Genomic DNA, 144,179 nt, shown 5'->3' on the forward strand with positions numbered 1-144,179 from the left:
ACTTAGAAATAAGTTTAGTATTGTAGCACATTTCATTCTCTGGATTCAAGTTGTAATTCTTAGATGTTGTGGGAAATTATCAGTCATGTTGACTACTAGTGGATATGCAAATACGAGGGCTAATTGTAAATATTTCATGCCTTGTAATTTTGTATAAGTGAAGAAGTATCAACTGATATTGAAGACCTTCAACGGATAAGAAATAAAACTTCAATGGATGTCTCTAAAGCTTCAACGGATAATATTCATCAACGGATAAGTGCTTCAACGGATAAAGACTTCAACTGCTAATGCATCAACGGATAAAGCTTCAACGGATAAAGCCTCAACGGATAAGGCATCAACGGATGAAAGCTTCAACGGATGCTTAGTTCAATAGCAGTTGATAGTGACAATTAATAAGCTGACAGAGGCACATGGGTTGACAGAGACAAACTGGAATGTGGCAGCCTCTAGGAGGAATCAAGAAAATGCAGCATTTCCATTCTGGTGCAAACAAGGGAGTATTCAAATATTAACAGCTAAACCTAAATTGCATTGGATAGAGAAATGAAGAAGAAACATGTGAAGAGCCTTTTAATTGTATTTTACAGTTTTGTCTTCACTTGTAAACTTGGTAATATATAAACCAAGTAGCAGCTAGTAATTAGATGTGAATTTTCCAGAGTTGTTTAGAAAAAATCCAGAGAGAAAATCATCAAGTTTGTACTAGGAAGCAGCTGTGATTTAATTCTTTGAATCACAGATTTTCTGAAATAACACATCTCTGGTGGAACAACAAATCTACCAAAAAAGTTTTTAAGTTCTTTGTGTTCTTTACATTTGTGTTTGAATATATATATGTTTGTATTAGCCTCAAGCAATTCACACACATTTGCTCACTAAAACACTTAGCCTTAGAAACTGCTCAAAACTTGAAAAGTTTTGAGATTTATATTCAACCCCCTTTTGTAAATCTCATTGTTAGTCCACTGGCAATAACAGTTGCCTTCTGTAGTTGGCTAAAATAAGTACTAATGATTATGTAAAATTTGTTGATTTTATAAGTTAATTTATTCGGCAAAATTAGCTATAGTGATTGTCCAATTTTCAAAAGTAGTATGTTGCTATTCTTTAAAGTTATTATAAATAAAAAAAAGTATTATTTTATTATGTTAATCGATAATGTGTAATTTCACTAATTTCTATATAGTTCGACAAATATATCCGACATATATAGGTTGGCTAAGAGGAAATTGTTTTTATATAGAATCAACAATATTTTACATAATCATTATTTTACTTATTTTAGTCAACTATTTTAACTGAAATTTATTTTATTATGCTAATCGATGATGTGTAATTTCACAAAGTTCTATATATGTTCAACAAATATATCTGACATAGATAGGTAGGCTAAGAGGAAATTGTTTTTACATAATCAATCAATCAATTTATACTAATCTATACTATTATATTAAAGATGAAATATTAAAAGTTTGGTTAGTATTCGGTATGGTCATATTTATTATATTCAAAATAGACAACATATAGAAATATTATATTTGAAATAGAAAACAATTTAAAATAGACAACATATGGGCATATTATATTTGAAATAGAAAATAATTTAAAATTGAACTATTTTATATACAATTTAAATTAGATTATTATATTTAAAATAGACAACGTATGGACATATTATATTTGAATAGAAAACAAATTAAAATAGACAAGGTATATAATATTTGAAATAGAAAACAATTTAAAATAAAACTCTTTTTTATATAAAATTTAAATTAAAACAAAAATAATACTACAACATACTAAAAAACAATTACTAGAGGAGACACCCCACGGGGACAACGTGTCCCCTCTATTTCCAATCTATCTATCTATCTTTATTATTATATTAAAAAATGAAATAATAAAATTTTATTTGTTAATTGGTCTGGTCACCATAATTTTAGTAATATTTAAAAAAAACAATAATAAATTAATTAATATTTACAATATAATTATATAAATACGAATAAAATTATAATATGTTAAATGAACTTGGTTTAAACAAAAAAATATATAATATTCACCCGGGCCGGGCTAAACAAAATTATACAATTGATCAAGTCTGATATAAAAAATAAAAATAAACTACATACATTTTATTGGATTTGAAGTCTCATATTACAACAAAATAATAAAGACTAATAAACATTTGAAAGCAAATTCGTTTGATCGATATAATGTTATCCACTAATACAAAATAATTAATGAGTTAAAACAAAATAAGCATTTGAAAGAAAATTCGTTTAGCTCATTTAATGTCATCAGGTTAAAACAAAATTAATTATGTTATCCACGGTTTAACACAAAATAATACTTATTTTGGGCTAAAATAAAATTAAACAAAAAAACTAAATATAATTAATTGGATTTGGTTGATAAAACGGGTATAAGACTAAAACATAGATCTACTACCTTATACTAAAAACAAATTAATAAATACTACCGATCAGACTTAAAAAAATATTTTACTCAACAGGCCTAAAACAAAAATAAAATTTGAAACGTAATAAGTTGATCTCTATAATGTCACCACACTAAAACAAAGTACATTATCTATTCAATTTAAAACAAAATAATATTCACCTATCGCTAAAATAAAATTACAAATAAATTAAATATAATTAGTTGGTTGATATAACGCCATCGAGGCTAAAATAAAATAATGTACAGTATTGATTAACGTTAAAATAAACAAATAAAAACTAAAATAAATCTGAATATAATTAGTTGGATGTGTTCGGTATAAGATAATTCATATATTATTGATGTGAGCTAAAATTTAACTTTTAAATAAAATATAATTAAATTTTATAAACACAACAATAAATATCAATAAAATTATATTTGTCAATTAATGTTATTTTTAGATTAAAATATCACTAAATTATACGCATGTATATTTTAAAATTATTATCAAATTATATTATTAAAATTTTCTAATAAATAAATTACAGAGCTTAACATTTTCACTTAAGTTAAATTCAAAAATTATATAATATTAAAAATAATCCTGTATCGCACGGGTTTTTAGGCTAGTAACGAAATATTGAAAATTTGGTTGTTGGTACTTCCTCATTCAATTATATTTGAAATACAACACCTTTAGATTCCTATATCTATCTATACTATTATATTAAAAACGAAATATTAAAAATTTTGTTGATAGTCGGTATGTTCATATTTATTATATTTAAAATAGATAACATATGGGTATATTATATTTTAAATAGAAAATAATTTAAAATAGACGACGTAGAGACATATTATATTTGAATTAGAAAACAATTTAAAATAGAAAACTTTTTTATATATCATTTAAATTAGATTATTATACTTAAATTAGACAACATATGGGCATATTATATTTGAAATAGAAAATAATTTAAAATAGACAAGTATATTATATTTGAAATAGAAAACAATTAAAATAGAATTTTTTTTATATACAATTTAAATTATAACAAAAACAATACTACAAGACACGCAAAAACAATTAACTCACGAGACGCACACTAACACACCTCACGGGTAGATCACGGTAGATCACCGTTACTCTTATTCATGCGATAAACATTGGTAGGTCATATTTATTATATTTAAAATAGACCATATTAAAATATGAGAATATTATATTTAAAATAAAAAATAATTTAAAATAGAAAACAAACGCGTATATTATATTTGAATTAGAAAATAATTTAAAATAGAACTCTTTTTTATATACTATTTAAAGTAGATTATTATATTTAAATTAAACAACATATGGACATATTATATTTGAAATAGAAAATAATTTAAAATAGACAAGATATAATATATTTAAAATAGAAAACAATTAAAATAAAACATTTTTATATACAATTTAAATTAGAACAAAAATAATAACCATAAGATACTCAGAAACAATTACCTCAGGAGACACACACTGACACACCCCACCGGAAGACAACCGGTTATTGTTATTCCTGCGGGGCAGTATCTATCTATCTATAACTATAAATCTATAATTTTATATTAAAGATAAAACAATAAAAGTTTGGGTAGTACGTAATTAGTAATATTTGAAATAAAACAATAATAAATAAATATATAGTTACAGTAGAAATATATAAATACAAATAAAATTATAATATTTCTGATGTACTTGTTCAAACAAAATAATATATAATATTCACCGGGGCTGGGCTAAACAAAATTATACAATTGATCGGGTCTGAAATAAAATAAAAAAACTACATACTTTTAATTGAATTTGCAATTACAACAAAATAATAAAGACTAAAAATTTTTTGAAAGGAATTTCGTTTGATCGATATAATGTAATCAGACTAAAACAAAATAATAAACGAGCTAAAACAAAATAAACATTTGAAAAAAAAGTTTAGATCATTCAATGTCATCAGGTTAAACAAAATTAAATATATTATCTACAGTTTAACACAAAATAATAGTTATCCCGGGCTAAAATAAAAACTAAACAAAAAACTAAATATAATTAGTTTGATTTGGGTGATAAAACGGGCATGAGGCTAAAACCAAGATTTACTACCTTATACTAAAAGAAATTTATAAATATTACCAATCACACAAAAAAAAAATATTTTACTTAACCGACCTAAAACAAAAATAAAAGTTGAAACGTAATAAGTTGATCAATATTATGTCACCATGTTAAAACAAGTATATTATTTATTCGGTTTAAAATAAAATAATATTCACCTAGAACTAAAATAAAATTACTAAAAAATTAAATATAATTAGTTGTTTGATATAGCGGTACGGAGGCTAAAACAAAATAATATATAGTATTGATCTACGCTAAATTAAACAAATTAAAACTAAAATAAATCTAAATATAATTACTGTGGTCGGTTTAAAATAATTATCAAATATATTATTAAAATTTTCTAATAAATAAAATGCAGAGCTTAAAATTTTCACTTATAATTAGATTTAAAATTTTAATAATATTAAAAATAATCCATGCATCGCACGGTTTTTAGGCTAGTATCTATAATAATTATTTTTGGTATATTTGACATCATTTTAGCTATAAGAGTTTTAAAAAAAACAAAAAAAATCCAAATTTTTTAAAAAAATTAACCATTTTGAAAAAAAATGACCAATTTAAATATCCCAATTTATTAGGTATTTCATATATAGGATATTCCAATGAATTAAGTTTCTCATATATAATTAATAATCTCATATATAGTGAATACTAGTATTCCATCTGCTAAAATTACCAAACTTTCATAAAAGGGTCATTTGAGTTAATTTTATACAAATATAGGCTAAAGTTATCATTCAGCGAAAAAATGACAAAAATAGCTAATTTTTGAAAAAATTTAACAAAAATAGTTATTCTGAAAAAAGTGGCCAGTTTTAGCTGAATACTCCACTGTCAGTCTGTCTGATTTAATACTCCACTGTCAGTGGGTATTCAATTTGTCAGTCTGTCAGTTGGGTATCCAATTTGTATAAGATAGTTGGGTACTGTTAGTTATAGTGGCCCGACTTATGAGGCCCAAAAACCGAAGGCCCATAAGGCAATCATGGGCCAACCGTTGGACTATTAAATCAAAGAAAAGTAATCCTCTTCAACATTGATGTTCCTCCTAAACGTAACGGCCGAAGCATTTATATCCGAGTTTTGGATAAATACACCAATATATACACACAATGATAGACACAATTTTAACAACAATGGCATATACACTAATTTTGGTACAATCATAGCATTTGTACGTTCCATCTTACTCATGAAAAGCCGATTACTGATTCTCACACCGGAGGTGAATCGGGGGAACAAACCCTCGCATTCTTCTCCTTACTGGTCCGACCGAACGACGTTCCATATAGCCGAAGAACGTTCTACCACCATCAGAAATTTGGTCTTAACATTGGCGCCGTCTGTGGGAACGTGCAAGTAGCTTAAAGCAAAATCCAAACAATGGTTATATGTCTCCGTTAAAGTGATGGTTGATGGTCGTGTATAAATATTATGCCATCATTCGTTATGATTTAAAGAAAAATCATGATTGTATATACTCCATGGTCGAGAGGCGTTATTTGGGCGTTAACAAGATTGATGGAAAATTATTCATACACACGGAAGACTCACAATAACCAGCATCTCTTATTAACGAGATAAGTTTGTATTACGTTTTTGAACACTGAGCAAAACCTGACCTTTAACATGTTGTTTCATGTGTGTTAATTGTTATCTACACACGCTGTGTGAAAATATTGGTATGGCTTTGTCAGGACAAATTAATATTAATTATTCCTAGTACGCTACGAACAATTGATTGCATATGCTAGAAATATATTGTATACTTAAATGTCTGGGATTGAATTTTTCACTTGTTTTATAAATTCACATGAACACTCATTTTAAATAGATTGGATTGGAATCTTGGGAAGGTACATATGTTTGTTATACATGTCCTGCACTACAAAGATAGTCGAATTTATGTGTTATTCTAATTACGTGCAATAGGACACACCTACCACTCACAAGACATGTATGAATGATTTTTGTACATAAATTATGTGTGTCAGCTGTCAAACAATATCAATCCAACAATTAGCTCGATTGCAGGAGATATATAGTAGGTTCAGAGTTATTACAACTCGCCGGACTACAACAACTCTAGAAGCAAAATTGCAATAAACGGAAAAGGGGGCACACAAAAAAAGCTCATCCTAGTGAAGTAAATGGGTTGACAAAGGGCATGAGTTTTGCTTGTTCCAAACTTAAAAATCTACAGAAAAATCATAGGAACAGAAGGAGACAACTCGCCTAAACCTGCTCGGAAAATGTTGAGAAGAATCTGCTGAAAATGGACCTTAAAAGTTGTTGAAAAAGGGTCTGAAACCCGACCAAAAACACTGCTGAAAAGGGTCTGAAACCGGCATAAAATGTACAGAAAAATGACCAGAATTGCTGCTAAAAAATGAGCAGAAACGCTCCTGAAAAATCAGCAGAAATGCTCCTGAAAAACGACCTGCAACACCGCAGAAAAACAACCAGAAATTCTGCAGAAAATGACCAGAAATGCCATTGAAAAAATCACAGAATTTTAGAATCTGCACAAGGCCTGACTTCAAGTAAAAAACTGCTTTTTTAGGGAATTTTCTGGATAACAAAATATATACCGTTGGAAAGATCTCGGAGTCTAGATTTTTATTCAAAAAACGGTTCGTGAAAATGATTTTTCTACAGAAACTTACGTCTATTTTAGTAAGGAGGTGTCAATAAGGACCGAATGAAAGTTTAACGACTACATAGCCCAGTTTGACAAGGTCAAGGCAACCAATTCTTGAAAGCTAGCCTCGATCCGACTAAAGGTACATGTCTCGTATTCAGAACATTACTTTAAATACATTTTTTCGGATGCAGTACGCTATTTTGTTTAAGTGCATTAATTTGAATTAAGTAAATTCATTCGAATTTAGCACATTAATATAACAAATAAATTAGCAAAATACCTATTTAGGATATATCCCAAATAATATAGGAACTTGCTTAAGTATCCAAGGGGAATATTTACCCCGAAGCGGAATAAGTATCTAAGACCCTAATTATCTTTCCTTCGGGATTGAGTAGAGCAAATCGACCTAATTACTTGAAATCCCGAAGCAGAAGTTACTCAGTCCTTTAAAAATTTGGGGCAAAGAAGGTAGCTATAATATCTGACTATGCTGAGGTGACACATAAGATGCATATTATTAAAGCCAAAAGAAGCATTTTACTGCGCTATGAGGCTATAAACTATGACTATGCTGAGGTAACACTGAATATGCATATTATTAAGGCTGAACGAAACATCTTACTTCGTAAAAAGGCTAAAAGAAATGAATGAAATATTTATCTAGGGGATATCCCGAAGAAGATAAATAATTGCTCAAATACACCGAAAGAAAATAAGTCTATAAGACACCGACCTGCTGCATTCGAAATTCGAGAAAAAATTGACTCGATATAAGTCCCGAAGGCGAACAGCTCAGTCCCTTAAACACTTAGGGGCCAAGAATGCAATTCCGAAAATGCGTAAATTGAATAAATTACGTTAGGTCAAATACCGAAGACGTGTAAACTAAAAATATGCTAGGTAAAACACCGGAGATGCGTAAATTACAAGTTAAGCTAGGTGAAATACCGAAGATGCATAAATTAAAAATTATGATAGGTTAAACACCGAAAATGCGTAAATTAAAAATTATGCGAGGTTAAACACCGAAAATGCATAAATTAAATAAATTACGCTAGGTCAAAAACCGAAGACGCGTAAACTAAAAATATTTTAGGTAAACACCGAAGATGTGTAATTTAAAAATTACGCTAGGTAAGATACCGAATTTGCGAAAATTAAAAATTATGCCAGGTAAAATACCAAAAATGCGTAAATTAAAAAATACTCTAGATTAAATATCAAAGATGAGTAAAATAAACAATTTATGCCAAGGTTAATAAACATACCAACGATCCGTCAATTAAATAAATTACGCTAAGGTAAATGTTAAAACCGAAAAAATATAAAATAATTGAAATATAGAATGGAGACCGAAGAAGCATAAAAATAAATTATGCTAGGTTAAAAATCGAAGTTCTGAATCCAAACTATTCAGTCCCCTAAAAATACGAGGACAAATATGGCAATTTTGAATGCTAGGACAAAGGCATGAGTTAGCCGAAGCAGTGTAAAATTTCTTTGAAACACGTCAAGGCAAAAAAAGGGGGAAGTTCCATATTAATTTCATATTGTCAAGAGATAAACATGCTTTTTTAAACTAGTTAGGACGAACGAAAATCTATCCAGGGGCCACCCGAAGATGATAGATCATTCGTTCGTCCCTCTTTAAAATTTTATCTCCCGCACAAAACACTTATCTAGGGGCCACCCGAAGAAGATAAGTCCTTCGTCCTCAAAATATTCCTTCGTTCGAAGGGAACATTACACATGTCATTATCTCTAGAAAGGGGGCGAACGAACACCTATCTAGAGGCTACCGAAGAAGATAGTTCATCGTTCCCCCACTTCTTTCCAAGATTTGGAAACTGGACGAAAAACCTATTTAGGGGCTACCAAAAGATAATAGATCTTTCGTCTCTGTATCGCCTATACTTACCATGAAATTTACAGCAACTGTTTAAAAAACAAGACCCATCTTTCGGAAAAGGGGCAAACAAAGCTAACATCATTTCCGAACAATGGCCCTGGTACTTCAAACACTTGGGGCGAAGATGGATGCTAAAAACTTATAAATTGTTGAGGCAAAATAAAAGCCGAAGATGCAATGCAAAATTGAACCATTGTTGAGGCGAAATGAAAGCTGAAGATGCGATGAAAATTAAATAATTGTTAAGGCAAACCATAAAGCTGAAGATACAATTCGTTTTATTAAAAATCGCTATAGCGAATGAATAAAGCCGAAGACGCGATTTATTTTATTACAGTTGTTAAGGCGATTCATAAATCCGAAGATACAATTCATTTTATTAAAATTGCTACGACAAATGAATAAAGCCGAAGATGCGATTCAGCCGAAGATACAGTTCGTTTTATTAAAAATCGCTATGGCGAATGAATAAAGCCGAACTTTCTAAGGCAAATGGCAGCCGAATAAAGCCGAAGACGCGATTCATTTTATTACAATTGTTAAGGCAAACCATAAAGCCGAAGATACAATTCGTTTTATTAAAATCGGTATGGCGAATGAATAAAGCCGAAGATGCGATGAAAATTGAATCATTGTTGGGGCGAAACAAAAGCCAAAGATGCGATGAAAATTAAAAATTGCCGAGGAAAAAGCCGAAGATGCAATTAAGGTAAAACGAAAGCCGAAGATGCAATGCAAAAGAAAAAATTATTATTATACGCCAAAGCAAAGAAACATCTAAAGATGCAGAAAAAAAAAACAACACAGCATAAACAGCCTGAAGGCAGAAGTTACAAGCCCGAAGGCAGTTGATAAAATAAAAATCAAATTATCAGAAAGGTCTTCATCCTCTCCCGAAAAAAATTGCAAGAGGACTGTCTTCTACAGCACGAGCGACTAGATCTTCCATTACTTCATCCAGAAAGAGCTTGTAATTCCAGGAAAGGCCCCGAGCCTTGTCGACAGCATAGTCAAATCTGAATGGAAACACCACTCTTCGGTTTGTTCTAGATCCTCTCCCAGCTTCCGTTTGTCTTCGATCTCCTTGGCTGAGCGTTATACGACAATCAGCCTTAGGGTTACTACCCAAAAATGGGCCACGCACATTGTCTATCGCCCACACACTAGTCCGACCAATAGACAGGGACATGTTAGTTATAGTGGCCCGACTTATGAGGCCCAAAAGCCGAAGGCCCATAAGGCAACCATGGGTCAACCGTTGGACTAGTAAATCAAAGAAAAGTAACCCCCTTCAACATTAATGTTCCTCCTAAACGTAACGGCCGAAGCATTTATATCCGAGGTTTGGATAAATACACCAATATATACACACAATGATGGACACAATTTTAACAACAATGACATATACACTAATTTTGGTACAATCATAGCACTTGTACGTTCCATCTTACTCATGAAAAGCCGATTACTGATTCTCACACCGGAGGTGAATCGGGGGAACAAACCCTCGCATTCTTCTCCTTGCAGGTCCGACCGAACGACGTTCCATATAGCCGAAGAACGTTCTACCACCATCAGAAATTTGGTCTTAACAGTACTATACTCCACTGCCAGTTGTGTATCTTGTATAAAGTGAATACTCCACTGACAGTTGGGTATCCCATCGGCTAAAGTTGGCCAACTTTTCAGAAATTTGTCATTTTTGTTAATTTTTTATAAAAATAGGCTAAATTTGTCCTTCACCCTCATTCAGCAGGGTTTTTAGCCGCAGAGATGCTCCTAGAAAGGCCTTGTATTGTTCTTTGAACATTCCATAATGTTCAAAGAAATGCCACCAGGGTCCTAGAGAGGCCTCAGGACCTAAACCTCTAGCCTCAAGCCTGAGCATTCGAGAAATGTTTTTAACATACCATCAGGTTCTGAGCTTCCCTGAACATTAGAGAAACTTATTTCAGCACAGTATTAGATTATGAATCTCTAGCCCACATGGCATAAATTTCACAATATACATGCTTCTCAGCTAAAACCGAAACAACTATTATATAAATAAGAATTTTTGCTCTTAATTCTACATGAATCCAAATATGAAAATATATGTCCCTATAGTAAGAAACAACTTTCACTTGTTATCATCGGGAAATTATATCAAGTACACAGGTTACATGTGTCCTAAAATTTCCATTTTTCTAACGAGGCCTTGTATTGTTCTTTGATGGAGTGCAACTCCGTATCAACTTCTTCCATGTCCTTCCTTTCCCCTGGAGTTTGCGCGAAACATACAATGCCAATTCTTAGTATTGAAGCAATACATGTTAGCATTGCCTGTTCTTCTTCTTCTTCTCGTTCTTGAGATATTAATAATGGATCCACAATCTCATGTACTTGGTCTGGTAAAGCCATTCGGACAAAGTTGTGTATGTCCCAGCCTTCTGCAAACATTTCATCAGTTGGTCTCCTCCCAGTGAACAATTCTAACACTAAGATGCCATAGCTGTACACATCCCCTTATGTTGTTGCGGCACCTCCCATACCATATTCTGCATGTGTAAGTTTTTATCAAGTATCATCACTCAATTATCTACAGCTACAATAATCATAAAAGATTTTAGGCTTACAGATCTTTTAAACCTCAAACTTTACATCAATATACCCATACACCCCTTTTGTTCATTATCGTACCTTTTTGTCCCTCCGGTATTGATAACGTAGCCTTTTACCCTTAGACCGGCCGGTTTTCACTCGGATTTTTTCCCGGTTCAATGGTAAAAAGCACATTTTGGATACCCTGAGGTGAATTTTGGGGGCCTAAAATAGGCCCTAAATATGTTACGTTGATGTGCTCTACTGGATTACTGATGTCATATAAGGGTTGTTTATTTAAATTTTTATTTATTTTTTGACAAAAAGCTTGATTTTTATTACGTATTAGAATCCAAAGAAATAAAATGTTGAATCAAATTAGGAACAGTCCTTCTATCGAAACTACGTCCTGACAAATAATATGATTCCCTTGCCAATTGATGGACAACCATATTAGCAGAACGTTTGACAAAAAATAAGCTAATGTTGTTTAAACGTTGCAAAATATAACGACACTCTTCAATGATCAAATCAAAATAGGAATTCATGGGAACCTTACTCCTGATTGTCTGCACCATTAGCAGACAATCTGATTCCACCACTGCATCATGCCAGCCTCTACTATCCATCCAACTTAGAGCCTTCTTGAATGTCATAGCTTCAGCTATCATCGGGGCAACAAGACTTGGTTGAAACTTCATTGTAGCTTCAATCAATTCGCCATCAGAGTCTCTTGCTACTAATCCAAAACCAATCTCATCGCAATCTTCAAAAACTGCTACATCAACTGATATCTTGACTTTGTTTGGCTGGGCTTAACCCAAATTATAGCTCCGTCTCCTTCAAGATGAGGCTGGAGAGGAGTAGTAAAAAACATGCATTGGGTTAGTTTCCATTGTGCAAGATACTGCCTTGTTGCTGCAACCGTTCTGTTAATCTTCGTGGGAATCTGATTCCAGACTAAATCATTTCTTGACCACCACAACGACCAAGATAAAGTTATAACTTCGCCAAGCTTGTTACTGTTCACTGTGTTGAATATGAATGTCATTCATGATTTAAAACAATCTTCCTCTTGAAACTGCATCCCTGGTAGCAAAATAGACCAACACTGTCTTGCATAGTAACAATTTACTAAACAATGCATAATAGATTCAACCTCTACTTGACAGACAGGGCACATGATTTGAACTGAAACTCGCTTTATTTGAAGTTGAGTCAAATTCGGTAAACAGTCTGACAAGGCTCGCCATACTAGATTTAGAGCTTTGGGTGGAGCACTAATTTTCCAAAGAGTCTGCCACACCTTGTCAACTTCCTCCGTAGTCTCAGTCCTTTTTTGCAACTGAAGAAATCTGTACGCAGATATGACTGAGTACATGCCCGAGTTTTCAAAACTCCAGTATAAGCTATCCTCTTGGTTTGTATTAGGAATCGAAATAGCAAGTACACAAGCTTTATCTCTTTCGTTGAGTACATCTGCCACTACTTCTGTTATTCCTAGTGAACTAACAATGAGATTTACAGAAGGGGGGTTGAATGTAAATCTCAAAACTTTTTCAAGTTTTGAGCAGTTTCAAAGGCTGTGTGTTTAAGATAAACAAGTGTGTGAATTGCTTTAAGCTAATACAGACAGATATATATTCAAGCACAAAAGTACAGAACATAACAGACCTTAAAAACTTTTCTGGTGGATTTGTTGTTCCACCAGAGATGGTATTTCAGAAAATCTGTGATTCAAGAAGTTGATCACAGCTGCATCCTAGTACAAACTAGATAATTTTTCTCAAGATTTTTCTAAACAGCTCTGGAAAAATTATATCTAATTACTAGCTGCTACTTGGTTTATATAACACCAAGTTTACAAGTGAAGATAAAGATAAAAAGTACAATAATAAAATAAGTTCTTCACTTGTTTCTTCTCCATTTTACTCCAGTGCATTGTTGACTATTGCCTCTTTATGCTAGAGTAGAACGGCTGCTTTTTCTGATGTTCCTGAAATAGGCTACCACATCTCAGTTGTCTCTGTCAACCCATGTGCCTCTGTTTGTAGGTACAACTACCACTTGTCAACTGTTATTTAACAGAACATCCGTTGAAGCCTTCATCCGTTGATGGCTTTATCAGTTGATGTGTTAGGAGTTGAAGCTCTATCCGTTGATGCACTCATCTGTTGAGGGATGTTATCCGTTGAAGCTTTAGAGACATCCGTTGAAGCTTTGTTTCTCATCCGTTGAAGGTCTTTAAGTTATCCGTTGACACCATTTCATTTATACAAAATTACAAGGCATGAAATATTTACAATTGACCTTCCTATATGCATATCCTTCAGTAGTCAACATGACTTATAATTTCCCTCAACATTTAAGAATTATATCTCAAATTCAGAGACTGAAATGTGCTACAATACTAGACTTATTTCTAAGTAAAGCTACACCATCAACGGATAGCCAAAGTGGTCTTATCCGTTGAGGCTACAAACACTAGATTTCTACTTAAGTGTTTTGTTAAACATATCATCAAACTAATGCACATATATTCCTAACAATCTCCCCCTATTTATGTCTATAAGAATTGTAGACATAAATTCAAGGTTAACTTGATGATAACAAAACACTTAACAAATATATGAACTGAAACTAAGTAGAAATTTAAAAGTGCTGCAAAAGTGTATGTACTAGAAGGTAATTGAAGATTTACAGTGTTTCCAAGGGTGCTCCTCTAGCCTGAGCAAATCATCTTTTTCTTCTTTGATCCCTGGTTTTCTTTCCTAGCCCTTTGTCATTTTCCTCAATTTGGAGTTGGAGTTGTCTGAAGAATTCAGCTTCATCTTCATCACTGATATCCAACTTAGATTGCATTTCTTTGAGAGTTTCATTGTTGGCAATCTTGAGTTGGTCTTCAAGTCTGAAAAATTTTCTGACTCCTTTATCATCTCTGAATTCCATCAACCAATGAGGTGATTTGTGAATTGTAGTTCCCCTTTCTTGAATGAGTAAGGTTCTGGGCAAAGCATTGGGTTCCCTCCAAGTTTTCCTTATGTTGGCAATCTTGTTGAGAATTTCAGTCTTGGCAGTCCTGGTAAAGCCAGAATCCTTTTGTATGGATGAAAAGACTCTGATCAAGGTAGAGTAGCCTTCATTCAGAATCCTGTAGAGAGGCCATGTTCTTTCCCCAGCTCCTTTGTATCTGAATACCAATCTCTCTGGTAGCTGTCTGTAAGCAGCAATTCCCCTTACATCCTCCAGCTCATCCAGATAGAGTTCAATGTCTGAAATTTCTTTTATGTCACAGATGTGAACATAATCATCTTTAGAAATGGGTGGCTTAGGGTTAGGTTTGTGTTTTTGAGTGAATTTCTTAGAGTTTAGGGGAGGTGTAGATTTGGATTTTCTTTTCTGTTTCTTTGGTAGTGGAAGAGTGGTTAAAAAGGTAGGCAAATTGATGGTGTCCCAATCAATAGGTTCCTCTTTTAGGATGATTGGTTCACCATGGATGTTTATAGTGGGATCAACAACAAAGGGTTCAGGTATGGAAGGTAGAGATTTAGTTTCTTCAGTGTTGCCTTCACTCCTTCTATGTGCCTTGGTCTTTCTTCTGTTTCCCTTCTGCCATTCCTCTTTTTCCTCCATGCTTTCACCAAATATACTCCCAAAAACCTCATCTAAGTTTGCAATCTTATCTTCACCCCTGACTTCAATTCCTTTCTCATTTTCAACTAGACTTGACTTTAGCTTTTGTTCAAGCTTTGCTTGTGCTCTTTTGTCAGCCTTGAGTTTTTCAGCTTCTTTCTTTAACCTTTTGGTTTCTTCCCTCTTGGCTATTGAGAATTTGGGATGTCCTTGCATCACACATATGCTCTTTCCCTCTCTAAAGATAATAGCCATGTTTCTCCTTACTGCCTCATCCATGGTCTCCTTGTGTTTTATGATGCTTGTACTCAAAACTTTGTCTTCATCAGGCTTTGGAAGAGGAAAGTCCACTTCATTCATCTGAGCAAAGTCTAGAGGGTTCTTTGTGGAGTCCTTGCTGGATCTGGTGTTGGGCTTGAGAACCATAGGTTTTAGATTCTTGAAAGAAGTCTCTTCAACCTTATTTCTCCTTTCTGGCTTGTGCTCCATATTGATTGGTTCAACCTTTGTGCTATGTTTCACAGATATTGATTTATCTTGTGTTGAACCAAACAGCTGTTGCATCCTTTCATCAATTCTCCTCCTTTGCTCTTTCACTTGAATTTCAGCTGCTGCTAGCTGGATTAAATCAATTCCATCAGGCTTTCCTTTGATTTGAATGATTGGAGAAGTAGTGATGGCAGGAACTAGCACTTTAGATATTTGGATTTTTGTAGATGGCTCTCCTTCCCCTTCCCTTTTACTCTCCCCCTTTTTGTTATCATCAAGGAGAGGGGTCAAGCCCTGTGCTTTTGCCAGCTGCATAAGTAGATTTGTTTGAGATTGTTGGTTGTGAAGAATGGTGGCCACAGAATCTTCAATAACTTGAACTCTGTCTTCCAATTTGGCCAGCCTCTTTTCAGTATGTGATTCCTTTTTCAATCTCAACAAAATGTCCTGCATTGTACCAAAGGGCATGACTGAATCCAATTTTTCAGAATTGTAGGATTTCAAGTCAGCAATATCCTTTCTGAGTTCATCCACACTCAGATTCTGTCTTACTTGCTGCAACTTCATGAGATGCAGTGAGTCCAAGTGAGCTGTAAGGATAGCCATTGTACCAGCATTAGAAGTTTTCTGAATGGCCTGTTTGATAGTACTGATTTGTTTGACTAAGGAGACATTGAATTGCCCTGTTGTAGACTCCTTTGTGAAGGCCCATTCAGGTAGATTTGGAATAGAACTAGGGCCTTCATCTCCCCCTAAGTTCATGCTTCCATCAGAAGAAACAAAGTCATCATCATCAGAATTTACTCCAAATTCTTCAAATGACTCACCAGCTGTTGACGGCATCTTGTTAATAGCAGTTTTGTCCCTTTGAAGAGATGATGTTGTATGTACTAGATGTAGTGTCTTTTCTGCCTCCACATTGCCCTGTGCAGCCAATACTTGATAGGCTGAAACAGGATGAGTAAAAGTGTCAGCATCCAAGGAAATGTTATCAATTACAGCTTTGTAATGTTGCTGAAATTGTCTTTCCTTTTCAGCATCATTCACAATCATTGACTCACTAGCAATGGCTGGATCCATCCTTATATCTGCTGTACCTGCCTTTCTCTCATTTTCTCTATGTTCTTGCATCAGGGGCTCCCCCTGGCTCACACAACTCACTCCCTCACCTTCACCTACTAAGGTGGTACTCCTCTCACTTACTTTTGCCATGCTGGAAGAAATAGCATGCATATTTGAGCTCTCAATCTCTCCTTTTGCCTGGGAGCAACCCAGCCTCTCACTCAAATTGTCACTCCCTTCCCTCAGTCCTAGAAGTGATTGTACAGTAATCAAGTCTTCTACACTTGGAATTGTTTCAATTGTGTGTGTAGAGACTATCAACGGATGAGGAATAGCCGTTGAAGGTGAAACTGATGGTATCAACGGATAACTGCTGTTAAGCTTATCCGTTGAAGAACAACCACTTGTCAACGGATGAGTGATATCCGTTGAAGAAGGAAAAGAAGTAGAAATTGAAAGTGATATAACTGTTGAATCTGTGTAGATTGATATGAGTTTTGGTGACACAGATCCTTCAATTACATCTGAAAGAATTTGCGGGTGATCCAACAAATCATCTAAAAGATGATGATCACCTGTATTTGAGTGGGGCTCCTCCCTGAGTTGTAAAGAGGGAGAATCAGGAATTGATGGGAATAACATATCCATATCTAGAGATGGTGAAGAAGTGTGTGGTGATTGATGTGTGTTAATTGTGAGAGAATGGGGCTGTGACTCCACATTTGTTGGAGCCACATCAAACTGAGTTTGAGAAGGCATAGATACAGATGGATGTATCTGTGCAGTGTGTGCACCCTGTGTAGAAGATTGGGTTCTAGCTCTCTTTCTTCTAATAAAGGCTTTTGTTGGTGAGTGTTTGGTTTTAGTGTCCCTCCCTCGTTTGTGTGTTCCTGGTTGGGAACTATTTTCAATAGTTACATCCTTTTGGGAGGATGCAGCTAGGGATATGCTAGTAACCTTTTCAACCACCACAGCTTTTTGAGAAACTGTGGCTTGGCTAGCTTGGGAAGCACTTTTCTCTCCTTCCTTATCCTGGGGTTTCTTTGATGTTCACCCCTCCCCTCACCACTCACACCCTGTTCACTCCCCTCAGGGTTAATGGTAGGTGTTACAACTGTTATCTTTTGAGAAACAACAGAGGTGGTTTTCTTTGTCTTTGATTTTGAAAGTTTAGTTTTGGTGACTCTGGTAGGTATCTGTTGGGGCATTGTCACAGATTCCATGGCCACTCTAGAAGATAAAGAAATAGAGGGGTTGGAAGAAGTAGGAGTTGTAGAAGCAATTACCTCACCTACTTGTGGTGCATTCATGATTGGTAAATATACCAATGGCACACTGCTGTTGAGATCCATTCTCAATAAATCTGCAAGAACTTTTTTCTCTTGTGCCCAGCACTTGAGTTTATTATTCTCATTCGTAATGACCAAACCTTCAGCAACATGGTTAGCCAATAACATAAAGAATCTAGCATAATAGATGTTATTAGGTCTATTAGCTTTGTTACCTAATCTAGTACCCAATTCTAGCATAATATAGTTGCTAAAATTAAAATACCTATCAGAAACAAGCATATAGAGCATATTAACTAGAGATGAAGTTATGGAATCAAAATTGCTAATTTTCCCAGAGAAAACCTTGATAAAGGCATCCCCAAGAAAACTCCATTCTTTCCTAAGGCCTTTTCTTCTAATACTCCCTAAACTAGCAGAGTTAAGAGAATAACCTATGGAATCTAACATGCTGGATACATCATTATCAGTGTGTGGTGTCATGGCATTGTTCTCAGGTAATTTAAAACATGCTAGTAAGTCATCACAGTTAACACAGTGATTTTTACCTTTGAGAGTGAAGGAGATAGTCATATCTATGGAGTTGAACTCAGCAGTTGTCCAAATCTCCTCAACTACTTCACAGTAAATCGTTGGGGCTTTCAGCATTGCATAGCTAAGTTTACAGTTTTTGATGAAGTCCATCATTTTGTGATAATCTGAGTGGGCTTCATTCTTTTCTACCAAAGCTATGAAATTGTTTTTCTCATAGATGAACCCAGATTGAGACATAATCTTTACTACTGGTGCCATTGTTGTGAGTAGAAATTGCAGAGAATAACTTGAAGGTTTTGCAGAGAGAAAATGGTAAAAGCTTTGAAATTTCAAGAAAGCGTAAAGTAAAAATGAAAAATCAGAAGGGCTTATATACTTTCTCAAATAAAAAAAACATAAATAAGAGATTAAACAATAAATATGTGTAAGTGAATTTCAGCCGTTTAAGAATAAACTGTAAGTATTCTGAAAACTACCTTTAAAACAAATACATACAGCTGTATGTATGAGTATCAACGGTTAAGACAATAGAATCAACGGCTGTGAAACACTTGAATCGACTGATGTGATATTTCAACGGATAAGGTAAACTGTCATCCGTTGAAGAGCACTTCAGTTTTATCCGTTGACGGATAAAAATTCCAGAAATGTATATGACTTTCAATGGATAATGAACATCCGTTGATAGAAAAATTTTGACTTTCAACGGATAGGGAATATCCGTTGATGGAATAATCTATGTTAAAAATCAAACTTGTTCTTGCAGCTAATATATTTCAGGCTTCAAATCAAATTGCAATAAGGACATGAATTTTAAGAGTAATTAAGCATACCTAGCTCACTTACCAATCTTGTGAATGTTGATTCATCAAGTGGCTTGGTAAATATGTCTGTAATTTGTTGTTCACTTGGAACAAAATGAAGTTCCACTGTACCTTTCATCACATGTTCCCTAATGAAGTGGTACTTGATATCAATGTGCTTGGTCTTTGAGTGCTGCACAGGATTCTCTGTTATGGCTATGGCACTTGTGTTGTCACAAAAAATAGGAATTCTATCAACATGTAGTCCATAATCAAGGAGTTGATTCCTCATCCATAACACTTGAGAGCAGCAACTTCCAGCAGCAATTTATTCAGCCTCAGCTGTAGAAGTAGAGACTGAATTTTGCTTTTTGCTAAACCATGATACAAGCTTGTTTCCCAGGAATTGGCAGGAGCCTGTTGTACTTTTCCTGTCTATTTTGCAACCTGCATAGTCTGCATCTGAGTAGCCAATTAGATCAAAACCAGACTCTCTAGGGTACCAAATTCCTAGATTTGGAGTCCCCTTGAGATATCTGAAAATTCTTTTAATAGCTACTAATAAGTGAGATTCTTTAGGGTCAGCTTGAAATCTAGCACAAAGACATGTAGAAAACATTATATCTGGTCTACTGGCAGTTAAATATAAAAGTGAACCAACCATGCCTCTATAACTTGTAATGTCCACAGACCTTTCAGTCTTATTTAATTCAAGTTTGGTGGCAGTGGCCATGGGAGTTTTTGCAGATGAACATTCTATTAAGTCAAACTTCTTTAAAAGATCATAAATATATTTAGTTTGACTAGTGAAAATTCCATCACTAACTTGTTTAACTTGTAAACCAAGAAAATAGGTTAGTTCTCCCATCATGCTCATTTCATAATTACTTTGCATTAGCTTAGCAAACTTTTTACAAAGCTTATCATCTGTAAATCCAAATATTATGTCATCTACATAAATTTGAACAAGTATACTAGAGCCATTAACATTCCTAAAGAAGAGAGTTTTATCAACAGTACCTCTAGTGAAGTGATTCTCCAAAAGAAATTTTGATAAGGTTTCATACCAGGCTCTAGGTGCTTGCTTCAGTCCATAGAGTGCTTTCAACAGATAATACACATAGTCTGGAAAATTTGGATCTTCAAACCCTGGAGGTTGACTTACATAAACTTCTTCCTCCAATTTCTCATTTAGAAATGCACTCTTGACATCCATTTGATAGACTTTGAAATTGGCATGGGCTGCATAGGCTAGAAAAATTCTGATGGCTTCAAGTCTTGCAACAGGAGCATATGTCTCATCAAAATCTATTCCCTCTTGTTGAGAATAGCCTTTAGCAACCAATCTGGCTTTATTCCTTATGACAATGCCATTTTCATCCATCTTGTTTCTGAATACCCATTTTGTGTCAATAGGACTCTTGTTCTTTGGTTTGGGTACCAGCTTCCAAACTTTGTTTCTCTCAAATTGGTTCAGCTCTTCCTGCATAGCTAATATCCAATCTGGATCCAATAAAGCTTCTTCCACTTTCTTAGGTTCCTCCTGAGATAGAAAACTACTATACAGACATTCATCTTGAGTAGCTTTTTCTTGTTTGCACTTTAGATGATGCATCACCAATGATCAGTTCAAAGGGATGATTCTTGGTCCATTTCCTTTGAGGTGGAAGATATACTCTAGATGAGGTGGCCTCAGTATTGTCATGATGTGAGACATAGTGTTGATTAGTTGAAACTCCCCCTGAGTTGTTGGTCCTTTGCAGGGAACTTGGAGTTCTATCAACTGATGATGTAAATCGATTATCCGTTGATGAACTATGATCAACGAATGCTTTATTTTGTACTTCAACGGATGATGCATTATGTCTTTCAACGGATACTGCATTGCCTCTATCAACGGATGCAGAATTTTGTGCATTATCCAAGGGCATGTTTTGAATCCCTTTTGAAGTGTCATCTCCATCAGTCTCCTCTTCACTATCATCACAATATATCTCAATGTTGTCAAATTTGAGTCTCTCATGGTGTCCCTCATCTGTTAGTCCATCAATCTTTTTATCATCAAACACAACATGCACAGATTCCATAACAATGTTGGTTCTTAGATTGTAGACCCTATAAGATTTTCCAGCTGAGTAACCAACAAATATCCCTTCATCAGCCTTTGCATCAAACTTCCATTTATGGTCAGATTGATTTCTCAGTATAAAGCATTTACATCCAAAGACATGAAGAAAGTTTAGAGTTGGTTTTCTTCTCTTGAACAACTGATAAGGAGTCATGCCTTTAGCTTGATTGATCAAAGAAATATTCTGAGTGTAGTAGGCACAATTAACAGCTTCAGCCCAGAAATATGTTGGTAACTTTGATTCTTCAAGCATTGTTCTAGCAGCCTCAATTAAAGATCTATTCTTTCTTTCAACTACCCCATTTTGCTGAGGTGTTCTTGGAGCTGAGAACTCATGCATGATTCCATTTTCTTCACAGAACAGCCTCATTGTCAAATTCTTGAACTCAGTTCCATTGTCACTCCTGATATTCCTAACCTTCAAGTCAGGATGATTATTGACTTGCCTGATGTGATTGATAATGATTTCACTTGCTTCATCCTTTGATCCAAGAAAATAGACCCATGAAAACTTTGAGAAATCATCTACAATCACTAAGTAATATCTTTTTCTTGCAATTGACAATACATTGACTGGTCCAAACAAATCCATATGTAGCAGCTGTAATGGTTCATCAATCGTTGTTTCAAGCTTCTTTTTGAATGATGCTTTCCTTTGTTTGCCTTTCTGACAAGCATCACACAAACCATCCCTTGAGAATTCAACAAGAGGAATTCCTCTAACTAAGTCCTTTTTTACTAGATCATTCATTGTCTTGAAATTCAAATGAGATAGCTTCTTGTGCCATAGCCAACTTTCAACTGGACTTGCTTTGCTGAAGAGACAAGTAATAGATTCTGCATCAGTAGAGTTGAAGTCAGCTAAGTACACATTTCCTTTTCTAACTCCAGTTATAACCACTTTGTTGTCTTTCTTACTGGTGACAACACAGGCTTCAGAATTGAAGGAAATTGTATTCCCTCTATCACATAGTTGACTGATGCTCAGTAAGTTGTGCTTGAGACCATCAACTAATGCAACTTCATCAATGATGACATTCCTTGTTGAAATCAAGCCATATCCCATAGTAAACCCTTTGCTGTCATCTCCAAAGGTTATGCTAGGGCCAGCTCTCTCCTTAAACTCTGTGAGCAGGGAGAAATCTCCTGTCATGTGTCTTGAACAGCCACTGTCCAAGTACCATAGATTTCTTCTGTTTCCCTGCACACCATAAAATCAATCAAGTTGATTTTGGTACCCAAGTTTCCTTGGGTCCATTCATGTTAGCCTTTCTCCTAGACTTCATTCCTTCTGCATCTTTAGACTTAGGTAACTTTGAGTCAACCTTGATCTTAGATGTAGTTGGTTGAGGTGTAGGGTTAGTCACAGAATCATTTAGCACATTTGGAATTTGATAAGGCATGGATTGTGCAAACATGTTATTCCACATAGGCATATTGTATGGCATTTGAGGCATACTAAATGCAGCAAGATAAGGATTGTTAAAATATGGCATGTTTGCAAAATGTGCATAAGGATTCTGTTAAGACATAACAGGCATAGCATGCAGAGGTGATGCAGACATATTAGGCATGGAAGAGGGTACAGGTATGGGAGTTTTCTTAATAGATTTGCAATTAGCAGATAGATGATTAACACTATTACAATGCACACAGCTTTTTCTAGGAGCATACTTATCAGGTGTGTAATTGTTATGTTTGTTAACCCCTACCTTCCCATTTCTATTAGATTTCCTTTTAGTTTCCTTTTTATCCTCAACCACTTTGAGCCTATTCTTTAACTGTTCTAAGGTCATGTGTCCTATATTCACCTTACTGAAATCTTTGGATGTGCTTGCTTCTTCTTTGACAAAGTTCTTGGAAGTTGAACCAAACTTTTTGTTGAGTTTCTTTAGATTTTCACTTTTAGAAACATCTGCTTGTTTTAATTGAGGAACCTTCAACGGATGCTCCTTTTCTTCCTTCAACGGATAATTTTCATCATCCGTTGATTCCACATCCGTTGACAGCCCATCAATTAATTCCATTTTCTTTTTGTTTTTATCCCAGGCAGCCTCACAAAATGATTCAATTCCTTGTACCTTGACAATTTGAGCACTAACATCCCTAGATGTCTTCCAGGCTTTAATCACCTCTTGCTCTCTCTCTAATTGATTAGAAAGTATTTCTACTTTCTTAACAGATTCAGCTAGTTCATTTTCAACAGATATACAATGTTGCTTAGTTTTCTCTAGGTCAATCAACTTATCTTCTAACACAGCATTTCTATTACTTAAAAACAGATTGTTCTCTTTAATCCTACTATTTTCTTTAGCAAGAGATTTAAGAGACACACGCAAGTGATACAATTCAGTAGACATGTCATTAAAAGCATCATTGCACTCTTCTTTAGTAAGCTGTGTTAAATCAGTAGTGATTACCTGGTTGCTTGATGAACTAACTTCATTTTCCTCAGAATCAGCCATGAGAGCCAAGTTGACATATTCCACATCTTCATCCTCTTCTTCTCCATCAGCTGCCCAGTCTTTTTCTTGAGTAATGAAAGCCTTCTCCTTTTGCTTGAGCAGATCAAAATATTTCTTTTTATAATCTACTTGGTCAAATTTCTTCTTTTCAGTAGTTGGCTTTCTGCACTCACTTGCAAAGTGTCCACTTATACCACAATTGTTTCATCTTTGCAAATCTTCTGGACAGAAATGCAAGATGCTCATCAATACCATCAGAGTCATCTTGGCTGGAGTTGTCTTCATTCTCAGCAACTTGCTCCTTACCCTTGCTTGATTCTGATTTGCTTGTGCCATCTTTGGAGTTTAATGTTGATCTCACAGTTTCTTGTCTGCATTCTTTCTCATTTTCAGCTACCAAGGCAACTGAACCTCCTTTATTTCTTCCCTTCTCCAATACCTCATCCTGTTCCAGCTCTAGTTCATAAGTCTTCAAGATTCCATATAATCTTTCAAGAGTGAAGTCCTTATAATCTTGAGAGTTTCTCAAGGAGACAGTCATGGGTTTCCATTCCTTTGGCAAGGATCTTAAAAATTTAAGATTTGAATCCTTCACCTGGTACACTCTACCATACAGCTTCAGTCCATTCAACAGCTTTTGGAATCTATTGAATGTGTCATTTAAAGATTCATTTTCTTCAAAATGAAAATACTCATACTGTTGAATGAGAAGCTGCATTTTGTTTTCTTTTACTTGTTCTGTACCTTCACACAGTAGCTGAACTGTGTCCCAAACCTCTTTGGCAGTTGTGCAATTTATCACATTATCAAACATATCCTTGTCAAGACCATTAAACAAAATGTTCATAGCCTTCTTATCCTTGTGGACTTCTTCTGTGTCTTCCATTGTCCATTCTGCTCTAGGTTTTGGAATGGATTGACCAACAACAATTGTGGCTGTAGCAACTGTGGCTACTTTGTGGGGAATGTGAGGACCATTCTCAATGCAGTTTACATAACCTTCATCTTGGGAGAGTAGATGAAGGTGCATTTTCACCTTCCAATGGTGATAACTGTCTTTGTCAAGAACTGGGATTTTTACTCCAATATCCTTCTTACTCATCTTTGTTAGTTTCCAAGAACTTTAAACTCTTTGTGTGTCAAGAGCCGGCTCTGATACCAATTGTTATTCCTAGTGAACTAACAATGAGATTTACAGAAGGGGGGTTGAATGTAAATCTCAAAACTTTTTCAAGTTTTGAGCAGTTTCAAAGGCTGTGTGTTTAAGATAAACAAGTGTGTGAATTGCTTTAAGCTAATACAGACAGATATATATTCAAGCACAAAAGTACAGAACACAACAGACCTTAAAAACTTTTCTGGTGGATTTGTTGTTCCACCAGAGATGGTATTTCAGAAAATCTGTGATTCAAGAAGTTGATCACAGCTGCATCCTAGTACAAACTAGATAATTTTTCTCAAGATTTTTCTAAACAGCTCTGGAAAAATTATATCTAATTACTAGCTGCTACTTGGTTTATATAACACCAAGTTTACAAGTGAAGACAAAGATAAAAAGTACAATAATAAAATAAGTTCTCCACTTGTTTCTTCTCCATTTTACTCCAGTGCATTGTTGACTATTGCCTCTTTATGCTAGAGTAGAACGGCTGCTTTTTCTGATGTTCCTGAAATAGGCTACCACATCTCAGTTGTCTCTGTCAACCCATGTTCCTCTGTTTGTAGGTATAACTACCACTTGTCAACTGCTATTTAACAGAACATCCGTTGAAGCCTTCATCCGTTGATGGCTTTATCCGTTGATGTGTTAGCAGTTGAAGCTCTATCCGTTGATGCACTCATCCGTCGAGGGATGTTATCCGTTGAAGCTTTAGAGACATCCGTTGAAGCTTTGTTTCTCATCCGTTGAAGGTCTTTAAGTTATCCGTTGACACCATTTCATTTATACAAAATTACAAGGCATGAAATATTTACAATTGACCTTCCTATCTGCATATCCTTCAGTAGTCAACATGACTTATAATTTCCCTCAACATTTAAGAATTATATCTCAAATTCAGAGACTGAAATGTGCTACAACACTAGACTTATTTCTAAGTAAAGCTACACCATCAACGGATAGCCAAAGTGGTCTTATCCGTTGAGGCTACAAACACTAGATTTCTACTTAAGTGTTTTGTTAAACATATCATCAAACTAATGCACATATATTCCTAACAACTTCAATATCCCACTCTTTCCTGTTAGTGAACATAAGAGAGGCTACTACTTGATTCTGCAGTGGTTGAGTGTCTGAAGTAATGAATGGGTTTTCCACTAGTAATAACCAAGGTTGACCTAAAATTTGGATTTGCTTACCATTTCCAACCCGCCATCTAGCACCATCATTAACCAGTTGTTTTCTTCCAATAAGCTCCTCCATATAAAGATGGGGTTGTGACCTAGGTCAGCTTGAAAAATATCAGAGTTAGCAAAATACTTGGCTTTGTAAAGCCTTGATACTAAGCTATCTGGATTCGTTTCCAATCTCCATAACTGCTTGCCCAACATCGCAATATTAAAATCATGAAAGTGTCTGAAACTCATGCCTCCTGTATTTTTATTTCTTGTCATTCTGTCCCAACTCATCCAACTTAGCTTCGAGCTCTTTGCTTGGCCCGAACTCCACCAGAATTTCGTTAAACATTTTTCAATGTTTCTTGTGATCTCCAATGGCAAAAGAAAGACATTCATGGCATATGACGACATTGTTTGTGCCATTTGCTTTACTAAAATCTCCTTTCCAGAACGCGAAATATAATTACTATCCCAGGCCCTTATCTTCGAGTTAACCTTGTCTTTTAGATATCCCAAGAGAGATGATTTGTTCCTGCCAATAATGTTTGGTAATCCAAGATAGGTTGATTGCTCATTCGCTTTTGGCATTTGCAGAATTTGGTACACTGGCTATTTATTGTACTGCATAACATTAGTGCTGCAAAATACTGTGGATTTCTCCTTGTTTACTTGCTGACCAGAAGCCCGTTCATAGATTCCCAACAATTCACGCACCTTCAAAGCCTCTTCTGGATTGGCTTTACAGAACAAGTAAGAATCGTCAGCAAAAAATATGTGGTTGATAATAGGCGCCTTTCTGCATATTTTAACTCAGTGTATCCATTTCTTGGTCTCATACTTTCTCAACGGCGAGGATAATCCTTCAGCGCAGAGAATAAATAGGTATGGGGACAGCGGGTCTCCCTGCCTAAGTCCTCGAGATGGCTGAATTAGATTCATCTCATACTCACCATGATTGATTGAGTAAATAACCGTGGAAACGCATTTGAGGACTAAATGAACCCACCACTGTGAAAAGCCCATTTTGAGTAAAATAGCTCTTAAAAACTCTCATTCTATGCGGTCATATGCCTTACTCATGTCGAGTTTCAAGGCCATATACTCATCTTTGCCTGTTCTTTTCCCTTTCAAGTAGTGCATGATTTCGTATGAAATCATAATGTTGTCAGAAATAATCCGATTAGAAATAAAAGCACTTTGTGTATCTGACACCACACTATCAAGAAGACCCTTCATTCTATTGGCCATAACTTTGGTGATAATTTTCATAATCACATTACAGAGAGCTATTGGTCTCAAATCTCCAACCACCGTAGGGTTTTTCTTTTTCGGGATTAAGACAATATTAGTATCATTCATTCCATCCATTATTTCTCTTGTGGCAAAAAAATGTTTTAGTAGCTCGTATACGTCTTCCCCAACTATGTGCCAATGTTTCTGAAAGAGTGTCGGGGTCATCCCGTCGGGCCCCGGAGCTTTATCAGGATGCATCTGGAACGTAGCTAGCTTCAAATTTCCTCTCGAGTCACCTCTTTATTTAATTCGCTATTTTGCTCGTGAGATAAAGTCTAAGATACACAGTCCACTACCTCAGTATAGTCTACTTGTGCAGCAGTGAACAGATTCAAGTAAAAGGACTGAATTAGTTGCTCTAAACCATTTTTCCAGTCACACCATTCCCCTGACTCGTCTTTAAGTTTAGCAATTCGATTTGTCCTCTATCTTTTGTTACATGCTGCATGAAAGAACTTCGTGTTTTTATCACCCGCTTTAAGCCAGAGCTGCTTAGAGTGTTGACGCCAAAAAATTTCCTTTTGGTCCAGAATTAGGTAGAGCTGCTGTTTCATGTCTCTATACTCTTGCACCGACTGGCTATCACGTTTTCTACGCAAGATTTTCAGTTTCTGATGGCATTCTCGAATCCTCTTGTTGAAGCAGCCTGTTATTTCCTTTCCCCACTTGCTCAGATTTTCTGCACAATTTTGAATCTTCTGTTGAATACTTGACTCAGCATTAGCCTCCCAATTATCCCGAACAATAGTGCCACAGAGTGGTTCTGTTAACCACGCATTTTCAAATCTAAAAAAACTCTTCTTTTTTCTCGAACTCCTGCGTACTAGGTCAAGAAAGATAGCATTGTGGTCTGATGAAGATCCTTTTAAATTATATAGTTTAACTTGAGAAAATAGATCGAACCAGTTGTATGTGGCCAGTGCTCGATCTAGCCGGATTTCTATCCACGAGTCCGTGCCTCGGCCTCTTTCCCAAGTAAAAGCATGCCCATATAGTTCTAAATCTTTTAGTCCAGCTCCCAACAAAGTTTCATTAAAGCCCTCTAACAACCATCGGGGTAAGGAGCTTCATCTTTCTTGTCTGATTGCTCGGAGATGTTGTTCATATCGCCGATGATACACCACGATAGATTAGAATCTCTAGCTAAGTTTCTTAAGAGCTCCCATGTCCATCTCCTCTTGCTCATGTCAGGCTCTCCATAAAAACCTGTTAGACGCCATGATGGCACTTCATCAACTGAGATATTTACATCAATATGGTTATCTGACATACTTAGTAGTTGAACCTGATCCTGATCTTTCCATAACATAGATAATCCTCCGCTTCTACCTTTAGCTTCCACCACTACCATTCCCTGAAATCCAATACGAGATTTTACCCATTCCATTTTCTTCATATTACTCAACGTCTCACAGAGAAACACGAATGTAGGCCGTTGTTGACGAATAACGTCTTGAAGGAACTGCAATTTCCAAGGTGGTCCCATACCTTGGCAGTTCCAGCTGATAATACTCATGAGGAGGCGGGACTGCAATGCAGTACCCGCCATAATCAAGTTTTTTTGCTTCATTTGTTCTTCCTGCAAGTCATCGACCATGTCTTCCTCTTGTGGGCTGTGACTTGTTTTTACACTTGGGCCACTAGTTTCATGGGCCAATCTCCTCCTTTTAGGATCCGTAAATAAAATCTCATTATTCCCGTTATTATTTTCTATCTCGATAACACTTTCCTGGTGTAAGAAAATTTGTTTATTTGAAATATCATGTATCCCTCCTTTCACTCCATGATTATCGATTGTATTTAACAGCTCCCCATGAATGCTGCTATTTTGCTCAATCCCTGATTTCACGCTGTCTCTGATTTGGTCTGCCACATTCACGGCCACTGGCTTATCCCTTCCTTTCTCGTCTTCACCGTTCACCGGATTTGCACCACCCGATCTCAGCCATTTATTCCCCATTGTGTATGAACGCCGCTTTGGGTCTGCACGCATCCAAGCCCCGTATGGTTTCTCAACATTGTCTCCTTGCATTTTAAATAATTTATCACAAAACCTATCACTGTGTCTGATTAAGCCACATACAAAGCAAAAAGTTGGGACTGCTTCGTATTTGAAGGTTACCCATCACCATTCTATTGGATTCTTTCTCAGCTTCATCCTCCTCTTCAACGGAACATTCAAAGGAATTGACACTCGAACTCGAAAATGATCTCGCCATACACCAACGAAGTTATTCACATCTGGCTCCACAAATTTGCCTATATGATTACCAATGTCTGTAACGACTCGCTGGGACATGAATCCCGTCCCCAACCAATGGAGCTGCACCCATATTTCTATATTGTTTATACTCATTGTTCTAGGATCCATACCCTCTTGTAATCTTTCAAAAACCAGATGAAAACGGCCGAATGTCCAAGGACTTCCATCACATACTCTTTTAATATCAATTTCACAATAAAATTGAAATAAAAAACGATTGGGTTCAAGCTGTTTCACATACATACCTTTCCCCGGTCGCCAAATAGAAGCCATTTTATGTTGCATGGCCTGAAAATCATAGATGAGTATATGAGGAACTTCCCCACAAGGCACCACTTTGTATCTATTTCACTGAATATTGCTGGTTCTTTCTCATAGGAGATCCCTCCTTGTTTTTTCATCTTCAATCGTAAATTTTGCAAAGCTTTCCTCCATGTCAGACATATCACGTTCTTGTCTGGCCATACTACTTAATGAAATGAACTTTAAGGTTGATACTTAGAATGAAAATAATCTTATCATGACAAAAGTCAAGATATGAAAGTGTTTTTATTTAAATTTAAATTTAAATTTAAATTTTAATTATTTCTATTTGATCATTAACGAGACTATCACGTGTTAGATAAGTATTATATTTTGTATATTTTTGTTCACGTGTGCAAGTTCTTTGAATTTTTTAATATCTTTTCCTTATGTAATTTGTATTAATGTTATTTTCTTATTTATTTTGTGTATTAATTTTTCTTCTTTTTTTCACTCTAAAACTTCTTATATTTTATAAATTTTATTAAATGTTCAATAAAATTTTACCATGTTCTTTAATTTTTGTGTATAGATCACTGTTCTATATTTTCTTACTATTGTGTAATTTTAGGTGTACTACAATTATTGTAGTTTGTGTGCGGTATACTAACATGTGTTGAATAAATATTTTTCAGCTTAGTGCACAATGTTTTTTACTTAAATTCTTATATAACTTTATTTTACTACTAAGCTACTGTATTTTTATTTCATGGTATGTAAATTTAATTTTTGTTTTCAGTCATATATATTTTTATCAGTATTTTGTTATTTTAGTAATTTTTATTAAATGTTCTGTAAAATTTTAATGTAATTTTTGTTTTTTGTTTTGTCATGTAATTTTTTTACTAGTTTTTTGTTTTTTTATTAGTTTTCTCTAAATTTATTTACTCTGTTTTTAATCATTTTTATAATTTGTATGCGTTATGTAAAACAACCACATATGTTCTCTATTTATTTTTACCCAACACATGGGATACTTTTATTATTCTTATATTGTGTCCCATTTTTTTTGTTTTGTGTTCTTTTAACTTTGTTTTGTCCTTTTCAATTATTTAAGCATACTCTTTTTGTATGTTTTTTAAATAATAATATGTACTTGATATCAATTTATTTTTATTGATTTTAACATGTGTCCTTTTTAACTAAAATAAATTTAAAGACTAACATTTAGTTACATTTTGTTTTTAATCGTATGTCATTAATAATTTTTACTTGTTCTGTAATTTTTTACTAATTTTACATATTTTGTAAGTTATAATATTTTGAGTGTGTTCTCTAAAATTTAGTATTATGCATTTTTTTGTTAATGTTTACATGTTCACTAAATTTTACTATCTTCTGTTGTATGTTCGTTCTGTAAATTTAGGTGTTGTACTTTTTGTTAATATTGTGTTCTGTAAATTTAAGTGTTCGGTATTTCTTGTTAATGTTACGTGACTTTGGGTGTATTTCTTTGTTAGTGTGTTCTGTAAACTTTAGTATTATATATTTTTTTGTTAATGTTTACATGTTCTGTAAATTTTATTAGCTTAAACTTAAGTGTTCATTATTTTTTGTTAATGTTATGTGTTTAAACTTTGCATTTATTTTTTTTGTTAATATTAGGTTCCGTAAATTTTATGTACTATATAGTTTAGTGTTTTTTTATTAATGAAATATTTTTTTATGTGTATCATAATTATGTGTTTTTTTCTTAATTTTATTTGCATATCATATATTTCTTTTTCCAAAAATTGGGTAACTTAAATTCAAATGATATTTATTAATAAAATTTAGGAATTCAATATTAAAAACCCTAAAATACAGAGCATATTACATAAAATCTAAATTCAGCATGTTACATGCAAAACAAAAATTATTAAAAATGAAAATTTTATTCCAAGAAAAAGGATGTTATAAATTTTAAGTTTATAGAGAGAGAGAGTAAGGTAACCCTCTCAAAGAGGGAACAGAGAACCTTTCATCTAAAATAAAAAATTTAAATATTTTTTAGCTAATTTTAAGAAATAATTATTATGTACTAAAATAACAGTCATTATATAAATTTTAAAATTAAGATGTGAATCAAAATTCATCAGATTCAAAAACATATTCTTATAATTTATGAGATTAAAAAACATATTCTTAAAATTTGTGAGATTCAAAATTAGATTCTAAACTTTTTTTTCATGATTTTTTGAAATTTTTAAATAAATTCATTTTTCAATTTTTTTTATCACTACACTTTTCTAACATTTTTCACTACATTATTTTTTTCTTAAATTTGGTGTTCAAATCATTCATGTAGAATTTAATGGAATGAATGGAGTACTAGGCTACCAGCCACTCTTTATGAAGTTTTAAAATGATGGTGGCTAGTAATACTTGTCAAGTCAGGAGAAACGATGACGTTTATGTGATGCTTTTTAAATAATTTCATTCTCTATTTTGAATTTTTCCAATTCTTTAAATTAAAAATTATAATTATATTATATTATCCTAACTTTTGACACAAGTTTTATAATATATTCTACAAAACTTTCTAAGCAACTTTTACAATGACATAACTAAATTCCTAAATTTTATATACAAGTTTTATAATATATTCTGCTAAACTTTTTACGCAAGTTTTATAATGATATAATTAAATTTAGGGTATGCGTGCCTTTTAAAATACAAAATAGGCACATATTCGCATTAAAAATGTATGTTCTTTCCTATTCTCGCTTTTGATATTTGGTTATCGATTAATAATTTATCGATTAAATAATATCTCTCAAAATTAATAAAAGTTTTTATCTTAACGTCAATATGATCGAAGTTAGGTTAATTTACATCTTATCCTTCTGTTTAAATTCTTGAATGTGGAGAAACCATTCACTGAACCTACCAATCTACCATTCCAAATGTGTATCGAGGAATGATTGGTGCATAACAAAAGTGGCCACTCTCTGGAGTGATGGAGTCTACCGTAATTATTGTTGTAGAAACTAAATTCGACTGCACACGATAAGCTTGAAGATTACTGAGCATTGGAATTAGTAATTTTTTTTATTTGACGCTTTCACTTTCGCACACATTACAATATAATTTGATTGGATAATTAAAAATATCATTTCATAATTTTTTTCTTTGTGAAAATAAAAATTGACAATCAATATTTTTATTTACAAAAAAAAAATTAACAAAATTATATTTATAACTAGCCAATCAAAACAAATTGAAATATGTTCAAAAGTCAAAGTATTAAATAAAAACAGAGGAAGTAATTGGGAATAAATGCTTGGATATTGAAAATTAAATATGTTGAGTATTATTCTACACTACGTGCAACAATGATGCAGTTATATATATCACAATTAACAAGAACAGACAAATTACAACAAGCCTTCTTAGTGACTGCTTTTCTTTTCTGTCCTACAATCACTACATTCACCTTCGAGCTCCCATGTTCAGCAGACATCACATGTCCTTGTTTGGACTTGTGCTGCTCCTGCACAGAGATGTCCAACATCGAGTTATTCCAAGTGATCTCTCCTTTCTGTCTTCAAACTCTTCCCAAGACTTAGGGAGCTTTTCAATCACAGACATAACTCGAAAATTTTCAGGCAAAATCATATCGGACTCACCCAAAGCATGAATCAACATATCAAACTCATGAGCCTGTTCAGCCATGGATTTTTCATCCACCAGTTTGAAGTCAAGGAACCTAGCCACAGAAAACTTCTCAAGTCCTTGATAATCAGTATTATGGGTTTGGTCCAACTTATCCCATAAGACCTTAGCAATATAGGCATCTGATGAATAAACATCGAACAAGGTGTTCGCCAAAGCTTCCAAAATGGTTGCCCTAACCACCCCATCCTTCTTAGCCCATAAAGCATAAGCCTTAACAGATTCAGCCTTCTCTTGATCCAACACATGAGAATCATACTATACCACTGGCCATAGACCCTTAAACGTTAACCAAAGTTTCATCTTTTTCTGCCAATGAGAAAAAGAAGGTCCACCACTGAATTTATCAGGCATACCCGATAAATCAATTGGCTGGGGAAAACGATATGTGGTCCAATCAATGAATGCAGTAACACCAGAACCAGAACTAGTCTCAACGGTTTTCTGAACATCAGCAGTTTCGTTAACCATCTTGCTAATTACACTATATAACAAATAATCTATTCAAGATTGTTGGGTATTATTCTACACTACGCGCAACAATGAGGCATTTAAATATATCACAATTAACAAGAACAGACAAAGTACACCAAATAACGAAACACAACACGAAAGCAAAACAAGAATGTAAATCGGTAACTGAATTGACAAAGAGAGGATATAATACTTAGTTTTAACAGAAGCTTGAACAACTCTGAAAGAACTATGAACAACTCAGGCGCCTAGCATTCGAGAAGTCTGAACTGTTTTTGAAGAGATTATTGCCTCACTTATGCCGTGTTGGGTTGCAGCAATATCACTTTCAGGATACAACAGCACTGAGCAATACGTCCATAGATACGTAAAGATTAACAACGACCTGACCTCAGTTCGCGCTGAAAATCTATGCTACGATTTGTATATTATGGAGGAGGGAAAAAAAGAGAAGTAGCAGCTAGGGTTTCACACGTATCTAATTGACATCATTTTCTTCCAAACGTTTTAGTCTGTATGTTATACAAAACAAAAATGTAATTGAAGATATGCATTAATTAAAATAAATATCTTGACTTAAATTGCATTTAATGAAATATTTCCAGAATCAAAAACTGTAACAGTCAATATCAGGATTTGTTAAATCCTGATACAGCCAGCCCCATCAGTATTTACACTCAGCAAATCCTGATCTAGGCACGTCAGGATCTGTCCATAACGGATAATGCACAGGATATGTCTATCAACGGATGATCCACATTGAACTTCAACGAATAAATCAACATTGTACATGTCAACAGATAATCCACATTGAACTTCAACGGATACTGAGTTCTGTGCATCAACGGATGTTGCTTAACAAATCCTTAATGTTATACAGATTCAATATTCATCATAAAATAATATAATAAGTCAGTAAATATTTTAATAAAATATTAAGTAAAATTCCTTTTTACTTAATCAATGTGGGACAAAACCCACTATCCCATTTCAAACTACTAACTTCACCTCAATATCTATATGGATTACGCTAAGAAAATGACTTAGATACAAACATGAAAGTTTAAATCCTCATTACAAGAAACAACGTACAATAATTAGTTTTAGGAAATTACATCGAGAACATGTCTAAAACATGCCTCAAAATTTCCGTTTTCTAACAAAATATACATCAATTTAATATTTAACATACTGTTCGATAATAAGTGCGGGCATGAAATTAAAAAGTTTAATCAGTATTCATAGAGAATTGAATCTTCGTGCAAAATATGTATTGAAATTAGAAGTATAAATATTAAATTGACACGTGTAAATAATCGAAACTGATGAGAATGTATGATAAATATATATTATTAAATTATGTAGTTAAAAGGAATCGAATAATCAAGTTCCATTGTATAATTCTAGTTCTGCATTGATAGCTGTTTTATTTGTCATAAAATCTAACCGGCCAGTTTTACCGTATAGTTTAGTTCTCCACCGGTATTTTTTGAAAGAATGCTCAAAATACACTATTTTTGGACATCAACTACCCAAAATACCCAAAAGCGGGGGTAGCTATCCAAAATACAGACGAAATATGCGTTACGAAAATACGTATTTAATTTTTAATTTTTTACCAAAATATACACATGATTTGCATATATAGTCTTTTACTTTTAAAATGCATGCACATGACTAACATGCATATTTACAAAAAGATAAAAGGGAATACGCATGACATTCATGCGTGTTCTTTCTTAAAATTAAAAAACCTGGTATTTCATGGGTATTTTGGACGGAAACTCATGTCAATCAATATTTTCAGCATTTGCCTCATGAATGGTGGATATTTTGATTTTTCACATGTACTTTTTTTATTTATTATAAAAATCCAACTGGTTAGCTTTATTACTAATATGATTTTTTTGAAAAATAAATATTATAATTATATATTATATGAACTAAACATTTTTATTATTTTAGATAATTTAATATTACTTAATATCATTTGATAATTATCTTTTTCAATATAGTTTAATTAATATTATTAATTATCAATTAAAAATTATTTTTCAAATTATAAGTAAATAGATATTATTTTACTTAATTTAATATTACTTTATGTAACCTAAATACAACTCTTATATTTGTTGCTGTTAAAAAATGTATTTTAACTTAAAAGTAAATGGATGTACACTATCAAAGACGATTGTTGAAATCAATTTGTGTTAATAGTTGAGATTTATAATATATAATTTGAAAAAGAGTTAAATAAATATTTAGTGAGTACCAAAATTCGTTATTTTAGTACTTTGGTACTATGATTTTTTTGTGTTTAATTAAAATTAAAAAATGATTTGGTTTATTAATAAAAAATAGTATTTTAAAAATCCCGGATTTAACCGATTAATCCCCTTCAAAGTACGCGAACGATTTTATTCTTGAAATCCGATTAATCTTTACGAATTTTCCTTCGTTGGAGTATGTATAATTATTTATTAAAATTAAAATACTATATTAATTTAAATATGAATAGTTATAGAAATTATGATGTAATAAATATATATTTGTTAATAAATAACTAATATAATTATAATAATACATTAAATATAATTTAATATTATAATACATTCAATTTTTACTCCGATTAATTTTTTTGATTAATCGCTAATTTTCAATTAATCTCAAATCGGTAACCAGATCAATTTTCTATGATTCTCCGTTTTTAAAACACTGCATGCAAGATTGTAATCATTGTTGTAAAAAAAGATTAGACATTTTTTGACACTGTTACGAGTAGCGGTCAAGATTAGACTCGAAGAGTAGACTCTGATGGGTACAATTTGTAGCACTTATCGCATGAATAAATAGTTAAATATCAAAGCGGTCAAAGTATTATATTAATTTAATTATCAAATTTAACGGGGTATTATTTGAATTATTAAAATTATAATAAATATCATATAGTTATCTTAAAATAAGTGTTTTAGAATAAAAAATTATTTTATGAAATTCTAAACATTTTTATTGAATCCTATTAAAACCAAATTAAAAATGTATGAATTCCTAGTATTTTAGATTATATAATGAGATTTTTAAAAATTTATCTACTAATTATTTTTATTTAAATAAAAAATGACTACAAAATTAAAATTAAATAGTAGGTAAATATTTAAAAAATTTACCATATTATCTAAAATACTAGAATTTATACATTTTCATTTGGTTGTAATACGATTCAATAAAAATATATACTACTTCAGAAAATAATTTTTAATTCTAGAGCACATACTTTGAGTTATTTGTTTAATATTTATAATGACTTTAGTGATTCAAATGATACCCCTCGATTATTAAACTAATATTTGATTTTCATTTAAGTAATCATTTTGAAATTTAACCTTATGAATGAATAATGAGTAATGAGAAATACCAAAATAAATTGTAATAAAATGACATGATACTCGTAACATGATAAATAATTTATTTTAATTGATATCATTAATATAAATATTATGGGACCATCATTCCGCATCAATTTTAAAAATTATTTTGGATGATATTTTGAGAGCTCTATCATTTTTCATAAATAAGATACATACTAAGTGCCCGTTTGGGAAATTTTAAAATAAGTAACTTATGACTTAAATCGAATAAGTGACCGATAAGTGATAAGTTAATAAATGCTTATAAATTATATAAGTGTTTGGATATTTAACTTATAAGTCAGAATTTTTTTATTTAAATGAACTAAAATAAATAATTTTTAAATATAGTTATATTAATTTATATAAATTAAAGTTTGATTAACATTTTAAAAGTATATTTTTAAACTAAAATTGATAAAAAAATGAAAAAAAAAAATAAGTTGAGAAAAATTATGTCGTTACTAACATTCAATTTATCAGCTTATAAGTTGTAAATTCAATTTATAAGTTGGGTCGACAAATACTCGTCAATAAGCTGTTACGGACTTATAAATCAATAAATTAGCTTATCGGAATTGCCCAACAGGCTCTAAAGCCGCAAATTTCTTAGACACTTATCCTCCCCACACGACATTTAGGTGAAGTGGAGTGTGTGCTAACGACACTAGTTATCCTTCCTAGAAACTCCTAGGTAACCGTAATACGATTTTTCTGGGACGTGCCAATATGTACATAATAAACATAAAAGTTTATTAAATTTTGAATATTTTAAATGGTGTAATTTTTATATATACACAAGTCCTTCAATATTAAAAAGAAAAAATCAATCAAAATAACATAATTTTTCACGTTTATTATATGTCCGCACGCACATGATAAAAAATTCAATCATGCTTACGTTCGGAGCAGACCGGTGATATGATATCATCCCTTGGGCGAATCATTACTCCATTTATGCCGAGGAGGGTTGAGATTATGCTTAACGACTCCAAGATTGAAGTCTTCTGGTATCTGCTGAATCATTACTTCCGGGGCCATATAGTTAGGGGGTTAAATATCAAAGTGTTAACCGAAGTTGAGGTGATGTATCACTTCGCTCACTATCTTAACGGGATATCATTTCAATCATTAAAGTCACAATAAATATCAATCAAGTACCTCCAAATTTTAGTTCAAAGAGTAAAAATATTATTTATAGAGTTTTACACATTGTTCTTGAATGCTACCACAGCGAAGTAAAAAGTTATGACTTCTAATATTTATGACAATATATTTAGATTTTAGCAATTTTGTTTACTATTTATTTTTAATTAAAACAAAAATAATAATTCTATAATAAAAAATAAATAGTAAATAAATTTTATAAAATCTAAATATATTATCATAAATACTAGAAGTCATAACCTCTTACTTGGTTACGGTAGTATTCAAAAATAATGTGTCAAACTATATAAATAATATTTTTATTCCTTGAACTAAAATTTGGAGGTACTTAATTGATATTTATTGTAACTTTAGTGATTGAAATGATATCGATCAGTAAGTGAAATGATATATGACCTCCACTTTAGTGACTACTTTGATATTTAATCCTATAATTAGGTCATACCCTATCAATGGATCACAAAAATTAGCGCGGGGGCACTTATAAATGAGACTCACACCGAAAATGACATGATGTTAGGTACTCTTCTACTTCTGGGCCTATTGCTTGTTTTGCTGGACTCGATGAACTAAGCCACTAACATTCCATTCCCATCCCACTTGTATAATTCTAATAGCAAAGCAACGTCTAATTCCAGTCAACGTTGAAATTTTCATTTCAACTATCTCTTTTGACTTTTCTGCAAACATTATTCTTTTTAATTCTTTTGTAACTAAAAATTTAAATTATATAGGGGTGATGATGTAATTTATGTGGTAAATGACGACTATGCCTTGTCGAACCATCAAGGTTCGATTCTCCCCTGCCACGTTATTAGAACAGATATTATATTATAAGCAAAAAGCTTGGCAAAAAAAAATTTAATTTTATATTTTTATTTAAAAAATATTTTAAGTAAGCTATCAAAGCATTTTGAAATTAGTGTAAAAAAATCAAACAATTGTAAAAAAGGGAAGTATATCGTTTGAATTATTTTGTCTCTAATTCAACTGGGTTCGGCCTCCGAAGTATGACTATTCTTTTTGGCATTGTATAGCACTGAGCCTATTGGCCTTGTTTCTGTTACTTACTATGTTTTTTCTATTTGTTCTTTTGACTTTTGCATATATTTTAATATATTTTGATATCGATTAGTTAGGATTATCGTCTATAATTTCCTTTATAAATAAAAATAGACATTTTATATTTTAATTTACAATTTTTTTTTAATTTATATTCCTGACTATTCAGTCAAAACACATTAAAATGTGTGTAACAATCAAAACGACAAATAAGGAAAAAGTCAGTATTTGGCAACTTGCGTCCATTCAATAATTCAACTTGTCTTTTTCGAGTTGATACGTGGATTTAGAAAATTGAACCCGTAACCGATTAAAATTAATAACCTTTATTAATTAGTGAAACTTCTTTTTAAGTATTACTTCAATTTCACTTATTTTTTGTTTCCACCACATTTTGATATCACCTTTATGATTTATGTTATAACTCTAAGTATATTATTTTTATCTTTTTTAATTCCTATATGACTTATAATTTTATATGTATTATTTTTATCCGTTTTTTGAATTTTAGAACCATACTTTTTTAATTGTTTTTATAGGTATAAATCCTATTTTTAATTATTTTTAAAACAAAAAGGTTCATAAGTTTGCCCAACTAAATATGTTCTGAAAAATATAAACCACGATCAAGTATTGATCATGTGTTTAAATTGAAATATTTTCATTTAGAATTTTTTAATTTGTTGGTGGAATTCCATTTTAATAAAACGATATGATTATTATAGACACTGTGTTTTGGTTTCACTACTAATAAATTTGTTCAAACTATATTATGATTACAATTCTATTTCCGTAGAACTCTAAATTATTTCTTGATAGGGTACTTGGTTTCATGTAAGTATGGTTACGCTGTATTTTGTTTTCACTCCTGGATTTATATTTCATGTAGAGTTCTATGTTGTTTCTTAACGAAATATAGATTGTTGGAATTATATTATAATTGCGATATTTCTATTTTCCGTCGATTTTTTTTATATATTATTAAAATAATAAAATGGAATCTTTTTTATGTCTTTTCGGACAACAGATACATAATAATGTTGATTTTGTTGTTCTAATAAAATTTGATTTAATGAAAACTACATATAATTTCAAAAGAAAAATTACAAATCATGATGCAAATAATTATAAAAATATCTCCTATGTGGGAGGCTTGTTCTTCTCTCCTATTTTGAATAGTGAGAGCCTTTCGATTTTTTTAACATGGCTAGGGTTGAGGATTTGAATGAAAAGTTGGGGAACATAGGTATCGACGACGAAGAAAATGAGGAATTATTTTTTGGAGATGAAGCAGAGGAACCATTGAATAAATTAGAACTTTGTTTAGTGGATCGTTTCTTATCGGAAAAGAATCTGAATGTCAGAGCTATGAAATCAAAGCTTGGAGACATATGGAGACCAGTTCATGGGATAAATATTAAGGATTTAAAACCTAGATTTTTTTCTCTTTCAGTTCTACGAGTTGGAGGACATGCAATGGGTGTTGAATGAAGGTCCATGGTCTTTTGATGGGGCTATGCTTGTTATCAGTTCGATTGCGAAAAGAATGGATCCAGTCGAAGTGCCTCTATTTTGAGTTATCATTCTGGGTGCAAATTCATGGTCTACCAAATGGTTTAATGACAGAGGCGGCTCGGAAACAATTAGGAGATTTCTTTGGGACTTTTTTGGCATATGATCCAAACAATAATGCAAGTATATGGCGTGAGAGTATGAGGATCAAAATTAAGATAGATGTCAGGAACCTCTGAAGAGAAAGAAAAAGATCTGCAGGAGAAATGAGAGTGATTGTATTGTTCAATGCAAATATAAAAAACTCGGTGATTTTTGTTTTACATGCGGGTTAGTCACTCATACCGAACGTTTTTGCAGCACGAGACCTGGTTCAGCTCAAGGAGATTCAATCAGAGAAGGGTGATCGTGGTTACGTGCACCACCAAGACGCACGACGGGCCAGGATCGGAGTAAGTGGTTCCGTGATGAAAGGGATGGTGATTGGGGAGAAAATCACGGGTTTTCAAATTACAAACAACAATATTCGGGGGTTGTTACAAGGGAGAAGGAGATAATTGACATATCCAGGAGTGATGCAAGGGCGGGAAATAACAATATGGCAATTTTGGTGGGATCTCAATCAAATCAGGACGGGCCACATCACCTGGGGGAAAATTATATTTTCAAATCGGCTAATGGGCCAACTACAGAGGAATTAATTGGGCTCAATATGGATGACCGAAAAAGACGTCGTGGGCCTGAGGTTAGTGAGCATATGGATATCGAAGGTAACAATGGGTTGTTAAAAACAGAGGCTATACTTTCTCATACTAATTGTGCAGTTTCTCCACCAGAATTATTGGCTATGCTTGCTCTGCAAGCTAGCCAGCAACAATGAATGCTTTGAGCTGGAACTATCAATGGTTGGGGACCCCTCGAACAATTCGAACTCTAGGTGATTTGGTAAAATATCTTCGCCCTGATATTCTGTTTCTGTCTGAAACTATATCGAAGAGTGATAAGGTTGACAAATGCGTATCAAGCTGGGATTTGCTCAATGTTTTGCTGTTGATTGCATTGATCGGAGTGGAGGTTTAGGTGTCTTTTGGAGGAATAATGTGAATTGTGAAATCAGTAGTTACTCTCAAAATCATGTAGATATTATTTTTTTGAATAATAATGTGGCAGTTTGGAGACTGACCTTCTTTTACGGAATGTCATAAAGTACTCATAGGCAAAGTTTATGGAATTTTATTCCATGGTGTATCATGAGAGATTTTAATGATATTTTGTATGACTCAGACAAGTGGGGTCGTACACCTCGCCCTAGATGGATGCTTGAAGGGTTTAGGTCTGCTATTGAGGACAACCATCTTGCTGAGTTAGACCTTAGTGGAGTAAAGTTTACTTGGGAAAAGAGTAAAGGTAAACCAGGGTGGGTGAAAGAAAGGTTAGACAGATGTTTTGCAAGTCAATCATGGTGGGATTGTTTCCCTCTATGCAAGTTATCAGTTCATCATGTAGTTGCTTCCGACCATGATCCTATATTTCTTGATTTATTTAGCACTTCTTTCTCTCGTAAAGCTTTTTGATTCAGGTTTGAGAATACCTGGCTGCATGAACCCTCGTTTCGTCAGGAAGTTATGAATTTCTGGACTGATTTACCAGCTATAAATATTATTCCGAATCTAATCTCTGTTTCAGGTTTTATGGCACATTGGGGTCGAAATTTTTTCCATAAATTTAGAGATAAAATAAAGAAACAGAAGGAGGTGGTAGCTAAACTGGTAGATCATGTTGATGCTATTGGAGTAGAACTCTACTTCTCTGAGAAAGACATATTACAGGAACTCCTGTTGCATGAAGAAAGTTACTGGAAACAAAGGGAAAAAAAAATTTGGTTAGCAGAGGGTGATGCCAATACCAAATTTTTTCATGTCTCTGCTTCAACGAGAAGAAGAAAAAAACATATCTTTTTTCTGGAGGATAATCAAGGAAATCAAATTCATGATCATGATGGAATGTTTCAAATTGTTGCTGACTACTTTAGTGAGATTTTTAAAAGTTCTCGTGCACCAGGTCCGAGTTTGAACATTATGGTGGATAATCAGGTCACAGATAGTCAAAATGCAAGGCTGGTGGAGGACATTACGTTTGAGCAATTTACGATAGCAGTTCGACAGATGCACCCAGACAAAGCTAGCGGACCTGATGGCTCGAATCCAGTCTTTTTCCAGTAATTCTGGCCTATTCTAGGTCGTGAAGTTTTTTCGTGTTGTAAGCAATGGCTAGATAGATGTCCTTTTCCTGCAAATTTAAATGATACCAACATGGTTCTAATTCCGAAGAAAAAACATGTTAGTTGTATGAAATATTTTGAGACCTATTGCACTATGCAACGTGCTCTACAAAATTGTAGCAAAAGTGCTAGCTAACCGGTTGAAAATGGTTTTACCTCATGTAATTTCGGAGAATCAGTCAGCTTTCGTCCCTGACAGGAGTATATCGGATAACGTGTTAGCTGCATTCGACATTATTCATCATATGAACACGAAGAGAAGATGGATTGATGGTGAAGTGGACTTGAAACTTGACATAAGCAAAATTTATGATAGAGTTGAATGAGATTATTTGAAAGTGAGAATGGTAGGCATGGGTTTCCAGAGTAAATGGGTGAATTGGATGATACTATGTGTGAGTACTATTTCGTATAAATTTTGTCTGAATGGCACTTTTATTGGTCCATTACAACCACCAAGGGGTTTACGTCAAAGGGACCCGTTATCCCCCTACTTATTCCTCTTGTGCGTCGAAGGTTTATCATCTTCTATTCATCAGTCAGCGGTGGAGGGTTCTATTCATGGTTCTCAGATTTGTAACATGGCCCCTACTGTCACGCATCTTCTGTTTGCAGATGATAATTTTTTATTCTTCAAAGATGATAGAGTGGAAGCTGTTACCATCAAAAATCTCCTCAATAGTATTATAACTCTTTCAGGTCAGTCAGTAAATTTTCGGAAATTTGGAATCTTTTTTAGTTCCAATGTAAAGGAACGTGACCGCATGGAAATCTCTGACATATTGGGGGTATCGGATGATCTTAGGAACAACAAATATCTTGGTCTGCCTTCGTTAGTTGGTCGATCAAAAAAGAAAGTGTTTGAATTCATCAAAGATAAAGTTTGGAGGAAAGTTCAAGGGTGTAAATCGAAGAGTATATCTCAAGCAGGTAAAATGATTCTTATTAAAAATGGAGTTCAGTCGATTCTGGCTTATTGCATGTCTTGTTTTCTCCTTCCTAAGTCACTTTGTCAGGAGATTGAAAGAATCTTGAATACATATTGGTGGAATTCGAAATCTGGAAATAGTAAAGGGATTAATTGGCTTGGCTGGAACAAGATGAGTATGTCGAAGCACAAATGGGGGATGGGATTACATAATTTATATGGGTTTAATATTGCTTTGGTTGGGAAACCATGCTAGAATATCATGAAGAATCCTCAATCTTTAATAGCTCGCTTGAATAAAGCCAGGTATTGTTCGTATTCTCATTATTTACAAGCTAAGATGCATCAGGGTGCTAGCTTTATTTGTACTAGCATGATGACTGTAAAAGATGTGTTATTTAAAGGGTACAGGTGGGTAATTAGTGATAGCTTGGATATTGATGCAGTTCATGACCCTTGGCTGAAAAATAAGGATAGTTTCTGTGTTGACCAATCTGTCGACTATGGGCAAGATAATATCAAGGTGGCTAATTTGATGGAAGATAACTCTAAGTCCTGGAATGTTGAGAAAATTAGTCAGCTATTTTCTGAGGAGGATGCTCGTCTGATTAAAGCAACTCATATCGCTCATAGTGCTACTAGAGATCGCATTGTTTGGTCCAACACATCTAATGGTCAATACTCGGTTAAAGCTGGTTACCAGTTCTGGTGTGATAATTTTGTATCGACTTCGAATATTCCTCAAGGTGCTGGTTGGAGTAGGTTGTGGAGTTTGGATATTCCACATAAGGCCAAAACATTTTTATGGCATTTCTGTCGAAATAATATCCCTGTGAAACGAAGATTGAGGGCAAGAGGAGTGTATCTTCCCATTATTTGTCCAATGTGCAACTTAGATATCGAACATAAACTTCATCTGTTTTTTAATTATATTTTTGCTGCTAGTTGTTGGCAATATGTTGGGCTTCAGTTCGATATGAGTAAGGTGGAAAGCGCTCCTGAATGATTACTCGACAAGCTGCAAACAACAAAGAAGGACGAGTTGGTTGTGATTGCTAGAGTTTTGTGGAGCATCTGGTTCTTTCGAAATAAAAAGGTTTGGGAATGTAATCAAGTCAATAGCATAGTGGCAATGGAATGGGGTACTAGATTCTTTGTTGATTGGAAGCTGGCAAGGGCGAATAATATCTTTGTTTCTACTAGTACTAGTTCCAGTCGAGTTCTTTCTTCTCTTAAGTGGGAGCCTCCTCCAGATGGGTTTTACAAGTTGAATACATATGCAGCCATTTCTGTGGGTTCTACTGATTTCTCCATAGGATTAATCATTCGTGATAATGCGGGAATTTTTGTAGCAGGTATGGTTAAGGCTATCAGGATGACTTGCTCAGTTTTTGAAGCGGAAGTTATGGCTATTGGAGAAGGTTTACGTTGGTTGCAGGACCTCAATTTTCATCAAGTAGAGGTTGAATCTGATTCTCTGCTTTCTGTTCTTACGATCAATCGAATCCATGACAATCTGCTAGAAGTGAGTTTTATTTTAGATGAATATCGTGACATTCTTGAGTCTAGAGCAGGTCTGTCTATTTCTTTTGCTAAAAGGCATGCGAATAAAGCCGCTCATTTGATAGCTAGGCTTCCCTGTTCGCTAGATTGCCAAAGCGTTTTCAGGTCTCCTCCGAGTGTTTTGTTGGAGACATTGATGTATGATGCTTCTTTTTAATGGAAGTTTGTTTTTTTTTCAAAAAAAAAATTGCAATAATAGTATAAATTTATTTATTATATATTTTAATTATAATTTAGAATTAATTTCCTATAATTATTATATAATACTGATATTTTGATTTTGGCTCGTGCTTGGCACGGATTACCAAATAGTATGGATTAAATATCAAACGCACATCTCAATTCTCTCGACTGAACCCGGGATATTAAAAATACACCCCAACTGAACCGCATATCAAAAATACATATGATGTGTTAGTGGTATTTGTAAGTAAGTCGAATTTAATTGAATTGAATTTTAGGGTATTAATTTATGCACGTCTTATAGTTATTCATGCACAAATCTTATGCATTTTATTAAAATACTTTTAAGTCTCTTCTTTTATTTATTATAATATTGATAATTTTATATATCTTTACTAACATTTACTATTTGGAGAACACTAACAACCTTTAAAACAGTTTTGATTCACAAGAATATTTAATGATTTGAAAAAATGAAAAATTAAGAAAGTTACTAAATCACAGAAATAATATTGGATTTTTGTAGAACAACACGTGAGATTCAGTTTGGTTACTAGTAAGTGATAACACCTTCAAAACAGTTTTGACTAGAAAGAACACCCTAACCATTATTCTACCTTGCATGATTTTATAAAGTTTATTTGGTTAAACGTGGCCATAAAAAAAAGATACAAGGTTGATGTGTGAAGATTATATTTATTTTGGTCTACAAAGGGTTGCTACAGACGTGGGTAACTACTTGGGTACGTATCTTGAGGGTGATCCTAACAACTTTGTTGGAGTGTGGAGGGAGTTCTTACGCATCAGGGTATCAATTTCTTTGGACAACCCTATTAAACGTAGAATAAAGCTAAGAAAATCTGAAAAAGAATGGTGCTGGGTCAATTTTAAGTACGAAGCAATACCCACATTCTGTTTTATCTGTGGTATGATCGGACATGGAGAACGTTACTGTGAAGCAATCTTTGACACTCCCCTGGAGAGCATCGAGAAGCCCTATGGAGCTTGGCTTCGGGCGGATCCTAGAAGAAAAGCACACACTATGGGGCGAAATGGCTTCGCAACGGAGGAAATTTTCAGGCACCAAACTCTGGTGACAAACGTGAGGTGCATACGGATAAGGAAACAAGCGTGAAAGGTGCAGTACTGTAACAACCTGGCGAGATTTCAGGGATTGGTTTGTTAACCAATCAAGGCGATAAGTCTGTGAGTACAGGCACATTTAAAGGAATTAAGGATAATATCAATCCAAGAGAGATGGGCCAGCTATATTTACAAAATTCAAAATCAAGTTTGGAGGGAAATGATAATGAGCCGGATGATTTAACTATCGTGGACTTAAAGAGACGTAGGACAAATATGGACGGTGAGGGCAATTACAAAACCCATAATCAAGATACAGCTATGGAAGCCCAATATGAAGATATTCAGCTATCAAAAAATGATTTACTGGCGGGTTCTGCTTTGCAGACCCGCCTCTCATCATGAATGTTATAGCTTGGAACTGCCAGGATATGGGTGCCCCTGGGAAGATTCAGTTCCTTAAAGAAATAACCCGAAGCGAGAAGGCATCGTTCGTATTTTTATGTGAAACCATCAATAGTAATAAGAAATTGGAAGATTTATGTAGTAGTATTGGCTATGAAAGTTTCCTAGCAGTGGAACCGCAGGGCAGAAGTGGTGGCATTGCATTGTTTTGGAAGGACACTGTCAGTGTAAATCTTCTGATCTATTTTCGCTCTTACATTGACGTCGTTGTTAGCCTAGTAGGTAAGGAAGACTGGCATTTGACAGGTATTTATGGTGAGCCAGTGATATCTCAACGTCACAAGACTTAGAATTTGCTGAGGAATCTATCACGGGATGCTAATTTGCCATGGTGCCTGGTGGGGGACTTTAATAATGTGAAATCACAGCTAGAAAAGAAGGGAGGGTCCCTCTACCCCACTCAGCTAATAGAGGGTTTTAATAAAGCAGAACCCGCCTCTCATTATGAATGTTATAGCTTGGAACTGCCAAGGTATGGGTGCCCCTGGGAAGATTCAGTTCCTTAAAGAAATAACCCGAAGCGAGAAGGCATCGTTCATATTTTTATGTGAAACCATCAGTAGTAATAAGAAATTAGAAGATTTATGTAGTAGTATTGGCTATGAAAGTTTCTTAGCAGTGGAACCGCAGGGCAGAAGTGGTGGCATTGCATTGTTTTGGAAGGACACTGTCAGTGTAAATCTTCTGAGCTATTCTCGCTCTCACTTTGACGTCGTTGTTAGCCTAGTAGGTAAGGAAGACTGACATTTGACAGGTATTTATGGTGAGCCAGTGAGATCTCAACGTCACAAGACTTGGAATTTGCTGAGGAATCTATCACGGGATGCTAGTTTGCCATGGTGCCTGGTGGGGGACTTTAATAATGTGAAATCACAGCTAGAAAAGAAGGGAGGGTCCCTCTACCCCACTCAGCTAATAGAGGGTTTTAACGAGTGTTTGCAGGACACGGGTCTTCATGATCTAGATATTATCGGTCATCAGTTCACGTGGGAAAGAGGCAGGAACACTGATCACTGGGTGGAAGTTCGTCTGGATAGAGTGTTGGTAAACTCTATATTCCTCGATAAATTCCAGTTGGTGAAAGTATATAATCTGGTAGGCTCCAAATCCGATCACAGCCCTCTCTTGTTAATTCTAGAGTTGCAGACAAGAGGAAATAAAAAACGTCAATTTCGTTTTGAAAATGCTTGGCTAACTGAGCCTATGTGTTTCCAGATTATTAAAGATGGATGGGAGGAGGAGACTAACAGGAATATCATGCAGAAAATGAAGTGTTGTGCCGAAAATCTTGAAGTCTGGGGCAGAGAGATTACAGGCTGTTTTAGCAAGCGGATAAAGGACTGTAAAAAAATCCTAAAGTTGTGTTGTGGCAAAAGCGATGCTCAGTCGGTAGCAACTTATGAAGCTGTTCGAAAACAATTACATCTGGTGTTAGATCAAAAGGAAATATTCTGGAAACAACGAGCAAAGCAAATGTGGCTGCAAGCAGGTAATAAAAATACTAAGTATTTCCATGCTAGTTGTAACAGGAGGAAACGTAATAATCACCTTCAAAGACTGAAATATGATAATGGGAATTGGGTAGATTGGCAGGGTGATTTGCCAGAGCGGATTAAGAGTTACTTTCAGAACCTGTTCACTGAAAACAATACTCAAACATAAGAAGTCTTAAGATGTATCCCCAAAACCATTTCTGATCAACAAAACAGAGAACTTCTGCGACCACAGACAGAGAAAGAAGTTAAAGCTGCGGTTTTCAACATGCATCCAGACAAAGCTCCGGGGCCAGATGGGATGACCCCGGTTTTTTTCAAAAAAACTGGCATGTAGTTGGTGATGAGGTGGTTCATGTGACAAGGCAGTTCTTTGACAGTGGTGAAATGTTGGATCATATGAATGATACCAATATAGTTCTTATCCCGAAAAAGAAACACCCAACTGTGCTCTCTGATTTACGCCCTATTGCTCTATGTAATGTGATTATGAAAATAATTACTAAGGTGCTTGCTAATCGATTAAAAGAGGTGTTGGATTTAGTCATTTCAGAGACGCAAAGTGCTTTTCTGCCAGGAAGATTAATATCGGACAACATCATGGTCTCTTTTGAAATTATGCACTATTTGAAGCGTAAGAAATTCGGAAAAGAAGGTTTCATGGCTCTCAAGTTAGATATGTTAAAGGTGTATGACCGTATAGAGTGAAGATTCTTGAAAGAAATATTGCTTTCTATGGGGTTCAGAAGTAGATGGACACAGCTAATCCTTCAGTGCGTATCCACAGTCCAGTATAACATCACCCATGGCGAGTTTGAGATAGGCCCAATTATCCCGAGCAGAGGATTGAGACAAGGGGACCCCTTGTCCCCATACCTCTTTATCATTTGTGTAGAAGGTCTCACAGCTCTGATCAAGCAATATGAAGCACAAAAGTGGATACAAGGTATTAAAATTTGTAGACGAGCCCCTGTGATCAGTCACATGCTCTTTGCAGATGATAGTTACCTTTTCTGCAAGGCTGAATTGAATGAGGCTGAAAAAATCAAGGAGCTTCTGTTAGTTTACGAGAAGGCTTCGAGCCAACAAGTGAACATAAACAAGTCTACAGTGTTCTTCAGTGCCAACATAATCGAGTATAACAGAGACTTGCTTTGTCGTGCATTGTAGATTAAAGAAGCTGACGAGTCCTCCAAGTATTTGGGTCTGCCTAATGTCTTAGGTCGAAATAAGTCTGTGGTCTTTGGATACCTGAAACATAAGGTACTGAACAATATTCAGAATTGGAACGAGAAGAACATTTCGAAGCCGGCTAAGGAAATTCTGATCAAAATGGTGGCGCAATTTCTCCCATCATATGCAATGAACATTTTCCTCCTCCCTCTTGAGATCACACGAGAGAGAGAAAAGAGTTTGGCTAATTTTTTCTGGACGTCTTCGAGCCAAGGTAGTTCAAAAATAAAGTGGATGTTGTGGAATAGATTGGCGAGATATAAGCAAGCTGGTGGGTTAGGCTTCAGATATCTCCGTGACTTCAATTTAGCCATGCTTTGGAAACAATGTTGGAGGCTTATAACCTCCCCAGAAAGTCTGGTTGCCCGAGTATATAAAGCTAAATATTATCCTGACAAAAACTTCATGGAAGCAATCTTGGGTAATAGTCCCAGCTTCATTTGGCGGAGTATTTTTGAAGCTAGAAAAGTTATTTCTGATGGAGCGGCCTGGCGCATTGGTAATGGTAAGGATGTTCATATTCTAAATCAGCCTTGGTTGAACTGCGAGATAAATCCTTATGTCACTACTATCTCACCGGTGCTGGTAAATCAAAAAGTTGAGTCTCTATTTCGTATTGGCACGAAGGAATGGGATCCTGAGATCATTAAAGATGTGTTCGACAACAGAGACCAGGAGATCATTCTTAACACCAAAGTTGAGCAAGATCTAGAGGAGGATGTCTTAAACTGGAAACTGGAACATTCAGGTCAATATTCTGTTAAGAGTGGGTACAGGTTACTGCAGACTCAGAAAGGAGACTGGAACTGAGATGCTTTTGCTGATCTGTGGAAGAGTGTGTGGAAAATTACAGCCCCTCCTCAGGTGCTGAATGTGATTTGGAGGGCTGGTACGTACTGCTTACCCACACTAGTGCAATTACAGTCAAAACATGTGAACATCAGTGGCTTATGCCCGGTCTGTAGAGATGGTATGGAGTCTATATTTCATGCGTTGGTTCAATGCAGAGAAGCTAGTGCTTGTTGGAAAATCTTTGATCCAGGAATCTTAACAGGGGTGTCTATGGAATTCCCTACCTGGTTAAAATTAAACTTGCAGGGACAATCGATAAAGAACAAAGCAAGACTCATCACCCTTTGCTGGACTATCTGGAGGGCAAGAAACGATCTGGTTTGAAATGGCAGAAGAGGTCCAGCTATGAGAATTGTTGCAAAGGCCTGGGAATATCTTTCACAGTGGGTAAATACTCAGAATCGAGTACTAATGTACCCCTTACACCATCAATTGCAGGTGATGGTGCAGTATACTAAGTAAAGCCACAATTAGATGAAGTAAAGATTACGGTTGATGCATCAATTTTTGAAAGTCAGGGAAGCTCAGGGATGGGTCTTATTGCTAGGAACCACAATGGCCATTTGCTGTTAGCTAAGTCAAGAACTGTTGCAGAGGTTCTGAACCATTCACTAGCAGAGGCATTAGCAATCAAAGAGGCTCTAAGCTGGTTAAAAGATATGGAATGGTACACAACCACGGTGGAGTCTGACTGCTTGGTAGTGATTCAGCTCATCAGAAGTTCAGTTCCCATGCGATCACGGCTAGGCATGGTGGTGGAAGAATGTAGGAAGTTTGTACGTACTTATAACAACGTTAATTTGTATTTCATTAAGCGATCTGCGAATATGTCGGCGCATGAGCTTGCTCAAAAGTCACATATGTATCTTGATCGTACCTTTGACTGGAGATCTGTTCCAGCCAAAGTGAAACAATGTATTCTGTATGATATTTGAGTAATATATTCGCATTTCGTCAAAAAAAACAGATTTAGGTGTCCATAAATAAATTTAGGGTGTTTTTAAATTATCACCCTAAATTAAGGATTGATTAACGTTTTGACTGACGGAAAATTTATATATTTTTTCAAAAAAATGATTTTTTAAAAATAAATAAAAATAAATAAATTAAATATTTAAATACTAATATTTTCAGTGAAATAATTACAAACATGTACTAAGTATATATATTCACATCATATTTACAAACAGCATTATAAATTATGTATAACACTATAAATCAATACTAATTTATTTAATATAAATATAAATTTATCTTATATTAATTTTAATATTTATGTGTATATTTATTTATTTCGTATGGTATAGTACATGCAAGGGGTAAACCCAAAACTAATACTGAATGTAGCCCGTACAAATATATTTTTGTACGGTGTACCTAAGATTAGGGCTGCAAAAAGGTCAAAACCCGAACCGGACCGAAAACCGGAATTTTTCAAATTAAGGACTGACGACCTTCTATCCGGTCTTGAGACCGGACCGGACCGGAAAAACCCGGTTTGTACCAGAACCGGACCGGTTTGGACCGTTTTAATTAATATTTATATATATATATAAAATTATATAATTTTATTTTAATTTTTCTTTTAAATTTATAGACATTAAAAAGTTTGTTACTTGATACGTCAATAAAAGTTTAAAAGTAATTATATATCTTATTATTTTAAAAGTAAATATTAATTTTTAAGTGTATGAATATCAATATTTTATCACATGAAGTACGGAATTTAGTAATTTAGAGTGTAGTATCGATCTATTTTATTATATTAATTTATTATCCATTAATTTGGATCAATAAAATATGATATGGGTGAATATTTAATATTTATATACGATCTTATAAGAAATAAAGTAAAGATAAAATAATTATATATATGAATTCAGGTTCATTTAGGTCTTGGATGGATTAGACCGAAAACCAGATTTTTTTCAATTATAAGGACCGGGGACCGAACCGGATATGTTCGGCGGATTACAGGTCCAGACCTGAATTATGTGCAGCCCTACCTAAGATGAAAATAAAAATACTAAATTTTTGTGTAGTTGCGGGGTCTAGTCTATATTTAACCCATTAAAATATAGAGTGATGGTTGACTGAGGGTTTACTTGGATTATTTCCTGGGTAGCCCCTATCTCTGTATTGTTTGCATTGCAGTGTTTGTTTGAAAGATTCACAGAGCTCATTCCTTTATTTAAGCTCGCTCTTGTTAATGCAATTTTGGATGTGAGACTGAGATGTACAATAATACAATGTTTTCATCTCCTTTTTTCTCACTGGTTACTCTAGCATTTCTAACCATGTTGCTAATTGCAAAACTAACTTTAATAGGTATTTCTTCTATCCTCTAGCACACGTGCGCAAGCACTTATTTAGTTTGCTAACAATTTCATCAACAGGTGCAGCAACTGTTGGAGTGGTTTATGGAAGGGACGGAAACAATTTGCCATCACCTAGAGAAGTGGTAGATCTGTACAGGTCACAAGGCATAGGGGCTATGAGAATTTACTGGCCAGACCCAGAAGTTCTGCAAGCGCTGAAGGGATCAGGCATTGAACTGGTACTAGGTGTGCCAAACACAGATCTTCAGCAACTGGCCTCAGACATCCCCTCCGCCCAGAGATGGGTTCGAACAAATGTTCTAAACTACCCCGACGTGAAAGTCAAGTACATATCAGTAGGGAATGAAGTCACTCCAGTGAATCCCCAGTCAAGGTATGCAACCTTTGTTGTCCCTGCAATGACCAACATATTCAATGCAGTTAAAGATGCAGGCCTCTTTCAGAAAGTGAGAGTGTCCACGACTCTTGACACGAGTGTCATCGATGAGAAAACATCGTATCCACCATCAGCAGGTAACTTCAGGAGAGATGTGATGTGGTTTATGAATCCAATCATCGGCTTTTTAACTGATACCAACCAACCGATTCTGTTCACTGTCTACCCATACTATGCTTACATTTATAACCGTAATAGAATAAAGTTGCCATACGTATTGTTCACAAAACAATCCCCAGAATTCACAGATAACGGTCTCAAGTACTATAACCTCTTTGATGCAATGTTGGACGGCGTCTATTCTGCTCTAGAAAAAAATAGCGGTCCTGCAGCCATGCCTGCAGCCATGTTGAATGGAACTGTCTCCTCCTCCTTAAGGAGAGGGTATCAGGTGAAAGCTGTTATAACCGAGACCGGCTATAGGCATATGCCAGGGCCGCCACGGGGACACGGTAGAAGAACACTTTTGGCTTCTGAAGATGCTTGCACCTATTATGAGAATCTGGTAAAACATGTCACTTCTGTTGGTACTCCAAAGAGGCCTGGTCCTATTGAAACCTACTTGTTTGCAATGTTCGACGAGAATAAGAAACCAGAGAATGAGAGGAACTTTGGCATCTTTGGTCTCAATAAACAACCTCGCTGTGCAATTAATTTCCATGGAACTTAATGCTATATATGTACGTACTCCAGCTATGGAATGGTATGGAGGAGTTAATAATGTGTTGAATGTATGCATGTTTTGTTTAAATAATGTGCGACTCATTATCTCGCACTATGTACTAGTTTTACCTTTTTAACGCATAATAAAGTTTGTAATCCTTCTCAAGTAGCCACCGGTTTATGGCGACATTTAATTTTTTTTATAAATTTAATATAAATTAATATTAGAATTTAGGTAAAAATTAATTTGGGTCATCATCCCGTCGAATACATTACTGGTTAAAAATTGTTTGTTTCAAATATATGACATTTTTACTTCAAATATCACTACAAGAAAACAAGGCTAAATACAACCGGACAAATACAACCGACATCAAATTCAACCGTTTTCGGTTGAAATTAAGGGCGCGGCTAAATACGACCGTATGCGGTCGTATTTAAATACGGTCGTATTTACGCGGTCGAATTTAGTACTAATTACAACCAAATAAATACAACCGTATTTATATAGAACCGTATACGGTTGAGTTTAGGCGTGCTCCTAAATTCAGCCGCATTCGGTCGAATTTAGTATTACTACTTACAACCGAATAAATACAACCGTATTTATAAACAACTGTATACGGTTGAGTTTAGGCGTGCTCCTAAATTCAACGGCATGCGGTCGAATTTAGCCTTATTAATTACAACCGAATAAATACAACTGTATTTATATACAACCGTATACGGTTGAGTTTAGGCATACTCCTAAATTCAACCGCATTCGGTCGAATTTAGCCTTGCCGAAAAATGGAGGGAATTTTCCCGCCAACGAATTTTGTACTAAATTTAACCAATTTCGGTCGAATTATTTTTAAAAATGGCGGAAAATTTCTGGAAAAAAATATAGAATAAAATTTACACGAAATTTATATTTTAGTTCATGCAAAAAAGATTATTATTGTAGTTAGATATTTATCGTTAAATTAATAATTATAGTTTGAGTTTCAATTTATTTTGTATTTGTTTTAAATTATAATCCAACCATACGAATATGAAAATTGTCAAAAAAAAAAAGTTCACGGAAAAATGTAAGTAATTTGAATATTTAAATTTTAACTATTTTGACATCCGTACGGTTGAATTTAGTATTTAGGCGGGATTTTCAATTTCAAACAAAAAATTGAGGGGGAGTTTTAAATTTTTTTGAAAATTTTGGGCGGGATTTTTTGATTTTTTAGCGAAACAAATACAACCGAAAAAGTCGGTCGAATTTAGTACTAAATACAACCGGTTTATTAAATATTACTCGAGCGAATACGACCGGTTTAAAATCCGGTTGTATTTAGCTAAATACGACCGGATCCGGTTATATTTACTTAAATACAACCGATTTTTTGCCGGTTGTATTTAGCCGTTTTTTTTGTAGTGTATCCATGTCCAGTATAAAATCGAAAACCTGATTTTATATAAATATGAATATCTTCGAATATGATGTCAGCTAAATTCTCTCTACTCATATATCCTTGTTAGCTAATAATACGTTTTTTTATAAATTAAAACTACTCTCTTTTGATTATACGAGTATTTTTAGACTTATAATTTGTTAAAAATCATCCGAACCTCTCTTATTTATAAATAATGTTACATTTTTTTTAAAATTCAAACTTTTCTCCTTTTTAAATTAGCATATATGTAAATTTACTTGAATACATGAATTTTATAAAAAGAGCAATCCACGACTTGTACATGAATTTTAACTCGTGTATTGTAATTGTAAGTCGCTAGCTTTAATTTATTTACTCACCTTCAGCATTTAACACATCAAGATGTTCCCTATCTCGTGATTTTTTTTAAAAAAATTCTGATATGCATTAATACTACAATTTAGATAAAAATTAATTTTAGCCGTCCTCCCGTCATACTGATGAGAAATTGCCTATTTTGAATATATAAATCTTCATTAATTCGAATATTCTTGTCTAGTCTATACTATATTATAATAGACGAAATATCAAAAGTTTGGTAGTCGATCACTTATTTATCCATTACTTAACTTATTATATTTTAAGTTGCCTAAAAAGGAGATTTTAATATAGCCTACCATCCTATCTCTCAAACTAAGGTTAAACTAGGGTTTTGAGAGTCGACTATGAATTCTAGGGTTCATATCCGCCACTTCTCCATTTTTCGATCTTTCCTCCCTCTCTCCTTTCGTTCTTCTACACCATCTTTTTATCTATTTTTTCAATAAAGCCAAGCTTTATTCCATTTTGGATGAAATCTTGTTAAAGTGCCTTGTTATCAAGGTTGTTATGTGCTCATCTTTTTGAGATGTTAATATTCTGTTTTAATATTTCCGTGTGTCCTGTTGTGGGTTCAGTAATTTTTCTGAAAAAAAATTCTATAATATTTTGGTAGATCTGTAAAACACGCATCAAATCGACGGTGGTGGATATTACAAGAGCTTACATTTCACAAAAAAAAATGTTTATAATTTTGAACATTGGGTTACAGATGATACTTATGTGAAGGTCAATTGTAATCTTACTGGTTTCACAACAACTAGTTTAGATTAAATTACTCGAGATGTCATTGTAATAATTTTTAGATCGAAAAATTTGAATATTTTCAAAGTGTTAAAAGATCTGAAAACAAAAACAGCTATTTGTTTAGCTTATTTTTTGTTTCACAATGAGATTGTACTTGACAGTTCGGAGTTTTGTTTCCGCTGTTTTTTAATGTTTTAATGAAACTTTCGCTTGTTTGTCAAAAAACTAATTATATTTTAAAATTAAAATACGTAATTATTTCTATTTTTCGGACAAAAATTCCTAATGTATAGTATCTTACGATTCAATCATGACTCATATCATATTCACTGTTACAAATAATAAAATTAAATGATAGATCTGCATCATGCATTCACACTTTGTAACAGATAATAAGGGCGTTTGTTAATAAAAGAATTAAAAAAAATGTTTAATCCCCGTTCTTGCTAGGCGAAGAACATGCAGTTGCTTCTCCTTGGATTAGTAGCAGGAGAGACTCTCTTAAAATAGACTTTTAGTCAATGTATATTATTTAGGATTTGTTTTATGTATATTATATTAAGAATTTGCTTTCAATTTGGAATAATTATTTTTTTCAATTTAAACATGTCTTTCCAAATCAAGTAATTTTTTATTTATCTCAACTGAAACAAATCTTTTTCCAAAAATATTATCAACAAATTTATTAAATAAAATAGAATATTATAATACTACGATGGTTAATAGCTAATCAATTAACTTTTTCGGTTAAAACACGTTATATTTTCTATTATGTTTACCAAGTCACCATTTTTTCCCAAAATAAAAATAATCTTATTAGTACTATACTTTTATATTAATTACGAAACAATAAAATTTTTGTTGGTAATTGTTCTGGACACTTCTATTTTATTCATCCTCTAAATTTGGAATTATATTTAACATAAAATACTATCATAAATAGATTAATATTGACAGTGTAATTATATAAATACAAATAAAATTATAATTTGTCTAATGATCTCAAGTTTTAAAAAAAAAATATTATACACTCGAGTTAAACAAAATTATACTATTGATTCAATATTAAACTAAAAATAAAAAATAATAAAACATAGTTATCCGGATTTCCTGGCTGGGGCAAAATAATAGATAATACTTATCTAGTAAAAATTATACTACTAAACCATGTTACATCAAAAAATATTTAGACCACTTAAAACACAATAATATACACTTTTACCCGGGCTAAAAATTTTATAACATATATTCAAGTTTAACAAATTAAATCAAAGCCCGAAAATAATAAGTTGGATTTAGTCGGCGTAATGTGTCTTAGACTAAAACAAAATAATATTTACGAATTAATCCAGGCTATAACAAGACTAAAATCGAGACTAAAATCAAACTAGGGATATTTGTACTATTGATTAAGGTTAAAATATATCCCTTAAATAAAACATAATTGTTATCTGTATACAAACCTATAAATATCAATAAAATTACATATCTTAGTTAATAATAATGTTTTTTATATAAAATACGTGTTATTTCAAAAATATCACTATGATATACGTGTGTATATATAATTATTTTGAAATCATATTATTTAAAATTTTGAATGCTAAGTTTCATATCTAAAATTTCAATTCAAATACAATATATAATATTAAAAATAATCTATATCGCACATGTTCTATTAAATTACATACTTATGGGAATATATTCAGACATGGGCTTAAGGTTCCATTTTTAGGTAAAACACTAGCGGCCTTAGTTGCTAAATTACATATGTCTTGAGTCGCATTGTACTTTCTGAAATCGACCCTAACCCGGAATTTTTAAAAATATGTACCATATCAATATTAACACGCTCAAACTAAATCTCTAATCAAAAATTACTTTAATTTATGAAAAATTCAGTTGTAGTTTGGTAGCTTGAACTCTAATAATTGAACTTTTTAAATAAAATTTATAATTAGATGTAATAATACTTATATAAATTAGTATAACATTTGAATCTGATCAACGATCTAAGTAATTTTAAACTAAAATATTATAATTGAAATACGTGACCTATTTAATCGGTCAGATATATATTCCACTTGACTTATTTACTGTGTTAGTTTATGAACTTGTTTATTTTAAAACCCGATTATTATAAATAGTTCTTATACTATAATAAAGATACACCCGTCTATACTTATTTAGACATAATTACTCTTTTAACAAATATCATTACTAAAATATGATAATAAAATAATTATTATTTAAAACAACAGTTCGTTGCACGAGTTTTTTAGACCATGTAAATTAAATCACCTATTCTACTCATAATATATTAAATGATAGTATATTTTTTTGGAAAAATTAGTGTTCAAAATTTTAAAACAACTAATACATTTAACATGACATTAAAAAATATATCAGTTGCACATATACTATATTTTATTGTATTAAACAATTATGCTAATGTTTAGAATCAACACTGAAGTATGGAAACACAAGAAATAGTAATAATAAAAATAAATAAACTGTTGTAAATAACGTGTTGTAAACCTCAAATTACTGGAAAATGTATGACTTAATAAATACACTTAGAGAGAGTAGATATTGAAGAGAGAGAACTGTTGTTCAATATATTTTCAGTGTGTCTGATTTCAATAACTGAAGTTCCTATTTATACTTACAGAAAGATAGGATATGATTACACGTATTACGGAAAGATAAGATAAGATAAGATTACACTTACTATGAAAAGATAAGATAGGATTGCACGTGCTACGAAAAGATAAGATAGGATTGCACGTGCTACGAAAAGATAAGATAGGATTTTAATCAAAATTCTTCCTTACTAAGTTTCTTCTCTGAGAAGTTGTGTGAATCTTCCTTAGTAAGTATCGCGAGTCTTCCTTAATAAGATTTGACAATCATTATTATAACACTCCCCCTTGATTGTCAAATGTGAGTATCTCAAAGATTGACTGCCTCGTTAAAACCTTGCAAGGAAAACCCGGTGGGATAAAAACCTTGATGAAGGAAAAAGAGTACAGTCTCCCCCTGAATAAAATATCTCACATATTGACATCTTGATGTAATATGTTCTTCAATCTTCGCATTCCGATGTTATTTCGTAGCTTCTCAAATGTTGATGTCAGTAGTGACTTTGTAATTATATCCGCCAGATTATCACATGATCGAACTTGTTATACCTCAATATCTCCATTCTCTTGTAATTCATGAGTGTAGAAGAATTTTGGTAAGATGTGTTTTGTTCGATCTCCCTTGATATATCCTTCCTTTAACTGTCTAATGCAAGCTGAATTATCTTCAAACAAAATAGTGGGGCCGTCTGTAACATTTGATAATCCACATGAATGCCGAATATGTTGGATTATGGATCGTAGCCAGACACATTCCCTACTTGCTTCATGGATTGCTAGTAATTCTGCGTGATTTGATGAAGTTGCAGCCATGGTCTGTTTTGTAGATTTCCAAGCGATAGCAGTACCGTAATATGTGAATAAGTAACCTTTCTGTGATTGTCCAACATGAGGATCTGATAAGTATCCAGCATCTGTATATCCAACCAGCTGTGATTTCGAATTATTTGAAAAGAATAATCCAAGATCAATTGTCCCGCGAAGATATCTCAATATATGCTTGATTCCATCCCAACGTCTTTTAGTTGGATCTGAACTGAATCTTGCTAATAGATTCACAGCAAAAGCAATATCAGGCCGTGTGTTGTTTGCGAGGTACATAAGAGCGCCAATTGCACTGAGATATGGAACTTCTGGTCCAAGTGGATCTTCATTTTCTTTTCTGGGACAAAATGGATCATTTTCAACTTCAAGTGACCGAACCACCATTGGTGTCGTTAATAAATGAGCTTTGTCCATGTAGAACCGATCAAGAATCTTGTCTGTATAAGTGGACTGATGAACAAGTATACCCGAAGATAAGTGTTCCACCTGTATGCCTAAACAAAATCTTGTCTTTCCAAGATCTTTCATTTCAAACTCAGTTTTCAAATAAGCAGCAACATTAGTAATATCTTTACCTACAATATTCAAATCATCCACATACACAACAATAATAATAAAACCAATTGATGACCTTTTGATAAACACACATGGACACACTTGATTATTAACATACCCATCATTTAATAAATATTCTCTAAGCCTGTTGTACCACATACGACCAGACTATTTTAAGCCATATAATGATCATTATAATTTAACTGAGTATAAATGTCGAGGCTTAGTTTCATCTATCTTTAATCCTTCAGGGATTTTCATATAAATATCACTATCAAGTGATCCATAAAGGTAAGTTGTAACATTGTCCATGAGACGTGTTTTCAATCTTTCCATACAAGTCATACCTATCAGAAAATGAAAAGTGACTCCATCCATCACATGAGAGTAAGTTTCCTGGTAATCAAATACAGGCCTTTGAGAGAATCCTTGGACTACAAGTCGGGCCTTATATCTCACAATTTCATTTCTCTCTTTTTATTTTCGTACAAACACCCATCTGTTCCCAACGAGGACCACACCAGCTGGTGTTCAGACTGCTAGTCCAAATACATTTCTCTTGCGCAAGGATTGCAATTCTTCCTGGATTGCAACTTTCCATTTTGACCAATCATCTCTTTGTCGATATTCTTTTACATTTTGTGGTTCTGGATCGGAGTTCATAATAATATCACATGCCACGGAAAAAGCATATACATCATCAACTTCAATACTCCCACGATCCAATAATTTTCTGTTATGTACATAACTCAATGATACCTCATAACTTTCAGGTACCTCAGCTTTTACAAAATTATGTGCCATTTCAGGGGAAATATCCTCTTCTAGAGGTAATACCACTTCTGGTTGTTTTGTCACTGCCACTTCAGGGGTTTTAACCTCTTTAGGAGGTTATACCACTTCTGGGGTATTGTCTGGAACATTTGCCACTTCAGAGGCATGTCCAATCGTTTTCCATTTTCGTGGTACAACATCTTTTGCACCAATTGGTCTACCACGCTTCTGGCGTGGTTTTGACTTATTAATCAATTCTTCGGGAACTGATTTATGAATAGGTATTTCAACACTTGCTGGGGCATTAATGGCAGGTATATGTAATTTAACAATATGCCTAGAATCACTAAAAATATCTGGCATTTTATTAACAATATTTTGCATATGAATAATTCTTTGAACTTCAGATTCACATTGATTAGTTCGCGGATCTAAAGCATTTAATCCTGATGTATTCCATGTCAAGTCAGGGTTTATCTTATGCAATAATTTATCTCCCACTAATGTCGGAAATATTGACTCATCAAAATGATAATTAGCATAGCGAATAGTAAAAACATCCCCAGTTAGCGGTTCAAGATATCTTATAATAGATGGTGAATCAAAACCGACATATATACCCATCCTCCTTTGCGGTCCCATCTTTAACCTTTGAGGTGGGGCAATGGGGACATATACGACACAACCAAAAATCCTAAAATGAGAGACATCAGGAATTTGACCAAGTGCTAGTTGATGGGGAGATTGTTTATTATAGGAGGATGGCCTAATCCTTATTAGGTTCGCAGCACGTAATATAGCATGACCCCAAACAGATGTAGGTAAGTTGGCTCTAAGAAGTAATGGACAAGCGATAAGTTGAAGTCTTTTGATCAAAAATTCTCCCAAACCATTTTGGGTATGTAAATACGCTACTGGATGTTCGACTGAGATTCCTACTGTCATACAATAATCATTGAAAGTGGAGGATATAAAATACAGCAGCATTATCTAAACGAATTGATTTAATAGGATGGTCAGGGAATTGGGCTCGTAACTTTATTATTTGGGCAAACAGTTTGGCAAAGGCTAAATTTCGGGTAGAAAGTAGACATATATGAGATCATCTGGTTGATGCATCAATTAAAACCATGAAATATCTAAATGGGCCTGAAGATGGATGAATGGGACCACAAATGTCACCTTGGATCCGTTCTTAGAACTTGGGGGATTCGGTTTGAAGTTTAACAGGAGATGGTTGAACAATTAATTTTCCTAGAGAACAAGCTGAACAAGGAAGTTCATCTTATGGTATGATCTTATGGTGTCTAAGAGGATGTCCCGTAGAATTTCCTATAATATGATACATCATAGAGACTCCTGGATGACCAAGTCTATCATGCCACAGAATAAGGGATTTTGGATCAACGATTTTGGGATAGTGACATTGTAAGACTCAATGACATTTATTAAGATAAACAAAGTACATAAAACTAGAATATAGAATAAGAACATAAAACAAGTACATGGAAGTAGATGTCGAAACAAGTAGATGCAACACATGACATAAAAGAAGTGGATATGAAAACTAGTCATTTAGGCTATATTAGATATTAACACCATTTTCTAGCTCATTTGTGGTCTTAATCATCGGTTCATCATTATAGCTAGCCAAGTTTGTTTCCATCATTTGTCCATTCTGCTTGTTAGATGACTCGAATAACGTGTTGTAAACCTCGAATTACTGGATAATGTATGACTTAATAAATACACATAGAGAGAGTAGAAATTGAAGAGAGAGAATTGTTGTTCAATATATTTTCAGTGTGTCTGATTTCAATAACTGAAGGTCCTATTTATACTTACAGAAAGATAGGATAGGATTACACGTATTACGAAAAGATAAGATAAGATTACACGTTCTATGAAAAGATAAGGTAGGATTGCACGTGCTACGAAAAGATAAGGTAGGATTGCACGTGCTACGAAAAGATAAGATAGGATTGCACGTGCTACGAAAAGATAAGATAGGATTTTAATCAAAATTCTTCCTTACTAAGTTTCTTCTCTGAGAAGTTGTGCGAGTATTCCTTAGTAAGTATCGCGAGTCTTCCTTAATAAGATTTGACAATCATTATTATAACATAAACAAAGTAATTTATCTTTCGACTTTAAACAAATAGTCAACAACCATAAAATTATACAGATTTAAACTCCAAACTTATTCCAATAAATAAGATGTGTACACTCCAAAGCCCACAAAATATAATATATTGTACGGATTTAAGGTTTCACACGTATAAACTACAAACAAGAATATAAAAACACATTCAATATATAAAAAAACCGATCCTCTAAATTATGATTTTGACCACACAATCAAATAATATAATTTTTAATTTTTAACTAAACAATTAGTATATAAAATAATTGAATTATGCAATTATCTTTACTATAATATAAAATAAAGCTAAAATTAAACTTCACTCTTTACCATGCCTAGAAATTTTCTTAAAAAAATATCTAGCAATAGAGAAATTCCTTGAAAAATCTAGCAACTTACTCGTATCAATAATCAATAAAGAAATAGTTAAAGAGTTCATAATATTAAACAGAATGTGACAGGTAATCATATTGGTTATACCCTGAGTCTACTAATATTGTTTATGGCTCCGTCACGTTGATTATAATCGAACACATTTATATGATCCAAACTAAAGCCATGTATTTATTGTTCCCAGATTCAATGGGTATATAAATGATAAAAATTAAATTAAATTAAAGATAGAAAATGATATATATATATATGCAGCATAATGAATGAGTAATAGTAATCCGCAGGTTCCTTATTTATTATATAGCTTTATATATCTTCAGAAGTTATAACGCATTCTTCTGTATAGATTTAAATATATTTTCTACTTTTAAACTTCTGACTTCCACACAAATCTCTACCCCTGTTTACCCAACATAGCGAGGTTGAAATCCATGAATCCCATACCTCCGGCGTTCTTACATCTGGTTAAACGATCCCATCTCATCCAAGCAATTTTCGAACCTCCCGTGTTGTCCGAATCCCACCAAAATTTTGATAATCTAATATCAATGTCCTTTATAATTTACCCATGTAAAATAAAAACATTCATTGCATAGATTGGCAGTGTCTGATCTACCATTTTTTTTACCTGACTTAGCTACAAGTTTACCATCCCAGTTTTGGATTCTTTCCTTAACCTTCTCCTTCGGATATCCCAACAGAGCATATCTCTTTCTACCCAATATGTTCTGCAGCCTGAGATATGTGCTATGGTCATCTGCCTCACTCATTTGCAGTTCCTGAAATATCATCATTCTGTTAGGCTGAATCACATTCGTGTTGAAAAAAACTGATGATTTGGAGTTATTAATTTTTTGGCCCGAGACTCTTTCATACATCTTTTAATACTCTTCTTGCTTCTCCGATATCTGCTCTACAATATAAATAACTATCATCGGCAAAAAGTATATGCGAAATAGTTGGGGCATTTCTACATATTTTGATACCTTTAATCCATTGTTTGCTCTCGTAATTCCAAATCGAAGCCAACAATCCCTCGACTTATATAATGAACAAATAGGGTGATAACGGGTCGCCCTGACGCATACCACGAGTAGGAACAATGTGCCCCATCTCCACATCCCCATGTCCAATATTATAGGTCATTATCGACACACATAGGAATACCAGGTGGATCCATTTCTCTTCAAAATCCATTTTTTTTCAAAATTGCTTCGAAAAATTCTCATTCTATTCTATCGTACGCTTTACTCATATCAAGTTTCATAGCCATAAACCCCTCATTGCCAAATCTTTTTCATTTTAAATAATGCATAACTTCATATGAGATCATAAAATCATCTGAGATCAACCCACCCGGTATAAATGCACTTTGTTGTTCAGAATTAAACGCGGGAATCACCTCTTTCAACCGATTATCTAGAACTTTCATGACAATTTTCATCACTACATTGCAAAGAGCTATAGGTCTGAACTCCATTACAGACACCAGATTTTTCTTTTTAGGAATAAGCACTATATTTATCTCGTTTAGCCCTCTAATTAGTTTCCCCGTAGCAAAAAAAATTCTCACCAGCTTCACAATATCATGACCCACAATCAACCAGTATTTTTGAAGAAAAGGCAGGGTTTATACCGTCCGGCCCGGTGGTTTTGGCTGGGTGCATCTGAAACAACGCAAACTTCACTTCTTCTTTCGTAATTGACATTAGCAAGTCCATGTTTTGATTATCTGTAATTCTTATATCAACACAATGGATAACTTCCTCAACCTCTGTCCTTGAACTTGTGAACAGTCTCGTATAATACTCCTTTATATATTCAGTTAGCCCGTTTTTCCAGTCCAACCAAACTCCTTCCTCATTTTTAAGCTTCTGAATACGATTTTTTCTCCTTCGAGTGCTACAGGAAGCGTGAAAATACCTTGTATTTTTGTCCCCCGCTTGAACCCATGACTGTTTGGATCGCTGGCGCCAAAATATCTTTTTTTGGTCCAATACGATGAACAATTGACGCTTAGCTTTTCGGTACTGCTATACTGAATACACATCCCTTTTCTGCATGTATATTTCAACCGCAACTTACAATCTTTAATTCGTTTATTCAAACAGCCAGTAATCTCATTACCCCGGGCCTAAAGTTTTTCCCCACACTATAAAATTCATTGTACTATATCTACGTACCTGCATCATTACAGTTATCCTTGAAAATCTGATAGCAAAGTGGTTTTGTCAAAAAAGCGTTCTCGAAATGAAAACATTTTTTTACTGGAATTGTTTAGCCTCTCATTTGGTTCAAGACATAGAGGACTATGGTCAGACGGAGAACCTTCTAAATTGTACAATTTCGCCAGCAAGGACAGACGCAACCAAGAATTGTTAGTAAAAGCTCGATCCAACTGTATCTCAAACCAGTTTTCAGTGTTCATTCTCTTCTCCCAGGTGAATTGATGGCCAATAATATCTATATCTCACAAACTTGTCTCTACTGGTGTCTCATTAAACCCTTCGATAAGCCAATTCGGACAGGCCGCACCTCCTCTTTTTTACGATTAAAACCCAAGGAAAATTTGAGTCCCTTGGCAGGTTTCTAAACAGGTCCCATGTCTTTTTCCTATGAGCACGCATTGGCTCACCATAGATACCAGTAAGCCTCCACGGGATTTCCTCATCAGTGCAAACTTCAACGTCAATGTGAATTTGAGAAATATTTCTGAGAAATTTTTTTCTGTATCTCTCCATAACAAAGCGAGACCACCACTTCTACCTACCGATTCTACAAAAACCATATTCTCAAAACTCAACTTTAATTGAATTTCTTCCTATCTTTTTCTTATTACTAATAGTTTCACATAGAAAAATGCACTTGGATTTTTCTTGTCTAATGACATCTTTTGGAACTGAACCTTCTAAGATAAACCCATACCTTGGCAATTCCAACCTTCTAAGATAGTTGTTGGAGAAATTAAAGGGATTATGACAACAATTTTGGCGAGTCAAATAGTACACTGATAAGGCAAGTGTATGTTGAACAGGAGACGGGAAAATTTGTAGAAGGGGATAATAAAGAATTAATTATTTCGGACTTATAAAGAAGGATAGTGGGACAAGATGTTGAGTCAGGTGACAGTTTAATTCAACAGGAGGAGGACGTACACATAGAGAATCAAGATAAGGAAACTTTGGGCCCAAAAAACTTAGTTTTGGTCGGTGCTGTATTACAAGCCCGCAACCAAGAATTTTTGAGGTTCCGCTCGCATCCAGGTCTCAACTTAGTTTTGGTCGGTGCTGTATTACGTTTTTGAGGTTCCGCTCGCAGGGACAAACGCAACCAAGAATTGTTAGTTAAAGCTCGATCCAACGATATCTCAAGCCAAATTTCAGTGTTCCTTCTCTTCTCCCAGGTGAATTGATGGCCAATAATATCTATATCTCACAAACTTGTCTCTACTGGTGTCTCATTAAACCCTTCGATAAGACAATTCGGACAGGTCGCACCTCCTCTTTTCTCCGATTAAAACCCAAGGAAAATTTGAGTCCCTTGGCAGGTTTCTAAACAGGTCCCATGTCTTTTTCCTATGAGCACGCATTGGCTCACCATAAATACCAGTAAGCCTCCACGGGATTTCCTCATCAGTGCAAACTTCAACGTTAATGTGAATTTGAGAAAAATTTCTGAGAATTTTTTTTTCTGTATCTCTCCATAACAAAGCGAGACCACCACTTCTACCTACCGATTCTACAAAAACCATATTCTCAAAACCCAACTTTAATTGAATTTCTTCCTATCTTTTTCTTATTACTAATAGTTTCACATAGAAAAATGCACTTGGATTTTTCTTGTCTAATGACATCTTTTGGAACTGAACCTTCTAAGATAAACCCATACCTTGGCGGTTCCAACTCAATGTATTCATGATGAGTGGCAGGCCTGTAATACAGCACCGACCAAAATAATTTTTTTGGGCCCAAAGTTTCCTTATCTTGATTCTCTATGTGTACGTCCTCCTCCTGTTGAATTAAACTGTCACCCGACCCAACATCTTGTCCCACTCTCCTTCTTTTTAAGTCCGACATAATTAATTCATTATAATCCCCTTCTACAAATTTTCCCGTCTCCTGTTCAACATACACTTGCCTTATCAGTGTACTATTTTGACTCTCCGAAATTGTTGTTCAACTTTAATTGAATTTTATCATGATTTAAATATTTTAACAACATCATTAAATATGTTATATATATATACACACATATATATGTTATTTTTACTTATATCAAGTAAAAAATAATTAATTTTTATTAATAATTTCTTACCAACCCTTTTTGCTAAAAGATTACTGTATAATTGTTGAAATTTAAAAATAACAATAAAACTATTTTTTAAATATAGCTAATCATTATAGCTAATACCACTAAAGCACATTTTTTTACAGGTTGAGCAAATTTTACATAATATCTATTTTTTACTAGGGTCCAGTTCCTTAACAATCACGTGTTAGGACCAGCTATTTAACACACTAGGAACCAGTTATCTAACACACTTTTATTTATCGTTGGATCAACTTTTTAACGGTCAGGATTTAAAAATATAAATTGTCTGTCCGCTATAAATATCCGCGGAGAGAGTTAGTTAGAAAATATTGTCCGCTATAAATATCCGCCGATAGAGTTAGTTAGAAATTAGGTTCCGCTCAAAATATACGCGAAATGTGAGAACACCTAACTTAGCAACCAGTTTCATCTGAAACAAAATTTATTAAATAATTATATTTTTTAAACAAATTTTACAAATAAATTTTAAAAACTCTATTTTAAAATAACTAAAATTACATTAATTTTTTTATATGGATATAAAAAATTATTTTATATTAATTATTACGTTATTATATAATTTTATATGAATAATAAAATTTATTTTATAATAATAATAATAAATGAAGTGTTACTATATTTAGATTTGTATTTTATTTTTTATTTATTTATTTATTTAGTAACATGTATTTTGATTTATTTTTTATTTTTTAATTTACCATTCAATAATTATAATGATTTTATCATGAATAGTAACATTAAGAATATTAACATGATACACAAATATATACATATTTTTATCAAAAGAGACATATTTTATGAATAAAATAAGTAAAAGAATGATGATTAATATCGGGTTAAGATCAACCGTTCAAAAAATCTTTTGATTTTAATCTGTTTTTATACAAAATTATAATTTATTTTAACTTTATTTTTCTTTACTTTGTTTTTTAAGAACAAGGAGAGTAAAACAAATAGCTTAAAGTACAAAATCAATTTTGTTTTTAAACTTTTGGTGTTAATTCATTATTAGTCATCATTTTTTTACTCATTTTATTTATAAAACATGTTTTTTTTTATACATATATTTATATATTAGTGTATTCATATTAATATTATTAACACCACTATTCATGATAAAAATTATTTAAATTAAATACAAATTTAAAAAGTAACAAACAAACAGAAAGTGATGATATTAAATATTAATATAAAACATGTAAAATAGAATACAAATTTAAATATGGTAACACTTATTTTATTATTAATATAAAATAAATTTTAGTATCCATATACAAAAATTAACATTATCTTATGATTTTAATTATTTTAAAATAGAGTTTTTTAATCTATTTGTAAAGTGTGCTCAAAAAAATTAATTATTGAATAAATTATGTGTTTAGATGAAGCTGTTTGTTCATGTGTGGAGAAAATTAGATTTTCTTGTCTTCAGATGATATTTTGAGCGGAACCCATCTTCTTCCGCGTATATTTATAGCGGGCTGATAAATTTCTTTTTTTAAATCCTAACCGTTAAAAAGTTGATCCAACAATAAAGAAGTAGTGTATTGGATAACTGTTTCTTAACAAGTGATTGTTAAGGAACATGACCCTTTTTACTAATATAGCTCACAAATATAGCTACACCACTGTTCTAAAAATCCCCGATTTTTTAAAAAATCCCCGATTAATCCCCGATTAATTCTTAAAAAATATTTGGCCAATCTATTTTTTGAAATCCGATTAATATTTATAAATTATTTTTGAATTATATATTTCATAATAAATAAGGTAAATATATTAATTATTATTAAAATATTTAAATATATCCGATTTTTGTACCGATTAATTCCTCCGATTAATCCCCAATTTACCAATTAATCCCTAATCAGTACCCAATTTTTACAACCATGGGGAGATGCTATTAACATTATTAATTAGAGCCTGAATATGAATTTGTAGATTCCGTACCACCTAGTCATATATCTCAACTACCAGTCTCGTCCAACTCTAGTCCACTCCATCTCCAACACTAATTCCTACTCTTCCCATCTCACTTCAAATAATAAACACCTCCGAACTATCCAAAATCATCAACTTGTTGATCTAGCAAACATGTTTCCTAATCCAACCTCACTAACAAACCCACCTCTCCTCCCAGCTAAACCCCCAAAACACACCTCAAACTGCATCTCCACATCTCTCATTCTCCTCACCATTACCACAATTCTCATCTCACTCCTACATTTCACTCCTTTCCATCCACCTAAACTATCCACTGCTGAGCTCGCTCGCCCTATCGTCATTTTAATCTCCTCCGACGGGTTTCGATTCGGGTACCAACACAAGACTCTCACTCCCAACATTAACAGATTGATTCGCAACGGCGTGGAGGCCGAAACAGGTTTGATTCCGGTTTACCCTACTCTGACATTCCCTAATCATTACTCAATTGTTACGGGTTTGTATCCGGCGTATCACGGAATTGTGAACAACTATTTCTGTGATCCGGGTAATATAAGTGATGTGTTTTCGATGTCGAGTCACGAGCCTAAGTGGTGGCTTGGTGAGCCGTTGTGGGAGACTGTGGTGAATCACGGACTTAAGGCTGCTACGTATTTTTGGCCTGGTTCGGAAGTGCATAAGGGGTTTTGGAACTGTCCTTTACATTATTGTGCGCCGTATGATGAGAATGTAGCGTTTGATGAGCGGGTTGATGCGATTTTGAGGTACTTTGATTTGCCGGATTGTGAGGTTCCGGTGTTTATGACGTTGTATTTTGAGGATCCGGATCATCAGGGTCATAAGGTGGGACCGGATGATCCGTTGATTAGTGAGGCCGTTGCGAATATTGATAGGTTGATTGGGAGGTTGATTACGGGGTTGGAGAAAAGAGGGGTTTTTGAGGATGTTACGATTATAATGGTTGGTGATCATGGAATGGTTGGGACTTGTGATGGGAAGTTGATTTTCTTGGAAGAGTTGAGTCCGTGGATTGATATTCCAGTGGAGTGGATTTCGTATTATAGTCCGTTACTTGCGATTAGACCACCGGAAAATGTGTCATCTGCTGATGTTGTTAAGAAGATGAATGAGGGGTTGGAATCGGGGAAAGTTGGGAATGGGAAGTATTTGAAAATGTATCTTAAGGAGGATTTGCCTAGTCGTTTGCATTACTGGGAGAGTGATCGGATCACTCCCATAGTTGGCTTAGTTGATGAAGGATACACATTGAAGCTGAAGAAATCGGAAGCTAAAGAATGTGGAGGAGCACATGGTTATGACAATGCATTCTTCTCTATGAGGTCTATATTTATTGGTCATGGTCCTAGGTTTCCTAAGGGAGTAAAAATCCCGTCTTTTGAGAATATTCAGATATACAATTTGGTGACATCGATTCTTAATATAAAAGGTGCTTCTAATAATGGAACATCGTCCTTTCCCGAAACTGTTCTTTTGCCTCGCCGCCATTAGAATCTTGTAGATTTTGGAGTAGCTAGAGACGGAGCTTTAGGTTATTGAGGTTTCGATTCTGATCCAATAATTGAACTATGTGATAACCGTTTTACTGTGTTTTATTAGGTTTGTAATGTTTCCTCTTGTAATCAGTTGTTGCAACTAGAATTGAATGCTAGTATTGCACTGTATTCTCATGTATTAGTTTTTACTTTTTAATATTAAGAAAGTCTTTGATCAGTTTAGATTATTGCACAATCTGGTTTATGGTGCCACTTGTAATATCGATATGTTGTATGTACTCAGTGTGGCTGAATGTTTCACATTTTTAGTTTTTCATAGTCTTTGCATGTTGAGAACAAGCTGGTTGAATTCTTCATCTAGCTAACTTGAGGAGTGAAGATAGTACTCATTTTTTGCAACTGGCAATGGTGTGAACATCAATTAGTGAGCCTTACTCCAATGACATTGTTTTGGACGAGTTGCTTCTCTGGTTCCAACCACATTTGAGCATGATATAGCTCCCGATGTTAGGTATGGCTTCGTTACTAATCATTGATAATGTATTATAGGTCCTCCAATAATAAGTTTTGACTTATTAATAGTTGACTTCCTGAAAGTTTTGTTCATGCTTATGGCTCGACTTCAAAATGTATTTGACAAATGATCACTCTTTGAAAGGGTTGGGAGACGGGGAAGAGGCTCTGTTGGACAGTAATGCAAGAGATCTTTCTTGGTGTCTCAGATGTGTGTAATAGATGGACATCATCAAATCTATGTGTAGCTTAACATTGTCCTAAAAGAAATCATTAAGATTGGCCTTGATGATAATGTCTATTTCTGAGACCGTTACGTTATTCCTGAGCTTTGCGACTATGGTGACAATTTACCTATGAGAAAAGAAACTGGCAACCAATGTATATAACACGTATGAAAGATAATAATGCTACGTACCATATATCATCACGGCATGTGAGGTCTTTGACTGAGGCCTTTGGTCTTAATGTTGGTAGTTTATAAGTTCCAGTATATTGGTGTTCATGGATGTATTATTTGTTTTATATTCTCATTTTATTGCTTTTGGTATCGGAAACAAAAAATGAGGTATGTACTCAAAAATTTGAGTTAAATATACAAATACTCTATCTCTATCTGCTTGGAATCTGTTGCATTGGTGGTTCATGGTCTAGTTTGCAATTCTAATGTCATGCACAGTGGTAAATGCCAAGAGATGTGAGTTGTTTGACATGTATTTGTTTTGCCACCCACCATAGTTTCCAGGGGGTGCAGCAAGGAAGTTTCAAAAAGATTTAATCAGTCTTAGGGTTGCACATGTATTCTCTTATAACTCTAGCTGAAAAAAGTGAAGCTCTTTCTACTCCTGTGAAGTTGGCCATGTTGACCAAACCAAGTAAATTTTATCTGTTTCTTGTTTGTGGTAGCTAATTGCTGAATGTCTTGATTCGATTTTTAATGCGTTTTATTTTTCTTTCTGTCATATGCAATCAGGTCTGAGACTGTTGATCTAACTACTCTGTTGCTCATGCCAATCATTGTCCTCCAGAATCATAATCTATACAATATAATGGAAAGTGGCAATAACTAGTTAACTACAGTATAACCTTGAAGCTGAGGTAAGTTGCTTCTAGTGGTAAAATTCATATTTATTTCTTTTTATTTATCGTGAAATTACAGTCCTTTTCTTTTTCTTAAATTAAGCATATAATTATGCCAGCACCTTGTCAGAGAATTACTTGCCTACTGGTGGCTTGTATTTTCCCTGTTACCATTCAAGTACTAGTTTACTAAATAGTGTGTGTGAGTATTAAACATCCTGTAGTTATTCATTACTCAAACAATCACTAAACCTATTTCAGTGGTCTCAAATTTGATATTTATTAACGAACCCCTCTTTTCAAGATTCAGAATTGTGGGTTCCTTGAATTGTGTTGCAGTTTATCTTGTCCGTTTCAGGTGAAAAAGATGGGACACAATGGGCAAGTAGTAATAGTAGGTGGTTTGCATGTATTGCATCACCATGAAAAGTTGGCCATTGCTGTTTCGAAAGCAATGCAGAGTCATTCCCTTCAAGAAACAAAGAAGGATGGCTGTTTTTCTGTTCATACCAAGACTTAATCTCAATGGTGCAATTTTAAAAGAGGTGTCCTTAGTTTCAGCTTACAATTGTGTGATTTCAAATTGACCACCTATGATCTATCATAATACTTTGAGAAATTAATTTTTGCACTATTATCAAATTTCGAGGCATGTGCAGTTATTTTCTCAACCAACTTGACAGTGGATGTACATCTACTATTATCGACAAATCAAATCGCTGCTCATATCTCATGGTATCATTCTCATATTTCACTCTCTCTTTTTTTGTTAAGTATATTTTACTCTTTTTAAAAGAGGAACACAATATATGTGTGTGTAGATTCTGATCTTCATCGTATACGGGATACTTTAGAGGTGATTTAAGCTTTCGAAATAAATATCACATGCTATCACTTTAAATAAATTTAAATGTTAAACATATATGTCTGCTAATCTGATTATTATGAAATCTTATCATTTAAACTTTTAAGTGAACAAAATTAGAATTAAATTCAATTTTTTTAAATAAAAATTATATAAATTAAAAAAAATATGTGCGATCTGTGCATCGCACGGGTTTTAAGTCAGTAAGATTAACAAACTTCATGTGTCTTAATAATTCTGTCCAAACTTGACATGTACAATTCAGAAATATATTTTTTTTGTCGAGAATTCAGAATTACTTTTAAAATTTAAGACTCTAACATTATTCTTACACTATGTTTTCGAGTTTTTTTTGACAAATATGACTTATAACCTTACAAATGAGTATCTGTTCTCATAAATTTTCGGGATAAATTATTTTCTTTCTCGTTCCCATGTTTTTGAAAAAAGGATGAGAAAGTAAAAATATATTGAAATATTCAACATGATTATTACTACAATTAATCTTTCACTCTCAATCATCTCATTTTTGAAAAGAAAATTTTAAAATAAAATTGATCCATATTTAATCTCTCTTTCTATTTTTTTCTTAAAAAATCTCTAAAACACAAAAATAAATAAACATAAATCTTTAATATTCTCTCCAAATTTAAACTCAGGTTAAAGTTGTGGTGTGAATATCACAACTGAATTATTATAGAACGGTGACAACGGTCACTTGAATTTGGGGATATTCATCATAGAACCTCATAATATTGTTTGTTAATGGTGTTATTTTGTACTAATTTATCATCGGGTAGAGGCGTGCATAAATAATCGCCCCCTCCCTACAAATATTTAAATCTGTACCATTATTTTATTTTTTTAAAAAAACAAACACATATCAACGCAAGAGATCTTGTTGTACAATTACGGAGAAAAATTCCAAATTTACAGGTCTATTTTTGTCGTAAATATTAGGTTCCCAAAAATCTTTTTCAAATATCTTAACAAATGACTTGACTAACACGTGGCAAGTTTTAATTTGTGGGTACATATTTATGTACGCGGGAGTATCATAATATATTGAAAAAGATTGTGATCTATTTTCTGACAAATCAACATTTTTGAGGAAATTTTGGGAAATTGTTTTTGAAAAATTTGACATTTCTCTGTTATCATATAGCGACCCGAGTTAAGATTCGGCCGTGCATTAAATATTCAATATTCCTTAAAAGGAAAAATAACATTTCAACACGGTTCACAACCTTACAGTTTGATGTCATGCCATACGCACATAATCTGGACGCTCTCATGCCATACGCATATTCTGGAGTATTATTATTATATTAATACTCCCTCGTCCTATAATGTTGTTCCTATTTTGACTTTTTGTAGTTATTATGGTAACAGATTGATTACTAATTTATATATAATTTATAATATCAAATATAATTATGAGTGATTTTATTATATTCATATTTATGAGTACTTTAATACAACGAAGTTTTTATATTTAATACTAATACGAAATTAAAAATATTAACAATTAAAAGTGTATATCAACAAACGTGTTGAATACAAATAAGAAACGTTTTGAGGGAGTAATAATTACGATGCTCTCCCCCTCCGGATATTTCTAAGTTATTGCCAAATAATCTTGGCCGCACTTGGACCAGCTTGCTAACCAAGCCACACCTTCCCACATATTTTTCCCAGTTCATTTGACCCACTAATAAATAACTCCACTCCGCTTTTCCTATTTATACACCCTCCCATTTCTTCTCAACCTCTAACTTTCTTTATACCTCAAAACCTCTCTCCCTCTCTCTCCCTCTCTCTCTCTCTCTCTCTCACGCACACACAATGTGTCCTACAGGTAGTACTACCATTTCAACAACAAAGAAGCCAGGTCTTCGATCAGCATTCGAAGTTCTGGACGTAGACCATGATGGCAAGATCAGCAGAGACGATCTCTCCACATTTTACGGCCACAAACTATCATCATCAGCAGGTGAAGATGATGCAATAGGTTCAATGATGACAGTAGCTGATTCAAACAAGAATGGCTACGTAGAGTTCGATGAGTTCGAGAAGGTTCTTGCCGGAGACAGGCAAAGAAGTAACGGCAAAAGGAATGGAGTGATGGAAGAAGTGTTTAGGGTTATGGATAGAGATGGAGATGGCAAAGTTGGTCATGAAGATCTTAAAAGTTATTTGAGGTTGACTGGTTTTGAGGCTTCTGATGATGATATCAAGGCTATGATTAGATTGGGTGGTGGTGATGATGGTGTTAATTTTGATGGTCTTTGTAAGATTTTGTCTGTTTGATTTTATTACATGATTATAAATTGATGATGATGATGATAAAGATTTTGTGCTTTGTATTTGTACTGTAGTTCATGGTTGTCATGAAACTTTTTTGAACCATTCATGGATGTTAAAAGCCAAATTCTATGAACATTGCTTATTTCTTGTTTAACATTGTGGAGTCCGGTCTCTGGCAACGGTTTGTCAGAGAGGTATCAATTAACAAACGAGTTATGCACCATTGAATCAAAGAATGAACGAACATGATTTAAAACCCGTTTGTTGATTAAAACCTCTCCGGTAACGATTTGTCAGGGACCGGACCCTTAATACTGTTGTACACTGGAAGGTGCATTGAGTAAAATTTACAGCTACTAATATTTTCCTTTCGCCGGAACTCAGTCAAGAAGCACGTCTAATTGTCATCTAAGCTAAAAAATGGATCACGTGAACGGCTAAATATAAAAACAAGCCAAAGTACAAGGGCTAATAGACAAAAGTGCCTGGGTTATATCACAAGGACTCATTGTAAAGCTTCAAACTTTTTGTAGGTTGTTGAGTTCTACCTCCGCCCTCTCATTTTTTTACAGTTTTTTGCACGTGCTTGACACGTATTTTAAGGCAATTATAAAGTATATTTCCGTAATTTATTTTTAAAATTTTCATTTTTTTATAAAAGTTTGAACATTATATTTTAATTTAGAAAAAAAAAAATTAAAAAAAAACTATGCAACTACATTTAATAAGAGCATTAAAATGTGTGCCGAACCCCGTCCCCTAATATAAAAAATTAAATAGGACGGAGGGAGTATTTAATTACACAAGAGTTTCTCCGTAAATGTCTCGATCAATATTCTACTTGCAAAATATACAAATAACTAAGATCACGTTTGTGTTTAACTCAAAACACTGTGCTCCATGCCAGCATTGTTATATTAAATAAATAATTCTTTAATAGAATAGCGTGCACACACTGACCCAAGACCTAAAATATTTTAGATAGTGTTTGAATCATGAAATTTCGATCAAATTGACGGAAATGATAATAAGATTTTAATATAAAAATATATTTGAATCTCATTTTCATTCCTATAACCGAATTAAAATTTTACGATCCGAACCGGCCATTACTATGACCTCCCTGAAATTATAAAGTAGTACAAAATTAACATGACAGCTATATCTAAATTCTAAAGTACCCACAAAGTTTTAACAACCCATCTTTTTTTAAATAAGTCAACTTTAAATTTCTAATAGTTAATTTGTCAAGTCGTTCTCGCTCTTTCTTTTTTCGCCTTTCAATAAGTTATAACATATTATAATTTTTGATTATCACCCTATAAATATTTCCCATATTGTTGAATTTTCTTTAATTTCTGTGTATAGATCTTAAACGGCTCTTTTTATTATTTAAACAAGGAAGAGTTGGCTTGAATTGAATGGTCGCCATTAACCCTCCTGTCTAAGCCACAACAGTTGAATTTTGTACCAAACGCCAACTAAAGTAGTGAACGCCCTAATACTTGTGGTCGTATCAGAACAAATCAACAAACATAATCAGCAAAAATATGAAATATCTGCCTAAATGTTAGGTGTCGAAACAATTCACGTAGAATCACAGGGAGCTTGGGACCATGCCCACCAACAATAACACTCCTTTAACACCACATAAACAATAAGTACAGTTTTCCTGATTCATTGTAGAACCAACTGGTTTCACTGTCATTGTCATTCAAGATTCACACGTCTATACGAAAATCAGAACATATCATCTTACGAGACCATGTTGTGATTAGTGGGCATCGACCTCGTAACTTTCGAGCAGCATTTACACTATCACAACAAATATTCGAATGATGGATTCTGAATAGTGTAGTTTGATAATCTTATAGTCACGCAAAGTTTTGAAAACAAAAAAAAATACTAATGTTTTTACATTGACATACAGATATGTATGTGTGTTCTTGAGGAAAGTAATTGCAGAACTTAAAAAATTTGTAAAAAGGGCAGGATAAGAAAGGTTTAAGACTCATACAACATTCTGCAGACATAAACAATGCTTCTGGCTTACCTTGGCATCAGTAGAATAATTTGATTGGCCCAGAAGGAGCTTCTGTCAGCAGCAACATGCAGTTAAACTAAATCAACTTGCCCACTTTCAACCAGCGGTTTTATTGATTTGTAACGAAGGGCATAGAGATCATCAGCTTCCAGATCCACTGGTTTCTCCACACCACTATCAAATGGAAGATCAAAATTAGAACCTTTACTATGATAATGCCTAAACTAAGCAAGAAGATTAATTCATGTGCAACAAATTACGTTTCGTCAAGTTGGAAAGCTCCTAAAAATCTCTTGCATCGGCAAATAACAAAAGTGTCCAACTGCGCCTCAGGAACTGTAAATCATACAGACACAAATTATCAGCTTTGACAGACATGACAAATATAGTAAATCAGATCATTAATACTATACACTTTATTTTTAGTGGAAACCAATCATAGCAATTTTTGTAAACTGAGCTTCAGTCGATAATTTGCAAAGATGCCCTCACATCTAAATCAGATATGACATGCTTAACAGTTTCAGTTGGGATTTGGCCCTAAGAGTATCAATCCTTTTGCATCTACAAATAGTTAGGAAACATATCCTTGTAAACAGGCACAGACAGTCGAGCTAAAACCTCAACTATTTAAGCTGTTCCCCTTGCTGTGAATAAAGTCATGAACTAGGAAGCTTGAAAAAGAAAATTCAATGACTCAAAATCTACATTGTAACATTTTATTAACCACTATTAACTATTCAAAATAATATACTGTACAACAGCAAGGTGACTTCAAATTATCTGTCATAGTAGCTACTAGCTAGTAAGGCTAAAGAAGCATTTACCCATATCATCCTCTTCACTTATAACAGATTGCTTCAAATGGGATTTGTAACGATCAGGCAGTTTTGATAGAACAGATTGTTCAAAAAGCTGTTCCATATCATCTGTACACCTGAAATGATAGCATACAGTAGAAAAGGTAAGAGAACTACTGCTTTATATTATAACACTTTTGAGTTCACTGAAAAAAGAAGAAGTAAGCGCGATCACCTTTTAGCAAACGTCTGCTCTTGTTTAGAAAGCAGATTCCAAAGTTCAGAAGTCTTTTGAATGTGAAATGCATATTTCTCGATCTGTAAAAGAAGATTAATTGAACTTATAAGTAAACTTTGCATAGTAAAATTACAAGTGGTAACTAGTTTCTTCGTCCTTCAGCTGTATGGACAATCATTTGACCAGAAAGTTCAGCTTTGCTAGTTTGTCCAATGTTAACTATTGCTTTGGACTCGAATGTAGCGTGTCAAAGTCAAACAGTCTTACAATTTATGAAAAATATCTGCTATCCAGATTAGTTAACAAATTACAAGCAGCAAGACAGAAATATATTACCTTTTATTTATTAGATAAACTTAAATTACACAAAATATAGAACTATAAATTAGACCTTTTGAAGACGAGTCCTGAGATAAGATCTCAACAAAAATAGAGTCCTATCCAAGTCCATCTGATAGAGTGAGACGCTGAGTGCATCCACTCCATTTTTAGTGTATTCCTCCACTGTTTCTTCCTGAACATAATCAGTGAAGCAGCATGATAATCAAGTCTCAAAAATCATACACAAAGGCAGCAATTCAAGAATGTTTAGTAACATATCTGCAAATATTTGAAAGTAGAGGAGGTAATGAACATACTCATAAGTCATAACTACTAGTTAATGCCATCAAATCATTGGAAATATAGATATGTGTTATCTGTGGTGACTATTAAGATGCATTTTTTGAAACAGAAAGTTATGCATCATGAATTAATACATATATAGATATATCAATGCACTAGCCAGTAAGTTACTGCCCTTGCAATAACATAAGTCTACAACGGAAGAATGAAGATGCAATATAATTACAAGGAAATGATGGCAGTTTGGCACACGTTTACCTGCATTACTTCAACAAATTCATTCTCATGGTTCTAAAGAAAGACTCTTGAGCTCACAGGATGCTTAAAGCTAGACTTACTGGTGTACAAGGCTACAATTAGTTTGCAAACACCCTCAATCCTCAATATCCTATTACATTTGAAACTAGTACGCTATACAAATATCGGTAGCATTTTAGCCTAGTGGATACCCCTATTCTCTGGGTAACGAGAGGTTGAGGGTTAAAACCTCGGAGGATGCATGTGTGAGTGTTAGCATTAGGGTAAGATCCTTGTCAAAACCCTTCTTGCCTTTTTAAGGAAAAGAGAAGACAGTAAGCTCAAGCCATTGCCAGACACTAAATTTAGAGAAAACAACAAACAGATGTAAAAGGACAAGATGCTCTGCATGTTGATTTTTTACATGACAAGATGTCTCGGGGAAGCTAGAATAGCGGCTTTAGACAAATTTTGGGACTTCTAGAGGTTCCTTTCAATTTATTTTTTTTAAATCTCTCTATATCTGGTTTTTTGCTTTCTTAGATCAAAAAGGTTATCAGGAAGGTTTTTTAGTCTTAAAAAAATGTGGTGAATATCAGATACAGGGGTGTCGTTTGGGGAACTGAATATCTACTTTTCTTTTTTCCTAAAATTTTTCCTCTATAGAGTTCCTGATCATGCCGATACAATTTGGTAGAGCGTATACTCCCAATGGACAGTCAACAAAAGGGCTTAGCATATTAAAAGTGAACTTTTTTCTGTCCGGGGGTTGTTTTGAGATATATGCAAAGCTGCTCCTTGTCTCCGGTCAATTGCTATCTCATAGGTCTGAATAGTGATTTTATTTCTGTGGAGTGTATGATTCTCTAGAAGTTGGTTTAGATTAGGGAAGTTGCTGCTTTACATTGATATCCAGGAAAATAATTGTCTAGGTATCTATTATGGGAGAAGGAGGTATCTGGAGACCTGGGACTACTATAGCAAGGCATAACTTTGGGGAAATCTACTCTTAACTCAACTAATGCATGAGGCCAGCAGAGTCCCGCTGTTTAAAGTAAGCCATAAAGTAGTCAATAGTAAAGATATTGCTAATTCCCTAAAAACTGTAGCAATGGTACGGATAAGTCATTTCATCGATATCACATGTAGGTATTAACATAGAATAGGTACCATCAATTGAATCTGTTCTCTAGAACGCTGAACCAAAGAGGCCTCAAATCGGAGAATTTCAGGAGCGGCTTTTTCATTTCGCCATGCTCGCTTCAATAGCTCTGCATCGGTAGTTGAAATTAAGGATTCATAATCATCCATGCCTGAAAACCCAGATCCATCCCCTGTACTGGACGCCATGAACGCCTAATCCCTCCTTTCTAAAATATTTTATTCCACAATTATTAAATATAAGAGTAAAAGATATATGGGGGAAAACATAATCTAAAATATAGTATCAGAAAACTAGTGCCGGCTATCACAAATTTTAATGACATCAGATCTCCGCAAGATCATGAACACTTCTGAATTATGATTGACTTTTAAAAAATTAAGAAATAAACAGTGACTGATGGGGTTAAAAATTTAGCACAAAGTTCTATTATAGTCGTATATTTCTCATTTCCTATTATCATAAGAAGAATCATAGCAGATTAACAAATTGCTTCCATGAGTACTAGAATATCACAGTATTAATAGCTTAGCTAACCTGCAAGTGTCAGATGAAGGTAATAACATACTGTCCACAAACTTAAACAAAAAGCCAAAAATATATTCATGGTCTAGTCAGACTCGGGTAAGACTTCGTTCCTAAACAGCATAACTAATTAATTAGAATCCGAAACTTAACAAATCACTCAGTTACACCTACAAAAGGCACTGCCATTTTCGTCTCTACAAAACCACATTACTTTATTAGCAATCAACTGATTTCGTTAACTGATTCACACTTCAAATTAAACGAGTTGCCCTCGCAAATTATATCTGTCGATATAACTATAACAAATTAACAGTGTAATCGCCTTCCTACTTAACCTCTGCATCAACCTCATAAGTTTAATTACAATAAAGGCCACCGTCACAATTTTAATTTTCGCTCGTCTCGATCTAATCATTCAAATACAACTATAAACTTATTACCATAAAACCGAACACGCAACCAAATTAAATAAAACAAAGCAGGAGATCAAGTAGAAGTTAAACGAGAAACGTGTGTTCGTGCCACATACAGAAACTTTATCAAACAGTTGGTGTGCAAGGTATGAATACATATTAATTTTACCTCAATTACACATCAAAAATGAACAATTACATAAATAACATAACTAAATCTATTAACAATTATAGATACATGTAATCAGATTAAAAATTTTAAAAATAGGGATTTGAAAACACACCTTTATTTAAATCGGATGAATAAATTAATTGATTTCACGAGTAATTTATCGAAACTATTTGTGTGGAGAGAAAATGCAAATAATCTCAATGTGTATATGTGTGTGAAATGTGTGTATGTGTTTGTTGCAATTGAGATTTGGGGTCACTTGTATTTTGATTACTACTATTGAAAAATGAGTTTATTTTTTGAAGTGGCGGGAAACTCCAATTATATTAAAATTGATAAAAACATAATGGCAATCGTTGGGCCTGTGAGAGCCCAATAAAAACCCTTATCCACCCATCTCGAGATGTTAGGCCCGTGAACATCCCGTTTGAGTTTTGATGGCATCTTCAGTATAGAGTATGAAATCGGAACTATTCGACTGAGATGGCTATTTGCAATTTATTTGGCGATTTTTACAAAATCGAATAATTTATCGGTGATTTATTGGAAATCGGATAAATATTTTTGATCAAATTATCGGTGATTTTTTAAAAATCGGCCAATTTTTATAACCATAAGTATATCCCACAGATATTCAGTATAGTGATTTTGAATTTTTAAGTGATATAAGTAAGCATTTTTTGGTCCACGATGAACTAATTTTTAAGTGCTCAATGATGAGGAATGTTGTAGTATTTTATTTTTATAATAATGCCACTGTTGAGAATTTCATCTTTGAAAATATTGTACATATGCTCTAATTTGTTTTGCAATATGTTCTATTTGTTTTGCAATATGTAGTGATTTTTTTAATTTTGACAAGATTCCAACACTAAACTGTTTCTAATTCCGCTGTGTTGGAGGAACACTCTTTCTAAAATTTGATCCACATTGGGTTCTTTCTAATTGCCTAGTGTTCATTATGCTTTAGGATTCTTAAGCAAGTAGTAAATTTGTTTAAAAATATGCACATCAGTTTAGAATGCACGTCAATTTCTTACAAAAAGTAAGCAGTAGATTTGTTCGAAGTTCAGGCTGCCTTTGCTAGTTGTAAAAATTCTGAAATAGTGAATACTTTTGTAACTTTATATTTAACTCTACTCAGAACCGGGTACATTTTTTTTCTAGAACAGGGTAATTTATTTAAAATGACGATGAGAGTATACATCAGATTCTTCCCCATGATCTTGACTAACTGTTGTAATTTTACTTAGGTTTGTTTGTTGTCTTGCTGTCATCTGTTCCATCTGTTGTGGCCGAGTTTGAGGCAGGTTGCTTGTAGGGAAAGGGTTTATGGTGATTTACGTCCAATTTGATCAAGAACATTTTCTCCCTGCCAGTGTGATTGTATAAAATTTAAAGAAGTCAAGAATCATGGTAACATCCATGAGAGGTTAGCTTGTTAAAGATGGAATCTTGCTTAGAGGAAAATAAATTTTATTTACAAGAAAATGCAGCATAGACAATTTTAAAGCAGTGTCATAGGCTCGCTTCTGAGTGGTTTATACCGGGTATGTTTGTTTTTTTGTGGTTGTTATCGTGAAGCTGTTGAAAAGCCCCAAAGTTAGAAAGATATTGTTGATTTATGAAGAATGTATATTGGGATCACTTAAAGTCTGATTAGCCCCCACTTTAGGAGTGATTAATTAGAGCGGCTAGTGGTGTTAGGAATATGATTTGAGGATACCCTATAAATTGTGATAGGATCCAACTTCCAAGTGATGGTTTAGTTGTGGCTAGCTAGTAGCCATATTGATATAGATTAGTATGTTTTTTGGATGCAAGCATGCAAGAACTATACATTTGATTGAATGCAGTTTGTATGATTGTTTAGTTTCACCTATCAGTCAACTAGTGCCCTCTTGTATTCATTTATAAGTGATGACAATCATTCTTTTAGTGCTAAAATCATCTCTAGAATTGATATAGCACCATACAAAATTGATTGATGATGGTTAGAAGATGTCGTTTCTGCATAAAGCAGACCTGAATGTCCCGAAAGCCTTTTCTTTTGCATAGCCTAGCTTGGAAAATGAAGTGACTAGAGATTAACAAGTAACCATCAAGAAAAGAACATGTTGGCTAACATGATAATCACAGTGTTAGTTGAGCCTAACATGTTTAGTTTAATGTTAATCGTTCTCGCTGTCAAAGAACTATTTCTGGTCTTTCTTTCGATAAGTCTTGTGAAAATCTGGACCTACTTCCTCATTAGTTAACTCTAATCCTCGTCAATGGCTAATGAAGATAAGTATAATCTTTCAAAGAACTTAACAAGGTAGCGAATCGAAAAACGCCAGCCTTCGTGACTTGATCATGTTGTCTGGAGAAAATAACAGTTACACACAGAAATTCTGTTGTCACTTTCTTCTTGCATAGTAAACATGTTCTTTAAGGTATTTAAGTATGCATAATCACTCTCTTGATTGCTTTTCCTGCCAGGTGTTGTCTCTTTATAAGTTCAATTTGTTTCTTTACTATGAATGAAAGACCAGATTAAGATTGGATCATTGTAATATACTATTACCAACTTTGTTTGACAGACTCATTGTTAGATATTGTCTCATTAGCAAGGGGCAATTAATCTGACACATTATTATGTGTTGTACAGGTGTTAGTGTCTTCTGAATTTTTTGCAAGTTCTCCTCGCACACTAAGAAAAATCGAGATATGGACAAGGTGGACTAAGTCGAAGTTTTGTGCACAGGATACAACCGAATTGTTAGAATATAGCATAAAGATCCGATCAGGGTCTTCCTCTAGCACGTACGTTTTCTAGTATCTGGTTAGTTAACATGGTATCAGAGCTCTCGTCGGACTTAAACAACAACGTAATTTAAGTAGATCAGTATCATGTAGGCATGCCATCAGTTTATACAAAGCATGTCAGTCAGGTTGTCACCTCATAATCAAAAGTGAATAACATTCTCAATACATTGTACTGGACATAAATGTGTTTAGTGTAGATGAAAAGGAATACAGAGCTGGAATTGTGGAGCATAACCCATCCACGCCTCAAAATAGCACAGAGAAGAAGACCTTACAAAAATAAAACAAATCAGAAGATAAAAGTAACATGCCCTTAAACCTTGTATGTATAAACTGGTGCATGATCATCAGTCATCACCTGTCAATAATCATAGCACGGAATGTAAAAACAAGAAACTTTATTAGGGTCCCAAAACTAGTAGTCAATTAGCATAAACCGACACCTCAAGAAAGAACAGATAGAGTTTGCTGAAATTTCGTTTAATCTTAAGAGATCCGTTCAGGAATAAACGATTGTAACAGTATATCATATAGCGAAAAGTTTTTGTTGTAAGTTGCTCTGTATCACTTACGTGAGAGTTTGAGGCTACCTCATTTTTTATTATTTTTTATTTCTTTTCTATTTTTGTGAAAATTATTTTTTTATTTTTGAATCCCCACAAAAAACGTCAACATTCTCATTTTCATAAAAAAAAATTGATCCTGTCTTGATTGTATTGTAGCGGGTATAATTTAGTGATAAAAATACGTAAAATATCATACCTAAAAACGACAGTGTGACACTAATATAAATTTCCAGAAACATCAACACTCAATTGTGTCGTATGGACAAACTGATTGAATTCAATCAGGATAACATTCCACAATAAATAAATTTAAAGGCAGCATTTTTGAAGACTATTATAAGAAAGTTGAAGTAGGCAAATAAGCTACGTATCACAAGGCGAAATTAAGAGGAATTGTTTAAGAAAAATGAGCATACTTTACTCAACCAAAACAGTGGAATAATAGACACCCGCACTAGACAATAGACATAACTTTGAAGCTAAATATACTTAAAGCATCAATTAGTAGGTTGATCACCCCATGTGCATCTTTGTTTACTTTATCTCCCTTTTCTTTCTTTTTCAGCTACTACTAAATAGCATCTATCCACAGCGCCGAACTGTTTTTTGTGCTATGTACCAGTTTCTGTTACCTCTCGCCTATCGAAGTTCTGTTCAAAAACCTCGTCCGAGAACTTGTATAGAGAAGGATTTAGCGGTAAGGAATTTTATTCGAGTGCCCGACTTATATTTATTGTATACACTATTTGCATCTTAACATTTTAATGATAAAAAGTTTAATTTGAGACCACTTATACTTATTGTATACAGTATTTGCATCTTTAAATCTTCACCGACATATTATTTATTTATAAACATCAAATTTAATAATTATCTACATAAACTTGAGACGCAACATAACAGACTAGAGATAAGAAATTAGCATTTGAACAATAACTAGTACTAAGAAATTGGATGTAAAGGAGTTCATCATCAGGTGCATACGATTGTTACAGCATATTATATTACGAAAGTTATTTTGTGTGCACACATAGACACTCATCTTAGGGTGATATTTAAAAATAACTCATTTTTGGGTATAATGGCCGAAAATACTCATTTTCAGAACACTTGGCTGAAAATACCGTTTTGGTTATGTATTTTATAATTGGGTAAGTGTAATACGCATTTGAGAATTAAGTATTTAAAAAAATTACTAAACATACGCATTTGTAGTTTGGATATTACCATAAAAAAAAATTAGATACTTATTTGACAAATCCGTATCTAATACAAAACAGGATATCCCAATGACAAACGCGTATCCAAAACGATATTTTCAGCCATCAACTTACAGAAAGGGTATTTTCAACCATTTGCACTAAAAAAATATTATTTTTAACATTCTTTCTCATCTTGCACATATTGCAAATAATTCGGTGAACAGACAAACCTAAATATAAACGAGTCCACTAGTGTTTATAATAAAGAGCAGCAAAACAGACGTGCTACTTTCTGCTTAATCCATTTCTCTCAGTCTTTTTCTCAAAGTCATAACAACTCCTCCCTACAACACACAATTCATATCAGAAGGTACTTTCTATATTCTACACAGCTTATAAACTTGAATCTGGTGTAGTTTCATATCTGTATGCACATATTGTATATGTTACTTCATTTGCATGCTCAACTCGATCATTATCAGGTCTGATCTTCAAATTCATGTACTTACTACTGCTACATATTCATAAATTTAAGTGAACACTACTAGAATTCTGTCAATAGACATCGGTCCTTAGACATCGGTTGCTCTATGTTAAAGACAGTTTAGACATCGGTTTGAACCTCAATGAATATGAAGATACATGCATAAGTAGCTAGCTATTAAATCTTTAGTTAACATCAGTAGCATCCGTTTTGTTTGATCACTTTTGCTGATAAGTGATAACCATGTTGTCTTTTATGATTTCTTTCGTCTCGATTTTTAATCCTTTGTCCCTTATAATTTCTGTGATCTAATCTTTTTAACCTGATTCAGTCTCTGCAGATACGATCATCAGCTTAGTACAGACACAACAGCAACGTTGTTGATGTCTACGATGAATTCAAGTCCAGTAACAAGCTCCACGAGGCCTCAAGTATCGATAAAAACGAAGAAAAACAGAAGCCAAATCGAAAAAATTCAGACACAGTCTCAGAACCAAAGCGAAATAAAATGGAAATCCGAAGTTCAGCAACAGCTATACTCCTCAAAACTCCTACATGCTCTACAGAATATTCAACCAAGCACCTCGCCTAATACTCGCCCTGGAAAAATCGTACGCGAAGCAGCAGACAGAGTTCTAGCAGCCACAGCCAAAGGCCAAACCAGGTGGAGCCGAGCTATACTCAGAAACCGTCTCAAGCTCAAATTCATGAAAAAATCGAAAAAACAGAGAGTTGCAGTGACAGGAAGTAGCAGGTCAAGTAATAAGCCGAATGTAAGTAAAGTGAAAATAAAATCAAAGAATTTACAGGCTGTACAGCGAAAAGGTCGAGTTCTTGGGAGATTAGTTCCTGGTTGCAAGAAACAGTCGCTTCCGGTTGTTCTAGAAGAAGCGACTGATTATATTGCAGCTTTGGAGATGCAAGTCCGCGCCATGGCTGCTTTGGCTGATTTGCTCTCCGGCTCCCGCTCCAGCTCCAGTTCCTACTGACCTCTATAAAATTGTTAAAAGTACTTTTTACTTTTAATTTTGCTTTAGTTTTTTTATAAATCTGTTCATAAAATTGTCACAAAATATTAATCATATTTTTAAAATGAAGGATTGTTGTAGACTTATAGGTGCAACATTACTAATCATGCTTTACTTGTATTATTGTTTGATAGTTATGTATGCATGAATGTATTATGTAATATTCTTTTCTTCTTCTTTTTTGCTTAAATGTATGTATATGTTCAACTCAATAATACCACCTATCTTCCAATATAGTTCTTGATGGCCTTGGAATCAAATTTTGTATTGGAGTTAGGTGGTGACATTTGGTGATTAAAATGAGCACTTACAATGTTACACTTGTGGATTTTTGTATGGAAGAATGGTTTTATTGCTTGGAAGTTATGAGTGTGATATCTAGATATTGATAATAACATTTTGATTCATGATCTTGATGTGCAATAAGGTCTAAGGATGCTCTCTTGTGGCCCATAATCATCTTAAAAATTGACCCTTTCATACACATTGTGATAATTTCTCTTGTTAAAATGATGATGAAGCTTGTTTATATGGGAAGTTTACTCATTCAATAATGTTTATGTCATACCTTTGAATTGAAATGAGTTTTTGGTAAGTTTAGTAGTGCATAGTTTTTTTCATTTTATCGCAATCAAGAATAATACAAATCCAAAATCCGAAAAATTTCTAGGATGCAATTCCTCTTTTAAGAAGTTTTGTCACATGAGTTTGAAAATTTGAAATGTAATTGAGTATCAAATGTTAAAGAGTATAAGATCATGTTCCTGTTCGTCCTTCCTTTACCCACCTTAAGGTTTTAGACGGACTGGTTAGTTAACATCAGAGACATCCCTGCTAGATTGATCATGGAAGCTGTGAACTGGAATGAATTGATCTGATTTCTTGATACTTCGTCGATCACCATCCTCTGATTAATAATACACATTCATCATGGATTATGCTTATAGTTGATTTGCAAAACAAACTTAATCTGAACTAATATAGGTTTTATGTAAGTAATCTAGTTATAGCTGCGAATCACCAGAAAAAATCATTAATATTTCAGCACTCTCTGCTTAGAATAAGCTAGATTTTGTTCATGACACTGTTCAGACAGTCAGGTTTATGAAACCACTGCAACAAAATGTTGATTTCTTGGATTTCAAGAAGTGTGGGGAATGCCATAGGATAGATCTTTGCCACCAATCAATCGTTGAATGAGTTTTCTTTTAATTGGCGGTTAGCACTTCAGCAAATTATATCTTCCATCTTAGGTCCATGATCCATTTACTGATGATTCTAATGGTAATAATCTTTCTCCAGCTTTTCTCATATAATCCAGCATTTGCCCTGCTAATCATACATACACGAACAATTCACATATCTGACTAAAAATGATCAAGTGGATAAAACAAATTTATATATAATAAAAAGAGTTGAACAAAAAAACTAAACAAGGCAGGAAAAAACAGTTCAGTAAATACCAGAAAGCCAGATAAAAACCCTGGATTTGATCATTGATCACTGTTTAGTTCTTAGGTCAAAGAAAATAAATTATTTTAAGTAGGCTAATTGCGGCTGATTATAGAACCAGTGATCGAACCTGAGTCTCAAGGTCTCAAGGTTTCCAGGATCTTAGCCCATTTATGGGTCGACAACCTGAGCTCTGATACCATGTCAAGGAACCAGTTACTCTGAAACTTCAAGGTGTTAGAGAATGACCTTTTCCAGGATCTTATATTATACTAACAATAAGCACTGATGAAGAAGGTAGAGAATTGAATATGCAAAACTAGCTTGCGGGAGAAGCTGATCAAATGTGCATATAATACAAAACCAAGAAGCTAAATCAAGAAACCAAGTCCAAGAAGAACAGGTTAACAATGGCAAACCATCAAGAAGAAGAAGTGAAGTTGTTTGGTTCATGGGGAAGCCCATTTAGCAGTAGGGTTGAAATTGCTCTGAAAATGTAAGGAGTGAAATATGAACTCATAGAAGAAAATATTGCTAGCAAGAGCTATTTACTTCTCAAGTACAATCCTGTTCATAAAAAAATTCCTGTCTCTTGCACAATGGAAATTCTATTGCAGAGTCCATTTTGATTATAGAGTACATTGATGAGACATGGAAATCCCGCACTCAAATTCTGCCTAAAGATCCTCATGAAAGAGCGATGGCACGTTTCAGGGCCAAATATCTCGATGATAAGGTACATCCTTTGATTTCATCAATATTGCAATTCTACAAGTCAAACATGGATTTTCAGCAAGTCCGTGCTTGTATCTACTAAACCCTCGAATTTTGCTCATGTGGAAGGCTTTAGAAGTACAGGAGCGGAGCAAGAGCAAGCGTCTAAGGACAGTGAGGAGGCGCTTAAGACACTTGAAAATGAACTCGAAGGAAAGATATTCTTTGGCGGGGAGACAATTAGACTGGCTGACATTACTCCAAATTTCCTGGGCCTTTGGCGTGGAGTCTTGAAGAAGTTTGTAGGGTTAAGTTAATGACGCTAGAGAAGTATCCAAGATTACATTTCCCCTTGTTTGCCTCGAAAGTTTGTGATCAGGGGATCATTTTTCAGCAAAATGATGACTAATAGAAAATCGAGGCTCTAAAGCTACACTCCCTTGACGACAGACCATCTTAAGTTAATTTTGAAGATGTGAAAATTCAAAAAAAAAAAGTGTTCCTAAGTTTTAATCAATGTCTGATCAAGAAGTGAATTTGTTTGGTGTGTGAGCAAAGCTTTGGTCAAAGTCTTGATATGGCAATAATAATAATAAAAAGGATGAGTTATGAATATACAGAGGAAGATCTATACAACGAAAGTCCTAAACATCTCAAACACAGTGGACATTCTTCCCACAGAGATATGTTAACAACTATGGTCCTGCTGTCTCCAGACATTAAAGCACTTGAAAGGCCTTGCCTACCTCAGATAACCTGAAATGTACAGTTTTAGATATTTTCGATATTTGTTTGCTCTGCGATCCAGTGATGCTGGACACTGGAGTATTATGTAAAGAGGTGCATGTTTTTATTACTCACTGGCAGCAAGTATATGTCTGAAAGGGTGCTATGGTAGCTCCAAACATCGGTAGTAACCCCTACTCTTCTGCAAAATTATTTGGAAACGCTGAAGCCAGTTTAGAAGTTCTGATCACCTATCTACTACTCAACGAATCAAATTCCAATCACCACAGGCAACACAGATTAATCTACATGTCCTCTTACTTGATTGCGAAGAATAATGCCTGAAACGCTTGTTCCTTCTCCGAGTTTTTGCTGTCATTGAGCTTGCAACATTTTGCAAAGGCCAGTAAAACACACAAAACAGCAACATCAACATGTATCGTTTCTGGGTAGTGTACAAGATTGAGACCTTTTTTCTTTTTGTTAGAATACCAATATGAGTTAACGGTCTTTCTCTAACGCCTTCATATTTTAGTGTGACCGATTCCTTGACACGTTTCTTTTTTTCTTTTTTAGTTTGTTTTTTTTTTTATCGTAGCTAACCGCAACCGCTACCCGTGCGCACAGAATAAACCCTATGTGCTCACGTAATAGTCTGCATACCAATTCCAGAAAAATAAAGTGGCTTTCCACAGTAAGACTACTTTCAGAGTTTCAGGCAAAGCTGAAATGCTAGACTTCTGGAGACTTGAGTAGCAATTATAATCTCTTTGTTAGTTTAAGTCTTCTAGAGACAGCTGGTTGACTTCATCTGTGTAGTCAAATTTATTGGAGTAGAAAAATACTGCAACTTCATCTGTGTAGTCAAATTTATTGGAGTAGAAAAATACTGCACTGACAAACTATAGGGAAAAAATAATTCATGTATAAGGACATAATTATATCCAAATTAGATTAATTTTTTGTCGGTAAAAGCCAAATTATATTTTTTAACTTTCAAGTTGGAAGAAAATGTACCCCTCCAAGATTTTCAAAGTTTATTTAATCAATTATCAGGAAATCAATACAAAATTTTTACTGAACATTTCAATCTGGTCAAACAAGACAAAAATCAAAATTTTGATCAAATACAATAAATTAAATCTATTTATTCTCATGTAAATTTATTTTTAATTCATTACAAAGAACTCCACAACATATTTAAATATTTAAATAAAATAGTAGCCGCTATTAACGGTGGTGGACTTTGGATTTCACACTCTAAAGTCAAGATTGACATGGTCACATGGATTATATCCTAAAGAGTCTTGAATAATTCCAAACATTTTATTCAAAGGTATATGTGAATAAATTAAATGTTTGACCAATCACTTTGTTAACATGACTCATGTACACATGTAGTAGTTCTGCAGAATAGAAAAAAAATGGACTTGAGCTCTGACTTTTGTTCAATTATTAGAGTTGCAACTTACCATCTCTATTGTATTTACAGAGTATTTGGTTTCTAGCCTCAATACCAATTCGAATTTGGAGTAATCGGATTTAACAACAATTTTTTAAAAAATAGATTAAAACTTTACGCAGTATTTGGTTTCTAGCCTCAAGACCAATTCGAATTTGGAGTAATCGGATTTAACAGCAATTTTTTAAAAAATAGATTAAAACTTTACGGAGTATTTGGTTTCTAGCCTCAAGACCAATTCGAATTTGGAGTAATCGGATTTAACAGCAATTTTTTAAAAAATAGATTAAAACTTGATTAGACTTTGAGTACTCGAGGTTAAATTTGAGTTTGACTTTTTAAATTTTTTATGATTTTATTTTAAAACTATCTTGAAAAAAGACCAAACATGAAGTTGTATATGTTTTTATTTTTTTCTAAAATATTGAAATTTATTAGAATAGATATGTGGTTTATTTTTAAACATATGTTCCGTAAAAAATTATCAAACAGCAATTTGAATTTTATTATTTCGAGTGTATTATTAATATTTTAGTATTATTTTTAGATAGTTTTATTTTTTATTTAATATATACCTAAATATGAGAGAGAAAATTAATAAAAAATAATATCCGATTAGTTATTCAAATACTTTCAGTATTCTCCGAATTTTAAATACTTATTTTTTTGGGAACAAAACCAAGTCAAACCTATTTCCTATTTTTAACCAATAAATTTAAGGTAAAAAAAGCTCTTTCCATACGGTTATAGTGCCCGTTTGGGAAATCTTAAAATAAGTAACTTATGACTTAAAATTATTAAGTGCGAAATAAGTGATAAGTTGATAAATACTTATAAGTTCTATAAGTGTTTGGATAAATTTACTTATAAGTCAGAATTTTTTTACTTAAATAAATTAAAACAAATAATTATTAACTACAATTATCTTAGTTCATGAATCTTAAATTAGAAAATATTTAAAAATTTATATTTTTAAATCAAAACTTTAGAAAAAAGTGAAAAAATGAAAATAAGTTGGAAAAAAGTACGTCACTGCCAACTTTCAATTTATCAGCTTATAAGTTGTAAATTCAGCCTATAAGTTGGGTCGACAAACACTCGTCGATAAGTTATTACGGGCTTATAAGTAAGTTGCCAAATAGGCCCATAATCTCTGTTACCAATAGTTTCTGGTAGTTGTTACTAGTTACGTTCAACTCACATTGATTTAACGAGTTTTTTGATTCATAAGATACAGTATTATCGATTTAAAATTGAATTTGAGGATAATTCCTGATATCATGTATTTCGTTCATAAATTTTGTAATATTAAATTTAACATATATTTTATATAAATTATTAAGTTAGCTATTTGTATTGAAAAAAAATTATGCAATTTTTTTACTTTTTGTATTTTTCGTATTTTCATAAATATAATAATTTTTTTATAATGATATTTTCATTTATTATTAAAAAGTAAAACTCTTTCTATACATCAAAATAAATAAAATATTTATTAATGAGAATAAATTTATGTTTTTTTGCTAAATGAATAAATTTATGTTTTATTTTATAAGTATAATAAATTAATTTATTTCTTATTTTTTAGGCACATAATGAAGAAGTAAATAAGATATAAGTTATGAGTTTCAAAATTCATTTCTCATTAGTATCTCACCCATTACATCAAAACTTATTCATATGAGATATGAGTTTCAAAATTTAATTTTTTCAACAAAACAGTCGCTAAGGTGTTTAAGCATTAAGTCATTTCATATCCCTGCCTTCTCCCACAATATGTTCAACCAAACAATTTTTTTTTGGACAGACAGCTAAAATTTTATTAAGCATTCATATCCAACTCAATACAATTCGAGAAACATTAGATCTATCAAACGTACGACCAGACAGAAAATATGATTTCCTAGCCAATTGACGGGCAACCATATTAGCAGATTGCTTAACAAAAAATAAATTGATTTTTTTCAAACATTATAAAATACACCTGCACTCTTCAACGATCTGGCCAAAGTACGATCTCATAGGCACACTGCTTCTTACCGCCTGAACCAGTGTTAAACAGTCAGACTCAACAATGGAATCATGTCAGCCGCGTCTGTCCATCCAGCTTAAGGCCTCCTTAAACGCCATAGCTTCTGCCTCAACGGGGGAATATAGTCTTCGCTGGAAAACAGCTTTAGCTTCACATAACTCACCCGCTGAATTTCTTGCAACTAGTCCAAAACCAACACCACCATGATCATCAAATACCGCCGCATCAACTGATATCTTGACTTTGTTCGGTTGGGGCTTGACCCAAGTAACGGCTCCATCTCCATCTATCTTGGGCTGAAGAGGAGTTACAAAGTTTCTATCTTGGGTTGTAATCCACTGTGCAAGATACTGCCTTGCTGCTGCAACTGTCCTGTAGATCCTTGTGTGTTTCTGGTTCCAGACAAGATCATTTCTTGTCCTTCAAAGAGACCAACAGAGCGAAACTAAGCGAAACTATTTCTGCAAACTTACTCTTATCCACCACGTCAAAAACAGATACTAGCCATGAGCGAAAATCAGGTGCTTCTATAAGAGGAGAACCTTGCAATAATATCGACCAACACTGTCTTGCATATTGACAATACACCAAACTATGAACTATAGATTCCACCTGTGCCTGACATGTAGGACATATTGCTTGAACTTGTACTCTTTTTGACTGCAGTTGAGACAAAGTTGGCAACGTACCTGTTAATGCTCACCAAACCAGATTAATAACTTTTGGCGGGGCTTTTATGCACCAAAGAATTTGCCAGACCTTATCATTAGGTTCCACACTCCAGTGACTTCTCTGATCTTGCAATCTCCTATAGGCCGACTTAACTGAATATAAACCAAACTCTTCAAACTTCCAGTATAATTGAACTTCTTGGTCTGATGTAGATAAGGGAATAGCCAAAATGCTATCCTTATCCCTATTATTGAAAATATCAGAGACTACTTCCACATCCCATTCCAGCTTGTCTGTGCATATCGATGAATCAACTGTTTTACCCTGTAAACCAATTGTGTCAGTCATGATATAAGGGTTTTGCTCTGTTAGTAACCAGGGCTGGTCTAGAATTTGGATACTTTTTTCGTTACCCATTCTCCATCGAACACCATCTCTAATCAGCTGTTGAGCCTCCATTAGGCTACGCCAAATGAAACTAGGATTATGCCCTAGTCCAGCATGAATCACATCCGTCTTGTCAAAATACCTGGATTTATATAGTCGTGACACTAAGCTCTTTGTATTCGTAGCCAGCCTCCACAACTGTTTGCCCATCATAGCGATATTAAAGTCCCTGAAATTTATGTTTAAGAAAAAAATGAAAAATTGGTAAAATCAGCGAAATTAACAAAGAAAAATCTGATATTTAAAAAATGTTAACTACGATAACACTTTTAATAACAAGAAACTATTGAGACTGAGAAAACGCCTTTATTTTGCAATTACTTAATTTCCTGAAATATATGGCCGTTTAAAATTTAAGAGAGCGCAAAAAAGGCTCTTTTTTTGCTAAATAAAAAAGGCTCAATTTTCATTACTTATGATTCTTGGCTTCTATTTATGTTTCTCCCAAAAAAAATTCAGATTGTTATGCCCGAAATTTGACATGAGCTCAAAACAGACCCATAAGAAGAATTGTTATTATTATTGGGCTAAAATAATTGGATCCGAATATAAATTTGAACTCTCGTACCGGTATATTAACTAGAGACTATGTACCGTTATATTGACCAAGACCTCACCAGCTAACACGTGGTGATATATCAATAAGGGGAGTCGTACCATTATATTACTGGGTGCATATGGATGCCTCCATGTAAACAGTAGGGTAGTCCTACCCTCATATCAACAGGAGAGGAGTCCTCGCCTATTTTAAAGAGACTTGAATAGATAGGTGGGAGTTATTACCAATATCGCAACTGCACAGGAGGTATAACTACAACAATTTATGACTACATGACTCTATTGGGGCACATCATGAAAATCTAGCGGAACTACATTACGCTTGAAAGGGCCTCATCGAGATCAGCACTACTTATATATTTCTGGGACCACATCACATGACCAGACTCTAAGGGGTCGCATGTGAGGCCTCTAGGTGTTCTCGTGCCTCACCAACGAGATATCTTCGCCTAATGTCATGACAACCTATTATAGCCTAATTGGTCTTGGGTCAGGGAATAATATGGGCTTTCTACGAACTATCCAACGGTCAACGGACCTGGGCTTTGATGGACCGGGCCAAACCCTAGCCCGTCTAGATAACTTGTCATCCAAGAATTACGTGTAGCTTGAATCCCTATAAAAAGGTACGTACAGTGACGGATCCGGAGTGTTTTATAGTAAGGGGCACAAAAAGTTGAACAAACATATTAACACTTTGGAGATTAAATAGTACATGCAGGTTCATTACAAATAAGCTATTTATGCTTTAAACATACAATTATTGCATTTAGTCTTTTATAAATATATATGTTCATGTGTACACTAACCCATCTAACACTCTTTTCTTAATAATATTTACAATGGTATATACAAAATTTAGAAAAAAAATTTACTATAAGGTCGGTGACCCCAAGTGCCCTAGTGTGCAACCGCCTTTGGGTATGTAGGTCTCTTGTTTACGGATGATCAACAGTCTGAAATAAGAGAGAAAAATATTTTCTCTCTGGCATTCTTTGAATCAACGAATAAGATCAGCTACAACTTTCATCAAAATCCATCCCGTGTTTTTAACAAAATAATCATATTTTACTTCGTGATTTCAGCAAATCTCCAAAATATTGTTATACCAAATTCTCCCAGATGATTAAATCTAGGAATTGGGACCTAAATGAACATGCAAGTATTACTCTCTTACTCTCCTTTCATATTACATGTTTTGTTTTAACTAGTCCATGATCAACTTATTATAATTTGACTGTAAATTACACTTAATCTATAATTAAATAAGATTCAAAATTTGTATAACTAAAAAATACATCTAATCCTCTTTAAAATGTAGTTTTCAGTTTTGTAAGATAATATAAAAATTTATCTTAATGATCAATCAAAATATAATCAATTTAACTATATAATTATCAAAATAAAATATATAATATAAGATGGAGAAAATATGTCTATGCTCAATTCTTAATTCAAACTAATCCGTTGTTACTTTGACCAACGTCAATGAGAGAGCTCATACTTTGACACAACGCTGTGCACGCCGAGAGTATTGTTTTCGTTTAAAATGTTTTAAAGGCCAAAACGGAAAAAACAAACGGCGGATTTAAATAAACGGTTCACTTTTATTTCTTGGAATTGCAAAAACGCGGTATTGCTTTTACGCGGATAATACGTACACATCCATGTACTACAAACTACAAAGGTACAATTAATACAAAGTTATAGTAAGCAATTATCAATAAACAGTTGCTTAAATTAAGTGAAGTCAAGATAATGGGCCTGATTGACAATATACTTATAAGCCACTTATGACTTATAAGTCTGTAATAGCTTATCGACGAGTGTTTGTTGACCCAACTTATAAGCTGAATTTACAACTTATAAGGTGATAAGTTGAAAGTTGGCAGTGACATACTTTTTTTCCCACTTATTTTCATTTTTTCACTTTTTTCTAAAGTTTTGATTTTAAAATATAAACATTTAAATATTTTCTAATTTAAGATTCATGAACTAAGATAATTGTATTTAATAATTATTTGTTTTAATTCATTTAAATAAAAAAACTTCTGACTTATAAGTAAATTTATCCAAACACTTATAGAATTTATAAGTATTTATCAACTTATCACTTATTTCGCACTTAATCATTTTAAGTCATAAGTTACTTATTTTAAAATTTCCCAAAAGAGCACAATGTACTTTCTTTGATCCATTAAAGGTGTTTACTTTTTTCAGGTACTTTCAAGAATTTTAGAAAAATAAATATAAATTTATATATTCTAATTTTTTTTCTAAATTTGAATTTAATTCATCTATTTGCATCAGTAAAGCAAAACTGAAACTAAAAATTTTAAACTACACTCAAAACACATTGGAAAATATTAAAAGATCAAACATGTGTAGATCGACTTATTCTAATTTTCATAAACATGGGTAGGCAGATCAAGACGAAAAATTTAACACAATATTTTATTATCATTATCTCTATTTAAATTCAAGTGTTGATTTAAAATTGAACTTAAAATTCCAGGAAGTAAACACTTAAAAATCAGTGTCTAACTAGCTGAGTTATCGTTTTATTAAATTCATAAATATAAGGATCAAACACAGATCTGAGATGACGGGACGATGGAGGATAAACCATTTGTTTTAACAAGTTTGCGGTCAATAATTTACAAAAACTAGTTTATAACCCGTGCTTTGCATACGGGGATTTCAAAAATTATTTAATAAAATAAATAAATAAATTTATAATTTAAATTGAATAATATGATTATGAAAGATTAAATTATTTATATAATAAATGTATTACATCTACATATTATGATAAATTTATTTAAGAACTAATTTCGTCACATATATTATTTTTATGTTATATATTTTATGAGATTATTTCTATAAATAGATCTGTTAAAATTTAAACTTTATTTCAAATTTGTATTAAAAACTTACCATAAGTGGTTTTCAAAAAAAAAACTTATCATAAATAACACAATTCATATTTAAAATTGTATTATAAAGTTTCTATAATTAAAATGGGTCATAATAATTAAAATGGGTCATAATAAGTACATGAATCTTTTATAAACGTAATATATATACCAAACCTAAAAATGGATAGTCAAATTAAAGTTAAAAATCATATCCGAACTAAAATATGGATACCAATAAAGGGTTATCCAGCCATTTATAATATATAGATTAGGAGTAAGATTAAGATGAATATACGAGTAAACTAGGGTCCAACAAGGCAAAGGCATGACTGACAAATCTTGCCCTCCAAGTAACAGATTATTTATTTATACATGTAAAAAAAACTGTACAGAAAAAAATAAAAATTAAATAAACATGCATACAGAAGCCAAGCCCCAGGGCCCACACCTCAAATTTCAAATGTAACCGGGAGTGAGTTCACATAGTAAAGGGGTTTCAGGTCAAGAAAGACGCGTTTTGTAGTAAACCCTGTCTCTAACTATACGACTCGGTCTTTGCCACCTTCTGTAGTCGGTGCTCAACCTGCAAATTTTCCCAAGTAAATTTAAATCGGACCCAAAAATTTGAATTTTCAAATAATAAAATTTTGTAGTAACTTGAGTTTTTGGATAATGCCTTAGTATGATCAGCGGATCGCATAATAAAATTATATATTGTAAAAAGTTCTAAGATACTATGCAATTTTTTAACAATATTATCAAAAACTGATAATTTTGGACTAGAATTATAGTTAAACTGTGATAAAAATTGATCGAAAATTTGAACCGCTAACTATATAATTTGAGATGAATGAATAATATATATTAGCGTAATCATTTTTGTAATTTCTTAACGGTACATAAATACTTGGCTCAATTGGTTAAATTGAAGAAAATTATATTTTTTTCACCGGTTCGAATCTCACCGTAGTAAAATTTATGATTATGTCTCATGAACCAGAGTCAGTCGTTTAAGTGCGGTTTATTTTGGTTCACGTGATTTGCAGGTTATTGCGTGCACCTGTGAGTTTACCCGGTACACACTCTGTGTTTCCTACTAAAAAAATTGGTCTCAAGAGAGATGCTTCAGGTTAAAAGAGAACAATTTAACAAAAAAATATTTTTACAAATATAAGAGGGTCGTGTATAAATTTACAGATTTGTTATTAATATTTTACATTATAAAATATCTCAACTTCAGATAAATTGTCCAAGTACACCCTAAGATGCAATTTTCTCATTAGATACTAAGTATAATTTTTTACTTTTTACTTCCCACTTGATTAATTTAAGTGCATCTCATTCGTATACAATAAGCTATGTTAAGAAGTGATTTGCTGCTAAACTCCTCATGTAGGTCCCACATTCGTGTATGCTGGCCCATGTCAACCGGGAATCGCCGGTCAACAAAATATAAGTGGGAAACTCCTCTCGCCAACCTGTTATCCAGGACCAATATAACAAACAAAACCCCAATAATACGTTCTTATTCCTTTCACATTTTCATTTTTTTAGTACTCTTTATAAATACCACAACACTTTCTTCTACTTAACTAAATCTACGTTCGCTCTTCTCTCGTAAGCTAACTCAACACATCTAAGATATATAACTAGTGATCAATCGCTCCGAATATTGATATTTTCTCGCAATGGGGAATTCGACATTTTTCGACGAAGTAGGGTTTTCGTTTGCGAGCTTTTCGGACGGCGAGAAGAGATTTTTGGACATGCTGGGGAGCGAAGATGTGTATGATCAGTCTACTTCTATATTTGATTTGTTTCAGCTTCCTTCCGTGGAAGTGCAGCAGCAGCAACAACAGCATGTTTCCGCCGTAGCGGAAACAAGTGAAGTTGTTAACGATGCAGAGACACCCAACTCCTCGTCGATATGTACTTCGTCGAATGATGCAGTTAAGGATGATCAGCAGAGCAAGAGAAGTCAAGTAACTGGAAAGAACAAAAAAATGTAAGATTTAATTTTCTTGTAACAATGGTTTGCTTTGTTTTACTTGTTTTAGCCATGGACTATACAGCTTCCAAAGCTAACATGTTTGAGCTAAAAACAAATTATTGAATATTTTTTTTAAGGAAAATGCTTGGTGTATAAAATTGTATACAAAATTTTTTACATAATGATATGTTGTGGATTTTAATTGAAATATCCTCTGCATTTACATCAGCAATACTTATTAAAATACTCAAGTGCCATGTCATTCTGTACAATTTTTTTACAGGCACTACTCTTTTTTTAATTTTAAATCTCGTTAGCTAATTTTGTTCAAGTCAGTAACATTTCTGTTATATAATGTATCAAACATATCGTAGGTCATTTTAAATCCTAATTACGCTGATATACATAGATCGTTATAAGCTAATAAAACTCGAAAATTGATTTTACTGCTTACGTCTTCAAAATTTGAGTAATTAATCGGTCGACTCAGAAAGTAGTCGCTTGATTCCGGGTCGATATATCTACGATTTTGAGTACTCTCGTACGTGAGTCGGTCGATGTTTAGAATACTGATTTTTATGATAATTTGGTTAATGCGATTGCGTACATGATCTGGTCACAGCTGTTGATTGATGTTTTGTAATTATCCGTTTTAGTAAAATGGGGGACAGCTAGATTAAATATGTTTTATTACTAAATAAAATGTTATTGTTTAGGCTAAAATCGGAGAAGAAGAAGAAGATCACAAAAAAGCAAAGAGAGCCGAGATTTGCGTTTATGACAAAGACAGATATTGATCATTTGGATGATGGATATAGATGGAGGAAATATGGCCAAAAAGCAGTCAAAAATAGTCCTTTTCCAAGGTACTCGCTTTAGCCATTGGATCTGTATTTTATCTTTCAAAGTATTCTATTATTCCAATCTACTATATATTTTATGTCCATATTGAGTTTTTAACATATGATGCCAAATTGTTTGTTAGATTTTGTCATTCAAAAAGACCAAAGGTAGAGAAAGACATCTGTCCCATTAAATTCTATACATTATTTTTTGACACATTTTTTAATATTCATTTAAAACATGGTTTCACAATATTTTTTTAAATTTTTTTTTCTGAATAAAAGTTTTATGTTTAAACTTTTATTCACAAAAAAAATGCAAAAAATATTATGAAACTATATTTTATAAAAGTCTCGAAATGCGTGCAGATAGTGCACATATAGAATCCGCTAGGACGGAGATAATATTTTATTTGTCAAATCATGAATAAAAATGTTTAATTTAATCAACTCTGCATTTTTAACAAGATTCGAATTCTCGACATTACGTACAGCCGGCATGGTTGGTCAAAAAATTAAGGGATTTTTTCATAAATACCCAAGTTACAGAAAATATTTGCAAAAATACGGATCAACCTTGCAACCACATATGCAACCCACATCCGTTTTTTTGCAACTATTTTCGTAAATTTCCAAAAATTAATGAGTTTTCATTTTTGAGATTTGAAAAATCACTCTGCATGCATATACAGTACTATTAGGCCCCTTGTGAATTTCACATCACTATTGCCACACCTAGCAATAAGGTTTAAAATTTTGATTTGAATTTACCTGCATTATTAATGTTGTGACTGTAACTTTGTTCAGGAGCTACTATCGTTGCACTAGTACATCCTGTGGTGTGTTGAAAAGAGTGGAAAGATCATCATCTGACCCTTCAGTTGTTGTTACTACATATGAAGGCAACCACAACCATTTGTGCCCAGTAGCACACCCTAGTGCTATCGGAATCTCACCAGACCCTTACGGTTTTCGCGGTGATGCTCTGAGCACTCAGCAACGCCTGCAGCAGCAGAATATTCAGCAACTACTTCTGCAGCATCAAAGTTACACTATTAGGTCAACATCTTTTCCGAACTCCAGGGACACTAGTTACAGTAACAGTTCCTTCGATGTTCCTAATCATGTTTCTGAAGAAACAGAATTGTCGTTTTCTCCTTCATCGTTGTTTCGAGATCAGGGGCTTCTCGAAGACATGGTGTCATGTCAAATGCAATCAGAGGAGAAGAAGTAAGCTGCATGCGTGCTCCAGAATAAGAAAGTAAATTTAGTTCTTGTTAGCTACTGATATTTTAGTTTACCTTAAGAAAAGCATTTCGTCCTAATTACATATTTTTGGAGCTTTTCTGTTATTTTATTTTTATTAACAACATTGTAATGTGATGATGACTGGTAGTTTTTAATAATCCAAGTTCATTAAGTACCATTTAACAGGTGTTAGATTTAATGTCGTTGTCATCTACTAACCTTTATTAATTAAAAACTCTCCCAGGTTTGATATTAAATGTAAACTATGCATTACTACTTCTAGGTTGTTATAGAAATCGGTCGATTTTTCAATAATCGCCGATAAATCGCTCAAAAATCGATCATAAATCATTGATCAATTATCCGATTTTTTAAAAATCACCCAATAAATTATAAATTCATACAATAATTATCATTTCCGAAATCTGGAATTTAGAATCCTATTTGAGATTAAAAATTAGACCGAAACAATGCGTTGCTAGACTCAGCCCAAGGCCCATCTGCAATACAAAGCCCAAGACCAGAAAATGAATAGCAAGCCTTATTTCGTTAAATGAATATGTAAATAGAATTTACTAAATACATAGCTATGAGCTGGTAAGGTACCGTTATACCAAGAGGTGTTGGGAGTGTTCAGTGTACTTATAATCAATTAGCTATAAGATTGATTCAAGATTTGTAATAAACTAGCTAGAATCTGTGTTTTGACATGCATGTATGATAACAATGATCCGAGTCAATCGAGTAATCAATCCATTAATATTCTGAAATATACATGTCAAATTTGACTCCAACCTAATTTTTTGTCAAAAATGATCTTGGTGTTAGAAAGAGTAACTGAGTAGTGACAAAAACATTCTCTTCTAGATAGAATTAAGATGATGACCAAAGTGATCGACAGAGTTCTATCAGAACTGAATTTTTCCAGAGCTAAAATGGAATTTGCAGAAGGCAGTTAAATGCACATGGCATTAGGTAACTTGTTAGAGCCTGCATGCATGTCATGTACTGTGTTTTTTAACTGACTGACTTGTTCTAAGCCTTGAATAGTTCAATTAACCACTCCTGTTGGTACATTTGCAGACCTCATCTCTCTCTGAACAACCCTGAATCTTGTTCTCTATATAAGATCATACACAAGTTTCCATAATAACATACTTGTAGACTTGTAGTTTTGTTAGAGTTGTCACAATATGACTATGCATTTGAAAATATATTTGTTGATCATCCTATTCAACCTCTCGCTAGCATTGGCTACTAGAAACTTGACGAACAAATCGAGTGAAGCTTGTGTAGGTGATGGTGTCACTATTACGTTAAGCTTTGGGGTGTACAAGGATAGTTGCCCCGAGGCGGAAGCAATTGTGCATTCGTGGGTTGATAAGGCAATGACTGATGACCCTCGAATTGCAGCTTCGTTGCTTCGTCTGCATTTTCATGACTGCATTGTTAATGCAAGTCACCCTTTCAACTTGAACTTATTTGCTTCTCTTTTAATCTTTTAACTATATAAGATTACACAGGCCTCTAGTCTGCATAATTTTGAAATTTTTGAATGTTTTGCAGGGATGTGATGCATCCGTGCTATTGGATGACACACCTAACTTTGTTGGAGAGAAGACTGCAGCGCCAAATGCTAACTCATTAAGAGGATTTGAGCTAATTGATGCCATAAAATCTGAGATAGAATCACTATGCCCTGGAGTTGTTTCCTGCGCTGACATTCTTACCATTGCAGCCAGAGACTCAGTAGTTCTGGTATAGCTATGTTCTGTTTCATGACACACCATAGCTTTCGAGTAGCATAACTATTTTTACAATGTGGTATCAGGTGAGATCTTATAATTGAGTAGTGATAAATTGGTTTTTGTGGATTTGTAGTCTGGTGGCCCTGGTTGGCAAGTTGAGACTGGTAGAATGGACAGTTTAACTGCTAGCAAAACTGCAGCAAACAATAACATTCCAGCCCCGAACTCCGATGTTCAGACACTTGCGTCCAAGTTTCAAGCTGCGGGGCTTGACCTCAATGACATGGTTACCCTTTCTGGTAAGGAAATGTTAGCTCAGCTTACATTGGTTCAAATTCATTGCTAGGAAGATAATTTTTTTACTAATGTCTTGGAGCAGGAGCACACACAATGGGCAAAGCTAGGTGCACGACATTTATCTCGAGGCTAAATGGGAGTACTGAGAGTTCAAGTGCAAACGGTCCAGATGTTAACTTGGATTTCATTTCATCACTCCAGCAATTGTGCTTGGCACCCGAAGCAAATGCAGCTTTAGCGCAGCTAGACCTTGTCACACCATCAACATTCGATAATCAGTATTACGTTAATTTGATTTCTGGCGAAGGCTTGCTTACCTCTGACCAAGTGCTGGTGACTGGAGACGAGCAGACGCATGAACTAGTCAGGTTATATGCTGATGATCAAGAAATCTTTTTTGAGGAATTCAGAAGATCAATGATAAGAATGGGAAGACTACAAGCAGCTGGTAATAAAGGTGAAATTCGTAAGAACTGCAGAGCAGTTAACTGATGAAACAGATTGACTAGTTATGTTTAGCAACCTGTGTTTGCTGAAAGTGTCATATTAGACGTGGTGATTGTATTATCTTACCATGTAGGCCTGTACCCAGCTAAATAGTGCTCCTGTGTTGGTTACATAATGCTTTGTCTCAAGATTTGTTGACATTTGCTTTATATAATATGAATAACACTTTAAGCAATGCCAAATTTCAGTAATGCGACTTAAGCATATCATCTAGCTATCTTTCAATGCTAAAACGAACCAAAATACGGAAACAGGTAAAAGAAATAATACTGAACCGTAACTGAATAATGAAATACTAAACCATATTGGATATCTAGGAAGAGCTTAAATTTCCATTTCTATAGCAATCAGTGGAATCTGTAAGCATTAGCATTAGCATTGAACATTTCATCATTTACATCAAAAAGTGCATCTCCTTACTATGAAGACGACTCGTACCATAGACTTCAGAAGCAAAAAGGTAAGTCATTCCTGCTTAGAGTAATACTACTTGACCATATTGTCAGTTATATATAATATGAACACCACCCCCCTGCTATATAAAGTAAGACCCACAGTCTTCATCATAGTGATACTGATGGTCTTCATCCTCCACTTCTGCCATCTCATCATCAGATGAATACTCTGTGACCGTGGGAGCAGCAGTAGTGATAAGACAAACGTGGCCAGCAAATGCTCCTTGATTCGTGTTCCTAAAAAAACGAAACAAATAGTTTTAGTTGCCACATTTACCCAGTACTTTCCAACTCAAATTTCCGAGTAGAGCATCCAATCTCTCGAAACAAGGATATGTAAATGTGATACCATTAGCGCTGCAAAGCTCGCAAGAAGCAAACAAACTATAAAACCTCAATGATCTTAAATGCAGTAACTTGGTGTGTGTTTGTTTGTGTGTGTGTGTAAAAGCTGAATCCCAAACAGAACATCCTAATTTGAAGTAGATAACAGGCATGATTAGGTTATCTTTGCAATTATTACATCACATATGACAATCTAAATTAAGTGAAGAGGTAATAACAAGAGCTGGCTACTTAAAGGCAATAAATGCCAACATCATCACCAAAACTCATACTCAACATGTATAACATATTTTACTCAGTTATAAACCTATTTCATGTTCTGTTTGACTGCAAAAGCCAGGGCTATCCAAATATTTACCGGTAAGCAGCACAGACCTAAAGATCTGATACAACCTCACACCAGTCTCCTTCTAAAGTAAAATAAACACAGAGTATCTACTGTCAAAGTTTATTGGCTGCAAGAATAAAGTTGGCTTCTACAAACCAGACATTTAGCTGTAAAGATAGTTCAACTCAACTGTAAGGTTGATTAAAAGAAATTACAAGTTCTCTGTTTCCTCAATATACATATCAAGAAGGCTATTTCCAAAATATAGTCCTCGGAATGGTAAGAAAATTAAGAAACATGATACATTCTTATTGCTAAATTTAAATGAAAATGTATAGTTATAAAGCAAGAGGTACATGGAGGAGGACCAGCGTAAGATGTGAAAATGGCGCCCAAGGATTGCGTACGTATCACGCATCACATTCCAATTTTGTCTTTACAGTAGATACTTTAGGAGTTCACTAAATTTCGTATCTACATACATTCTCACGATCATAATTCACTCTTATAAGTTATAACAAATCCATAAATTCATAAACACAAAAACAACACTGCAATCCTTCCAAAGAGGCTTAAATCAGAACCCCCAGCAACATGTAAATTCTTCAACATTAAATAAATAACTCTCCAATTCAAACATCAATATTCCATATATAAAACTCCACTAGTATTCCTCAACATTAATCAAACAACAATCCACCAATCAACATCAACTATCATCATCTCACATTTTACTTAAAACTTCAAATCAGTCCTACACCGAAAATGCATCTAAAATAACCACATTCGTAACATATAGTTATCCCGAACACAAAAATAACAAGTTACATTTATAAACAAAAATGCATCTAAAATAAACACATTTGTAACCAAGTAATTACGAATACAAAAATAACAAGTTACATTTATAAACAAAAATGCATCTAAAATAAACGAGTTCGTAACACATTGATAAAAAACTAGCTCAACAAATTATATAATTAACAAGTTACGTTCGTAGAACCCTAACAAAACACAATCGTAAAACCCTAACACAACACAATTACAGGAAACACATAAATATAACGAAAGGAATGCGATGTACCTATATCGATTCCAGTCCCAAGCATCGAGATCTCTCCCTAAACAAAACGAAACAAAAGCATCAACACAAGAATACACAACTTGCTTATGACTCAACAAGCTCACATTCCAATTACTCCTCCCAATCTCTTCAGGCTTATCCAATCCGTACATTCCTAATATCATCTCCGCTAATCTCTCCATCGAGACTTGAACACTCACATTTCTCTTCTCAGCTGCCACGCGGCGGACATCGATGAGGTTATCGACGTCGATATTGTGATGCGATCGCGAAAGCATCTCGCGATCGCGGCTGTTCCAGACGCCGACGAAAGTGATGGAAGGATTGGATAAGAAGCGGCGGAGACAGAGAGGGATACGAGGAGTGTAGAGGAGTTGGAGGATGAGGCAGAAGCGACCGACGCAGAGCTGGAGAGTGGCGGCGGTGGAGGAGTTTTCGCGCCATTGGACGCCGAGGCCGACGACGAGGCGGCGAGAGTTGAGGTGGTGAGAGAAGGAGATGATGACGCGGTGGAGCCAGGAGCGGACGACGGCCGGAGTGGAGGTGACTGTGGTGAGGATAGTGCGGTTGTGGCATTTGATGGTGAAGGTGCGCCGGCGGTAGCGGCGGTCGCAGAAAGTCGGTTTGATTCTTACGTTACGCATTTTCTGAGAGAGAGAGACAGTCAGAGAGAGGGAGAGAAGTGCGTGGGAGTTTGAGAGAGGGAGAGAGAATGAGTGTAAAATATATAGGGAGAGAGAGAGAGAGGTGTGTGAGTGAGAGAGAGAAAGAGGTGTGTGAGTGAGAAAGAGAGAGGAGAAGGGAGAGAGAGAGAGAGTGTGTGTGAGAGAGAGAGAGAGGGACGGAGGGAGAGAGAGAGAGAGAGAGAGAGAGTGAGAGAGAGAGGGACGGAGGGAGCGAGAGAGAGAGAGAGAGAGAGAGAGAGAGAGATGGATTGATTTGGAGAGGAAATGGGGAGGACTGGTGTGTAAATGGGGTGATGTAGGAGACTAGGTGTAGGAGTAGTGGCGCTACTAGTGTTAATAGTGTGCTGAATTGTAGGGTGTATCTGCGTGTCAGTTTGTATATTTTTGGTATGGATATCAGAGACGATGTGGGACCAGACGTTATGGATTGGGATTAGCTTAATTCAAAAGGACAGAGAAAGACCGTGGATATGATGATGTTATTACTCCTATGATTTGAAATTTGGAAATTTTAAATGAATGATTTAAATATTTTTTATCAATTGGGAATCTAATTTATTATATGAGCTTCAGTTTCAATCGGGTGCTTATTTTGGGAATTTTGATCTTTGATGTAATTTAAATCTTTTAATAATATTTGAATTTAAATTTTTATTTATCATGAAAATAAATTTCATTGATATTGCATATCATTTAACATAGTATCTTTGATAAATTTAAATATCGAGAAATTCTCATTGGTATTCTTGGGAAACTGATTTTTTCATTTGGTGTCATTTCATTTTTGGTCATATGGATGATATCCTCGAATTGACCGATATAGTTGATTACGTAAGTAAAAATGTTAGTTAAATGTTTAATTCATATATTTTATTATTTTTAATCCACTTTGTAGTTTTGAAATCAAAATTACATTAAATAAAAACCTAAATAAAAGAAAAATGAAATGTTAGGTCGGGTCTAGTCCTATTACACCTATGGCCAACTTCAATTCTAAACCTACGGGTTCAATTAGACCTTGAGTTAGGATTCGAGTGAAAAGAGGAAAAAGAGGGAGAAATGGGATCATTCAACATCATCACAATCATTTCATTTAATTAAAGTTGCATGTATATTTTCGATTCAATCGTATAAATGTGTACAAAGAATATACATGTACGATCGGTTTGTTGTTTGTTCGTTTGTGTTTGTTCATATGCATATTCATATAATAGGTGTGTTTGATTTGCAGAATGGGTGATGATCCTAGGATTTTAAGGTTTAATCGGAAAATCTTAAGTTGGTGGATGTTATAAATTAGATGTGGAGAGATCTAATTTACTTGAAATTATCATTGAGTGTGAGGATGAAGCAAAAAGATTAGGAATGAAGTTCAATTATCATTTTCAATCTTTACTTATATGTGGAAAATGAACCATCGAAAACTGATAACTGATAAAGATTTTCTCACAATGTATGCAAGAATCCCTGATAAGTTGATTATAGTTTGGGTTGACACCATGATGAAACTAGATCCCTTGTATAAGTTACTATTGAACCATGAATGGAGAGCTGAAAATTTGAGCATTATGGGTGATTTGGGTCATCTTGATGACCTTCTTATACTTAATAATCTTGAAGATACCTTAATTACTGATGATGAACCCACCCAACCCAAAAATAAAAAAAACCCAGCAAGGAAAATAAATCCAAAAAATTACCTAAATCAAAACTTAAACCATCTCAAACAAATCTACCACCACTATCTGTTTATCCCAAAACAGCTTTTCAAGCTATTAAGCCCAGGAGAAACCCTAGATTTTCCCCTATAGTGACAATAAAGGCTCAAAATTCAATACTTCCTGAGCAATACTTGTTTGCTAAAAAAATATCGAAGATCATAGTTAGAAGGAAATGATTATCAAGAAAAGAGGAAGTGCTAAGTGTAGTTGAAATTCCTACCGATGATGTTAAAGTTATATTTCAAGAAGATGAAAGTAGTAAAGGTAGAAATACTGTCAAAAAAGGTAAGGTTTGATAAATAAAGATAGTCCTCGTGATGATGTTGAAACTACACAAAATTAAGAGATGGATCATGGTTATTCTGATGAGAAAGATAACATTGGGGCACTTAAAGTGAATGACAACTGAAAAGCTGATGAATGGCTGGATTTTTTTGATGATGATAATGATGAGAACTACTACCAAAGACTGTACACAAATGGAGAAATCTATGAAAACACAAAAATTGGGAAGACTATTTTGAAGCCATGGATGATTTTTATAGATAAAAAACACTTCAAGGACACACTGAAAGACTACTACATCCAAGAAGGATTTTACAATCACTATTAATAAGGTTCATAATGGGAGGTACACAACTACAAGTTTGGCAGCATGTTGTGGATGGAAAATACATGTTAGCAAGCTTAAAGATGGAATAACTTAGTCTATAAAGAAGATAGACCATGCTACTCAACTAGGGTTTAGAAATAAATAACCATGTATTATTATTAAATGGGCAACTAGTAAATTGATGGATAATATCAGGGATAATATGGATATCCCGAGTAAGACATTGAATGAACTTCTTTTTCAGAGATATGATGTGTATACAAAATAGTCCTCCATGTACACAATGGAGAAGTTTGCAGTTGAGAAGCTACTTGGTGGCCATGATGAATTATAAGGACACATCTCAGGTTATGTAAATATCATATGTTAAACAAATCATGTTTCTAAAGCATTCTTTGCTTTCACTTAATCTGAAAGCATTCGAAGGCAGTTGTTGCAATGTGGAAGGCCTTTTTAGCAGGATGTAGGCGATTGATTGGGGTTAATGGCACCCATTTGAAGGAAAATTATGGGGGTGTACTCCTATCAACAGTAGCATTGGATGACAATAATGAGATTTTTCCTCAAGCATATGTAGTGGTTAGTGTGGAAAACAATGACAACTTGTCTTTTTTTTTTATTAGAAATCTCTATAGTATTTTAGGGAGTCAAACTGAAAGATTGGACTATAATATCAGATAGACAAAAGGTACATTTTACCTGTATTATCAATTTCTTTTGCATTTACTTCTTAATGTGTATTTATTCTAATGCATTCTAATGTTATTGTCATGGAATTGATCTTACTCTAGAGCATGCCCGGCCCACTACTAAGAGAAGATATTGTTGCAGGAATCTTAGCCGAAATTATAAGAGACAGTTTTTCGGACCCTTAATGTGTATCGTATTTTGGAGAGCTTGCAATGCCACATCCCAGTTCACATTTAGGAAAGCCATGGAGAAACTTAAAATTGAAGGAGGTGACAGGGTAAAGGAATAGTTTACTCGGCTAGGGGATGCTGCAATTTGGAGTAAGCATAAGTTTGATCCAAATATGTGCAATGACTCCAACACGAGAAATTTTGTGGAGAGCTTCAATTCCACATTTGCATTGACAGATGTAGGGCAATTTTGACTTTGCTTGAAGGTAATTTTCTATGCATTTACATATTCTGAATTCATGCACATATGTATACATACATATACTCACTTACATACATTTGTTGTAAATAGAAATTAGGAGAGTGTGAATGGTCAGAATTGCTTCAAGACATGAAAATGCACTTCCATGAAATAATGATGACCTTTGTCCAAAGATCATGAAACTTGTTAAAAAGATTGGGAAGGATACAATCAGCTGCAAGATTTATATGTCTAGTCCTGAATAATATGAAATTTATGTGGGTAAATCCCAATTCCTTTTATCTTTAAGTTAATAAAGTTTGTACTTGTGGGGCTTGGCATATATCTGGTATCCCTTATAGGCATGCAATTAGGACAATGATTCGTGCTAAAATTGACCAAGACCAATGGCCTCAACATGATGATGAACCTACAATTATGCATCCAACTATGAAGATGGGGGTAGGAAGGCCACGTAGGAATAGTAAAAGGGAGGAAGGAAAATATCAGAAAGGTTAAAGGGCTAAAACTGTGGAATGCAAAAAGTGTGAATATTTTGGACATAATTTTGAGACATGTAAGGGAGGCTTGACTAGGAAACAAATGAAGAAAATGAAAGTCAGTGGTGTACTTGTGGTAATTAAATATCCTAGAAAAATAGATCAATCAAATGCAGCCAAGACAACAAGAGCATCAGCCAAGGCAGAAGTTTCACAAGCATCCATCAACATGTCAAAGAGGCCAACATCCCAATCTCAGCCATGATGCATCTATTTACTTTAGCTAATTTTCTATCATGAGCTTTTGATGTATTGAAATATAATGATGATATTTTGGACTGATTTTGCTAGATTGGATCATTTTTTGTTCCTATGTTTTGATCATTCTGTTTCACTTTATGTATCAGAATGTTGCAGTTGCTCAAATTTAAGGTAATCACGTGTATATGAATTTTTGTTTTTTTTACTAACATTTTCACTAACATAATGTCGTTATTAGCTTAATCAATTAATTTGAGGGTGTCGTCCGTAAGACCAAAACATGACAACATATGAAAAAACAATTTCACAGGTGCACCAAAGAGAATTTTCCTAAATCCCTTGACAATATTTGAATTTGAATTTTTATTTATAATGGAAATAAATTTTGTTAATGTTGCATATCAGTTAACATAATATCGGTATTCGTAATGATATCATCTATTCGTCAAAACACGATAATAGGTAGAACAATTATATATTAATAAATAGTGGGTCATTTTGTTCACATATCATATTACAAAATTAAAAAATACATTATGTTATTTAAACTCATCTAACAGTGTTTATCTTGCCAGAGTAATAAAGCATGATAGTAAAACTCCTAACTGCTTGAACTACAAGGTGATATTTGTTTCGATGTCTTAACTTTCTTTCAGTGTTTATTTCTTATACACCTAACAACCTCGCGGATACATATTATTTTAGCTACATCAAGTGCTCTATATTACCCGACTCGTAACTTAATTATGTGTCTACTAGCTCTTCATTGTAATTTCAATCCAATCTAAAATAACTAAATAATTCAAAAAACTTGAATTTAAGCGGCATCAATATTGACCTTTGTCATATCAACGTCGGGAACACACTCGTTATCATCCATATAAATCATAAATTTGAGGGATGTATTAAAAAGTTTATTTTAAACATGTTTTCATTGGTTAAGGATAAATTTAGGTGAATTTATGGTCTTCGCAACATACATACCTCGTTCATTCCATATTAATTGTTCCGACAATTTTATTTCAACAGGCTCATCCTACTTTATAATATCTGAGTTAATCATATGATTGAATTAATCAGTCACATATTTTTAATTCAATTTTAACCAATGAGAGATCACCCCTAAATTTTAGATCAATCACATTATATTAAAAATTTACCTAATTTACCATTCTCATCTTATAATATTAACTACAGTCAGTTAATAATTCTAAATTAAATATTATGACTACCCCTAAATTTTACAACAATCACATTATATAAAAATATATCTCTGATTTACTATTACCATCTTAAAATTGTAATTATGATAAAGTAATAATTTAAATTTAAATATTATAGTTATTTGATTTTACAAATTCATATACTTTATATTTAACCAATAAAAAATTAAGAATAGTTTTAATAACAATTATTTTTCAATATTAATTCATACACGTATTGACGAGTAGTATCCATAAATATTTTTCAAGATAGCAGTTTTTTTTCAAGTAGAAAAGGTGGACCCAAACGGTCAACCCGTGTCCAACTAATTTATATCAAGGTATATATTTATAGCGCACACTAAGTTCACTAATTTATATTTAATTTAATGATGATTTAAATATTATTAACCGACTAAAGTTATCCCGAAGTAAAGCGAAAAGATATGTACAAATTTTGTTTTAAATATTCAACTAGCCTAAAATCCGTGCAATACACGAATTATTTTTAATAATATATAATGTTTTGAATTTAGTATGAAGTGAAAATTTAAGCTATAAAATTAATTATTTAAAATTTTAATAATATATTTGATAATAATTAATAATATACACATGGGTGTATAAGTTATTGATATTTTAGTTTTAAAAAGTAATTTAAGGATTGAAATTTATAATTTTATTGATATTTAAAGGTATTTTTATAAAAGATAATTATGTTTAATGTTAGGAATATGTGTATTAGTTTGATGATAAGTTCAACAAAACACTTAAGTAGAAATCTAGTGTTTGTAGCCTCAACGGATAAGACCATCTTGACTATCCGTTGAAGGAGTAGCCTTACTTAGCAATAAGTTTGGTATTGTAGCACATCTCACTCTCTGGTTTCAAGCTGTAATTCTTAGATGTTGTTAGGAGATAATCAGTCATGTTGACTACTAATGGATGTACAAGTAGGAGGGCTAATTGTAAATATTTCATGCCTTGTAATTTTGTATAAGTGAAGAAGTGTCAACGGATATTGAAGACCTTCAACGGATAAGAAACTAAGCTTCAACGGATGTCTCTAACGCTTCAACGGATAATATCCATCAACGGATAAGTGCTTCAACGGATAAAGCTTCAACTGCTAGAGCATCAACGGATAAAGCCATCAACGGATGAAAGCTTCAACGGATGCACTGCTAGAGCATCAACGGATAAAGCCATCAACGGATGAAAACTTCAACGGATGCTCAGTCTCATAGCAGTTGATAGTGACAGTTAACAAAGCTGACAGAGGCACATGGATTGACAAAGATGTGGTAGCCTATTTCACGAACAACAGAAAAAGCAGCCATTTTTAGTCTGGTTCAAAATGGAAAGTCAACAGATAATTCCATATTACACTGGATAAAAATGGAACAGAAACAAGTGGAGAACTATTGTCTTATTGTACTTTATCTTTGTCTTCACTTGTAAACTTGGGGTTATATAAACCAAGTAGTAGCTAGTAATTAGAAAGGAATCTTCCCTGAGCTGTTTAGAAATATCAAGAGAGAAAATCATCTAGTTTGTACTAGGAAGCAGCTGTGATTTAGTTTTGAATCACAGATTTTCTGAAATAACACATCTCTGGTGGAACAACAAATCCACCAGAAAAGTTTTTAAGTTCTTTGTGTTCATTACATTTGTGTTTGAATATATATCTGTCTGCATCAGCTCCAAGCAATTCACACACATTTGATCACTCAAACACTTAGTCTTACAAACTGCTCAAAACTTGAAAAAGTTTTGAGATTTACATTCAACCCCCCTTCTGTAAATCTCATTGTTAGTCCACTGGGAATAACAATTGGTATCAGAGCAAACTCTTAACATACAAAGAGTTTAAAGATCTATTCTGCTAACATCATGAGTAAGAAGGATATTGGTGTAAAGATTCCAATCCTGGAAAGAGATAACTATCATCACTGGAAGGTGAAAATGCATTTACATCTTCTCTCTCAAGATGAAAGCTACATCAACTGCATTGAGAATGGTCCTCACATCCCATACAAGGTGGCCACAGCTGCTACTGCTACAGTTGCTGTTGGACAGTCTATTCCCAAGCCAAAGGCTAAATGGACTGTTGAAGATATTGAAGAGGTCCACAAGGACAAGAAAGCCATGAACATTTTGTTTAATGGCCTGGATCAAGATATGTTTGACAATGTCATCAATAGCCAAACTGCTAAGGAAATTTGGGATACTGTGCAGCTTATCTGTGAAGGCACTGAGCAAGTTAGAGAAAACAAAATGCAGCTTCTCATTCAACAATATGAATATTTTCATTTTGAAGAAGGAGAATCATTGAATGATACATTCAACAGATTTCAGAAACTATTGAATGGATTAAAGCTGTATGGGAGGGTGTACCAAGTCAAGGACTCCAATTTAAAATTTCTAAGGTCTCTACCAAAGGAATGAAAGCCTATGACTGTTTCTCTAAGAAATTCTCAAGATTATAAGGACTTCACACTTGAAAGATTATATGGAATATTGAAGACTTATGAACTTGAGATGGAGCAAGATGAGCTGTTGGAAAAGGGAAAGAGAAAAGGAGGATCAGTTGCACTTGTAGCTGACAGTGAAAAAGTTGAAGCCAGAAATGAGGAAAAGACAATGCCAAGTCTTAAAATTGGCACAAGCAAATCAGAATCAAGCAAGGGTAAAGAGCAAGTTGCTGAGGATGAAGACAATTCCAGTCAGGATGAATCTGATGATATTGATGAATATCTGGCCTTTCTGTCCAGGAGGTTTGCAAAGATGAAGTTCAGGAAAAACACAAAGTTCACTAAGCCAAACAAAAACATGGTGGACAAATCAAAGTTCAAATGTTACAAATGTGGCATTAGTGGACACTTTGCAAGTGAGTGTAGGAAGCCAAATTCTGAGAAAAAGAAATTTGAGCAAGTTGATTACAAAAGGAAGTATTTTGATTTGCTCAAACAAAAGGAAAGAGCTTTTCTCACTCAAGATGATTGGGCAGCAGATGGGGTAAATGAAGATGATGATGTGGAATATGTCAACCTAGCCCTGATGGCTAATTCTGATGAAAATGAAACTAGTTCATCAAGCAACCAGGTAATTACTACTGATCTCTCTCAGTTTTCTAAACATGAATGCAATGAAGCCATAAATGATATGTCCAATAAATTATATCATTTGCGTGTTTCTCTTAAATCACTAGCTAAAGAAAACACTAGGATCAAAGAAAATAATGTGTTTTTAAGTGATAGGAATGCTGTGTTAAAGAGTCAGGTAATTGAGCTTGAAAAGATTAAACTTAAATGCTTGACTGTTGAGAGTGAACTAGAAGAAGCTGTTAAGAAAGTAGAAATTCTTTCTAAACAGTTAGAAAGTGAGCAAGAGGTAATCAAGGCCTGGAAAACATCTAGGGATGTTGGTGTTCAAATTGCCAAGGTTCAGGGAATTGAATCATTCTGTGAGGATGCCTGGAAGAAAAACAAAAAGAAGTTATAATTAATTGATGGATTGTCAACGGATGTGGAATCAACGGATGATGAAAGTTATCCGTTGAAGGAAGAAAAGGAGCATCCGTTGAAGGCTCATCAATTAAAACAGGCAAGTTCTTTTAAAAATAAAAAGAATGATTCAATTCTCAAGAACTTTGTCAAAGAAGGAGCTAGCACATCCAGAGATGTCAGTAAGGTGAATATAGGACACATGACTTTAGATCAGTTGAAAGATAGGCTTAAGTTGGTTGAGGATAAGAAGGAAACTAAAAGAAAATCTAAAAAAAATGGGAAGGTAGGGATTAATAAACATAACAATTACACACCTGATAGGTATGCTCCTAGAAAAAGCTGTGTACATTGTAAAAATGTTAATCACCTATCTGATAATTGCAAATCTGTTAAAAATGCTCCCATGCCTTCAAATCCCTCTATGCCTAACATGTCTATGTCACCTCTGCATGCTATGCCTGTTATGTCTCACCAGAATCCCCATGCACATTTTGCAAACATGCCATACATTAACAATCCTTACTTTACTGCATTTAGTATGCCTCAAATGCCATACAATATGCCTATGTGGAATAACATGTTTGCACAACCTATACCTTATCAAATTCAGTCAAATGTGTTAAATGATTCTGTGACTAACCCTACACTTCAACCAACCACATCTGAGACCAAGGTTGACCCAAAGTTACCTAAGTCAAAAGATGCAGGAGGAATGAAGTCTAGGAAAAAGACTAACAAGGCTGGACCCAAGGACACTTGGGTACCAAAATCAACTTGATTGATTTTGTTGTGTGCAGGGACAAAGAAGGAATCTATGGTACTTGGACAGTGGTTGTTCAAGACACATGACAGGAGATTTCACCCTGCTCACAGAGTTTAAGGAGAGAGCTGGCCCTAGCATAACCTTTGGAGATGACAGCAAAGAATTTACTATGGGATATGGATTGATTTCAAAAGATAATGTCATCATTGATGAAGTTGCATTGGTTGATGGTCTCAAACACAATTTATTGAGCATCAGTCAACTATGTGACAGAGGGAATACTGTTTCCTTCAATTCTGAAGCCTGTATTGTCACAAGTAAAAAGGACAATAAAGTGGTTCTAACTGGAGTTAGAAAAGGGAATGTGTACTTAGCTGATTTCAACTCTACAGATGCAGAATCCATTACTTGTCTTTTCAGCAAAGCAAGTCCAGTTGAAAGTTGGCTATGGCACAAGAAGCTGTCCCATTTGAATTTCAAGATAATGAATGAACTAGTCAAAAAGGACTTAGTTAGAGAAATGCCTCTAGTGGAATTCACAAGGGATGGACTGTGTGATGCTTGTCAGAAAGGAAAGCAAAAGAAAGTATCATTCAGTAAGAAGCTTGAATCTGCAATTGATGAACCACTACAACTTCTACACATGGATCTTTTTGGACCAGTCAATGTATTATCAATTTCAAGGAAAAAATACTGCCTAGTGATTGTAGATGATTTCTCAAAGTTTTCATGGGTTTATTTTCTTGGATCAAAGGATGAAGCTAGTGAAATCATCATCAATCATTTCAAGCAAATCAACAATCATCCTGATTTCAAAGTAAGGAATATTAGGAGTGACAATGGAACTGAGTTCAAGAATTCAACCATGAAGATGTTCTGTGAAGAAAATGGGATCATGCATGAGTTCTCAGCTCCAAGAACTCCACAACAAAATGGTGTGGTGGAAAGGAAGAACAGATCACTAATTGAAGCTGCAAGGACAATGCTTGAGGAGTCAAAACTCCCAACTTATTTTTGGGCTGAGGCTGTTAACTGTGCATGTTACACTCAGAATATTTCTCTAATCAATCAGGCAAAATGCATGACTCCCTATCAATTATTCAAGAGAAGAAAATTAACTTTAAACTTTCTACATGTCTTTGGTTGCAAATGTTACATCTTAAGGAATCAATCTAATCACAAAGGAAAGTTTGATGCAAAGGCTGATGAAGGAATATTTGTTGGTTATTCTGCTGGAAAATCATATAGGGTCTACAATCTAAGAACCAACATTGTCATGGAATCTGTACATGTTGTGTTTGATGATAAAAAGATTGATGGACTAACAGATGAGGGACATCATGAAGGACTCAAATTTGACAATATTGAGATATATTGTGATGATAGTTAAGATGAGAATGATGAAGAAGGCATCTCAAGAAGAAACCAGAGTCTGCCTTTGGATAATGCATAGAATGCTACATCCGTTGAAAGTCATAATTCAGCTTCCGTTGAAAGAAGCAATGCAGCATCCGTTGAAAGACAAAGTGCATCATCCGTTGAAGTTCATAACGAAGCATCCGTTGATCACAGTCTGTCAACGGATAATCAATTCACCTCATCAGTTGATAGAACTCCCAATTCCTTTCAAAGGATCAGCAACTCAGGGGGAGTTTCAACAAATCAATATTCTATCTCACATCATGACAATACTGAGGCAACCTCATCAAAGGCTAATCTACCACCTCAAAGGAAATGGACCAAGAATCACCCTTTTGAACTGATCATTGGTGATGCTACATCTAAAGTACAAACTAGAAGGGCTACTCAAGATGAATGTCTGTATAGTAGCTTTCTATCACAGGAGGAACCTAAGCGAGTGGAAGAAGCTCTTTTGGATCCAGATTGGATTTTAGCAATGCAAGAGGAGCTAAACCAATTTGAGAGGAACAAAGTGTGGAAGCTGGTGCCCAAGCCAAAGAACAAGAGTTCTATTGACACAAAATGGGTATTCAGAAACAAGATAGATGAAAATGGCATTGTCATAAGGAATAAAGCCAGATTAGTTGCCAAAGGCTACTCTCAACAAGAGGGAATAGATTTTGATGAAACATTTGCTCCAGTTGCAAGACTTGAAGCCATCAGAATCTTTCTAGCCTATGCAGCTAATGCCAATTTCAAAGTCTATCAGATGGATGTCAAGAGTGCATTTCTAAATGGGGAATTGGAGGAAGAGGTTTATGTAAGCCAACCTCCAGGTTTTGAAGATCCAAATTTTCCAGACCATGTGTATTATTTGTTGAAAGCACTCTATGGACTAAAGCAAGCACCTAGAGCCTGGTATGAGACTTTATCAAAGTTCCTTCTAGATAATCACTTCACAAGAGGTACTGTTGACAAAACTCTCTTCTTTAGAAATGTTAATGGCTCTAAGATACTTGTACAAATTTATGTAGATGATATTATATTTGGATCTACAGATGATAAACTTTGTAAAAAGTTTGCTAAATTAATGCAAAGTAAATATGAAATGAACATGATGGGAGAGCTAACTTACTTTCTTGGTTTACAAGTTAAACAAGTTAGTGGTGGAATTTTCATTAGTCAAACTAAATATATTTATGATCTTTTAAAGAAGTTTGACTTAATGGATTGTTCACCTGCAAAAACTCCCATGGCCACTGCCACCAAGCTTGAATTAAACAAGGCTGAAAAGTCTGTGGATATTACAAGTTATAGAGGCATGGTTGGATCACTTTTATATTTAACTGCCAGTAGACCTGATATTATGTTTTCTACATGTCTCTGTGCTAGATTTCAAGCTGACCCTAAAGAATCTCACTTAGTGGCTATTAAAAGAATTTTCAGATATCTCAAGGGGACTCCAAATCTAGGAATTTGGTACCCTACAGAGTCTGGTTTTGATCTAATTGGCTACTCAGATGCAGATTATGCAGGTTGCAAAATAGACAGGAAAAGCACAACAGGCACCTGTCAATTTCTAAGAAACAAGCTTGTATCATGGTTCAGCAAGAAGCAGAATTCTGTTTCCACATCAACAGCTGAAGCTGAATACATTGCAGCTGGTAGTTGCTGTGCACAAATACTGTGGATGAGGAACCAGTTATTTGACTATGGTATAACTGTTGACAAAATTCCAATATTTTGTGACAACACAAGTGCCATTGCCATTACTGAAAATCCAGTGCAGCACTCAAGAACCAAGCACATTGATATCAAGTACCACTTCATTAGGGAACATGTGATGAAAGGTACAGTGGAACTTCATTTTGTTCCAAGTGAAAAGCAGATTGCAGACATATTTACCAAGCCACTTGATGAATCAACATTCACAAGATTAGTAAGTGAGTTAGGTATGCTTAACTATTCATAATCTATGTCATCTATGTAATCTGTCTTGTAGCCTGAAATGAATTTGTTGCAAGAACAAAGTTGGCTTTAATCAAGATTTATCCTATCAACGAATATTCCCTATCCGTTGAAAGCCAAAATTGTTCTATCAACGGATATTCATTATCCGTTGAAAGAAAAATACATTTCTGGTAATTTTATCCTTCAACGGATAAAATAGTGTTGTTCATCAACGGATAACTATTTACCTTATCCGTTGATGTGTCACGTCAGTGAGTCACAACCATTGATTCTTTTACTCAACCGTTGATACAGATATACAGTGTTGTATGTATTTGTATTTACGGTAGTTTTCATAATTTCTACAGTTTCATTTATTCCTGAACGGCTATCACTTACTTAAAAGTATCATTTAATTATTTTATTTGTGTTTTAATTCAAGAAAGTATAAAAGCCCAATTGAATTCTTATTTTCACTTTACGCTTTCTTGCAATTATCATTCTCTTTCTCTCTCAATTCTCAAGTTTTTCTCTGCAACCTCTACTCACAACAATGGCACCAGTAGTCAAAATTATGTCTCAAACAGGATTTGTTTATGAAAAGAATAATTTCATAGTCTTGGTTGAAAAGAATGAAGCCCATTCTGATTATCACAAGATGATAGACTTCATCAAGAACTGCAAACTGAGCTATGCAATGCTGGAAGCCCCAACCATCTACTGTGAAGTGATTGAGGAGTTTTGGACAACTGCAGAGTTCAACTCCACAGATATGACTATTGCCTTCTCTCTCAAAGGTAAGGACTATTGCATTAATTGTGATGATTTACAATCTTGCTTTAAGTTGCCTGAGAATAATGCCATGACACCACACACTGATAAAGATGTCTCTGCTATGCTAGATTCCATAGGCTATGCTTTTGATTCTGCTAGTTTAGGTAGTATTAGAAGGAAATGCCTTAGGAAAGAATGGAGTTTTCTTGGAGATGCCTTTATTAAGGTTTTCTCTGGGAAGATTAGCAATTTTGATGCTATCACTTCATCTCTTGTTAATATGCTCTATATGCTAGTTTCTGATAGGTACTTTAATTTTAGCAACTGTGTTATGCTAGAATTAGGTTCCAGATTAGGTAACAAAGCTAATAGACCACATAACATCTACTTTGCTAGATTCTTTATGTTATTGGCTAACCATGTTGCTGAAGGTTTGGTTATATCCAATGAGAATAATAAACTCAAATGCTGGGCACAAGAGAAAAGGGTCCTTGCAGACCTTTTGAGAATGAACCTCAACAGCCAGGTGCCATTGGTATACTTGCCAATCATGAATGCACCACAGGTAAGTGAGGTAAATGTTTCTATAACTCCTACTATTTCCAACCCCAATGTTTCTTTGCCTTCTAGTGTGGCTATGGAACCTGTGTCATTGTCCAAACAGGCTCCTACCAAAGCCACCAAATCTAAAATTTCCAAAGTCAAGTCAAAGAAACCTACCTCTGTTGTTTCTCAAAAGACAACAGTTGTAACAACTACCATAAACCCTGAAGGGAGTGAACAGGGTGTGAGTGGTGAGGGGAGGAGTGAACATCAAAAAGCCCCCGAGGATAAGGTGGGAGAGGTGAGTGGTACCCAAACCAGTCAAGCCACAGTCTCTCAAAAGACTGTAGTGGTTCAAAAGGAGTCCAACACATCCCTAGTTGCATCCTCCCAAAAGGATGTAACTATTGAAAATAGTCCCCAACCAGGGACACAGAACAAAAGAGGGAGGGACACTGTAGCTACACATTCACCAATTCAAGCCTTTTCAAGGAAGAAGAAGGCCAAAACCCTAGTTTCCACACAAGGGACACACACAGCACAGATACATCCACCAGTATCTGTGCCTTCTCAAATTCAGCTTGATGTGATTCCAGCAAATGTGGAATCACAGCCCCATTCTCTCAATATAGAAACACACCATTCCTCAAACTCTCCAACACCCTCTCTGGATGTGGATATGATATTCACATCAATTCCTGATTCTCCCTCATTAAAACTCAGGGAGGAGCCCCACTTAAAACCTGGTGATCATCATCTTTTAGATGATTTGTTGGATCATCAGCCAATTCTTTCAGATGTAGTTGCAGAATCTGTGTCACCACACTTAAAATCAATCCACACAGATTCAACAATTATATCACTTTCTATCTCTACATCATTTCCTTCTTCAACGGATATCTCTCATCCGTTGACAAGTGGTTGTTCTTCAACGTATAAGCTTAACAGCAGTTATCCGTTGATACCATCAGTTTCTACTTCAACGGATACTCCCTATCCGTTGATGGCCTCTACATACTTAACAGAAACAACTCCAACTGTAGAGGACATGGCAACTGTACAATCACTTTTAGGCTTGAGGGAAGGGAATGATTTTTTGAGTGAGAGGCTGGGTTGCTCCCAGGCAAAAGGAGAGGTTGAGAGTCACCAAATGCATGCTATTTCTTCCAGCATGGCAAAAGTAAGTGAGAGGAGTGCCACCTTAGAAGGTGAAGGTGAGGGTGTGAGGGTGTGTGTGAGCCAGGGGGAGCCCCTGATGCAAGAAAAGAGAGAAATTGAGAGAAAGGCAGGTACGGAAGCTATAAGGGTGGATCCAGCCATTGCTAGTGAGTTAATGAAAGTGGATGATGCAGATAAGGAAAGACAATTTCAGCAACATTACAAAGCTGTCATTGATAACATTTCCTTGGATGCTGACACTTTTACTCACCCTGTTTTAGCCTATCAATTATTGGCTGCACAGGGCAATGTGGAGGCAGAACAGACACTACACATTGTACACACTTCGAAATCTCTTCTCAGAGACAAAGCTGCTGTCAACAGGCTGCCTTCTCAAGCTGGTGAGCCATCTGAAGAATTTGGAGTAAATTCTAATGATGATGACTCTAATTCTTTGAATGAGAGCATGAACGTAGGGGGAGTAGCAGGCCCAAGTTCTGTTCCTAATCTTCCTGCATGGGCATGGGCAAGACCATCAACACCAGGAGAGTTTGGTGTCACTTTGGTCAAACAAGTCATGATAATTCAGAAGGCCATTCAGGAGACTCAGGATGCTGGTACCAAGGCAATTCTTCAAGCTCATCTGGAATCTCTGCATCTCTTGCAGTTGCAACATTACCAGCAAAATCTAAGTGTGGATGAGCTCAAGCTGGACATTGCTGATCTGAAATCCTACAATGCTGAGAAATTGGATTCAGTTATACCCTATGGTACTATGCAAGATTTGTTGGGGAGACTGAGGAAGGCATCTGATGCTGACAAGAGGCTGGCCAGATTGGAAGATAGGGTTCAAATCATTGAAGACTCTATGGTCACCATTCTTCAGAATCAACAAACTCAAACAAATCTACTCATGCAGCTGGCACAAGCACAAGGCTTGACCCCTACCCTTGATGATAACAAAAAGGGGGAGAATAAAGGGGAAGGGGAAGGAGAGCCATCTACTACAGTTCAGATTTCTCAACTGCTAGTTCCTGTCATCACAACTTCTCCACCAATTCAAGTCAAAGGAAAGCTAGATGGAATTGATCTAATCCAGATAGCAGCAGCTGAATTGCAAGTCAAAGAGCAAAGGAAGAAGATTGATGAAAAGATGCAACTAATACTTGGTTCTACAACTTCTCAATCACAATCTGTGAAGCATAGCACAAAAGTGGAATCAATTATTATGGAACTCAAGCCAGTAGGGAGGCATAAGGATGGAGAAACTTCTTCCAAAGATCTGCAACCTATGGTTCTCAAGCCCAACAACAGATCCAATAAGGACTCTACAAAGAATCCTCTAAAAGAGGTGGATTTTCCTCTTCCAAAAGCAGATGAGGACAAGCTTTTAGGAAGGAGTATTGCATATCTCAAAGAGACCATGGATGAGGCTGTAAGGAGAAACATGGCTATTATCCTCAGAGAGGGAAAGAGCATATGTGTGATGCAAGGACATCCCAAATTCTCAATAGCCAAGAGGGAAGAAACCAAAAGGTTGAAGGAAGAAGCCAAACAGCTAAAGGCTGACAAAAGAGCACAAGCAAAGCTTGAAAAATAGCTAGAGTCAAGTCAGGCTGAAGAACAGAAAGAAATTGAAGACAAAGGTGAAGATGAAGCTATGGGGGACATGGTTGGTACTGAGATGGAGGAAAGAAGTAAGGAAGAATGGCAGAAAGGGAAAAGAAAGAAGGTCAATGCAAAGAGAAAGAAGGTAGATAAGACTGAAGAAACCTAATCAATATCCAAACCACTACCCTCTATTCCTGAACTCATTGTACCTGACCCCTTCATGAACATTCATGGTGAAACAATCATTCCCAAGGAGGAACCAATTGATTGGGACACCATCAAATTGCCCACCTTCCTAACCTCTTCTCCACCATCAAAGAAGCAGAAAAAAAGAATCAAATCAACACCCTCTAAAGCCTCAATCAAATTCACACAGAAGCCTAAGCCTAAACCTCAAACCTCTAAAGATGATTATGTTCACATCTGTGACATAAAAGAATTTTCAGACATTAAACTCTATCTGGATGAGCTAGAGGATGTAAGGGGAATAGCTGCCTACAGACAGCTACCAGAAAGACTAGTGTTCAAATACAAAGGAGCTGGGGAAAGAACATGGCCTCTTCACAGAATTCTGAATGAAGGCTACTCTACATTGATTAGAGTCTACTCAACCATACATAAGGATTCTGGCTTTACCAGAACCGCCAGGACTGAGATTCTCAACAAGATTGCCAACATAAGGAAAACTTGGAGGGAGCCCAATGCCTTGCCTAGAACTTTACTCATTCAAGAGAGAGGTATTACAATTCACAAATCACCTCATTGGTTGATGGAGTTCAGAGACAACAAAGGAGTCAGAAGATTTTTCAGAATTGAAGATCAACTAAAGATTGCCAGTAATGAAACTCTCAAGGATATGCAATCTAAGTTAGATATCAATGAAGAAAATGAAGCTGAATTCTACAGACAACTTCAACTTCAAATAGAGGAGAATGACAGGAAGCTAGGAAAGAAAACCATGGATCAAAGGAAAAGAAAGTAATTTGCTCAGGCTAAAGGAGCACCCTTGGAAACAATGTATTTCTTCAATTTCATCTCAGCATATACACTTTTGTAGCACTTTTGAATTTCTGCTTTGTTACAGTTTATATATTTGTTAAGTATTTTGTTATCATCAAGCTAAACCCAAATTTATGCCTACAGTTCTAGTAGACATAAATAGGAGGAGATTGTTAGGAATATGTGTATTAGTTTGATGATAAGTTCAGCAAAACACTTAAGTAGAAATCTAGTGTTTGTAGCCTCAACGGATAAGACCATCTTGGCTATCCGTTGAAGGAGTAGCCTTACTTAGCAATAAGTTTGGTATTGTAGCACATCTCACTCTCTGGTTTCAAGCTGTAATTCTTAGATGTTGTTAGGAGATAATCAGTCATGTTGACTACTAATGGATGTACAAGTAGGAGGGCTAATTGTAAATATTTTATGCCTTGTAATATTGTATAAGTGAAGAAGTGTCAACGGATATTGAAGACCTTCAACGGATAAGAAACTAAGCTTCAACGAATGTCTCTAACGCTTCAACGGATAATATCCATCAACGGATAAGTGCTTCAACGGATAAAGTTTCAACTGCTAGAGCATCAACGGATAAAACCATCAACGGATGAAAGCTTCAACGGATGCACTGCTAGAGCATCAACGGATAAAGCCAACAACGGATGAAAGCTTCAACGGATGCTCAGTCTCATAGCAGTTGATAGTGACAGTTAACAAAGCTGACAGAGGCACATGGATTGACAGAGATGTGGTAGCCTATTTCAGGAACAGCAGAAAAAGCAGCCGTTTTTAGTCTGGTTCAAAATGGAAAGTCAACTGATAATTTCATATTACACTGGATAAAAATGGAACAGAAACAAGTGGAGAACTATTGTCTTATTGTACTTTATCTTTATCTTCACTTGTAAACTTGGGGTTATATAAACCAAGTAGTAGCTAGTAATTAGAAAGGAATTTTCCCTGAGCTGTTTAGAAATATCAAGAGAGAAAATCATCTAGTTTGTACTAGGAAGCAGCTGTGATTTAGTTTTGAATCACAGATTTTCTGAAATAACACATCTCTGGTGGAACAACAAATCCACCAGAAAAGTTTTTAAGTTCTTTGTGTTCATTACATTTGTGTTTGAATATATATCTGTCTGCATCAGCTCCAAGCAATTCACACACATTTGATCACTCAAACACTTAGTCTTACAAACTGCTCAAAACTTGAAAAAGTTTTGAGATTTACATTCAACCCCCCTTCTGTAAATCTCATTGTTAGTCCACTGGGAATAACATTTAAATTAAAACTAAATTTTAGCTCATATCAATATATAGTGTATGATTTGTCTTTAGTCTTTCCATTTTATTAAAATAGTATGTATGTTATAGAATTTAAATAAAACCAGTAATTTATACAAATCCAAACATTATACACACAAATCAACTATAGAACTTTAGTATTTTGTCTATTAGGTCGGATTCTTGTTACCACACTCTTCTAAACCTATATTATACCTCTCAACGAATTATAAACATTTTAATTTTATTTTATCCCGAATCAATAATATAATAATTATCTTTAGTTTGAATTTAATTTTAATTTTAGCGTAGAGCAATAATATATATTATTTTTTAGCCACATGCCCTTTATATCAAATTCAGCTAATTCCATCTAGTTTGTTTTTAATTTTATTTTAACTCGGTAAATATTATTTTATTTTAAATCAAATAAATGATATATTTTATTTTGTTTTAGCATAATGACATTATATTGATCAACAAATTATCTTTCAAATTTTGATTTTGTTTCTAACCCGATTCAATAATATATTTTTGTTAGTCAGATCGATTGTATTTATCATTTTGTTTTAGCATGAGTGATCAAAACTTTATTTTAGGTTCGGGCCTGTCATATCAATCAAATTCGACTAATTATACTTAGTTTTTTGTTTAATTTTAATTTAGTTTGGTATGAATATTATTTTGTTTTAAATCGAATTGTTAATTTCTATTATTTTATTTTAGTTAGATGCCATTATATCGACCAAACAAATTTTCTTTCAAATTTTTATTTTATTTGAGTCGAGTCTTTTTTATTTTATTTTAGCCAGAGTCTGCAAATCCAACCAACTATATGTTGTTTATTTTTATTTTTTAATTATTATTGGATCAACCCCCTTTTTTAATTAAAGATATAGTATAATTTTGTTTACCCTAGCTCACGTGAAATTTATATATTATTTAGTTAAACCTAATTATTATTATGTTGTAAATATTTATCTATTTATGAGAATATTTTATTTTAAATAATATTAGTATAATTACGGTGACCAGATATACTACTAACCAAACTTTGTTGCTTCGTCTTTAATATAATAGTATATAATGCATTTAAAATACCTGTTTAATTTTGATTTAATCGTGAAAATACAAATAATAGTTTTTTATATCAACAACTATCATATACTAATTTCGGTTATTTAAAATAGCTAAAGAAAAAACACTATAAAACTGAAGTTAATTTTTTTTAGGAATTATTGTTTTTACCGCAATTCGTTAGGCATTATTTCGGTTTTTATCTATCATATTGAAAATAATGTGGTATGGGCCTAAAACTAGCCTAAAAGCATTATTAATGTTGAATTAATTAAACTCGATATGGTCCAGTAACGAAGCCCAGTTAATGAGGCCTAAATTATTGATTATTTATTAATTTCGTAATTAATAAATAAGGTAAGATAACAGCTCATTAAGTATATCCCATAAAGGATAGAATTCTTCATTAAATAGCCTCCAAGGCACCCAAACCAGTAAGGAATCTGCTTTCTACTTATTAGGACTCCAAAGTCTACTATAAAACAGAGACTTATTCATCAAATCTCCTAACCTTAATCCAATTCAAGGACATCCAATATCTATATAAAGGGTCTCACCCCTCCATTCAGAACTACGTTTTGGCTTGATTCTCTAAATTCACAGAGATACGTAGGCATCTTGTGAAAGCAGATTTAAGCTACGAAACACAAGTGCACTAATTAAAGGCCTTGAGCTCACGGACTCTAGCAATAAATATCTCAATAATTATATCCTAATTTTTTATCCATAACATATGGCGCTGACTCTGGGAAAGCATAACAACAACCATGGTGAACACGCAGAGCAGAAACAATGCCCCTGAAGGAACACCGGCTGGGACGACCCAAAAGATTTCATCACCACAACCTACGCCTCCACCCAAGGAGGAAACCTGATGGGAGCAACCGAGGCTCAGCCTCAAGGGACGGATCCCCCGACTCCTAAGGGACGAATCCCCAATTTCAGCAGCTACGTGCACCTATACCCTCAACCCATTGGGTATGAGTATTCAACAATTATGACTACTAAGTCCCCTTACGGGATGCCCCTATACCCCGAGGTTGGAGGAAGTGGACACTTCAATCGGAGTAAAGCACAAGGGCGGTCGCTCCAATACATACGTGGTTTGGCTCCTATTCCGGAGGATCAAGAATTCTCTGGACCTTATACTGTAAGAGATTCTAAATCATCGGATGATGATGTGGCTCCGAGAAGGAGGCGTGCTGGTAAAAAACTGTTAGTGTTTATGCCCTAGAGATAACACTATGATGTTTTAGTTTAAGACATTAGGATTATTAATGTTTATGTTCTATCGATTATTCTCTTTATAATTTATTAATTCTTAATTTACTGTGATATAAATGTTAGATTAATAAATGTCCTTGGAATATGATATGCAATTCTATATCTCTAAGTACGTGACTTAGAAATGAGATTATGAGAAAAGTATCAATATTCCTAAATGTCCCTAGTCGAGTATTATTATTAAGGGACAATAATAATGCATTAAGACTGGTGTGTTTGTTGACTTATGATCACATCTCATTGATCATAGGTATAGTGATACTAAAGTCAAAAACACAGGCATATGTATATGTACATGGTGCTGGACAGACCTAATGTGAGATTCTACATGTCTGTTGTGTCATAAGTAATTCTCACGGTAATAATGATGTAATGGTCCTTAGACCTGAAGTAATTAATATACATTGATTCCATTAAAAGTTATCCTTGACCGGGTAATGATAAAAGTGGACATTGGGTATATTATGAATCGTATGAGAAATATGAATGATCTCGATGAGATTTAACCCTCCTATTTTAGGAGTGATATTATTGGCCTCTTGTGTGAGCTAGACTATGGAATCCGTGGCTACGCTCAATTGTTGATTTGATATGATAGTCTACTCATTGATCAAGTAAACCTGGATTAAACATTGATGAGGATAACACATTACATGCATCTAGTTTAATCTATAATATGTGGTTAAAGGGATTATATTATATTGTACATTATTCACGAAAGGTTTAATCGATCACCGATGTGATTATTATTACTTGGGTATCAATGATGTACTACTAGATGCCGCTCATTGTTTACGATTTTAAATTAGATTTAAAATTCGTTGTTAACGTAATAATAACCTATAGGGTCACACACAAAGAATACTTGAAGGATTATTTAATTTAAATTGGATTTAAAATTAAATTAAAGTAATTTGAATTATTTATAATATCAATTAAGTTTGTCTTAATTAATTAGATAAATAATGATATTCGAATTTACTAATATTAATTATGAAATTCAGTTGTTAAATAATTAAATGTAACTTAATTATTATCCAAATAGGAATTTTGAATTAATAATAACTCCTAATTAGTTAAAAGTTATAATTATTTTTCTACTCTCTATATAATATCTTTTGTGTGACTAATTTTGTATGAAAGACTTTTACTAAAACCCTAGCCAGCAAGGGAGAAGATGGAGAGAGCAGTAAGAAACGAGTTTGTGCTTGTACACATTCAATCCTTGAGTTCAAGCATTCGTGTGGATACCGATAGAGCGTAGATCGCGAGAGCGGGATGCGTGATGATTGAACAAGCTTTGGATCTCCATTAGTCAACCAATTGATAAAGCTTCTTAAGGTAAACAATCTGATCTATGAATTAAATATATGTTTTTCGCATGGATCCTGCAGTGGGTTTCGAAAAATCTGATTTTTCACGTATTTAATTACTGTTTTCGTTGCGTTTATGTGCTCGAAACCCAACAATGGCATCTGTTAGGCACAAAGCATGCGCTAATAATTCATGCAAGTATACGCGTTCGCAAGTAAGATAGAATAATTTCTAGTTCGTTCCCACAGAGACTCAGACTAATTATATTTACTTAACACTTACTCACCAATGTGTGATTACTTCTCAATGTCAAGACAATAACACTTAAGGTTGATTAACTAATTATTAACTACGATTAACTACAAGAATTAAATACTTAAATTAACACTTGAATTAATAATATTAAACACACATGAGATCATAACTTCATTACTACTTTATTCAATAGTTATTGTTATTACCCTTAGCATGTAACAGTGATAATATTAAACAAACAACATGAAACTGATAAAAGCCAACTTTCGTTGCACAAGTACCATTCTACCAAGCATCCAAAGTTAATATAGAAGTTGAATAGGCATCAATTATGTTGAGACCCTATATGTCTACAAAATTTGACAACATAACGATTTAAGCGCAAGTTTATCATTATGATTACACAGGGCAAGTAAAACGGTTAGAGTTACCCACTAATCATGCATACAATACATGAACCTATGCTAGCATGGCAAGTTCTAAATCTCAAGATTCACTGTCGCTTCACAAGAGATTAATAGGCTATCTTATAAGCACAACCTATGCTAGATATTATACAATCATCACATACCAATATATTAAACAATTAACTAAAGAAATCCATAGTAAATCCGTTACGACCCCATGATCACGATTAGCCCATGATAGAACTCATCGTCACCATGGGTTCATATAAAAACATGATAATAATACAATGATATATACTAATAAAAATACATAATAAATCAGAGTACGTCACAAGAGTATTAAGGTTCAAAGTAAAGAAAACTAGTATCCACTGTTACAATGAATAAAAGAATCACAAGATAACGTATGCTCCCTCTTCTTCGTTGTGGTGTGCTAAATCGGTCTTCTTAATCTTCTCTCCTTGCTCCTTACTTGTCACTACTTGTTGATTCTTGATACTTGTTATTGTGAAACGTCTCCCAAGATTACTTATATAGAAGTCCACAAGAAACAGCACCGTCAGAATCCCAATAGAACTCAAATTAGAAAATCCAGATTCTAAAAATATGACCCCAGGCGGCCGCCTCAGTTCCCAGGCGGGCGCCTGCATCTCCAGGCGGTCGCCCCACATCCCAGGCGGGCGCCTGCACTGCTTCTGGAAAAATCCAGTTTCTGCTCCTGATTTTGCTGAATGCTTCGCACAACTCCCCGCAACTGGTTCCAAGTACTTCCCTAGGCTTATTATGATGAAATCTCCCTAATTACACAAGTTATACCCTAAAATGCAAAGACACTAGAAAAACGCACCAAATACACAAAATACTTGATTTCAAGACATCAATTTAAGCCATTATAAGACGTTGTAAGTGGTATAAAATGCCATTTATCAGCATCAGAGCTACTTGCAAAAAGTGTTTAATTCGTTTATGTGTTTACTGGTTTTATGATGATAATATGTATACAATATTCCATGACTGTTATGTATGCGATTTTGTATGTTATACATGTTATTATGTTTATATATGTGTATGTATATATATGTTTTGAATATATGATATTCATGAGAGTTGTATAATCATATGATGACTATATAATATGTATATATACTGATATATACATATTTTGTAATTGTTCTTATTATAAGAATCGTATTTGATACGATTCTGAATCGGATGTAGCGAATTTGCTGAAATTTGTGTCTGGTGTCCGAGTTTGGCAAATGAATATGCTATTTCATATGGAATCGAGAATCTGAACGTAACTGATAGTCAAAGCTATCATCGACTGATCTGTAAGGCGTTTGACGTCATTTAGACCCTGTAATCTGCGATTTAATGTTATCATGTTTAATTTCGAGTTTTCTGATTTTTTCAATATTTGGTTTTTATGATTAGATCATGTTGGGTATGATATGTTAACATGTTATTTTGTGTTAATTGAGCATGGTGGATGGTTATGGCTTATGACCTTAGGTTAATGATTTTGGTTTTTCAAATACGGTTAGCATGTCGTTTAATCTTGTAATTATAAATCTCAAATGTAACTCGAGTTCTTCTTATAAATTCATTAGATTAGTTTTCATATTTCATTCTTGTAATGTACATGAAGACATGAATATTTGAAGATCAAGGGTAATCCCACACGGAGGCCATCTAAGGAAGCAATACAAGAAAGAAGATGTGTAATAGTTAGCGTGTATTTATTTTCCACCTTAGATTGACCTAGATCTTTGTCATTAGCTTGATAAAGATCATATAGTATGAAGCCATAACCAACCACGTTTATTTATTGCACTTTACATATATACGCGCATATGATGAATGTATGTGTAGAGTAGTTTATAAAGATGCATGCTTAATTAGATTAAGGATGTATGTATTAGATACGACACCCATGCCATGCTTGCTAAACAAGATAAAATCTGTAACAATTCAAGATTTTAAAATGAACAAACGATTATGAGATTCTCATGTTTATGAAACATGGAATAAAATACAAATTTCTTTGTTTATGACATGGGGCGATTTTGTCAAAAGCGAGTTCATTGAACTTGTAAGGTTGTGGATTTTAAGCGAGACCGTTGTGACTCCCTCACTACCTGAAAATCAAACCATTGACGAATATTGATTTGAAGTATTTTATTCAAGGAAAAATTGGGAATCTCTTTATGATGGGATCATGATCGTTTTAAAATTAACAAAAGCCTAAAGTTAATATTAAGGTGATCAGATGCCTTCCAATAAGTCCAGTGCGTTAACCCCTAGATCGACCAGGAGTGGGTTCACCAAAGTGAAGTACCCCTATCTATCGTGGGAGATGTGTTGAAGTATATTGATACTTTTTGACTATTGGGTTTGACTTAACTAAGTTATCACAATAGGATTGTGAACTTAGAGGCATGAAGTTTGGCGAGATTTATTAGATAAATATGAACAAATGTTGTTCCACCAAGGTATCCAAGAGTTATATAGTTGATATAATTGACAAATGTTGTCTACCTAAATAATCATGTTTTAGGAGAAAAGCCAAAGCTGACCTAACGCGAGGTGAAATATGGATCTTGGCTCACTAGAAAGGATATTGAAGATATTTTTTTTCCGAATTAATAGTTAGGGCTATTGATTTGATAAAAATAGCGGGAGATATATATTGTGAATATATATATTAATAATCACTTGAACATAATTTAATGATCATCTGTAGACTAAGTCATTTTCTGCACTTTAATATTGTAGATATCAAATGACAAATATCACAAATAACTTCTCTATGTAATAGTCCTTGAGAAGGACAAGCTGACATGAAATAAGTTCCTCGATTGACATGGGAACTTGAGGATTGTCCTCGGGTTCAAGGATGTCACTCAAACCCCTCTTTTATTTCTTCTAGCTGAGAATGAAACATGTGCAGAACAAAATGCTTACCAGAAGCAAATTAATTATGCAACTGATGTTTCATGTCTCATGCTTGTAATTATGAGTGCTGAGCTCTAGAAGCAACAAGATCATAATGATGCTTATAATATTGTTAGGTCACACAGCACTGTAGAAGGGGGTTTAATACAGTGTTATTACAATCAAATCAATCTTGAACACAAGTAACAGTAAACAGATATATTCAATATAATAAATTCTGTTACAGTGAAACTGTTCTCTCTCAGTGATGAACAAATATCACTAAGAGCTGCTAGGTTACAATGAATAATATATCTCGATAATGATAACACATATAGTGTAAATCTATGTCTGTGTTTATATACTACACAGTTACAAGATAACTTCTAATTGATATGGATATAATTCTGTCTCCTAAAATATATCAATCAGATATCTTATACAAGTCTTCCAGTCTTCTAATTCTTTCCATGCATATCTTCTTTTGTTTTAGTCATCATCTTCTACAGTTAATCAGCTTCCTTCCTTAACTGTAAGTCCTCCCGTACTTAAGTTCTGATATGACCTTAAGTCCTGATATGAAGTTCTGACTTCCAGTAAGTACTGATTCCAGTAAGTCCTGATATTTCCTGTTTATTAAGATCTAAAAACTAAACATGAAACATATTAGACATGACATCTCAAATATATCTAACAATCTCCCCCAACTTGTAAATTATGTATAATATACAAGTTAATAGATTTGATGATGTCAAAAACATTTAAGTTCAAATGCATAAAGAATTTAACTGAATAACTAACTACAACTTACAATCCTTGTAGCTTTTACCAATCTCACTTAGTCAATCTGAATCCATAATAATTCTTAACAAAGTGTGATATCAGCTTTTCTTCTTTAATCCTCAGGACCTGAGAGAGTGTAGTCCAAACTTGCTTCACCTCTTCATTCTGACTTCCAATCTGATATATTGTAGTCCTTATAGCAGAGATATGGTTTCTTTCTAAACCATTGTCCAGTCTTATTACCCTAGGATGAGAAGAGTCTTCATTGTAGCATATACATTTCTCTTTCAGTATAACCTTAAGCTTAACAGAATCCTTCTTCATAGGAATTTCACTTTCATCATCTTCAACAATATATGGAATAAATTCTGTAAATCTTGAACCAGAAATTCTTGCTTTATCTCTGATGGTCTTCAGTATGAAGTTTGACCATCTCCTGGTAATATTAGACTTTACCTCTAAAAGGTAATGAAAGAATTGAAGTTCTTTCAGAGTTTTGTTCAGTACATCTGATATGTCCTTCTATCTTCAAGAAATAGAATCAGATTTTCTTTGATGTTGTGCTTATCATGAGCATCCAGTACCACTTGAACAGAGATAACCTTGTTAAGGTGTTTCTGAGTAACATCTTCAAGAGGTTTGTCAGTTAGTAAAAATGGATCTCCTGTAGCAACTTCAAGTCCTGTTTTAATTTTAGCTTCATCAGAACCTAGTCCAGCCCCGTCTCTTGGTTCTCTAGCATTTAACCCAATAGTCATGAAGGTAAACAACAATTGGATTTGCTTTGGATCTGATGGTTTGACATTTTTCCACATAAGTTTCTTTTTATCAGCTACTTCCATCTTGTCTAAATCAATTTGAGCACTGTCAGAGGTTGACTTCTTGACTTTATCAAGACTTGCTACTTTTGCTTGCTATTCTTCACTCTGAACAACTTGAGCTTTGTCAGAGATTGTCTTTGATTCTTCAGAAATCTTTTTTTTTCAGAGTTTGAACATCTTCTTCAGTCAGAGTATCATCATCATGAATTGTAGTTTGATAGACAGGATCTATCACAACTAAAGATATTTTCCTCTTTTGAAACTTTGTAGGTTCATCAACCTTTTCCTTTCCTTTCCATTTAAGATCGATCTCATATTGTGATCTTGTTTTGTGCTTTGATGCCTCAGAAATTGTCTTTTCTTTGATCACAATGCCTTTTAGGCCTTGGAGGTTTCTTTGCAACAGAAGCTTTTGACTTTAGATTTGTCTTTTCAGCTTTAAATCTAGCTTCTTCCTCCTTAAGATTATCTAAATCCATTCCTGGATTATGTTTCAGAAACAATCTTCTAGCAATTTCTTCATCAAATGTCTGAATCTTGGGATCCTTGTAGTAGACAATAGTCTGCTTTCCCTTGAGCTTCAGAGTTTGCATGAACTTTTGAGAATCTTGACTTCCACCTTGTATCAGAACATCAGACTTTGTCAGACTTTGCTCATCAGAACTTGATCTCAGATTTTGACTATCAGTACTTGCTATCAGATTTTCAGTTTGAGCAGCTTCAGAACTTGTCTTCTTTTGAGTAGCTTACTTCAGAGTTTAGTTTCACTTTGCTGCTTTGTTTACTCTGAGCTTGACTTCTACCCTGACTAGGGTTTCCCTGGTCATCAGTTTCATCATTTGTCTTCTTCAGTATTTGATTTTCTGAGCATTTAGACTTAACTATCTTCTCCCCCATTTTGGCATCATCTGATAGTAGGAGTGAGAGAAGAAGTTCTACTGAAGTTTAAATTTCATTCAACTGATCCTGTTGAGAAGCTTGATTTTCCAGAAACTCGGAAATTTGGGCATGTTGCTTCTCTTGAGTTTTCTCAATTGCTTCTACTTTCTCAGAAATAGGTCTGATAACCTCTTTTTATCAAGCTTGGTTTCCATATCTAGTTTTTCAGCCTTGTCCAGAAGTTTGTCAACCTTTTCTTGAGTTGCACAGTGTAGACCTTGAAGATGCTTGGTAGAGAGAGCAGTGATCTTGAGCTATGTCTTGAAATCAGAATTTGACAATAACTCATCAGCTTTTGACACATGCTCTGTTAAAATGTTAGAGCTTGGAATGAAATCAAAATCATTCCACTTCTTGGTCCACTCAACTCCCCTGCGAGTATCCTCCCAAGGTATAGGTGCATCCTACTCAATAAACTTCTTTACCAGTGCTTCCTTTCCCAGAATGGGAACTGGAGTCTCAACAGAAACACTATCTTCAGAACTTAAAGAAGATTCATTATGTTCTGACAGAACAACAGTGTGTGAGGCAACTGGAGATTCAGGAATAACCTCATCTACTGTAGGAATTTCAACATGCTTTGGAGAAATGGGTAGACTTGGTATCTCAACATTTAAGATTGGAGAATGAACTGGAGATTGCTGAGCTTCTGTAGGAGCTTCCAAATAAAGAACAATTGGTATGTGCAGCCTAGTGATATCAATTTTAGGACTTAATCCTGAATCTTCAACAGTAATATCTTCATAAAAAGGAGAGGCTGGAGGTGTAACCACTGTATCCTGTACAGTGTCTTTGTCTGTAGCTGGAGGTGGCAGAGATTCGATTATTATTGGCTCTTTTGAGATCAGAGATTCCTGATCCCCTTCCTCAGCTTCTGCAGTATCTTCAGATGGAGATTTAGCATTATACCTCTTTGCCATCATTTTCTTTAATCTCCTTACCAATTAAGGAGTTGTTGTTGCAGCATCAGAGCTTACAGATTTCCTCTTCAAAGTATTAGAACTTTGAGCTGCAGTTTTTTTCTGAGAAGTAACGTTCTCAGCTTCAATTGTCACAGGTTCGGAAGCATGAACCTGTGCTTCCTTTTCACTGTCGTATTCATCCCTGAGAATCATTTTACTTCTCTTTGGAGGAGGTTGAGAAACAGACTTTGTCCTCTTTTTGGTCTGGAAGATGAAGATCTAATGGTATGAGCTAATGATTCAGGTTGAGATGATTGAGTTGATGGTTTGAAAGATGTCCCGATGGTAGATTTTGGTTGTGGTTGAGAAGTTTGAGGTGCTTGTGTAGTGGTGGTAGGTGCTGAAGGGTGAGGTTCAGATGGTTGGACATCAGGGTATAGTGCAGTGTATGTAACTGGATCATAGTTTATTAAGGCTTGTTTGACAGATATGGGAATTTGGAGGGGTCTCAACACAGCCTTCTTATTATCAGTAGATAATAAGTCATTAAAAGCTCTTTTAGCAAGTCTAAATGGTGGAATTAATTCACTAGCTAATTGGGGCTTATCAGTACAACAAGAACTATAAATAAGTTGACAGAATCTAGCAAAGTAAACTATATTCCTATCTTCTGTCATCTTATCCCCAATAAAACCTAAAATGGCACTTGCATAATCAAAATCAGTTTGATTAATTAGAGCATACCTGATTTGTTGACTGAGAATTGGGATTGCATCAAAATTAGAACATTTGTTTGCAAAAGCCTTTGTGATGTAGTCAAAGGAGAAACTCCATTCCCTCCTTATGTAAGGCCTCTTCAATTGACCCAGCTTTGCCAATGTCTTTTCATACCCCAGACTGGCCATCATTTGTTGAAGAACTGGTTCCTCAATAGTCGAATAAATGCAATTCTCAGGCAATTGCAGTGCTTGGCAAACTGTAGCCAACGTCACGACATGCTCATCCTCCCATGTTGTAAAGATGATACTTAGGGACCCATGAGCACCAACGTCATCATATACGCCACTTCTCTACAACTCCAGCACTTGAGTTCCAGAGATTGCTTCAGGTTGGGTCAAAGCATACCCAATATCAGAATTAGTAAGAAAGTCCTGAATAAAGTGAAGTTCCGATGGAGCTTCATTCTTGCTAAGAATAGACGAGTAGTTGTTAGGAACAAACTTAGCTACATTGAAAATCAAGTATTTTGGTGCCACATCTGTAAGAGATTAAATGAGAAAGAGAGTGTTTGCAAGGTGTTTGATAAATTTTTTGAAAGAAAACGCTTCAGAAAATATTAGAGAGAGAGAATAAGAGAGATTAAGTATAGAAAAGTAAGTAAAAGATTAGAAAATCTTGTAACTCCTATATATACACTCTCTCCACTCAACAGTTATATTTTTGAAGCATGACGGACAATTTACACCTGGAAACGTGGGAACAGTCAGTAAAAAGTTAAAGCAGGAGTTAATGAGCACGGGAAATAAGCAATAATTATCGTGCACATGCAGTTTTTTAGGACATAAATGTTTACCACTAACCCTTAATGATTATGACTGTTTTTATCTCACCTAATTATATTCTGATTAACTATGACCGTTACCGTTTTTACCACAAATAAGTCAAGTAAAGAATAATGCCACGTAAGTATCAAGGATTCCATCAGGATTTAATATCAGAACTTTAACTTATATCAGATTGTAACAGTCATCAGAATATGGCTTACCAACTCAAAAAGTGAATATCTTTTTCTGTGATTCTTCATACAAAAACTGATTGGATTCTTCAGAGTTTAATAATCAGAACTTGTCCTCAGAATTTATGCAAATGACACGAAACTGTTTGTCAAAAACAACTTAATCACCACAGTCATTTTTATCATTCATATGGAGTGATAGTGTGTGCTTTTAGCAGAATATCAGATAAAGATTAGAGTCCGATAAACTTCAGTACATCTTAGAAATAAGGCATAACTGAGAAAAGTGCTTAAAATATGTCATCAATCATGAAGTCTACTAAAGAACAAATTTATGCTAGAGTCCACCTCAACTGTTTGGGCTCATTTTATGCATCTTTTAAAATTCCTTTTTATAGTGGCTTCTCAGTGTAAGTGAGTCACAACTGCTTATCAGAATTTATGCTATTATCAGAGTATTTCTCCAGTAATCAGAGAATGTGAAAAGTCACCAAGAAAAATTATTTGCTTTTCTAATACATATTACTTAATACCAGCAATGCACTTGGGTCTTCCCTTCCATATTTTTTCTCTAGATCTCAAAGGAGTACCTGATTTTATTATTCTTTTCTTTTCTTTTCTTCAGATAAGTGAGGCTTATCAGCATTTAGGTTCATCCTTAAGATTTATTAACATCAGAATCTGACAGATAGGAAACATAAATCTAGTTTGTGACTTAGTAATAAGATACACAAAGTAAACTTGACTAAGTTCAAAATCAGAATTTGCTTGTGTTAATGAGTTTCCACATAAACAACTAATTCAAACATGGGATTTCTAGTGTGTTAAAGACTACTATGTCAGCATCTAGAACATATATCCTCATTGGATTGAATAGTCACAGAACATTCAAATCACTATCAGAGTATAAAGATCCACATCAGATAACAATCAACATTTAATGTATTTCAATTAAAGCACAACTTATAATAAAATAATCTTTAAATACTGATCATAAAGTATGATGCATGAGAACAAAAACTAAGCAGATTTAGAGAAAGAACCTGAAACCATTCCAAGTTTATTTACTAGTCTTGTGAAAGTAGCTTCACATAGTGGTTTTGTGAAGATATCTGCTAGTTGTTGATCTGTTGGAACAAAATACAATTCCACTGTACCTTCCATCATATGTTCCCTTATGAAATGGTACCTAACGCTGATGTGCTTTGTCATTGAGTGTTTAACTGGATTACCTGTCATAGCAATATCACTTTGATTATCACAGTAAATAGGGATTTTAGAAAATTCTAACCCATAATCCAGTAACTGATTCTTCATCCAAAGAATCTGTGCACAACAGCTTCCTGCAATAATTTATTCTGCCTCTGCAGTAGATGTGGAAATTGATTTCTGTTTCTTGCTAAACCAAGAAACTAATATGCCTCCAAGAAATTGGCAGCTTCCAGTAGTGCTTTTCCTGTCTATTTTGCATCCTGCAAAATCTGCATCAGAGTAGCCTATTAGCTTAAAATCTGATTCTCTAGGATACCACAATCCTAGATCAGCTGTACCCTTAAGGTACTTGAAAATTCTTTTCACATCTATTAATTGAGGTTCTCTTGGATCAGCATGAAATCTTGCACAAAGACAGGTAGCATACATGATATCAGGTCTACTTGCAGTTAAATAGAGTAAAGAACCAATCATACCTCTGTAGTTAGTAATATCTACCGATGAGCCAGTATCTTTATCTAACTTGGTTGCAGTGGCCATGGGAGTGGATGTTGTTGAACTGTCTTACATTCCAAACTTCTTGAGTAAATTTCTGGTGTACTTGGATTGACAGATAAAAGTACCTTCTTCATTTTTCCCGACTTGAAGGCCATGAAAATAACTAAGTTCTCCCATCATACTCATTTGATATCTTGACTATATTAGCTTTGCAAACCTCTCACAGAGTTTGGCATTTGTAGAACCAA

The 144,179-nt window shown here is 34.1% G+C and overlaps 12 protein-coding genes and 1 pseudogene across 15 annotated transcripts; 10 read left to right on the plus strand and 3 right to left on the minus strand.

Annotated features, from left to right (window-relative positions):
• The first annotated feature begins 42,876 nt into the window (after positions 1 to 42,876).
• LOC141716673 (uncharacterized) lies at positions 42,877 to 43,848 on the plus strand. Its single transcript, XM_074518871.1, has 2 exons — positions 42,877 to 43,058; positions 43,206 to 43,848. The coding sequence occupies exons 1-2, from the start codon at positions 42,877 to 42,879 to the stop codon at positions 43,846 to 43,848; spliced, it is 825 nt and encodes a 274-aa protein (XP_074374972.1).
• Positions 43,849 to 44,251: 403 nt separating this feature from the next.
• On the plus strand, positions 44,252 to 45,841 carry LOC141716683 (uncharacterized). Its single transcript, XM_074518883.1, has 2 exons — positions 44,252 to 44,837; positions 45,240 to 45,841. Exons 1-2 carry the CDS (start codon positions 44,252 to 44,254, stop codon positions 45,839 to 45,841), a joined length of 1,188 nt encoding a protein of 395 aa, XP_074374984.1.
• Positions 45,842 to 47,838: 1,997 nt separating this feature from the next.
• LOC141716693 (uncharacterized) lies at positions 47,839 to 52,642 on the plus strand. The gene is made up of 11 exons (XM_074518892.1): positions 47,839 to 47,947; positions 48,052 to 48,375; positions 48,587 to 48,855; positions 49,006 to 49,173; positions 49,345 to 49,618; positions 49,960 to 50,319; positions 50,620 to 50,711; positions 50,793 to 51,631; positions 51,709 to 51,812; positions 51,954 to 52,156; positions 52,226 to 52,642. Exons 1-11 carry the CDS (start codon positions 47,839 to 47,841, stop codon positions 52,640 to 52,642), a joined length of 3,159 nt encoding a protein of 1,052 aa, XP_074374993.1.
• Positions 52,643 to 53,827: 1,185 nt separating this feature from the next.
• LOC141678193 (glucan endo-1,3-beta-glucosidase-like) lies at positions 53,828 to 55,334 on the plus strand. Its single transcript, XM_074484456.1, has 2 exons — positions 53,828 to 54,035; positions 54,104 to 55,334. Exons 1-2 carry the CDS (start codon positions 53,942 to 53,944, stop codon positions 55,150 to 55,152), a joined length of 1,143 nt encoding a protein of 380 aa, XP_074340557.1. The 5' UTR covers positions 53,828 to 53,941; the 3' UTR covers positions 55,153 to 55,334.
• A 15,963-nt stretch (positions 55,335 to 71,297) lies between these two features.
• Positions 71,298 to 73,015, plus strand: LOC141678200 (uncharacterized). Its single transcript, XM_074484469.1, has one exon. The coding sequence runs from the start codon at positions 71,435 to 71,437 to the stop codon at positions 72,791 to 72,793; it is 1,359 nt and encodes a 452-aa protein (XP_074340570.1). The 5' UTR covers positions 71,298 to 71,434; the 3' UTR covers positions 72,794 to 73,015.
• A 3,988-nt stretch (positions 73,016 to 77,003) lies between these two features.
• LOC141678209 (calcium-binding protein CP1) lies at positions 77,004 to 77,717 on the plus strand. Its single transcript, XM_074484480.1, has one exon. The coding sequence runs from the start codon at positions 77,102 to 77,104 to the stop codon at positions 77,564 to 77,566; it is 465 nt and encodes a 154-aa protein (XP_074340581.1). The 5' UTR covers positions 77,004 to 77,101; the 3' UTR covers positions 77,567 to 77,717.
• Positions 77,718 to 79,099: 1,382 nt separating this feature from the next.
• Positions 79,100 to 84,141, minus strand: LOC141724203 (DNA replication complex GINS protein SLD5). Its single transcript, XM_074526244.1, has 7 exons — positions 83,894 to 84,141; positions 82,677 to 82,876; positions 81,037 to 81,159; positions 80,643 to 80,725; positions 80,435 to 80,544; positions 79,868 to 79,943; positions 79,100 to 79,781 (listed from the first exon to the last, which is right to left on the minus strand). The coding sequence occupies exons 2-7, from the start codon at positions 82,854 to 82,856 to the stop codon at positions 79,679 to 79,681; spliced, it is 675 nt and encodes a 224-aa protein (XP_074382345.1). The 5' UTR covers positions 82,857 to 82,876; positions 83,894 to 84,141; the 3' UTR covers positions 79,100 to 79,678.
• A 4,427-nt stretch (positions 84,142 to 88,568) lies between these two features.
• On the plus strand, positions 88,569 to 90,046 carry LOC141678219 (transcription factor bHLH147-like). Of its 4 annotated transcripts, none has more exons than XM_074484496.1 (2): positions 88,569 to 88,727; positions 89,173 to 90,046. In XM_074484496.1, the coding sequence occupies exon 2, from the start codon at positions 89,225 to 89,227 to the stop codon at positions 89,828 to 89,830; it is 606 nt and encodes a 201-aa protein (XP_074340597.1). In that variant the 5' UTR covers positions 88,569 to 88,727; positions 89,173 to 89,224; the 3' UTR covers positions 89,831 to 90,046. The 4 variants fall into 4 exon arrangements, with proteins under 4 accessions (XP_074340597.1, XP_074340604.1, XP_074340587.1 ...); XM_074484503.1 differs by having other exon boundaries at positions 88,591 to 88,727; positions 89,182 to 90,046; XM_074484486.1 differs by having other exon boundaries at positions 88,690 to 88,839.
• A 1,685-nt stretch (positions 90,047 to 91,731) lies between these two features.
• On the plus strand, positions 91,732 to 92,352 carry LOC141716710 (glutathione S-transferase U8-like; annotated as a pseudogene).
• Positions 92,353 to 96,308: 3,956 nt separating this feature from the next.
• Positions 96,309 to 97,524, minus strand: LOC141716720 (uncharacterized). The gene is made up of 2 exons (XM_074518914.1): positions 96,959 to 97,524; positions 96,309 to 96,675 (listed from the first exon to the last, which is right to left on the minus strand). The coding sequence occupies exons 1-2, from the start codon at positions 97,522 to 97,524 to the stop codon at positions 96,309 to 96,311; spliced, it is 933 nt and encodes a 310-aa protein (XP_074375015.1).
• A 4,873-nt stretch (positions 97,525 to 102,397) lies between these two features.
• LOC141678254 (putative WRKY transcription factor 48) lies at positions 102,398 to 105,121 on the plus strand. Its single transcript, XM_074484526.1, has 3 exons — positions 102,398 to 102,855; positions 103,557 to 103,706; positions 104,490 to 105,121. The coding sequence occupies exons 1-3, from the start codon at positions 102,539 to 102,541 to the stop codon at positions 104,914 to 104,916; spliced, it is 894 nt and encodes a 297-aa protein (XP_074340627.1). The 5' UTR covers positions 102,398 to 102,538; the 3' UTR covers positions 104,917 to 105,121.
• Positions 105,122 to 106,087: 966 nt separating this feature from the next.
• On the plus strand, positions 106,088 to 107,671 carry LOC141678245 (peroxidase 40). The gene is made up of 4 exons (XM_074484514.1): positions 106,088 to 106,384; positions 106,497 to 106,688; positions 106,812 to 106,977; positions 107,058 to 107,671. The coding sequence occupies exons 1-4, from the start codon at positions 106,124 to 106,126 to the stop codon at positions 107,465 to 107,467; spliced, it is 1,029 nt and encodes a 342-aa protein (XP_074340615.1). The 5' UTR covers positions 106,088 to 106,123; the 3' UTR covers positions 107,468 to 107,671.
• Positions 107,672 to 107,794: 123 nt separating this feature from the next.
• LOC141724210 (uncharacterized) lies at positions 107,795 to 110,706 on the minus strand. The gene is made up of 2 exons (XM_074526256.1): positions 109,695 to 110,706; positions 107,795 to 108,174 (listed from the first exon to the last, which is right to left on the minus strand). The coding sequence occupies exons 1-2, from the start codon at positions 110,336 to 110,338 to the stop codon at positions 108,018 to 108,020; spliced, it is 801 nt and encodes a 266-aa protein (XP_074382357.1). The 5' UTR covers positions 110,339 to 110,706; the 3' UTR covers positions 107,795 to 108,017.
• Between the last annotated feature and the right edge of the window lie 33,473 nt (positions 110,707 to 144,179).

Source organism: Apium graveolens, chromosome 1, assembly GCF_009905375.1.
Source record: "Apium graveolens cultivar Ventura chromosome 1, ASM990537v1, whole genome shotgun sequence".
Lineage (NCBI taxonomy): Eukaryota > Viridiplantae > Streptophyta > Magnoliopsida > Apiales > Apiaceae > Apium > Apium graveolens.

What these genes read in the sequence shown, in the direction of transcription:
- LOC141716683 (XM_074518883.1), top strand. Translation starts at nt 44,252, where the DNA reads ATGGTAGGCATGGGTTTCCAGAGTAAATGGGTGAATTGGATGATACTA. An exon ending in GAAGAGTATATCTCAAGCAG is followed by an intron (nt 44,838 to 45,239) that starts GTAAAATGATTC and finishes TGTTATTTAAAG; the next exon opens with GGTACAGGTGGGTAATTAGT.
- LOC141716720 (XM_074518914.1), bottom strand. Translation starts at nt 97,524, where the DNA reads ATGGGCAAACAGTTGTGGAGGCTGGCTACGAATACAAAGAGCTTAGTG. An exon ending in AAAGTTATTAATCTGGTTTG is followed by an intron (nt 96,676 to 96,958) that starts GTGAGCATTAAC and finishes GTCTCTTTGAAG; the next exon opens with GACAAGAAATGATCTTGTCT.
- LOC141678200 (XM_074484469.1), top strand. Translation starts at nt 71,435, where the DNA reads ATGTTTCCTAATCCAACCTCACTAACAAACCCACCTCTCCTCCCAGCT.
- LOC141716673 (XM_074518871.1), top strand. Translation starts at nt 42,877, where the DNA reads ATGAGAGATTTTAATGATATTTTGTATGACTCAGACAAGTGGGGTCGT. An exon ending in CCAGGGTGGGTGAAAGAAAG is followed by an intron (nt 43,059 to 43,205) that starts GTTAGACAGATG and finishes TTTTTGATTCAG; the next exon opens with GTTTGAGAATACCTGGCTGC.
- LOC141678219 (XM_074484486.1), top strand. Translation starts at nt 88,817, where the DNA reads ATGCTCAACTCGATCATTATCAG. An exon ending in CTCAACTCGATCATTATCAG is followed by an intron (nt 88,840 to 89,172) that starts GTCTGATCTTCA and finishes AACCTGATTCAG; the next exon opens with TCTCTGCAGATACGATCATC.
- LOC141678245 (XM_074484514.1), top strand. Translation starts at nt 106,124, where the DNA reads ATGACTATGCATTTGAAAATATATTTGTTGATCATCCTATTCAACCTC. An exon ending in TTCATGACTGCATTGTTAAT is followed by an intron (nt 106,385 to 106,496) that starts GCAAGTCACCCT and finishes AATGTTTTGCAG; the next exon opens with GGATGTGATGCATCCGTGCT. An exon ending in CCAGAGACTCAGTAGTTCTG is followed by an intron (nt 106,689 to 106,811) that starts GTATAGCTATGT and finishes GTGGATTTGTAG; the next exon opens with TCTGGTGGCCCTGGTTGGCA.
- LOC141724203 (XM_074526244.1), bottom strand. Translation starts at nt 82,856, where the DNA reads ATGGCGTCCAGTACAGGGGATGGATCTGGGTTTTCAGGCATGGATGAT. An exon ending in GAGAACAGATTCAATTGATG is followed by an intron (nt 81,160 to 82,676) that starts GTACCTATTCTA and finishes GATTATGTTCAG; the next exon opens with GAAGAAACAGTGGAGGAATA. An exon ending in AAGTGAAGAGGATGATATGG is followed by an intron (nt 79,944 to 80,434) that starts GTAAATGCTTCT and finishes TATGATTTACAG; the next exon opens with TTCCTGAGGCGCAGTTGGAC.
- LOC141678193 (XM_074484456.1), top strand. Translation starts at nt 53,942, where the DNA reads ATGTACAATAATACAATGTTTTCATCTCCTTTTTTCTCACTGGTTACT. An exon ending in TGCAAAACTAACTTTAATAG is followed by an intron (nt 54,036 to 54,103) that starts GTATTTCTTCTA and finishes TTTCATCAACAG; the next exon opens with GTGCAGCAACTGTTGGAGTG.
- LOC141678209 (XM_074484480.1), top strand. Translation starts at nt 77,102, where the DNA reads ATGTGTCCTACAGGTAGTACTACCATTTCAACAACAAAGAAGCCAGGT.
- LOC141678254 (XM_074484526.1), top strand. Translation starts at nt 102,539, where the DNA reads ATGGGGAATTCGACATTTTTCGACGAAGTAGGGTTTTCGTTTGCGAGC. An exon ending in ACTGGAAAGAACAAAAAAAT is followed by an intron (nt 102,856 to 103,556) that starts GTAAGATTTAAT and finishes GTTATTGTTTAG; the next exon opens with GCTAAAATCGGAGAAGAAGA. An exon ending in AAAAATAGTCCTTTTCCAAG is followed by an intron (nt 103,707 to 104,489) that starts GTACTCGCTTTA and finishes AACTTTGTTCAG; the next exon opens with GAGCTACTATCGTTGCACTA.
- LOC141716693 (XM_074518892.1), top strand. Translation starts at nt 47,839, where the DNA reads ATGGGCCAGCTATATTTACAAAATTCAAAATCAAGTTTGGAGGGAAAT. An exon ending in TATGTTAAAGGTGTATGACC is followed by an intron (nt 50,320 to 50,619) that starts GTATAGAGTGAA and finishes TGCTCTTTGCAG; the next exon opens with ATGATAGTTACCTTTTCTGC. An exon ending in AGAAGGCTTCGAGCCAACAA is followed by an intron (nt 50,712 to 50,792) that starts GTGAACATAAAC and finishes CGTGCATTGTAG; the next exon opens with ATTAAAGAAGCTGACGAGTC.
- LOC141724210 (XM_074526256.1), bottom strand. Translation starts at nt 110,338, where the DNA reads ATGCGTAACGTAAGAATCAAACCGACTTTCTGCGACCGCCGCTACCGC. An exon ending in TGGGACTGGAATCGATATAG is followed by an intron (nt 108,175 to 109,694) that starts GTACATCGCATT and finishes TCGTTTTTTTAG; the next exon opens with GAACACGAATCAAGGAGCAT.